This window comes from Coregonus clupeaformis, chromosome 14 (assembly GCF_020615455.1).
Source record: "Coregonus clupeaformis isolate EN_2021a chromosome 14, ASM2061545v1, whole genome shotgun sequence".
Lineage (NCBI taxonomy): Eukaryota > Metazoa > Chordata > Actinopteri > Salmoniformes > Salmonidae > Coregonus > Coregonus clupeaformis.
In genome coordinates, this window is record NC_059205.1 from 14,357,295 (window position 1) to 14,498,026 (window position 140,732).

General features: G+C 44.6%; 6 protein-coding genes, 1 long non-coding RNA gene, 1 other non-coding gene and 2 pseudogenes across 11 annotated transcripts in view; 6 read left to right on the forward strand and 4 right to left on the reverse strand.

Moving 5' to 3' along the window:
- Positions 1–7,267: 7,267 nt before the first annotated feature.
- LOC121581559 (C-X-C chemokine receptor type 4-like) lies at positions 7,268–8,799 on the reverse strand. The gene is made up of 2 exons (XM_041897058.2): positions 8,734–8,799; positions 7,268–8,550 (listed from the first exon to the last, which is right to left on the reverse strand). Exons 1-2 carry the CDS (start codon positions 8,746–8,748, stop codon positions 7,441–7,443), a joined length of 1,125 nt encoding a protein of 374 aa, XP_041752992.1. The 5' UTR covers positions 8,749–8,799; the 3' UTR covers positions 7,268–7,440.
- Positions 8,800–19,707: 10,908 nt separating this feature from the next.
- On the forward strand, positions 19,708–29,008 carry LOC121581145 (zygotic DNA replication licensing factor mcm6-B-like). The gene is made up of 18 exons (XM_041896550.2): positions 19,708–19,886; positions 21,327–21,473; positions 22,303–22,413; positions 22,524–22,611; positions 22,756–22,917; positions 23,008–23,173; positions 23,268–23,413; positions 23,576–23,726; positions 23,866–24,007; positions 25,790–25,931; positions 26,037–26,144; positions 26,224–26,379; positions 26,486–26,614; positions 27,285–27,449; positions 27,685–27,805; positions 27,900–28,133; positions 28,211–28,350; positions 28,489–29,008. Exons 1-18 carry the CDS (start codon positions 19,789–19,791, stop codon positions 28,591–28,593), a joined length of 2,511 nt encoding a protein of 836 aa, XP_041752484.2. The 5' UTR covers positions 19,708–19,788; the 3' UTR covers positions 28,594–29,008.
- Positions 29,009–29,640: 632 nt separating this feature from the next.
- On the forward strand, positions 29,641–35,801 carry si:ch73-71c20.5 (DUF4748 domain-containing protein). Its single transcript, XM_041896551.2, has 3 exons — positions 29,641–29,732; positions 35,016–35,298; positions 35,459–35,801. The coding sequence occupies exons 1-3, from the start codon at positions 29,657–29,659 to the stop codon at positions 35,613–35,615; spliced, it is 516 nt and encodes a 171-aa protein (XP_041752485.1). The 5' UTR covers positions 29,641–29,656; the 3' UTR covers positions 35,616–35,801.
- A 13,883-nt stretch (positions 35,802–49,684) lies between these two features.
- LOC121581147 (caspase-8) lies at positions 49,685–62,275 on the forward strand. Of its 2 annotated transcripts, none has more exons than XM_041896552.2 (12): positions 49,685–49,756; positions 49,835–49,926; positions 54,794–54,950; positions 55,389–55,579; positions 56,693–56,798; positions 59,097–59,226; positions 59,399–59,554; positions 59,642–59,715; positions 59,841–59,955; positions 60,128–60,255; positions 60,381–60,742; positions 61,834–62,275. In XM_041896552.2, the coding sequence occupies exons 3-12, from the start codon at positions 54,843–54,845 to the stop codon at positions 61,961–61,963; spliced, it is 1,500 nt and encodes a 499-aa protein (XP_041752486.2). In that variant the 5' UTR covers positions 49,685–49,756; positions 49,835–49,926; positions 54,794–54,842; the 3' UTR covers positions 61,964–62,275. The 2 variants fall into 2 exon arrangements, with proteins under 2 accessions (XP_041752486.2, XP_041752488.2); XM_041896554.2 differs by having other exon boundaries at positions 49,693–49,751.
- A 2,487-nt stretch (positions 62,276–64,762) lies between these two features.
- LOC121581149 lies at positions 64,763–73,322 on the reverse strand (annotated as a pseudogene).
- LOC121581148 lies at positions 68,456–95,814 on the reverse strand (annotated as a pseudogene).
- Positions 95,815–95,910: 96 nt separating this feature from the next.
- trnae-cuc lies at positions 95,911–95,982 on the forward strand. The gene has a single exon. It is a non-coding gene; the product is annotated as a tRNA-Glu (tRNA).
- A 93-nt stretch (positions 95,983–96,075) lies between these two features.
- LOC121581150 lies at positions 96,076–99,423 on the forward strand. 2 transcript variants are annotated; one of them, XR_006003169.2, is made up of 3 exons: positions 96,076–96,262; positions 97,138–97,220; positions 98,590–99,423. It is a non-coding gene; the product is annotated as an uncharacterized LOC121581150 (long non-coding RNA). The 2 variants fall into 2 exon arrangements; XR_006003168.2 differs by having other exon boundaries at positions 96,087–96,234.
- Positions 99,424–112,909: 13,486 nt separating this feature from the next.
- Positions 112,910–119,313, forward strand: LOC121581560. Of its 2 annotated transcripts, none has more exons than XM_041897060.2 (10): positions 112,910–113,025; positions 113,605–113,681; positions 115,552–115,736; positions 115,825–115,939; positions 116,025–116,124; positions 116,355–116,721; positions 116,825–116,963; positions 117,119–117,230; positions 117,720–117,808; positions 117,922–119,313. In XM_041897060.2, the coding sequence occupies exons 2-10, from the start codon at positions 113,612–113,614 to the stop codon at positions 117,954–117,956; spliced, it is 1,212 nt and encodes a 403-aa protein (XP_041752994.1). In that variant the 5' UTR covers positions 112,910–113,025; positions 113,605–113,611; the 3' UTR covers positions 117,957–119,313. The 2 variants fall into 2 exon arrangements, with proteins under 2 accessions (XP_041752994.1, XP_041752993.1); XM_041897059.2 differs by having other exon boundaries at positions 117,733–117,808.
- Positions 119,314–129,066: 9,753 nt separating this feature from the next.
- The window catches only part of si:ch211-91p5.3, a 17,141-nt gene continuing 5,475 nt past the window's right edge, over positions 129,067–140,732 (reverse strand). The window contains exons 2-21 of the mRNA XM_041896557.2: positions 139,989–140,123; positions 139,762–139,890; positions 139,532–139,684; positions 139,259–139,444; positions 138,603–138,759; positions 137,961–138,068; positions 137,402–137,611; positions 137,109–137,243; positions 136,861–137,004; positions 134,567–135,124; positions 134,246–134,389; positions 133,972–134,109; positions 133,592–133,810; positions 133,194–133,343; positions 131,438–131,650; positions 131,048–131,191; positions 130,702–130,918; positions 130,394–130,488; positions 130,169–130,306; positions 129,067–129,976 (exon numbers count right to left, since the gene is read on the reverse strand). Of these exons, the coding sequence (XP_041752491.2) occupies positions 129,885–129,976; positions 130,169–130,306; positions 130,394–130,488; positions 130,702–130,918; positions 131,048–131,191; positions 131,438–131,650; positions 133,194–133,343; positions 133,592–133,810; positions 133,972–134,109; positions 134,246–134,389; positions 134,567–135,124; positions 136,861–137,004; positions 137,109–137,243; positions 137,402–137,611; positions 137,961–138,068; positions 138,603–138,759; positions 139,259–139,444; positions 139,532–139,684; positions 139,762–139,890; positions 139,989–140,123 (3,465 nt within the window). The 3' untranslated portion in view covers positions 129,067–129,884. The remainder of the gene's footprint in view (positions 129,977–130,168; positions 130,307–130,393; positions 130,489–130,701; positions 130,919–131,047; positions 131,192–131,437; positions 131,651–133,193; positions 133,344–133,591; positions 133,811–133,971; positions 134,110–134,245; positions 134,390–134,566; positions 135,125–136,860; positions 137,005–137,108; positions 137,244–137,401; positions 137,612–137,960; positions 138,069–138,602; positions 138,760–139,258; positions 139,445–139,531; positions 139,685–139,761; positions 139,891–139,988; positions 140,124–140,732) is intronic.

The following is a 140,732-nucleotide window of genomic DNA, read 5'->3' on the forward strand; positions in this document are numbered from 1 at the left end:
AGCAAATGGATGCCACTTTCCCGCCTGTACGTTTTTGTACGTTCTGTACGGGTGCACTGTCCAATTTACAGCACAACAACAAAAAACGTATCACGGCAACTGGTTTGATACATTCACCTCTGAAGGTAAATAATGTACTTACATTCAGTAATCTTGCTCTGATTTGTCATCCTAAGAGTTCCAGAGATAAAATGTAGCACAGTTTTGTTTGATAAAATCATTTTTTATATTCAAATGTAGGAACTGGGTTCTACAGTTTGAACTCCTGCTGTCTCTGGCTCCACACCCACCCCGCCCGGCCATCTAGATGTGTGAAAGTTGGTGTATAAGCTAATGATCCATCATGTATGACATTCCTGGGAGTGTGTAAATTTACATTTTGTATTACCATATCATTTTTGTATGTTCTCTACAGTTATGTACTTGAAAATGTATCAATTGACCAATTCGGGACATTTGGGCAGACTTTAGTCCAGTACTGCAATTCTTCACTGAATCAATCTTAAACTTTGTACACACACTGCTGCCATCTAGTGGCCTAAATCTAAATTGCGCCTGAACTGCAATATTATATTGTGGCCTTTCTCTTGCATTTTAAAGATTATGAAAAAATATTATTATGTTTTTTGGTTTGTATTATCTTTTACCAGATCTAATGTGTTATATTCTCCTACATTAATTTCGCATTTCCACAAACTTCAAAGGGTTTCCTTTCAAATGGTATAAATAATATGCATATCCTTGCTTCAGGCAGTTAGATTTGGGTATGTCATTTTAGGCGAAAATTGAAAGAAAGGGTCCGATCCTTAAGAGGTTAAATAAAGAAAGATGTAAACAACTCATTCACTTGTGCTGTATTCAACATTTTCTGGCCCATGGTGTTGCATGTGAATGTTTATCCTTTTAAGATTGGAAAAGAGACCCTTAAACCCAGATTTGGACCACACACCCACTCCAGTGAATAACAGGCTAGTGATTGCTTTGCAACACTTGCAGTTAGCCACTGATTCCTTCCAAACCACTCATTGTAATTTCTCTTCATATGACATGGATTGAAAAGGATTTACCAGTAGATGGTCGATGTGAGTCATGATTATGACTGCTTGTCTAACTTGCTAGCTAAGATTTTGAAAGTATGATGTTGACATGATCAGTCCAATCAAAGCTACGGTAGATATAACGTGATTTGACGTCATTTTATCTGTGGCCAATGACCTTGAGCCTTCTTGGATGGGCACTTCTAATGTAAATCTATGGCAGCATCCAAGGGGCTTGAATTTTTTAGCTCTCCCCGTAGATTTTGCGGTGACGTAGTTTCCATATGAGTGACAGAACACTGAGAAACATTACTAACTCCTACGCTCTGTATTTTCCGTTGGCTGCCCCACCACCACAGAAAGCACTGAGCTAGGCTGAAATGCCTGCATTTTGGAGCTGCCTTGCTCAAGAAAGCAAAAAAGAGGACATGTTTGTATGTGGCTTTATTAACTCAATTATATTTTTTTACATTGTTTGCAAACTGATATGTGACACGTATTAATGCCAAAATAACATGCAAAAAGGCAACACCCCCAGAAAAATGATGGATGATGGGTCGCCACTGGTAAATGTTAATACAGAGCGTCAGGATTGTAGTTCACGTGGTCCCACCGGTAAACGGTGCAGCTGAGATCCCTTGTAAGGCAGAATGCCTTGGGTCCTCGAGAGCAAGGGTCGCAGGGACACATGATGCAAAAGTGCTGTACTCACGGTTACTGGCTCCCCCACACAGCGTCACTGCTGTACTGTGTTTCAATTAACACAGACAGATAAATGCCTACATTTTGTTTTGTAACCTAGTCTCAATGTCATACTTTGCCAGCCACCATTATAACAAAAGTTGTTTTAACATGCACATTAGATACAGACCATTTTAAAAGTGATGTAACACTAATATTTAAAATACTATGAAAGCAGTAGGCTACAGACAGTCTGGAAGGATAGTGACATAACCACCTGAGTTAGGCAATTTACTCTGTCTCAGTATCGTTTTGCATTGGAGCTACTGTGGGATCCATAGCACATACTGCTAACGATAAACAAACTGTAATAGCAGCCTAACATACATCAAAAGTGATTATTGAACGGGATCCCTCTGCCTTGAGGTTGTGTCTCGAGTACGTGTGACAAACATCCATGTTCAATGTTTTGTAACACGAACAAGTGGGTGGGGATTCATCCCACAGACGTTATGATTCGTCCAGCTAGCTGCCATTATATCTGCTTGTTCATGATTATCTGCTTTCTTCGGGGTTCTGTGAATGGCGCTTTCACGTGCTAATCGGAACTAGGAAACTCAGAAATGTCCAACTTGCTAACTGGTTGTAGTTATACAGGTAACGCGTTCAACCAATTAGCATGTCGGACATTCCGAGTTTCCTAGTTCCGACTAGCATCTGAACGTGGCACTATAGCTACTACTCATCCATCTGTAGTCATAAAAAACCTGTTGACCACCACCTTGTTCTCATTGGCAGTTTGAAGTGACCATATCCAATGTTTTTGCATATCTGATTCAAATCTGTTTTACTTCCTGCAGTCTGAACAGCCAAAAAGCACATGGAATCGGATACTTCAAGCCACATTTCAAACCACCTTTGGTTTGAAATCAGATACAAATCTGATTCCTGGCTACTAGTATGCGACTTGTGTCTTAACGGTCAAATCTGATTTATTTGCCCTCAAGTGGTTTTTAGTCTGTTATATGTGGTAGCTAACTAGCTTGTTAATTGTTTACAAGCAAATTAGTGAATGTGCTAGAAAGCTAATCAGCTATCTAGCTAGCTATACTGAACAAAAATATAAATGCAACATGCAACAATTTCAAAGATTTTACTGAATTACAGTTAATGTAAGGAAATCAGTCAATTTAAATATACTCATTAGGCCCTATTCTGTGGATTTCACATGACTGGGCAGAGGTGCAGCCATGGGTGGGCCTTGGGTAGCCAGGCCCAGCCAATCAGAATGAGTTGTTCCCCACTAAAGGGCTTTATTACAGATAGAAATACTCCTCAGTTTCATCAGCTGTCCGGGTGGCTGGTTTCAGACGATCCCTCAGGTGAAGAAGCCGGATGTGGAGGTCCTGCCCTGCCGTGGTTACACATGGTCTGCGATTGTGAGGCCGGTTAGACGTACTGCAAAATTCTGCAAAACGACGTTGTAGGCGGCTTATGGTAGCGCAATGAACATTCAATTCTCTGGCAACAGTTCTGGTGGACATTCCTGCAGTCAGTATGCCAATTGCACACTCCCTGAAAACTTCAGACCTCTGTGGCATTGTGTTGTGTGACAAAACTGCACATTTTAGAGTGGCCTTTTATTGTCCCCAGCACAAGGTGCACCTGTGTAATGATCATGCTGTTTAATCAGCTTCTTGATATGCCACACCTGTCAGGTGGATGGAGAAATGCTCACTAACCGGGATGTAAACAAACTTGTGCACAAAATTTGAGAGAAATAAGCTTTTGTGCAATGGAAAATGTCTGGGATTTTTTATTTCAGCTCATGAAACATGGGACCAACACTTTACATGTTGCTTTTATATTTTTGTTCAGTGTAGTTGACTGCTATGGCTAGCCAAAAAGGACTTGTTTTGAGAGTTGGATCATCATATCCTTTGAGGCTTTAAAAGTGTTCTTAAACTATGATTTTGATCACTCAAAGCAACTGGGAAACCACCATGGCAGGCATTGTTGTCACCATTGCTTGGTGGCTACATAACTTCTGCATGATAGGATGCACCACCACCAATCAGCCTACACCACTGCGCACACACCTGTCATTCCAATGAAATAAACGTAGCCATGTGATTTTCCGGAAGGTTCACCGTGCTGCCTTGTTGACAACATGACCGAGCGGCACAGATTACTGTTCAATTTGAGAAGGATCTTGCCATTTTTGCCCGTTCACATTATGGGCAGGGCCGGATTAATGCAGGGGTTTACCGGCTGATTCATAAAAAATATAAAAAATAAACTGCATAATAAACCAATGTGACTGGGTAATTGTGTGAGTCGGGCTGGGCCCAATAGGTAAAAAAATAAATACACCAGAAAGCATAATTTAGCCACAGAGGATCAATAGTTTCTAAAATAATAAATACTTGTGGATGACATTTATCACAAGTACATACAGGTAACTGCCCAAATAAAGAAAACGCCAACATAAAGTGTCTTAAAAAGGTGTTGGGCCACCACGAGCTGATAGAACAGCTTCAATGCGCCTTGGCAAAGATTCTACAAGTGGACCAGGAAAATGCACCCCACACACCATAACATCAACTTTGTATCCCTCGTTTACTCAAGTGTTTCCTTTATTTTGGCAGTTACCGGTTGCCTAAAAATGTTAAGGCCGCAATTTGGGCAGCATACGTGCCAAATATACAGTTTGTTGTGTTGTGGCCATAGACATATATAATCCATAGAAGGGTTTTGGAATCGGTCTTCTCACGAAAACGTCTGTAGCGTCTGAACGGTTTGGCCTATAAACTAATATGACCACTCGTTTTGCTGTAAGACCCCCACAAGTGTCACGGGACTCGTCTGAAGGTAACTGGTACCGGTTTAAAAACATGAACGGAAGTATGGAGGTAGTTTTGTGCCTACCCAAAAAAAGGGGTTAAATATGTGTACAAATAGATATATACAATATATATATTTCCTGAGTTTCCTTATATCTCCTAGATATAGGACTTCCTTATTATTTCTTTTTTGACTGTATTTTTTGCCAATTATGAATGTCTTATTCAATGTGTTTCTATGGGCTATAGTAGTAAAGGCCAAATTCAATATTTTATACAATATTCTTTTATATATATTTGTTATAACCAAAAAGGGGTCCTAAAATTCAAAATCGAATAACTAAATGATCCATGGCATGACCCCCCCCACCAACCTGGATCGATATTGGTTTTTAATGCAGACGAGGGCACTGAAACAGGACCATGAGTTTTAATGCTCGGAGGGAGACGGCACAGTATTCCCTTTGAGTCAGGAACCAATATTCCACCATAGTGACCTGTGAATGAGTTGTCTGCAGCATTCGGTCACGTGACAGCTCGATCAGCTATTAGATTTCACTTACCGGCATGTCACCTGAGCCAGGATCACAGTCAAACGGATTTAGCTGATTTGGTCACTCATCTGTATAATTTTTTTGTATTGCCCCTGCATGCTTGCGTTCAGTTTGTTCAGTTTTCCGAATATGTCTGTTACATAGGCAAGAATATACATTTTCTTTTCATTACACAGAAAGTCAACAAAGTCTGTTTTTTACATCCATTGCAAATGACAACATTTCCGCTCTCAATTCAAAAACTATTTCCAACACTCCCACTCAAAAAACACCAAGCTTCGGTGTGAAATAGAACATTGTTATGCTCTGATCCCATATCTCCACATAGTTTTGCGAACAGGCGTGCGCAATGTAGTTTACAATCAAAGTTACCTGCTGCGAATCTCCGAGTTCTGCACGTAGCTCTTTTGCTGCCAGTAGCTCTCGGTGTATTCATTATAGCTCAGTGGGTGTATCATACAATCCGTCCATATGGCAGAGGGAGACACATAACTAGAGTGCAGAGGCCTGCCTGCCGTCCCGTGATAGATGGAGCCCCATCTGTGCAAAAGCCCACCATTCGATCCCATGGAATCAGTTTTTTGTCAATATAGCCACACAGCACACTGAACATCCCTGAGACAGAACAATATGTCCTCGTGAATAGCATCCCCCAACATGTAGCGAACAAAAGTCAATGCATGGGCATCTCGGGCCTCACAGCTAACGTCCATTTGGAGAGCATGTGGTGGGTATTTTGAGTCGTGCAGTCAGAGTTTCCTCCTGATTGCCAGCTATAGCATCAATTCTTAGTTTCACAATGTTATCTGACAAAGGTATTGATGTGAGTTTTTGAGCCTCTGCCTCCCCACACATTGTTTGAGAGAATGCCAAGAGTGTGCAAAGCTGTCCTCAAGGCAAAGGGAGGGTATTTGAAGAATCTCAAATATATCATATATTTTGATTTGTTGAACACTTTTTTGGTTACTACATGATTCCATATGTGTTATTTCATAGTCTTGATGTCTTCACTATTATTCTACAATGTAAAAAATAGTAAAAATAAAGAAAAACCCTTGAAGGAGTAGGTGTGTCCAAACATTTGACTGGTGGTGTATATATATATACAGTATATACCTGTATATTTCTTTTTACTAGGATTTTGGAAATTCTCCCGCAACCCCATTTTCATATTAGGGACCCCTAGTTTGGGAACCGCTGCCCTTTACACACACACACAGGAATATTTGTCTGTTGTTAAGATGCAAATTCCTCCTTGTCTGTTGTGAATCACACACACCTGGTCCAGTGTCACACGTCTGAAACATGGCCGCCAGAAGATGTTTTGGGGTGACGAGTATTTTGCTACACTCTGCTCATACAGAAGTAATAAAGGCCTAGTGCACCGATTTCTTTGTGATTTTTATTTATTTATTTATCATCGGGTGCTATAACACCCTCAGCAACCCTACTTCCCGTGGCTATGGTCTGAAACATCGGCTATTTTCATTTTCAATGTGAATGTGTGTGTGTGGGTAAGGGGGCAGCAATGCCATGATGATAATAACGTGATATGAGGCATACCCATCATCTCACAAACACACACAAATAGCCCAAAAACCACACATGCGAAAAACTAATAGCCCCTTACCTGTGTGGGTGGGGGGTATACAGTTTCCATAACAACATCTGGAGAAACAATTAATGTCCGTCCCCCTGCCCACACACACAGCAGGATGTTTTAAGTGCGCTTGAATGGCCAACTGATAGCCCCATACTGATAGCCACGTAGTCTCGTGTAGCTCAGTTGGTAGAGCATGGCGCTTGCAACGCCAGGGTTGTGGGTTCGATTCCCACGGGGGGCCAGTATGAGAAAGAAATCAAAATAATGTATGCACTCACTAACTGTAAGTCGCTCTGGATAAGAGCGTCTGCTAAATGACTAAAATGTCAAATGTAAACTGCACCATGGGTATTTACCCGTTTCACTTTCAAGAGCGTGAAGATACATCTCATCTCTCTCTCTCTGACATGCACACACACCGTAACACCACTCAATGACAGAACAAAGTGAAGATTAATAATGTTTTTGTACATTTTATTACAAACGTGTTTAGAAGTTTTGAAAAAGCATACATACATACATACATACATTCATACATACATACATACCATAACAACAGCGAATGGTGGCAAAACAAAATATATTTACAAAAAAATCTCAAGACATTAGGAAGAACTGACCAGCAGACTTCTCCTTACTCTCTCTCTCTCTCTCTCTCTCTCTCTCTCTCTCACACACACACACACACACACATATCATTAGGCTATAGCCTATTGTCTTTGTTAGCTGGAGTGCAGACTACTAGATGACTCTGACTCTGTCGTTGTGGACGTCATGGCGCCTGTTTGTCTACGCGGGAGAATCTTCAGGCTGGACATGCGTGTAAGTGTGAGGGCGCGGCGAGCAGAACTCTTGAAACCCACTCCCAGGAAGGCATAGAGCAGCGGGTTCAAGCAGCAATGGGCGTACGCCATTGGCTCAGACACCGCTAACCACACCCCAAGGCCTGACTCCAACGTACAGCCCCGAGGGATCAGCTCCAAGCGGAGGAGAGCATCCACTGCAATGCCAATGCAGTACGGCAGCCAGCAGAGAAAGAAACAGAGAACCAAAGCCACAGTGGTCCGCACCGCCCTCCTCTTCTGCCTCTGTCCTCCCAGAGGGCCGCGGGTCAGCCTGGACACGATCACACAGTAACACACCAGTAGCACCAGGCCCGGCACCACCAGCCCCACCAGCACCATCTGGAGTTGAAACAGGGACACCCACAGTGGGGCGTTCTCTGGCGGATAGAGCCTTGCACACACCATCTCCCCTTCTCCTGCCTCCTGGGTCCGAGCGAACACCATGTCTGGGATGGCGAGGAGACCAGCAGGCAGCCAGGCGCCAGCGTACACATACCTGTGAGCTAGCAGCTGCCGGATGTGTGTGGTGCTGGTGTCAGTGGCTTTGACCACAGCCAGGTAGCGGTCCAGACTGATGAAGGCCAGGATCAGCACGCTGCCATACAGGTTCACCGTGTAGATGACGTGCACACCCACACAAGTGACTGCTCCGAAGCGCCAGTCCCCTAGCGCTGCGTCCACAGACCAGAAGGGCAGCGCCAGCATGAAGAGCAAGTCGGCGGCGGAGAGGTGCAGCCGGTAGCGGTCCGTTAGGCTGAGCCGGGCCTTCCGCTGGCAGCCCAGTACAAACACCACCAGGCCATTCCCGGTGATCCCTAGGGTGAAGATGAAACCGTACACCACCGGGATGAAGATACGCTGCACGCTGGGGCTCAGCAGCTCACGGTCACACGGCTCCTCAAATCCAGCGCCGAAATCGCCCAAGCCAGAACCAAAACCGTAACTCGTGTCATTGTAGTCATAATCCGATTCTTGTATCACAAAGTGCTACAGAGAGAGGGAGAGAGAAGGATAATTGAGTCAACTTAAAAAATACCATGTGCAAAATTTTAAGAACCGATTCTACAATCTGATTAGTGATTAACATGATAACTGAGATAAATGCTGACAGCCATATAAAGTCCCATAACATTTTTGTTAACAAGGCCAAAATGCTGAAAGAAACCATACGTTGTAGTAGGTCATGATGGAGACAGCTATATTTGTCTCTCTCTCTGTTCTCTCTTGCCACTTCTGTCTTTCTCTTCTTCAAGTGGAGTAAAGTTCTGAACCCGGTGAGGTTAAATAGCTGAGGCTACCCCTCTCCCTCCCTTGCTCCGCCCCAACACACACACACACACACACACACATCTGTGTCCTGCTGAAACGCTTTAACTGTTTTTGTGGTGTCAGGTGCTGAAAGTGGCTCTATCGCAGGATATTGAGTGTGTGTGTGTGTGTGTGTGTGTGCCTTTGTTTACAGTTTAGGCCCCTAACATCAAATCTGTGAGAATAATATTGTTGGCAATGGCATGATGATATAATGCTGTTGTTGTCTATTGACAGTCAAACAATAAAGGAGAGGGAAAACGTTATAAAGGCATTCTCACTGCACAGCTGTAGTGTGTATGTATGTATGGGGGTACAGCTGCTGTGTGTGTGAGATAAATTGAGAGAGCGGGAGAGCGAGTTTGTGGTTGCGCCACTTTGTCCCTTTTACATTTTACATTTACGTCATTTAGCAGACGCTCTTATCCAGAGCTACTTACAAATTACACAGAGCTGAATCAGAACAGTCCTGCATGAGTGGCTCCTGAATACGTTTTTGCTCCTCTCAGAGGTGCACAGGTGTGTGAGAGAATTCTCTGACTTGCGTCATCTGATATGATATGTTTATTATTGTGTGTGTGTGTGCTATTATTCTCAGATCAGATAGTGTTTCCTCCCGTTCTCCGTTCTGTTAAATACCATGGTCTCCCACAAGTTCTTTGACAACAAATGAACAGTGTGTGTGTGTGTTATAACCGTGTCGCCTCTTGGTGCGCTAGTCCATACTCCACATGCTCAACTACAGATTGGCGCTAGATCGGGAGGCGCATGGTGCAATTGCGCATTCTGGGTTCTCAGTATAACCACAGCATGGGAGGGGTCGAAGTGTGTTTATGTTTGTAATAGGTGAGGCACATCCTGTGCAGACATAGACCCAGACAACACTGACAAAGGTGTCACCGCGCACTTACCACACTCTCACACCCTTATACAGATGTAAGATACTTTTGAGCCAGTTTTGCTACAGTAGGAAAATAATCCTTCAGCAACAGGAATGTGAATTATTATGTAGATTATAATTCATGGATATTTTTTGTAGGGGTTGATACATTTTACGTTAGGGCAAATCAAGTCTGACGTTTTTAAAATGGAACTTTAGAAGCATTTTTAAATCTTGAATACACTACAAGTTTTCATTTCCTGCTGTGCAAGAACATTTTTATCAACAAGAGTGATCAAATTAAGATCCCACATCTGTACCCCCTCTCTCCTTCTCTCTCTACCCTTCCACACCATCATCCCTCTTTCCTTTCTTCCCTTTCTCTCGCTCTCTGTACCTCTCTCCTCTCCCTTTCATCACCCACACTGTCTCTCCCTCTCCTCCCATCCGCAGAGGCCTAATTAAAGACCTCCTGTACTTAGGGCTCAACTTTGCACCCACTCCAAAAGATTGAAATGAAAATACAGTATTTGGATTGTTATCAGGCCTTATAACACAACTATGAACACTACTACAGCAAGGACTCCTGGAGGCCTACAACACTTACAGTATAGGGCATAAACAGTTAAATGCAGTAAAACACACACACACACAGGCGAGCAGGTGTTTCTGGTCGAACAGTTACCATGGAGCCTGTTCCAACGACAGCGCTGGTGACCAGCTGGGTTAGCTCCATACCTTCAGCTGTTTTACAGACCACCCGAGACAGACAGACACACACACACACACACACACACACATCAGAACAGAGGAGCAAGAAAATAGTATTTCTGCACATAAGTAGAATGTTGGTGTAAAATGAAGGTAGAAGAAACACAGTAGGAAACAATAGGTAGGGAACTCGTAGTATTGCTGCTGCTGCTGGCCAGCTGAGACGTTTGAACTTAGAGCCAAGTAGGTTATTTGGGAGGGTGGGTCGTGGGTGACGAGCAGAGTCAATTTTCCCAGGGCCTCTCAAGCACTTCCCATACACACAAGGAAGCGGGAGAAACAGAAGCTAGGATTTGACTGCCCTTCCCAGCATTAAAACAGAGCTTCCTGACAGAGAGAGGGAGGAAGAGGAGGGGGAAGAGCGAAGGAAACAGAGAGAAGAGAGGAGAAGACAAATCAACACTCCTTAACAAGAACCCATTCCCGAATCAGTCACCCCTCAGCCACATACACATATACACACGCTTCTACGCACGGTCACACACACACACACACAGATGCATTAGGCATACCCCACATCCAACACGTACCACTTCCCAAACCCATGCAGCTGCTAATGTGTCAGGAGTTTGGTGACACACACACACACATTATTCTCCTCTAGTCATAGAGTATTCATAACAGGAAGGACTTCCTCCCTCTCTATTTAGGAAAAGCAAACAGCTGGAAAGATCTCTCACAAACAGACACTCCTGTGCACAGACAGACACGTACACGCATACACACACCTGTAAAGATATGTCTACCAATGTTGAAACAGGCACAAATGCCCTCAATTTTATCCCTCATTTATCTCATCACTCGTCTCCTCTCTCCTCTAGTCTCCTCTCTCCTTCTACTCCGCAGCACCACTATAGTGATGGTCTGAACGCTTAATGGTGTGTGTGTGTGGTGTGTGTGTGTGTGTATTAGCTTACTGCCTACAGAACGTCAACGTATCTGTCAATGCGCGACAGACGGAGTTTCCTGTTGGTGAGACTCTGAACAATCCTGGGAAATTCGGACCGAGATGGGCTTCATCTTAAAGGGATAGTACATAATTTTGGCAATGAAGCCCATACTGAACGCAGAAACATAAAAATAGTATCCACACGTTCATCTGACTCTGGGGAAGTACACTGAATAATACAAATGCAACATGCAACACTTTCAAAGATTTTACTGAGTTGCATTTCATATAAGGAAATCAGTCAATTTAAATAAATAAATTAGGCCCTAATCTATGGATTTCACATGACTGGGAATACAGATATGCATTTGTTGGTCACAGATACCTTAAAAAAAAGGTAGGGGCATGGATCAGAAAACCTGTCAGTATCTGGTGTGACCATTTGCCTCTTGCAGCGTGACACATCTCCTTCGCATACAGTTGATCAGGCTGTTGATTGTGGCCTGTGGAATGTTGTCCCACTCCTCTTCAATGGCTGTGCGAAGTTGCTGGATATTGGCGGTGTCACGCCCTGGCTCTGGGGACTATGTTATGTTGAGCCAGGGTGTGTAAGTCTATGTTTTGTATATCTATGTTGGCCTGAGTGACTCCCAATCAGAGGCAACGAGTGTCAGCTGGTTGTCTCTGATTGGGAGCCATATTTAACTATCGGTCTTTTCACTTTGTGTTGTGGTTTCTTGTTCCTTTTGGTTTGTGTGTATCAAAGGACTTCACGTTTCGTTCGTTGTTTTGATCGGGTGATCTGTTTAAATAAATAATATGTACGCATTCAACGCTGCGCATTGGTCCACTCTGTTAGACGATCGTGACAGAAGAAACCACCAAGACAGGACCAAGCAGCGTGAAGAGGAGAGTGGAAGGACCTGGGATCAGGGGAGTAGGAGTTTCGGCTGGGCCACGCTAAGTGAAGAGGAGAGAGGCTGGTCTATGAAGCAATGGATCGAGAGTCTGGCGAGAGCTAGGGAGGCCTGGTCCACGGGGAGGAGAGAACCCCAGAAAATGTTTAGGGGGGGGCTCACGACGTGGACGACGGGGCAGCAGGAGGCCGCGATGGAGCGGTCCAGCGGGTGTGAAGAGGAGGCCGCCAGGTTAAGGGGGCCACTGGTCACAGAGGAGAGGGAAAGTGTGGAGGCACGGCGAGAGGTACTGGGGTGTATTACCAGTCCGGTCCGGCCCGTTCCTGATCCCTGCATAGGGCCAGTGGCGTGTGTCCCCAGTGCAGTTCGGCCTGTTCCTGCCTCTCGCACCGAGCCTGTGGTGCGCGTCGTCAGCCCTGTCCGGCCCGTTCCTGCTCTCGTACCAAGTCGGTGGTGCGCGTCGCCAGCCCGGTCCGGCCCATTCCTGCTCTCCGCACCAAGTCTGTGGTGCGCGTCGCCAGCCCAGTCCGGCCCATCCAAGCTTCCGCACTCAAGCCAGTGGTGTGCGTGCGTCAGTCCGGCACGGCCCGTGCCTGCTCTCCGCACCAAGTCTATGGTGCGTTTTCGTCAGCCCTGTCCGGCCCGTGCCTGCTCTCCGCACCAAGTCTGTGGTGCGCGTCGCCAGCCCAGTCCGGCCCATCCAAGCTCCCCGCACCAGGTCAGTGGTGCGCGTCGTCAGCCGGTCCGGCTCGTTCCTGCTCCCGCACCAAGTCAGGGGTGCGCTTCCGTCAGCCCGGTCCGGCCCGTTCCTTCTCCACGCATCAAGCCAGGGGTGTGCGTCGTCAGTCCAGCACAACCCGTGCCTGGGTGCATGTCCGAGCCGGATCCGCCGCCCGAGTGCCCACCCGGTCCCTCCCTGTTGTGGTTGTTTGGCGCGGCCGGAGTCCGCGCCTTTGGGGGGTACTGTCACGCCCTGGCTCTGGGGACTATGTTATGTTGAGCCAGGGTGTGTAAGTCTATGTTTTGTATATCTATGTTGGCCTGAGTGACTCCCAATCAGAGGCAACGAGTGTCAGCTGGTTGTCTCTGATTGGGAGCCATATTTAACTATCGGTCTTTTCACTTTGTGTTGTGGTTTCTTGTTCCTTTTGGTTTGTGTGTATCAAAGGACTTCACGTTTCGTTCGTTGTTTTGATCGGGTGATCTGTTTAAATAAATAATATGTACGCATTCAACGCTGCGCATTGGTCCACTCTGTTAGACGATCGTGACAGGCGGGAACTGGAACACACTGTCGTACATGTTTATCCAGAGCATCTCAAACATGCTCAATAGGTGTCTGGTGAGTACGCGGGCCATGGAAGAACTGGGACATTTTCAGCTTCCAGGAATTGTGTACAGATCCTTGCAACATGGGGCCGTCCATTATCATGCTGAAACATGAGGTGATGGCGGCGGATGAATGGCACGACAATGGACCTCAGGATCTCGTCCCGGTATCTCTGTGCATTCAAATTGATAGAATTGATCAAATACAATTGTGTTCATTGTCCATAGCTTATGCCTGCTCATACCATAACCCCACCACCACCATGGGGCACTCTGTTCACAATGTTGACATCAGGAAACCGCTCGCCCACACGACGCCATACATGCTGTCTGCCATCTGCCCGGTACAGTTGAAACCGGGATTCATCCGTGAAGACCACACGTGCCAGTGGCCAAATGTGAGCATTTGCCCTCTGAAGTCAGCTATGACGCCGAACTGCAGTCAGGTCAAGACCCTGGTGAGGACGACGAGCACACAGATTGTGCAGAAATTCTTTGGTTGTGCAAACCCACTGTTTCATCAGCTGTCCGGGTGGCTGGTCTCAGACAATCCCGCAGATGAAGAAGCCAACTGTGGAGGTCCTGGGCTGGAATGGTTACACATGGTCTGCGGTTGTGAGGCCGGTTGGACGTACTGCAAAATTCTTTAAAACGACATTGGAGGCGGCTTATGGTAGAGAAATTAACATTCAGTTCTCTGTCACCATCTCTGGTGGACATTCCTGCAGTCAGCATGCCAATTGCACACTCCTTCAAAACTTGAGCCATCTGTGGCATTGTGTTGTGTGATTAAACTTCACATTTTATTGTCCCCAGCACAAAGTGCACCTGTGTAATGATCATGCTGTTTAATCAGCTTCTTGACATGCCACACTTGCCAGGTGGATGGATTGCCTTGTCAAATGAGAAATGCTCACTAAGAGGGATGTAAACAAATGTGTACCCCAAATTTGAGATAAATCAGCTTTTTGTGAGTATGGAACATTTCTGGGATCTTTTATTTCAGCTCATGAAACACTTTACATGTTGCGTTTATATTTTTGTTTAGTATAGATAAAGGGCCTCATTGCCAAAATCCCAAACTATTCCTTTAACAGTATAAAGGGGCTTATTCTCCTTTATCTGCTCTGGTGTGAAAAACTGGACATGTGAATGCATATTTAAAGGACATTACACTGCTTGCTTGGCAAGTACCACTTCATCCTGATTCAGGTCACACGAGGTTTGAACCCAGGACCTCTGCCTTGATAGCACATGTGACCACCCTCCTGGAGCATCTTACCAGTTGGCGCCACATGAAACACTAGCTATTTGCTGGTGCAAGTGGGGACACTTCAGTCTGAGGAGTACGTTTCACACATCCCCATGTGCTACATATACAAACAAACACCTGGTAGGCATCCACCATATTGCTTATCACCAGTCCTGTGTTTCAGATCAGTGTACAGTTGAAGTCTGAAGTTTACATACACTTAGGTTGGAGTCACTCAAACTCGTTTTACAACCACTCCACAAATGTCTTGTTAACAAACTATAGTTTTGGCAAGTCGGTTAGGACATCTACTTTGTGCATAACACAAGTGTCACACCCTGACTCTGGGGACTCTATATGTTGAGCCAGGGTGTGGATATTCTATGTATTGTATTTCTGTGTTGGCCAGAGTGGTTCCCAATCAGAGGCAACGAGTGTCAGCTGTTGCTGGTTGTCTCTGATTGGGAGCCATATTTATAGAGGCTGTTTTCCCACATTAGTTGTGGGATCTGTTTCCGTTTGGTTTGTTTCCGTGTTGGTTGTGTAAACCGTAGGACTGCACGTTTCGTTTGTTGTTTTGTTGTTTATATTATCACTAAAGATAATAAAGTTTAAGTATGTTTGCAACTAACGCTGCGCATTGGTCTACTCCGTCTAACGATCGTGACAGAAGATCCCACCATACCAGGACCAAGCAGCGTGTCCAGGAACATACGCAGGAGGTGACTCTTGTGGATGTCCTCCTCGGTTGGGGGCAGATTACTGAGGAGGAGGCCGTCCGGTACCGGAAGGCGATAAAGGGGGAGACCCAGGCAGGAGAGGAGAAGCGGCGTCAACCGGGCCGTGGTCGGACAGGCGAGAGGCAACCCCAGAAAATTTTTAGGGGGGGGCACACGGCATGGGCGACTGGGCAGCAGGAGGCTGCCACAGGGCGAAATGGGAGAGTAGGAGAGGAGGCCACCGGGTTTGGGGGGCCAGAAGGCAGGTTGGCGGAGCCTGGATGGAGAGCAGAGCCAACTCCCCGTACTCAGGCATGGCAGCATGAGACTGGGCAGGTTCCGGGGTATGCGGAGCTGCGTACTGTGCCACGAGTGGTCCGGCATAGTCCGGTACGTCCTGTGCGAGCACCCCGCACGTGTCGTGCGAAGGTGGGCATGCAGCCAGGACGGAGTGTGCCGGCTCAGCGCTCGTGGCCTCCAGTGCCTCTCCTCGGTCCCAGATATCCTGCGCCAGTGTCACGTGCTGTTATGCCAGTACGGGTACACAGCCCTGCACGTCCTGTGCTGATGCCTCACACAGAGTGTGTGAAGGTAGGCATTCAGCCAGGACGGGTTGTGGCAGCTCTTCACTCCAGGTCTCCTATCCGTCTCCACAGCCCGGCCCGGCCTATTCCTGCCCCTCGCACCAAGCCTACGGTGCGCGTCGCCAGCCCGGCCCGGCCTGTTCCTGCCACTCGCACCAAGCCTACGGTGCGCGTCGCCAGCCCGGCCCGGCCTGTTCCTGCCCCTCGCACCAAGCCTACGGTGCGCGTCGCCAGCCCGGCCCGGCCTGTTCCTGCCCCTCGCACCAAGCCTACGGTGCGCGTCGTCAGCCCGGCCCGGCCTGTTCCTGCTCCTCGCACCAAGCCTACGGTGCGCGTCGCCAGCCCGGCCCGGCCTGTTCCTGCCCCTCGCACCAAGCCTACGGTGCGCGTCGTCAGCCCGGCCCGGCCTGTTCCTGCTCCTCGCACCAAGCCTACGGTGTGCGTCGCCAGCCCGGCCCGGCCTGTTCCTGCTCCTCGCACCAAGCCTACGGTGTGCGTCGCTAGCCCGGCCCGGCCTGTTCCTGCCCCTCGCACCAAGCCTACGGTGCGCGTCGTCAGCCCGGCCCGGCCTGTTCCTGCCACTCGCACCAAGCCAGGGGTGCGAGTCGTCAGCCCGGTCCGGCCCGTTCCTGCTCCACGCACCAAGCCAGGGGTGCGCATCGTCAGCCCGGTACGGCCCGTTCCGGCTCCACGCACCAAGCCAGGGGTGCGCGTCGTCAGCCCGGTCCGGCCCGTAGCTGCTCCACGCACCAAGCCAGGGGTGCGCATCGTCAGCCCGGTCCGGCCCGTCCCTGCTCCACGCACCAGGCCAGGGGTGTGCGTCGTCAGTCCAGCACAACCCGTGCCTGGGTCACCGGTGCCTGGTCAGGTACCGGTCAGCTGCTCCACACCGGAGCTGAAGCAATCCGCTTCTACGATGTCCAGTCCAGCTCCAGCCAGCGGGGCCAGACCGGACCAGGGGCGCCATGGGGGGATGGTTGAAGGGTGGTGGTCAAGCCCGGAGCCGGAACCGCCTCCGAGGAGGAATGCCCACCCAGCCCTCCCCTGGTTTGTTGATGTTTAGGCGCGGTCGCAGGCCGCGCCTTTAGGGGGGGGTACTGTCACACCCTGGCTCTGGGGACTCTATATGTTGAGCCAGGGTGTGGATATTCTATGTATTGTATTTCTGTGTTGGCCAGAGTGGTTCCCAATCAGAGGCAACGAGTGTCAGCTGTTGCTGGTTGTCTCTGATTGGGAGCCATATTTATAGAGGCTGTTTTCCCACATTAGTTGTGGGATCTTGTTCCTTTCGGTGTGTTCCTAGTTAGGTTTGTCCTTTGGATGTCACGTATCGTTTGTTGTTTTGTTTCGCTGTTCGTGTTAGTCATTCGATTAATAAAGTATGTGTGCTTTCAACGCTGCGCCTTGGTCTACTCCGTCTAACGATCGTGACAACAAGTAATTTTTCCAACAATTGTTTACAGACAGATTATTTCAATTATAATTCACTGTATCACAATTCCAGTGGGTCAGAAGTTTACATACACTAAGTTGGCTGTGCCTTTAAACAGCTTGTAAAATTCCAGAAAACAATGTCATGGCTTTCGAAGCTTCTGATAGGCTAATTGACATCATTTGAGTCAATTGGAGGTATACCTGTGGATGTATTTCAAGGCCTACCTTCAAACTCAGTGCCTCTTTGCTTGACATCATGGGAAAATCAAAAGAAATCAGCCATGTCTGGTTCATCCTTGGGAGCAATTTCCAAACGCCTGAAGGTACCACATTAATCTGTACAAACAATAGTACGCAAGTATAAACACCATGGGACCACGCAGCCGTCATACCGCTCAGGAAGGAGACGCGTTCTGTCTCCTAGAGATGAACGTACTTTGGTGCGAAAAGTGCAAATCAATCCCAGAACAACAGCAAAGGACCTTGTGAAGATGCTGGAGGAAACAGGTACAAAGGTATCTATATCCACAGTAAAACGAGTCCTATATCGACATAACCTGAAAGGCCGCTCAGCAAGGAAGAAGCCACTGCTCCAAAACCGCCATAAAAAAGACAGACTACATTTGCAACTGCACATGGGGACAAAGATCGTACTTTTTGGAGAAATGTCCTCTGGTCTGATGAAACAAAAATAGAACTGTTTGGAGGAAAAAGGGAGCAGCTTGCAAGCCGAAGAACACCATTCCAACCGTGAAGCACAGGGGTGGCAGCATCATGCTGTGGGGGTGCTTTGCTGCAGGAGGGACTGGTGCACTTCACAAAATAGATGGCATCATGAGGAAGGAAAATTATGTGGATATATTGAAGCAACATCTCAAGACATGAGTCAGGAAGTTAAAGCTTGGTCGTAAATGGGTCTTCCAAATGGACAATGACCCCAAGCATACTTCCAAAGTTGTGGCAAAATGGCTTAAGGACAACAAAGTCAAGGTATTGGAGTGGCCATCACAAAGCTCTGACCTCAATCTTATTGAACATTTGTGGGCAGAACTGAAAAAGCATGTGCGAGCAAGGAGGCCTACAAACCTGTCTCCGTTACACCAGCTCTGTCAGGAGGAATGGGCCAAAATTCACCCAACTTATTGTGGGAAGCTTGTGGAAGGCTACCTGTAACGTTTGACCCAAGTTAAACAATTTAAAGGCAATGCTACCAAAAACTAACTGAGTGTATGTAAACTTCTGACCCACTGGGAATGTGATGAAAGAAATAAAAGCTGAAATAAATCATTCTCTCTACTATTATTCTGACATTTCACATTCTTAAAATAAAGTGGTGATCCTAACTGACCTAAGAGAGGGCATTTTTACTAGGATTAAATGTCAGGAATTGTGAAAAACTGAGTTTAAATGTATTTGGCTCAGGTGTATGTAAACTTCTGACTTCAACTGTAGGTAAGGGAGACAAAACAAGAGGTACATCCCAACAGTCCAAAGTGGCTCATTGTCTACTCTGCTTTACCTGCACTCAGTGCACTAATGTGAAAAAGCTGGACAGGTGAATGGCAGGTGATAAGCAATCTCCATGTTGCTCTCACCTGTCCTTTGTTCAGATAAGAGTCGACTACTGTGTATTCTATAGAGGAGAGATGAGAGAGGAAGGCACTTTGCCAGGGAGGACTGACAAGCTATGGTCCTTGTCCTTCCCCTGTGGAAGACCACGAAACCAGACAGTTTTTACAACACCTACACGCAAATATAGTAATGCTGCACTTGAGAACCTGCTCTATCAGTTCAACAGCTTCCTCCAGTGGAGAAACTGCAGAACTGCACCCCACCATCACTCTGGAAGTAGCTTCAACCGGTAAGCGCTTTTTTTTCATACAATGTTGCTCCTACAAGAGGAAAGGGGGTTGTTCATATTTGCGTACCAAATTTGATTGGCTAGAATCTTTCAGGCTTTTACATGGTGTCAAGATACAACGATGGGATTGGTCAACTGTGTCGCCCCAAACGTCACATGGTCCTGGTTTTCGCGCGAAAAGTGCACTTTCTCTTCTCCAGCGTGCGTGGTAACATTAGTTAAGAGGAGACTGAAGAGATTTTAGAAACAATTTTATATTTCAGTATTAATCCAGTGAAAAGATGGATCTTGCACAGCCGACTCAGGAGAATGCGGGACAGATGGTGAAAGACGAGTTGGCAGAGAAATGCCAGAAGCTTTTCCAGGCTTTTTTAGAAGAGTGAGCGACATTATGTTATTGTTCTTCTTGGTACTTAACGTTAGCTAACTGGTAGCTTATAGCTAGCTAATAGCTATTGGATAGCTAGCAAAACTTTAACATAGAGAGACAACAATGTTATGTCTAGATTTACTATATTAATCAGTGTGCTACAGCAGTGGTTCCCAAACTATATATACATTATATTATATATATTAAATAGAATAATATTCAGACATATATGTGTGTTTCTATTTTTTTAGGGAACTCAGTCCGGCTTTAAACTTACTCTTAAAAGTTGTAATAGTAGAATGCACAAGGTGCAATATCGAAATTGGGTAACTTAGTGCATCATCAGTTCCTCATGTCATGTTAGTCATTGCATACCTAAGAGAGCTATTTATAACAGAAATGTCCAAATCAACTAGCCCATGTCAGCTAACGTTTTTACATTTAGTTTTTTTTAGCCCATAGATATTGTTGTAATTTTTTAGTCACTCAAATATCACATTAATACACATTAGACATGGCAAAATGTATAGAATTGCAAGAAAATTAGCTTTAAAACAGGAAGATTATCTCCACCAACAAAAGGGGTGTGAACAGTTTGAAGCCCCGTGTAGCTCAGCGCCAGGTTGGGGGTTCGATCCCCACGGGGGGGCCAATATGAAGAAAAAAAATGTATGCACTCACTAAACTGTAAGTCACTCTGGATAAGAGCGTCTGCTAAATGACTAAAATGTAAATGTCATGAACAAGTGCTTATTCCCATAGAAATAGACGTGGCGCTTGGCGTTTGGGAACCCCTGTGCTACAGTAAACGTTTTTAATCGCATCTTTATTAAAAAAAATAAAGGGGGGGCGCTGTTCAAACTTAGCAAGCTAGCTAGCTAACAAGCGCCTTGAAGTTGGTCAAGATGTGCACATAGCCAGTCTAGTCTCATATGAGTCCTCTAATAACCTTATACATCAGATATACATGAAAATGGGAGACATACGATTAATACAACTAAAATCTAAATTTTATTTGCCACATGCGCCGAATACAACAGGTGTAGACATTACAGTGAAATGCTTACTTACAAGCCCTTATCCAATAATGCAGTTTTTTAAAGAAAAAGTAAAATAAAAAAAGTGGTAAGTAAAAAAATAAAAGCAAATTATTAAAGAGCAGCAGTAAAATAAAATAGCAGTAGGGAGGCTATATACAGGGGGGTACCGGTACAGAGTCAATGTGCGGGGGCACCGGCTAATCAAGGTAATTGAGGTAATATGTACATGTGGGTAGAGTTAAAGTGACTATGCATAAATAATAAACAGAGTAGCAGCAGCGTAAAAGAGGGGGATGGGATGGGGTGGGGGAAAACACACATAATAGTACAATTGGTTAGAGGGCTGTAAAACGGCAGCCATCTTCTCCGGCGCCACTCTTATATTTGTTGTATTTGTGTGTGTGTGTAGGTACCAGACATCAGACGGTGAGGTGAAGTATGTCCATGATGCTGAGGAGCTGATCAGGCCTGAGAGAAACACTCTGTTGGTCTCCTTCACTGATCTGGAAGGATTTAACCAGGAACTGGCAACCACCATCCAGGAGGAGTTCTACAGGTAGTTACAGATCTAGGATCAGATTTTCCTTCTCTAAACCCATCAGAAGAGGCGAGACACTCTATCCATAAAAAAGGCATTTATTATAAATCCATAAAAAACTGTGTGACATTTCGGTCATAGACCTTCATAAGACCTTCCCAAACTCTAAAGCTCAGTTCAGATACAACAGCTGAGAGGAGACGAGACGGTTTTATGCAGTTTTAGAACAAAGTTTGCTTGATCTGAACGGTCTAGTTTTAGAAAGTTTCATGTCGGCTGCGGAAGTTTCCAAGATTCAACATGTCAAATCTTATCTAATGACTTGTGATGAGATGGATCCGTTTAGCCAATCAAAGAACAGTGCGCTGACGTTCTGTGTGTAGCCAAGCAGCTAGCTAGCTAGCCAAGCAGACAGCTAGCTATCTATTTTGCTGCAGTTGAGCTACGCTAGCTTGCAGATATTTATCTGACAAGTCACAAAGTATGCCCTGTTTCTGGTGAATGCATTTAATGATACTTGCTTGCTACAACAAGTGGCAATTTTGTATCAAAGTTGTATCACGTCATTGTAAAGAGACACCGTAAACGGTCTCAACCACCTGTCTTTTTGATCTTAATGCCCATCTTTAGTCAGCTGTTCTACAACACAAAATTCTAAAACTGGCTAGTTTTGTCTCGTCTTTCCTTTTGTCGGCTAATGTGTATCTGAATCGAGCTTAACAGAGCACTTAGAACCTTCCTAGAACTTTGAGTGTTAGCTCGTGTTATTGATGATCTTAACATTACTCTGTCCAGCTAACAAACTCTTTCTCCTTTTGTTTCTCCTTCTATCTCTCCTTCTCTCCAGAGTATATCCCTTCCTCTGTCGTGCGGTGAGGAACTTTGCTAGGGATCATGGGAATGTCCCTGTGAATAAGGAGTTCTATTTGGCCATCCAGGACCTGCCCACCAGACACAAGTAAGACACATACCTGACAGAAGTTACAAGTCACACAAATAGTGTTCTGACAGGCTCTGTTGTGTAAGATGTTTTGTGTGTGATCTAACAGTCCTTGTTTTGTGTTATAGGATCCGTGAGCTGTCCTCCCTGCGTATTGGTTCTCTGGTGCGCATCAGTGCTCAGGTGGTGAGGACACACCCTGTACACCCAGAACTGGTGAGTTGCACACACCGTATACCCTAGTATAGAGCTAGTTAGTATTGAGGATAGTTAATGACGGCCCCAGTGCAGATATGATTCCTGAACAATCTTTAGCTGTGTGACATCTGTGTCTGATCCTCTCTGTTCTGTGTCCTTCAGGTGAGTGGGACATTCCTGTGTCTGGACTGCCAGGGGGTGTGTCCGGACGTGCCCCAGCAGTTCAAGTACGCCCCGCCCACCGTCTGCAGGAACCCCGTCTGCAGCAACCGCGCTCGCTTCCACCTCGACACACACCGCTCCAAATTCATTGACTTCCAGAAGGTAGGATGGCACGCGTGTGTGTGATTGTGTTTGTTGTCTGTTCTGACACTTCTGTGTGTCTTACGCTCGTGTCTTAACCGCTGTGTGTAGGTACGTATCCAGGAGACCCAGGCAGAGCTGCCCAGAGGGTCCATCCCGCGCTCCCTAGAGGTGATTCTGAGGGCTGAGGCTGTAGAGACGGCCCAGGCCGGAGACCGCTGTGACATCACTGGCTCACTCATAGTGGTGCCCGACGTCTCCCAGCTCAGCACCGCAGGTATGTACACACGCTGATACACATACACATGACACGTACACAGTTCACACACTGGCATGACACATTTCCCATCTCTCACTCTCTCTCTTTCTAGGTGTGCGGGCGGAGACCAGTTCCCGTGTAGGAGGGAGACAGGGTTATGAGAACGAGGGTCTTCGCGGTCTTAAAGCCCTGGGAGTCAGAGAGCTGTCCTACAGACTGGCCTTCCTCGCCTGCCATGTGGCTCCTACCAACCCTAGGGTACGACACGCTCACTCAAACCTCGAGACACACACAAACAGATGCTCATCCAATACTGGAGACACACACCCACATACACACTACCTCAGGTAACAAACTAGTATACATATTATGCATGCATGTACGACATTTGTTTGAAGGGAGTTGTAATCGTGTGTATAGTTTGGAGGGAAGGAGCTGCGTGATGAGGATCAGACAGCGGAGAGCATCAAGAGCCAGATGTCAGTTCAGGAGTGGGAAAAGGTGTTTGAGATGAGCCAAGACAAGAACCTCTACCACAACCTCGGCACCAGCCTCTTTCCCACCATACACGGTCAGTACTACACTATTACTACAAACACAGCCTTTGCATGTGGTATTCTGTGTGTGTGTGTGTATCTGTATAATGTGTGTGTGTAATAAATGTATAACGTGTGTGTGTGTGTGTGTAAAATGTGTGTTTGTGTGTGTAGGTAATGACGAGGTGAAGCGCGGTATCCTGTTGATGTTGTTCGGGGGTGTTCCTAAGACCACCATGGAGGGAACATCTCTCAGAGGAGATGTAAACGTCTGCATCGTAGGAGACCCCTCTACCGCCAAGAGCCAGTTCCTCAAGTAAGACCCTTACACACTATACACTTACACACTATACACTCCACATTACCTACTTACATGTAGGAGACTCCTCTGTCAAAAATCCCTCCACCCTATAGTCGGAAGTTTACATACACCTTAGCCAAATACATTTAAACTCAGTTTTTCACAATTCCTGACATTTAATCCTAGTAAAAATTCCCTGTCTTAGGTCAGTTAGGATCACCACTTTATTTTAAGAATGTGAAATGTCAGAATAATAGTAGAGAGAATGATTTATTTCAGCTTTTATTTCTTTCATCACATTCCCAGTGGGTCAGAAGTTTACATACACTCAATTAGTATTTGGTAGCATTGCCTTTAAATTGTTTAACTTGGGTCAAACGTTTCGGGTAGCCTTCCACAAGCTTCCCATAATAAGTTGAGTGATTTTTGTCCCATTCCTCCTGACAGAGCTGGTGTAATTGAGTCAGGTTTGTCGGACTCTTTGCTCGCACACGCTTTTTCAGTTCTGCCCACACATTTTCTATAGGATTGAGGTCAGGGATTTGTGACGGCCATTCCAATACCTTGACTTTGTTGTCCTTAAGCCATTTTGCCACAACTTTGGAAGTATGCTTGGGGTCAATGTCCATTTGGAAGACCCATTTGCGACCAAGCTTTAACTTCCTGACTGATGTCTTGAGATGTTGCTTCAATATATCCACATAATTTTCCTTCCTCATGATACCATCTATTTTGTGAAGTGCACCAGTCCCTCCTGCAGCAAAGCACCCCCACATCATGATGCTGCCACCCCCGTGCTTCACGGTTGGGATGGCGTTCTTCGGCTAGCAAGGTCTCCCTTTTTCCTCTAAACATAACGATGGTCATTATGGCCAAACAGTTCTATTTTTGTTTCATCAGACCAGAGGACATTTCTCCAAAAAGTACGATCTTTGTCCCCATGTGCAGTTGCAAACCGTAGTCTGGCTTTTTTATGGCGGTTTTGGAGCAGTGGCTTCTTCCTTGCTGAGCGGCCTTTCAGGTTATGTCGATATATAGGACTTGTTTATTCTGGGATTGATTTGCACTTTTCGCACCAAAGTACGTTCATCTCTAGGAGACAGAATGCGTCTCCTTCCTGAGTGGTATGACGGCTGCGTGGTCCAATGGTGTTTATACTTGTGTACTGTTGTTTGTACAGATGAACATGGTACCTTCAGGCGTTTGGAAATTGCTCCCAAGGATGAACCAGACTTGTGGAGGTCTACAACATTTTTTCTGAGGTCTTGGCTGATTTTCCCATGATGTCAAGCAAAGAGGCACTGAGTTTGAAGGTTGGCCTTGAAATACATCCAGAGGTACACCTCCAATTGACTCAAATGATGTCAATTAGCCTATCAGATGCTTCTGAAGCCATGACATCATTTTCTGGAATTTGCCAAGCTGTTTAAAGGCACAGTCAACTTAGTGTATGTAAACTTCTGACCCACTGGAATTGTGATACAGTGAATTATAAGTGAAATAATCTGTCTGTAAACAATTGTTGGAAAAATGACTTGTGTCATGCACAAAGTAGATGTCCTAACCGACTTGCCAAAACTATAGTTTGTTAACAAGACATTTGTGGAGTGGTTGAAAAACAAGTTTTAATGACTCCAACCTAAGTGTATGTAAACTGTACTTACACACTACACCCCTATTCACTTTTACAATACCTGTCTAACCCTCACACAAAACCACCTCCACATCCCCTTCTACCCACACTATACACGTACACTCGCAGGCCTATCCCCTTACACACTATCCCCTCTCTCTTAGGCATGTGGAGGAGTTCAGTCCCAGGGCTGTGTATACCAGTGGGAAGGCCAGCAGTGCAGCTGGTTTAACAGCAGCCGTGGTTCGAGACGAGGAGTCACATGAGTTCGTCATCGAGGCCGGAGCTCTCATGCTCGCTGACAACGTGAGTGTGTGTGTGTGTGTGTGAGCTGAGGATGGGGTGTGTGTGTGTTTGTATTTCAGTTTGTGTTTTGTGCTTAAAGTGGGATGTGCGTCTCTTTGTCGACAGGGTGTGTGTTGTATCGATGAGTTTGACAAGATGGAGACGAGGGACCAAGTGGCCATCCATGAGGCCATGGAGCAACAGACCATCTCCATCACTAAAGCTGGAGTCAAGGTAGACCCTCACACACACTCACTAAAGTAGAATTGAACACACACACACGCTCCCTCTGACCTCCGTCCCTCTCCTCCAGGCCACTCTGAATGCCCGTACGTCCATCCTGGCGGCTGCTAACCCAGTCGGTGGTCGCTACGACCGCAGCAAGAGTCTGAAACAGAACGTCAACCTGTCCGCTCCCATCATGAGCCGCTTCGACCTCTTCTTCATCCTTGTGGACGACTGCAATGAGGTGTGTGTTTGTGTGTAAGAGGGAACATTTGTGTGTGTGTATGTGACAAATGGTGTGTGTGTGTGTGTGTGTATAATTACTAATGGAAATATATGTGTGTGTGTAGGTGACAGACTATGCCATAGCCAGGCGTATCGTGGACCTGCACTCTCGCATTGAGAACTCAGTTAACAGACTCTACTCTCTGGATGAGATCAGACGATACCTGCTCTTCGCCCGACAGTTCAAACCCAAGGTAAATGAAATGTGTGTGCTTCAAGGATTGTCACACTGAGTACATTTACATGCACACTAATAATTCGATATTAAACTGATTATGGCAATAGGCCGAGTATGGCATTAGTCATGTAAACACCTTACTCTGATTATCATATGATGCATTTTTCATCATCATGCTGATGACACTTTGCTTCTTGAATGTCCAATATCTTGAAAACATGACTGCTGACATAATTTTGGGGCTGTATCAACTGTGGATTAATGAAAAAAAGACCCACTGTTTTTGATTTTCCCTTTAATCGGCGTCCGGTCATAATTGAAGTAAGCATACGCTGATTAAAACACCTTGATTTTTAAGCAATCTTTTGAAATATTAGGACATGTAATCACCTTAATCGGAGTTCCAGCGGTGTATTGGATCTGCGCATGTGCTAGCGCGAGCCTCTCATTTGCGCCAGTGAAGTGAGTTCTGAAAATGTAGCCTGATTTCAGATGCGTCCTTCTTCTTGCAAAGCATGTAAATGTTTTAATTGAAGTATTATATTAATCTGAGTATTCACAATAATCGTATTATTGAATGCATGTAAACATATCCAATGTCTGTGTTTCTGTGCCGTGATAGATAAGGCTTATGCCCAATTCCAATGGAGCAGAACTAATGTGGGTTAATTTGTGTTTTTGCATAGATCTCTGGTGAGTCAGAGGAGTTCATCGTGGAGCAGTACAAACGGCTGCGTCAGCGCGACGGCTCTGGGGGCGTGGCCAAGTCGGCCTGGCGAATCACAGTGCGGCAGCTGGAGAGCATGATCCGCCTCTCTGAGGGCATGGCCCGCATGCACTGCTGTGATGAGGTTAGAGGTCACACAACTTATACTTAACGTACACACAACTAATACCCAACGTACACATAACTTATACGCACAATGCTCGCACAACTGCTTTCTGCTCCCAAAACCTGTGTTTAGAGTTTGGTTCTGTCCTGAAGGATTGATCAAGTTTGCTCTATTGGTTTGTCATAGATTGTGTGCTAATAAAGTGTTTAGGGTGTTCTGTCATAAAGTGTGTGTTATTTGTTGTTCCCTGCAGGTCCAGCCTAAGCACGTGAAGGAGGCATTCCGCCTGCTGAATAAGTCCATCATCAGAGTGGAGACACCTGACATCAATCTGGAACAGGACCAGGAGATGGAGGAAGAGGAGGGCGAGAACGGTACATACTCACACACAACCACACAACAAATAGTACTACTGCAGCTTTACTCCAGATATTTACATGTACTGAAACCTCTCTGTCCTCTCTGCAGGTCATGACGTTCCTGACGGAGTGAATGGAGTAAATGGCCAGGTGAACGGGCACGTTGATGGAATGAACAGCCACTCCAACGGAACTAACAGCCACACCAACGGAGTTAACGAACACACCAACGTTGTGAACGCCCACTCTGACAGCAGCTCCAAGCCATCGCTGCGTCTGACCTTCCCAGAGTACCGCCGCATCTCCAACCTGCTGGTGCTGCATCTCCGCAGGGCCGAAGAGGGTAAGGCACACAAACACACACATTCTACATGTGGACAGTGTGTTATGCAGTGGTTAACTGTTTACCTGTGTGTGCAGCTGAGGAGGAAGAGGAGTTGAAGAAGACTGCAGTAATCAACTGGTATCTGAAGGAGATGGAGTCAGAGATTGACTCAGAAGAGGAACTCATCAACAAGAAGAGCCTGATAGAGAAAGTCCTACACCGACTAGTGCACTACGTAAGTACACACACACACACACACACACACACATACCCATTGCACCATTGAGTCAGAGTAATAACACCTTTACAAACCTTATGTCCAACAGACATCTTCACTAACTCTCTCGTTTTTCTTCTCTCTCTCCATCTCTAGGATCATATCCTGATAGAGCTGTCTCAGGGGGGGCTGAAAGGGTCAGAGACAGAGGCACAGGAAGAAGTTCTGGTCGTCAACCCCAACTACACTCTGGAGGACTAGACTCATCTCATGAGTCTGGTGGTCAACTCCCTCCCTACCCTTTCCCCCTCCTTCTCAATCGCCTCTCTCTTTCTATGGCTTTTACGTTGGACTCCCAATTCAAGACTGTTTTTATTGAATGTTGGTCAGTGTAATTACATTCTCAACTTTTGTCATGTTTAATTTTATTCCTGCTTTATAGAGTTTTTATCAACTCTGGCCTGTTTTAAACCTTTTATTTGTATTATTGTAGACAGGTGAATAATGTAAATATGTTGCTCTGATTTCTCCAGAGCATTAACTGGCATATGGCTGTTTGTGGGTCTCCTCAGTTAACATGATGTTAATCCTCTGACTAGTGTGGTTTTACTTCCTATGTTAAATGTATATATGTATAAAATAATACACACAAATTAAAAGTCTAGCATATTATGCATATTTTTTGTATAAAAAAATAGAAATAACTGTTGTAGCATGTGGAAAAATGCTTCCCCAAAAAACGAAGAATAATCAAATGTGTGGTGCTGTTAATGCCCTCCCTGTGGCCAGTGATGTTTCAGGGAAAACGAACGCAATATACTTTAAAATGACTAAAACCAAATCGAAACTGTATAAATTATTATGGACCTACATTCATATAGTTTCTTGACTGTCCAGCTCGCTAATATTCACCCAAATGAAAGCAAGACAGTCGGGGAGCATTGAAAATTCCCAGAAGGATGATTATAGGACTATTTTGAGCACATTTTTACAGCGAGGAAATGTAACACATTTTCAGTATGGCCCTCTGGACGTCGTTGAAGACGGAATGCAGCCCCCGGGTCGAAATGAGTTTGACACCCCTGCAGTAAACATTTAGCAAAGATAATGAAGTTATTAACCTGGGTGGAGGGGGATCACATTTATACCTAGTTGGAGTTGATATGATGATGATCGTAATGAATGAATATAGCCAAAGATGATCATGCTTTATTTTCCACTGATAAATCTACCAACCCTAATGACACTGGCTGACAAATCTCTCGGTGAATCGTCCGTTAGGTGACAGCAGAGGGCTGTAGAAAGCATGAATGGCGCTTTGCGCATGCTCAAGCAGACTCCACTTTTGCACAAGATGGCGGCACCCTGTAGGAAGCTTGCGAGGTCGGTGATGTTTAAAGGTATGTTTATTCTGAACTGCTAAAAAAAAAACATTTATTTCGATATAACACATAAACAGAGGGTGTCAGCAGTTTTTAGGTAATGTAATTATCATGTAACGGGTGTTCCTCTCCTTGTCTGCTGTCCTTCACCTGCTGCACAGGTTTGAAAACACAGGTCAAATGAAAACATCAACACCAGGGGTAACTTCCACAAAGCTGTGAACGATCTGAGAGACAAGGCAAGGGCCTTCTACACTGTCAAAAAGGAACATAAAATTCGGCATCCAAATTAGGATCTGGCTAAAAAATACTTTAAAAAGTTATAGAACCGATTGCCCTCTACCTGATATAGAGATCCTATACAATTACTAGAGCGGATATCATAAACTTTAAGTTCCATAATGGGGCTAAAATGGCAGCCATGTTGAGGTGTGTTCGTAAATTCAATCTGGAGTACCAGAGTGCGCTCTGGGCGTTCGTAAATCCAGAGCGTTGTCAGATTGTCCGTTCGTAAATTCAGAGCGTTTCTCTCTCGGAGCGTTCAGAGGGCACACTGGACGATCTGGCCGAGGAGTAGAGTTGATCAGAGCGTTTTGACCTCACAACCGCAGTCAAGAACCCAAACTGACTATCGTTGGCTAACTTGCTAGCTACTCTCAGACATAAATGAGAGAACACCTCACACTGACCATTTTACTCGCCGTAGCAGAGCTGGTTAGGCTGTTTTCATGTTATCCACAGCGTTGGTGACTGTAAATGTGCTGCTGGCAACAATTTAATTACCTTTTTTTGCCGATGTTTACTGACACGGCAATATTAAACGGGTGATGGGCGTTCGTAAATTCATCAGATATTCTGCGCTCTGGCACACTCAAACGAGAGTTCTCTGAAATCGGAGTAGATAGCCAGAATAAATTTACGAACGCACTCTTGGTCAGGGAGAAACCCAAAACCAGTCTAATTGTAGTGAATGGCAGTAGAGGCATAGGTGATGAATTTTACATTTACATTTTAGTCAATTAGCAGACGCTCTTATCTAGAACTACTTACAGTTAGTGAGTGCATACATTATTTTTTTATTTTTCATACTGGCTCCCTGTGGGAATCGAACCCACAACACTGGCGTTGCAAAATTTTCTGCTTTTACTTATACTTATGTGATGTATCAGAAATTTTGTAATGGAATTATAGTCAACCTTAAATATTGTCATGTTATTATAAATACAGTTTGTGTTTTATACCAATTTTCCTTATAAATAGCCTCTAAAATACTGTACATGTAAACACCATAAATGTATCAGATTCAGTTTTCTTGGAAAGCTGTGAGTGCTATTATGATACAATATCAGTACTCATTGCATTTACAACTTGTCTAAGTCCTATCATCATCTGATTTGAGACAGTGTATGACTGTGGATTGACTGCATTGCTTTAATTGAATATTGGCAATTAATTTGAAAAAAAAATATTGAATCATTCCTCTAAAACTGGCTGGCTAGCTAGTTAACACACATTTTACATTTACATTTAAGTAATTTAGCAGACGCTCTTATCCAGAGCGACTTACAAATTGGTGCATTCAACTTAGGATAGCCAGTGGGACAACCACCCTTTTTTTTTGTGGGGGAGGGGGGGATAGAAGGATTACTGTTATACTATTCCAGGTATTCCTTAAATAGGTAGGGTTTCAAGTGTCTCCGGAAGGTGGTCAGTGACTCCGCTGTCGTGGGGGAGCTTGTTCCACAATTGGGGTGCCAGAGCAGCGAATAGCTTTGACTGGGCTGAGCGGGAACTGTGCTTCCGTAGAGGTAGGGGGGCTAGCAGGCCAGCGGTGGATGAATGTAGTGCCCTCGTTTGGGTGTAGGGTCTAATCAGAGCCTGAAGGTAAGGAGGTGCCGTTCCCCTCACAGCTCCGTTGGCAAGCACCATGGTTTTGTAGTAGATGCGAGCTTCAACTGGAAGCCAGTGGAGTGTGCGGAGGAGCGGGGTGACATGAGAGAACTTGGGAAGGTTGAACACCAGACGGACTGCAGCGTTCTGGATAATTGTTAGGGGTTTAATGGCACAGGCAGGGCGCCCAGCCAACAGCGAGTTGCAGTAATCCAGACGGGAGATGACAAGTGCCTGGATTAGGACCTGTGCCGCTTTCTGTGTAAGGTAGGGTCGTACTCTGCGAATGTTGTAGAGCATGAACCTGCAGGATCGGGTCACCGCTTTGATGTTAGCGGAGGGTGTTGTCCAGGGTCACGCCAAGGTTCTTCACACAGTGCAGATAACACTATCTTATCACAGCACTGAAAAAATCATGGTTGACCAACTCCTTGACCAACATGGCTGACCTTTGGACCATCATAAGAAGGTTCATGTCCATTCTAGTATTCTAATTCCTAATTATATGGGTCTGGGGACATCTCACCAACCAAGAATTCACAAAATGGGACAAACACCAAATTGAGACTGCATGCAGAATTCTGCAAAAATGTCCTCTGTATACAACGTAAAACACCAAATAATGCACACAGAGCAGAATTAGAACGATACCCGCTAATTATCAACATCCAGAAAAGAGTCGTTAAATTCTACAACCACCTAAAAGGAAGTGATTCCCAAACCTTCCATAACAAAGCCATCACCTACAGAGAGATTAACCTAAAGAAGAGTCCCCTCAGCAAGCTGGTCCCGGGGCTCTGTTCACAAACACAAGCAGACCCCACAGAGCCACAGGACAGCAACACAATTAGACCCAACCTAATCATGAGAAAACAAAAAGATAATTACTTGACACATTGGAAAGAGCTAAACAAAAAACAAAGCAAATTGGAATGCTATTTGGCCCTAAACAGAGTACACAGAAGCAGGATACCTGATCACTGTGACTGACACAAAATGAAGGAACGCTTTGATTATGTACAGACTCAATGAGCATAGCTTTGCTATTGAGAGAGGTCGCCTTGGGCAGACCGAGAGAGAAGACAGGCTATGTGCCCACTTCCCACAAAATTAGGTGGAAACTGAGCTGCACTTCCTAACCTCCTGCCAAATGTATGACCGTATTAGACACATATTTCCCTCAGATTATACAGAACCACAAAGAATCGACAGTTACTAACCTCGATTTCGACTTCAAATCTGACTTCAACTCCGACTCAGCTGTTCCCTTGTTCATTCCATTGTTTCATGGGCTACCAAAACACTGCAGGCGTAGATGCAGCAGACGAGTCGGCATCCTTGTAAAACTGAGACAAAGAGAATATCGATCGGCACTCCCCTCCGTTCTATTGGCAAATGTCTAGTCACTCGAGAATAAGATGGATGAGCTTCGTTCGCGACTCTCCAATCAGAGAAACTTGAAAAGCTGCAATATGATATGCCTTGCAGAGATGTGGCTGGATGACTATGTATGTAGAACTCAGTGGTTTCTCCATGCAGCAGCACAATCGGACGAAGGAGGCCTCGGGCAAGTCCAAGGGGGAGGGGTGTGCCTCTTCATAAACAACAACTTGTGTGCTGTTTCCATTGTGAAGGAAATGTCGAGCTTTCGCTCAACTGATATAGTATACCACATGGGAAGCTGCAGACTTTTCTCTACCAAGAGAGTTCTCATCCATAATTATCACGGCTGTCTACATCCCTCCACAAGCCAACACCACTGACACTGAATGAACTGAATGGGGCCATAAACAAACAAGAAACTGCTCACCCAGAGGCAGCATTTCTTGTGGGTGGAGACATTAACATGGGGAGACTTAAAACCGTTCTACCTCACTTTTACCAACACGGCTCCTGCGCCACTAGGGGCGCTAAAACTCTAGAACACTTTTATTCGACCCTCCCTTAGGCAAATTTGATCGCAACTCTTACTATCCTGCTTCTTTTATACAAACAAAAGCTCAAACAGGAAGTGGTCAGATGAAGCAGACGCGAGGATAAAAGACTGTTTTGCTAGCACAGACAGGAAGATGTTCCGGGTTTCATCCGATAGCATTGAGGAGTTTACCATATCAGTCACGGGCTTCATCAATAAGTGCATAGACAACGTCATCCCCACAGTGACTATACGAACGTATCCAAACACTGGGCTAAAGGCTAGAGGTACCGCTTACAAGGAACAGGACATATCCCATAACAGTCCCATATTCATAGCACTCAATGACTAAACTTTTTACTACTTTAATACACAAGTGAATTTGTCCCAATACCTTTGGTCCCCTAAAGTGGGGGGACTATGTACAGAAAATTGTGTAATTTCGAAACTGTTCACCCGATAGGGATGAAAATACCCTCAAATTAAAGCTGACAGTCTGCACTTTTAACGTCATAGTCATTGTGTCATTTCAACCAAAGGGCTGAAGTACAGAGCCAAAACAACAACAAATGTGCTACTGGTCCCAATACTTTTTTGGAGTTCACTGTATGTACGCACTATATACACACTCACACACACACTACACTGACACTCTCACACAAAACCCACACACATTCACATACACTACATACGCCCACACATAACACACGCACATACCGACACAACACAAATACACACACACACACACTCCTCATATGCTGCCACTCTGTTCTCTATTTTACTCTTATTATTATCTGTCCTGATGCCTAGTCACTTTACCATGCCTTCATGTACATGCTGTATCTACCTCAAATACCTCGTACCCCTTCACATTGATATGGTACTGGTATTCCCTGTTTATAGCTCCATTCTTCTGTTTTATATTAATGTGTTACTATTTGTCTTTGTATTATAATTGTTTAAACTCTGCATCGTTGGGAAGGGCTCGTAACCAAGCATTTCACGGTAAAGTCTACACCCGTTGTATTCGGCGCATGTGACAAATAAAATTGTATTTGTATGTACTTCAAAAAAGGTATAAATAAGCATTTACAAATAACCGACAAAATGCCTATTCGGCTCCTCCAATGTAAATCACTCATGACTGCAATGCACAGGTCGGAAGGCTACAACCGCTCAGTACATTGGAGGTACCGAAGAGGCATTTTTTCGGTTGTTTGTACATTTTTATTTAGACCTATTTTGGAAGTACATACCGGCCGTATCGGGAGTAAATGAAGATGATTGCTCAGCGAAACTCCATATTTGGTGAGTAACGAACGTATTTTGACGTAACGCTTGCAAAGCTGTCTAATGGGAGTTTGAATCAGGGATTCCTAGGCGTTAGAGAGGAGACCCGTCATACTCATCGTCAACATCTCTAACGCACAGATACTGGGGCAGCTGATTCCGAAGGCTAGAATTATTTGACCTGACCAGTACGCTCACTGTTTTAGGTTTGTGTCAGATCCCAGGCCGGTCACTATGGACACAGAGGTGCCCGATCAAGTTACAGGCTCTGAGGTGCATTCCTCCCTGGTGTCTCACCCGACTCTACCGACCACTGACCACCACCAGGCCGACACTGATCAGCACCAAAACAGAACAGCCGAGAAGCGCTGATCAGCAGAAAACGACTGACACGCTGAAAGAGCAAAAGGAAGAGACTGAGGAGGAGGGACCAGTGTACATCCCCACGAGAAAGGCCAAGAACCCCATGATGAAGATCGGATATGCCTGGTGAGAGACCCTTTGTTCTCTAACGTGGTTTATATTCAGATTTCTATTGTATAGAAACGGCTGACAATTTGATATTGTATTCAGGTGAATAACCCCTTTGGTAAGTTCCCATTCTCTCTCGCTCTCTTTCCCCTCTCTCTCTCTCTCTCTCTCTGTGTAGGATGATAGGTCTCCCTGCAGGTATAATAGGGTTCATCCTGATGAAGAGAGAGGTGGATAAGAACCGCCTGAAGCAGCTGAGGATTCGCCAGCGGATGAACAGATCCAATGAAGGAGAGTACGAGGGTAGCCGTTACCGTAACAACAGACTGGACTGATACCAACTGCACTGAGAAGATGTGTGTGTGTGTGTGTGTGTGTGTGTGCGTGCTTGACTGACTGACTGAATGTGTATGTCTGCAGCTTGTGTGTGTGTATGTTCACTGCCTCTGCTACCATTGGACTGATGAAGCCTTAAAGAGACTTACTGATGTATACAAATTAAAAACAGTTGTTGAGAGACACCCGTACTTTGCTCAGTAGCTATGTTCACACCTACAAGAATGTATATGAATCAACTGTATATGTTACTCCACTCTTCCACCAAGGCACCTGCAAGTTCCCGGACATTTCTGGGGGGAATGGCCCTAGCCCTCACCCTCCGATCCAACAGGTCCCAGACGTGCTCAATGGGATTGAGATGCGGGCTCTTCGCTGGCCATGGCAGAACACTGACATTCCTGTCTTGCAGGAAATCACGCACAGAACGAGCAGTATGGCTGGTGGCATTGTCATGCTGGAGGGTCATGTCAGGATGAGCCTGCAGGAAGGGTACCACATGAGGGAGGAGGATGTCTTCCCTGTAACGCACAGCGTTGAGATTGCCTGCAATGACAACAAGCTCAGTCCGATGATGCTGTGACACACCGCCCCAGACCATGATGGACCCTCCACCTCCAAATCGATCCCGCTCCAGAGTACAGGCCTCGGTGTAATGCTCATTCCTTCAACGATAAACGCGAATCTGACCATCACCCCTGGTGAGAGAAAACCGCGACTCGTCAGTGAAGAGCCCTTTTTGCCAGTCCTGTCTGGTCCAGCAACGGTGGGTTTGTGCCCATAGGCGACATTGTTGCCAGTGATGTCTGGTGAGGACCTGCCTTACAACAGGCCTACAAGCCCTCAGTCCAGCCTCTCTCAGCCTATTGCGGACAGTCTGAGTACTGATGAAGGGATTGTGCGTTCCTGGTGTAACTCGGGCAGTTGTTGTTGCCATCCTGTGCCTGTCCCGCAGGTGTGATGTTTGGATATACCGATCCTGTGCAGGTGTTGTTACACGTGGTCTGCCACTGCGAGGACGATCAGCTGTCCGTCCTGTCTCCCAGTAGCACTGTCTTAGGCGTCTCACAGTACGGACATTGCAATTTATTGCCCTGGCCACATCATGCCTCCTTGCAGCATGACTAAGGCACGTTCACGCAGATGAGCAGGGACCCTGGGCATCTTTCTTTTGGTGTTTTTCAGTGTCAGTAGAAAGGCCTCTTTAGTGTCCTAAGTTTTCATAACTGTGACCTTAATTGCCTACCGTCTGTAAGCTGTTAGTGTCTTAACGACCGTTCCACAGGCGCATGTTCATTAATTGTTTATGGTTCATTTGAACAAGCATGGGAAACAGTGTTTAAACCCTTTACAATGAAGATCTGTGAAGTTATTTAGATTTTTACGAATTATCTTTGAAAGACAGGGTCCTGAAAAGGGGACGTTTCTTTTTTTGCAGAGTTTATAAGTTATCCTGTATGAGCTTATGTGCTGAATACAGTACGATGTTACAGGTGTCAAACGTATTGGCATGTGGCAGCAGTGTGTAGGAGGGAGGTCCCAAGGTGTGAGAAGTGTGCAGAAGGTCATGAGACAAAGGAATGTGTAGCATTGGGGAAAGTAGTGGTATGTGCTAATTGTAGGGGTGCCCATGGGGCTGGGGATCAGAAATGTCCCGTGCGAGAGAGGCAGGTTGAGGTTTCCAGAGTAAGAGTAGTGAAGAAGTTGTTATATGCTGAGGCAGTGAAGAAAGTAGAGGAAGATAGGTCAAGGTGGAGGAGTGGTGAGAGTAGTATATACAGCTCTGGAAAAAATTAAAAGACCACTGCAAAATTATCAGTTTCTCTGGTTTTACTATTTAAAGGTATGTGTTTGGGGAAAAATAACTTTTGTTTTATTCTATAAACTACTGACAACATTTCTCCCAAATTCCAAATAGAAATATTGTAATTTAGAGCATTTATTTGCAGAAGATGACAACTGGTCAAAATAACAAAAAATATGCAGTGTTGTCAGACCTCGAATAACGCAAAGAAAATAAGTTCATGTTCATTTTTAAACACCACAATATTAATGTTTTAACTTAGGAAGAGTTCAGAAATCAATATTTGGTGGAATAACCCTGATTTTCAATCACAGCTTTCATGCGTCTTGGCATGCTCTCCACCAGTCTTTCACATTGATGTTGGGTGACTTTATGCCACTCCTGGCGCAAAAATTCAAGCAGCTCGGCTTTGTTTGATGGCTTGTGACCATCCATCTTCCTCTTGATTACATTCCAGAAGTTTTCAATGGGGTTCAGATCTGGAGATTGGGCTGGCCATGACAGGGTCTTGATCTGGTGGTCCTCCATCCACACCTTGATTGACCTGGCTGTGTGGGATGGTGCATTTTCCTGCTGGAAAAACCAATCCTCAGAGTTGGGGAACAATGTCAGAGCAAAAGGAAGCAAGTTTTCTTCCAGGACAACCTTGTACGTGGCTTGATTCATGCGTCCTTCACAAAGACAAATCTGCCCGATTCCAGCATCGCTGAAGCACCCCCAGATCATCACCGATCCTCCACCAAATTTCACAGTGGGTGCGAGACACTGTGGCTTGTATGCCTCTCCAGATCTCCGTCTAACCATTAGACGACCAGGTGTTGGGTAAACCTGAAAATTGGACTCAGAGAAGATGACCTTATTCCAGTCCTCTACGGTCCAATCCTTATGGTCTTTTGCAAACCTCAGCCTGGCTTTGCACGACTTCAGCCCTGCCCCTAGGAGCCTGTTTCAAACCGTCCTCGCGGTGCACTTCACACCAGCTGCCATTTGCCATTATTTTTGTAGGTCACTTGATGTCATCCTACGGTTGTTGAGTGACATTCGAATGAGTTGGCGGTCATCCCGGTCAGTAGAGTCGTTTTCGCCCTCTGCCGGTCTGTAGCTTTGTTGTCCCCAATGTCTGCTGCTTGACCTTGTTCTTATGAACCGCCGTCTTTAAATTTTAAGGATGGAAGCAACCTGACGCTCACTGTATTCCTCTGCCAGTAAAGCCAAAATTGAACCCCTCTTTTCCTCACTCAAAACTTTCCTTTTCAACTCTTTTGGCATGGTCAATAGTTATTTTTTGATTAATATGACTTTTGAGGTACTATTAGCACTGTTTTTTGCCATCCTGCTGGTCCTATTGCAAGAGGATAGTGATGACCACAGCAGTGGTTTTTATACTTTTCCTCGTTAAATAAGATTTGGTTCATGTGATCACCTAATCAGTGCCTAATTCAGTGGAATTCAACAGACACTGGCATGGAATGGCTGTCATACATGTAGAGATACTGATTTAAGAAACATTTGCAGTGGTCTCTTAATTTTTTCCACAGCTGTATGTACCAGTACAGAGGAATAGGCCAACAAGTGATATATGTTTCAGTAAGATTGGATTTTTAGCATTAATAGCAATGTTATTAATTGTACTGCAGGGATGGAACGTAAGTCGAAGAAAATTTAGGTTGTGGTGGCAGCTGCAGAGAGGTATTTGGGTGTGTGAGACTTGACATCAGAAGAGTTACAGGTAGGGTGGTGTTAATTATTATGAATATATATATTTATTTATTTATTTATAATTTGTGAGTAGTGTTAGATGGTAGGGTATTTATTTATTATATATTTTTCAAGCAGTTGTACTCCAGTCTAGTAGGTGGCGGTAATGCAACATATTGGATGCCAACCGCCGTTAAACCTCATCAAAGAAGAAGAAAAAGACTCAAGGCTGGAGACTTTCTTCAGCAAATATGGTTGACAAAAATACTAGGATGGAAGCAAATGTAAATAATTATAACGTCCTAACGAATCATGCAAAAAATGTACAGTTGAGAGGAATATGTTAATGTTGAGACAAACGATTACGCATATTTTTTTGTCAAAGTTAATTGACGAATATCGCTATTTAGCAAGCTAGCTGACTGGCTAGCTTTATTGGCGTTGTGACATGAGTATGAAATTGTAATACTGGTTGTTTAATGTTTATGGGACTCCTGAAACAACCAGCAAACCAGGCTGTCGTCTTGTGAAACAGTGGATGTAAAGAATCTAGCTAGCTAAAGCATTTAGTGCAAATTGAATGTACAATTTTGTAAGCTATTATAGAGCGTGTAGGTGGGGGAGTCGCGTGTTCTCCTGTCTCCTCAAATGTCAAGCCCTTAGAGTCATGCTAGTGGTCCCTCGCACACACGCAAACACCCACACACACTGACTGGGGATCAGACCTAAACAGTTTGACTTTTACAATACCAATATGAGTCTACATGAGTCAAATGGCTGTGGTTCATGTAAGTTCATGTAACTGGGTAATTCTACAATAAAGTCTAGTTCAAATATGAAATAAATAACCTTTTATTTTAGCCCAGAGATTGAGGGAGTTCACACCAAATCATCCGTGGGTTTGGTTTTGAGAGTCCACAGTGAAAGTAGTGCGGTTAAAGCAAGGGAAGTCACTAACAGGGACCGAAACTCTAGACAGTGAGAGAGAGAGAAAAAACAGGACCCTCATCCTTACTCACACTTCAGTGTACAGAACTGTCTAATTTCAGCTATCTAATTTCATGTTATTGCATGTTTCTGTAATGTTATGTCTGCTCCTGTAGTGAGCCTTGTCCATCTCCCTCAATGTCATCGAAACTAAGGAGCTGATTGTGGACTTCAGGAGACAACAGTTGGAGCACGCCCCATCCACATCAACGGGGTGCAGTGGAGAAGGTGAAAAGCTTCAAGTTCCTCTGCGTACACATCACTGACAATCTGAAATGGTCCATCCACACAGTCAGTGTGGTGAAGAAGGTGCAACAGCGCCTATTCAACCTCAGGAGGCTGAAGAAATTTGGCTTGGCTCCTAAGACACTCACAAACTTTGACAGATGCACCATTGAGAGCATCCAGGGTCCTTAGCTTAGTGATGAGCTTTGAGGGCACTATGGTGTTGAACGCTGAGCTGTAGTCAATGAACAGTGGTGGAAAAAGTACTCAATTGTCATATTAAGATACCTTAATAGAAAATGACTCAAGTAAAAGTGAAAGTCACCCAGTAAAATATTACTTAAGTGAAAGTCTAAAAGTATTTGGTTTGAAATATACTTAAGAATTAAAAGTAAATGGAATTGCTAAAATGTACTTAAGTATCAAAAGTAAAAGTAAAATTATAAACCTTTTCAAATTCCTTATTTTAAGCAAACCAGACGGCACCATTAATTTTTTTTATTTTTTTTATTGACAGATCGCCAGGGGCACACTCCAATACTCAGACAGTAACGTAGCTAGCTAACTATTTTCTTGCTTATTGTGTAGTGGAGGATAAAAAATACCTGTATGCTTATGGATGTGTAGCTAGCTATGTAGCCGATCGTTGTATGGACCCTAAAACGTTTGGTATAAATATTAGTTCAGAACCTAGCTATGAACCTCAGCTATCATAACTGGTTGTATCAACCTCAAAACAGTCTGAATGACATTAATGAAGCCTATGGATTGAGTAGAATATATAACTTTGTGCCAATGATGCAAGTCCTATATACATGTAGTTATGACCATGCATGAGATCCCCACATTGTAGCCTGTACATTTAATATATTCACTGATCATGTACTCTACCTTGGCAAATAAAGGTGCAGTTCATGTATGAATGTCTGTGAGACATTCTTTTTCAGTCATATCCAATCCCAGGAGTATCAAACTTTTAACACTTTGTCTGCATGTATGTATTAAAATTATACACTTCAACAGTGTTTACCAATCCTGGTCCTGGGACAGCAATGGTTACATATTGTAACTATACAATAGACTACAAACATGATTTAACTAGTTAAAGGCTGATTTGTAATTCATATATACAGAATTTAAAAAATGTACACTACCCTTCCTATGCATCATGTAAATACTCTAAACGGTTCATCTCACTATCTAATTTCCTTCATCGGCATTGATCTGAGGACACAGGATAGGTGTAGTATTTCATTAAATGAGAGACATAATTTCAACCAGTAGAGAATGTGAAACACTATTTAAAAGTTAATTATCCAAGTGTTATAAATACATAATACATGCATTATAAATATTATATTCTAAATACAAGTTCAATCTGTACTTCAATGCACATCTGGTGTGCATTATAAAAACAAAGAAAGAGGCAGGTAGAGGTAAGAAAGAGGTAACCAGGGCCAAAAAAAACTTGAACGTGCATTACTATTCACCCCCCAAAGTCAATACTTTGTAGAGCCACCTTTTGCAGCAATTACAGCTGCAAGTCCCTTGGGGTATGTCTCTATAAGCTTACCTGGTCCGTGAGTTTTGGTGGGCGGTCCTCTCTTGGCAGGTTCGTTGTGGTGCCATATTCTTTCAATTTTCAAATAATGTATTTAATGGTGCTCCATGGGATGTTCAAAGTTTCTGATATTCTTTTATAACCCAACCCTGATCTGTACTTCTCCACAACTTTGTCCCTGACCTGTTTGGAGAGCTCCTTGGTCTTCATGGTGCCGCTTGCTTGGTGGTGCCCCTTGCTTAGTGGTGTTGCAGACTTTGGGGCCTTTCAGAACAGGTGTATATACACTGAGATCATGTGACACTTCGATTGCACACAGGTGGACTTTATTTAACTAATTATGTGACTTCTGAATGTAATTGGTTGCACCAGATCTTATTTAGGGGCTTCATAGCAAAGGGGGTGAATACATATGCATGCACCTCTTTTCCGTAATTTATTTTTTAGAATTTTTGGAAACAAGTTATTTTTTTCCTTCCACTTCACCAATTTGGACTATTTTGTGTACAGTCGTGCTCAAAAGTTTTGAGAATGACACAAATACTAATTTTCACAAAGTCTGCTGCCTCAGTTTTGATGATGTAAATTTGCATATACACCAGAATGTCATGAAGAGTGATCAGATGAATTGCAATTAATTGCAAAGTCCCTCTTTGCCATGAAAATGAACATACTCCCCCAAAAAAACATTTCCACTGCATTTCAGCCCTGCCACAAAAGGCCCAGCTGCCATCATGTCAGTGATTCTCTCGTTAACACAGGTGAGAGTTGACGAGGACAAGGCTGGAGCTCACTCTGTCATGCTGATTGAGTTAGAATAACAGACTGGAAGCTTTAAAAGGAGGGTGGTGCTTGAAATCATTGTTCTTCCTCTGTTAACCATGGTTACCTGCAAGGAAACACGTGCCGTCATCATTGCTTTGCACAAAAAGCGCTTTACAGGCAAGGATATTGCTGCTAGTAAGATTGCACCTAAATCAACCATTTATCAGATCATCAAGAACTTCAATTGTTGTGAAGAAGGCGTCAGGGCGCCCAAGAAAGTCCAGCAAGCGCCAGGACCGTCTCCTAAAGTTGATTCAGCTGCGGGATCGGGGCACCACCAGTGCAGAGCTTGCTCAGGAATGGCAGAAGGCAGGTGTGAGTGCATCTGCACGCACAGTGAGGCGAATACTTTTGGAGGATGGCCTGGTGTCAAGAAGGGCAGCAAAGAAGCCACTTCTCTCCAGGAAAAACATCAGGGACATACTGATATTCTGCAAAAGGTACAGGGATTGGACTGCTGAGGACTGGGGTAAAGTCATTTTCTCTGATGAATCCCCTTTCCGATTGTTTGGGGCATCCGGAAAACACCTTGTCCGGAGAAGACAAGGTGAGCGCTACCATCAATCCTGTGTCATGCCAACAGTAAAGCATCCTGAGACCATTCATGTGTGGGGTTGCTTCTCAGCCAAGGGAGTGGGCTCACTCACAATTTTGCCTAAGAACACAGCCATGAATAAAGAATGGTACCAACACATCCTCCGAGAGCAACTTCTCCCAACCATCCAAGAACAGTTTGGTGACGACCAATGCCTTTTCCAGCATGATGGAGCACCTTGCCATAAGGCAAAAGTGATAACTAAGTGGCTCGGGGAACAAAACATCGACATTTTTGGTCCATGGCCAGGAAACTCCCCAGACCTTAATTACATTTTACATTTTAGTCATTTAGCAGACACTCTTATCCAGAGCGACTTACAGTTAGTGAGTGCATACATTTTTAATCCCATTGAGAACCTCAAGAGGCGGGTGGACAAACAAAACCCCACAAATTCGGACAAACTCCAAGCATTGATTATGCAAGAATGGGCTGCCATCAGTCAGGATGTGGCCCATAACTTAATTGACAGCATGCCAGGGCGGATTAAAGAGGTTTTGAAAAAGATGGGTCAACACTGCAAATATTGACTCTTTGCATAAACTTAATGTAATTGTCAATAAAAGCCTTTAACACTTATGGAATGCTTGTAATTATACTTTAGTATACCATAGTAACATCTCATAACACTGAAGTAGCGAACTTTGTGAAGACCAATACTTGTGTCATTCTCTAAACTTTTCACCACAACTGTATGTCCATTACATGAAATCCAAATAAAAATCCATTTAAATTACAGGTTGTAATGCAACAAAATAGGAAAAACGCCAAGAGGGATGAATTCTTTTGCAAGGCACTGTATGTAAGAATGCTGTTCATTGACTATAGCTCAGCCTTCTACAGAGGACCAAACTCTGCAATCTAACATTCCCATCAATCCTCTGCTCTCAGCTTCAAAACCACCGATTGGACAGGAAGTGTCACATGGTTCAGCGAGATGGACAGCTGGTGGTGAACAAAATCACCACTGTGGGAGAGGTGAGAAGGGGGGAGGTAAGGGGGCAGAGTGTATGTTTTTACATTGTGCTCTTTGAGAAGGATTTCTATCTGAGGAATTTTAACCGTGTGTGTGTGTGTGTGTGTGTGTGTGTGTGTGTGTAGGAGGTGAGGAAGCAGACTGTGTCGTACCCTCTGTCCTCTCTGAAGGGGTTAGTGTGTGAGGGATCTAACCTGCTGCTGCTGAGGGTCCTTGCTCTGAGGAATAACGTTTTCAGGTCTCTCCAGAGATGTTCAATCGGGTTCAAGTCCGGGCTGGGCCACTCAAGGACATTCAGAGACTTTTCCCGAAGCCACTCCTGCGTTGTCTTGGCTGTGTGCTTAGAGTCGTCCTGTTGGAAGGTGAACCTTCGCCCCAGTCTGAGGTCCTGAACGCTCTGGAGCAGGTTTTCATCACGGATCTCTCTGTACTTTGCTCCATTCATGTTTCCCTCGATCCTGAGTAGTCTCCCAGTCCCTACCGCTGAATAACATCCCCACAGCATGATGCTGCCCCCATCATACATCACTGTGGTTTTATCACACCAGAGAATCTTGTTTCTCATGGTCTAAGAGTCCTTTAGGTGCCTTTTGGAAAACTCCAAGCGAGCTGTCATGTGCCTTTTACTGAGGAGTGGCTTCAGTCTGGCCACTCTACCATAAAGGCCTCTCCCATCTCCACAGAGGAACTCTGGAGCTCTGTCAGAGTGACCATCGGTTCTTGGTCACTTCCCTGACCGAGGCCCTTCTCCCCAAATTGCTCAGTTTGGCTGGGCGGCCAGCTCTAGGAAGAGTCTTGGTGGTTGGAAACTTCTTCCATTTATGAATGATGGACGCCACTGTGTTCTTGGGGACCTTCAATGCTGCAGACAGTTTTTGGTACCCTTCCCCAGATCTGTGCCTCGACACATTCCTTTGACCTCATGGCTTGGTTTTTGCTCTGACTGTCAACTGTGGGACCTTTATATAGACAGGTGTGTGCCTTTCCAAATCATGTCCAATCAATTGCATTTACCATAGGTGGACTCCAATCAAGTTGTAGAAACATCTCAAGGATGACCAAAGGCAACAGGATGCACCTGAGCTCAATTTTGAGTCTCATAGCAAACAGTCTGAATATTTATGTAAATAAGGTATTTCTGTTTTTTATTTTAAAGAAATGTGCAAACATTTCTACAAACCTGTTTTTGCTTTGTCATAATGGGGTATTGTGTGTAGATTGATGAGGAAAAAAATGTATGTAATCAATTTTAGAATAAGGCTGTAATGTAACAAAATGTGGAAAAAGTCAAGGGATCTGAATATTTTCCAAATGCACTGTATGTGCGGTCAGAGGGTGCAGGCAGCAGACGGTGGGAGAGGAGGTTGTGGAGGTGTTTGTGGTGGAGAGGACGGTCGACTCGGTGGAGGAAATCCCAGCCACGTGGCACTGCTACTTCCTGTCTGATAGATAATGACATCACTTACACTTACACTATTACAGACTACAAAGGGAAGCACAGTCGCAAGCTTCCCAGTGACACAAGCCTACCAGACGAGCTAAACCACTTCTATGCTCGCTTCGAGGCAAGCAACACTGAAGCATGCGTGAAAGCACCAGCTGTTCCGGATGACTATGTGATCATGCTCTCCGTAGCCGATGTGAGTAAGACTTTTAAGCAGGTCAACATTCACAAGGCCGCAGGGCCAGACGGATTACCAGGACGTGTACTCCGAGCATGTGCTGACCAACTGGCAAGTGTCTTCACTGACATTTTCAACATTTCCCTGACTGAGTCTGTAATACCAACACGTTTCAAGCAGACCACCATAGTCCCCGTGCCCAAGGACACTAAGATAACCTGCCTAAATGACTACCGACCCGTAGCACTGACATCGGTAGCCATGAAGTGCTTTGAAAGGCTGGTCATGGCTCACATCAACACCATTATCCCAGAAACCCTAGACCCACTCCAATTTGCATACCGCTCCAACAGATCCACAGATGATACAATCTCTATTGCACTCCACACTGCCCTTTCCCACCTGGACAAGAGGAACATTTACGTGAGAATGCTATTCATTGACTACAGCTCAGCATTCAACACCATAGTGCCCTCAAAGCTCATCACTAAGCTAAGGATCCTGGGACTAAACACCTCCCTCTGCAACTGTATCCTGGACTTCCTGACGGGCCGCCCCCAGGTGGTAAGGGTAGGTAACAACACATCTGCCACACTGATCCTCAACACGGGGGCCCCTCAGGGGTGCGTGCTCAGTCCCCTCCTGTACTCCCTGTTCACCCATGACTGCATGGCCAGGCACGACTCAACACCATCATTAAGTTTGCCGACGACACAACAGTGGTAGGCCTGATCACCGACAACGATGAGACAGCCTATGGGAGGAGGTCAGAGACCTGGCCGTGTGGTGCCAGGATAACAACCTCTCCCTCAACGTGACCAAGACAAAGGAGATGAGTGTGGACTACAGGAAAAAAAAGAGGACTGAGCACGCCCCCATTCTCATCGACGGGGCTGTAGTGGAACAGGTTGAGAGCTTCAAGTTCCTTGGTGTCCACATCACCAACGAACTATCATGGTCCAAACACACCAAGACAGTCGTGAAGAGGGCACGACAAAGCCTATTCCCCTTCAGGAGTCTGAAAAGATTTCGGCATGGGTCCTCAGATCCTCAAAAAATTATACAGCTGCACCATCGAGAGCATCCTGACTGGTTGCATCACCGTCTGGTATGGCAACTGCTTGGCCTCCGACCGCAAGGCACTACAGAGGGTAGTGCGTACAGCCCAGTACATCACTGGGGCCAAGCTTCCTGCCATCCAGGACCTCTATACCAGGCGGTGTCAGAGGAAGGCCCTCAAAATTGTCAAAGACTCCAGCCACCCTAGCCATAGACTGTTCTCTCTGCTACCGCACGGCAAGCGGTACCGGAGTTCCCAGTCTAGGTCCAAAAGACTTCTCAACAGCTTCTACCCCCAAGCCATAAGACTCCTGAACAGCTAATCGTGGCTACCCGGACTATTTGCACTGCCCCCCCACCCCATCTTTTTACGCTGCTGCTACTCTGTTAATTATTTATGCATAGTCACTTTAACTCTACCCACATGTACATATTACTTCAACTACCTCAACTAGCCGGTGCCCCCGCACATTGACTCTGCACCGGTACCCCCCTGTATATAGCCTCCCTACTGTCACTTTATTTTACTTCTGCTCTTTTTTTCTCAACACTTTTTGTTGTTGTTTTATTTTACTTTTTTACTTTTTTATTTAAAAAAAAAAAAGCACTGTTGGTTAAGGGCTGTAAGTAAGCATTTCACTGTAATGTCTGCACCTGTTGTATTCGGCGCATGTGGCCAATAAAATTTGATTTTATTTTATTTTGATTTACACCAGACCAGAGAGACCCAGGCCCTACAGGGCACCACTGCTCCTGCCATCTCTTTCTCTCTGTGTGATGTTATATCCTGTTCCCCTTTTGGTACATGGCCAGCCGAGTGCAGGTGTGCTCTCCCGTCACCGTGAAGCTTCTGCTGCTCCCACCCCAAACACACACATGTACCCAAACACACATATGCTCACATACAAAGGTGTTCCCCTGTTTTCATGTTCATGTGTATGTATGTGTTGTGTGTCAGAGGTGAGGGATGATGAACCTGTGTTTGAGAAGAGGCCTCTAGCCTGGGAAGAGGATATGCAGATGCACTCCAAGTTTCTGGACAGAAAGGTGTCTTTCCCTACATCCTACCACTTACCCCCTACTCTCTTACTCTTAAACCACTAACCCCTAGGTTTCCAACATTATCTGACGTGTTTGTGTGTGTGACAGGAGGAGTTGAAGGCGGAGCATGCCACGTGCCTGCGGCAGCACCCGGAGCTCTGCGCCATGATGGCCGACCCCGACTCGGAAACCTAGGTTCTGGTTGGTTCGCCCGCAGTATTATCCCCCTGCGCCTCCCGCCGACCCTCGGGGAGCACCTTCAACACCTCATCCTGAGGATACACACGGGGGCTGTCTCAATAGTCTGAAGTAGATTCCTCTCCATATTTCCTCTCCTTCATCTGCACTGACCTGAATGGGTTGGGTAGGTTACTTTCTAATCTTTGTAATCCGTTAGTTACTAGTTACCTGTCAAAAATTGTAATCAGTAATGTAACTTTTGAATTACCCAAACTCAGTAATGTAATCTGATTATTTTCTGTTACTTTTGGATTACTTTTCCCTTAAGAGGCATTAGAAGAAGACAAAAAGTATCCATCACATTTATTTTTAAAATGTTCCTACACACTCCAACACTCAGACAATTTACAAATGAAGCATGTGTGTTTAGTGAGTATGTCAGATCAGAGGCAGTAGGTATGACCAAGGATGTTCTCTTGATAAGTGTGTGAATTGGACCATTTTCTTGTCCTGCTAAGCATTCAAAATGGAACGAGTACTTTCAGGTGTCAGGAAAAATGTATGGAGTAAAAAGTACATAGTTGTTTTTAGGAATGTAGTGAAGTAAAAGTAAAATGTTTCTCAAATATAAATAGTCAAATAAAGTACAGATACCAAGAAAAACTACCTAAGCAGTACTTTAAAGTATTTTTACATAAGTCCTTTACACCACTGGATAGTGCTCTCTGACTTGTGGTCAGACTCGCTCAGGTGGAACAAACTTAAACCTTTTTTCAAACCTGAATTGAATGTAATTGAGGAAACAGAAAGGTGTCATAATGTTTTTTTTGTTTGTTTTTTTGCAATCAACCTTTGTGAATTAAAACATATTCCAAGAAGTAATCATCTAGTTTTTCAAAAGTATCTGTAATCTGATTACAGTATTTTTGCTGGTAATGAAACTGATTAGTTCAATTACAAAAAATCTCTTTCACCTGTCCCATATACAGGGTTGGGGAGTAACTGATATGGGACAGGTAAAAGCAATGTGATGTATGCTTGCAGACAGTGCCTACTAGAGATTTGCATTGACTTGTCCAATTCATTTATGTCAGTACAGATGGAGTGAAGAGAGGAAGTCACTTGTTGAGATGCAGCCCAGTTCTCTTTAATGCATTCCTTATTTCATCTGAGTGACAACTCAGGTTTGGGCAGTAAGGCATAGCAGTTGTTATGAAGGAAATGAGATGGGGGGGATTTTACTAGATTATTGGGACATAAATTAGGAATTAGAGTTCATTTTTAGCTGTGTGTGGTATCAATTGGAATTTTAATCAAGCATAATTTTTATTGAAGCAAAATGTGCTTTTGTGGTTGTGTTGATTATACTTAATACATACAACAACAAAGGCCTTATAATTATCTCTGTACCCAGAAGAAGGATGACGACAATTTGTGAGAACTTTTTCTTCAATGCGTCATGTTACTGTACAACCACGCCCATTGTCATGACATACTTCCTGATTCCAATCATAAAACAGTAGAGAAGAAGTAGAACCGAAAGAAACGGGACAGCTCGAAGAGTGAGGTGGTATTTCTTATTTTTAAAACATTTTGCGTACAGTGTATGTCACAGTTGAGTAAATTGACTGTTATCTTTATTTAGTCGTGTCTTCTCTCAGTGGCGTCTCATTAACTGACTACGTAGTTTCATTAGTAGAAGAAGCCGGGGGAAAATACTAGCTCAGCCGACCCAAGGTGAGTTTTGTCCGCTTTTAAAGTGTATTTTAAGTTCCTATCCATTACAACAGTCAAATGTTGTATTACTGTTGAATTACAAGTTGATTTAACATGGTGTAAACATTTTTTGCATAGTATTTGCGATAACAAAAGTACAGAGTAAGCTATTCTGCCAGCAGCACAAATGATGACGTCACGGTTATGCTTATTCAAAAATAAAAGTCCGCAGTTCAACACATCAATTATCATTAGCTGATTAAACAGATACAGAATTTTTATCAATGGCCAATGTTCTACCTGTCTCCGCTAAAGTGGGGTGGGAAATACACTACAGTTGGGTCTGTGGAATCTATATATGGTGTTATTTCATGGGGGACTGTGGTCTAATGCCGCATTCACGTTATGTCAAATTAATGTAAGATATTTGCGTAAAGCTTCCTATTGCTTGATTCTGATACTTCTCAAGTGGGTAACTCGAGTTTCCGACGTCACGTGAATGTGGCATAATTACCCAGGAGAACTTTATACTCCACCCATTCCATTGGCCACAACTCAGTAGGGTCTGTAAAAACCACAGCATCACTTTATGTAAGGCAGGGTTTCCAACTGCCGGCCCGCGGGCCGAATTTGGCCCGAGGGTGGTTTTATTTGGCCCCACAAGTTTTCTGAGCTTTTAGTTTGTTTAATTTTAAATGTTGGACATAAAAAAACGGTGAAAACACCAGGAAATCAGCTCCAAATGATTTTAATTTAAATCTGTTCCCAAGTATTTCCACGCATAGTAGAGAGACGTGATCATATACAAATGTAAGCAAGGTTTGAAATTATGTTTTAGTCAAATATATCGGTTTAGGCTTCTTGCGGTCAATCTAGTTGGTGATCCCTGATGTAAGGTCTTTATACTAATCAAATATATTTTGTTTTTCAGGGGGGCTTTGTCAAATGGCGGGTTATTACTCAGTCTGTCTTGTTATAGACATGCATTTAATCCTGCATGTTATATTAATTCCAAAACAATAAATTAATTTACTATTGTGTTAAATCTCAGTTAGAAAAACAAAGCATTCTAAAAAAATTAAAATAATGTTTTGCTTCCAGTGTGAATTAAAAGGCCATTCCATGCTAGACTTTCATGCACTCTTGCCTTGCCCTAATGGAGGTGCCAAATACTGATTATTAGCAGGTGATTAGTTGAGAACTGCTTCAAAGACACAATGATGGACTGGCATTAATCTGACCTAGATTAATCTAATGGGGATGAGCTGGCTGCACCTTTACACATTTAAATCAGCCCGAGGGCAGCCTTGACATGTCCCAAAAAATGCATCAGGTCAATCGCTTGGCCTAACAAATAAAATATATTTTTGGCAGTATCCCAGTAAAATCATGTTGCTATAGATTCACCCCAGCCTTCCAGTGATTTTCTTGAGCCCACCTTGGTCGCAATCAAAAGGTTTGCCTCTTGTACTTGGTTTTGGACTTTAATGGATCATATAGCCCATCTATATGTATCCCATGTACAGTGTATTGCAGTGGAGGGGGTGGAGAATGAAGTGCTGCTGGATATTTACAAGAGCTGGGAATTGCCAGGGACCTCACAATACGATATTATCGCAATACTATATGTATTGTGATTCTCACGATTCTATATGTATTGCGATTCAATACTGTGATTTGATTGCCATTCGATGTTCCAAACATATTGCTCACCGTATGTCTGCTGCAGAGGGACGAGAGAGCCATGAGAAAACGAGTTTTGATCAGTCATGGAAATAAAAGTGCTGAAAACAAATTGGCTCCCTATTTAAAAAGAAGATGGAGAACAAGCTATGAAGGAAAAATACTGGAGTTTTGGTGCAGGGACAGCCAACTAGCGCAAAAATAATATTGCGATATTGTCAAAACAATACGATATATCGTCTAAAATAATTTCCCGATATGTTACTGTATCAATTATTTTCCCCACGATCACTAATATGTACAACACAGTCCCCCTCCAAAACTACACACATTTGGTTATTAGAGACCCTACTGAGTATTTCCCACCGCACTTTAGCTGAGACAGGTAGAATAATTTTCTCTCTACAACCCAATATCTATCCCATATACAGTGTATTGTATTGGGGGCTATGGAGGGGGTGGAGAACGAAGTGCTGCTGGTTATGTACGACACAGTCCCATTAAAAAACTTTACATATTTCGTAAGTAGAGACCCTACTGAGGGAAGTTTTTATTTTTTCTCTACAAGCCAATAAGTATCCCATATACAGTGTATTGCATTGCAGTGAATGGAGTGGGTAGAATCACCAGCATGCCGTATTAAACCCGTTGCCCAGCACAAGAGACCAAGACGATTGAGTAATTCCAATAACATGTATTTGATTAAATGTGTATTTCTTTAAATATAGTCTACACAAACACTTTCAACTTATCAGTATGTGTGTAAACTTTCAAAAGAAATGCTGGTATAAATAATACAATATTAAAAATAAAAGTATGTCAAATTATCAATTGTATTTTTTCAAAGGTGATGGCAATGCTGTGAAAAACAGTTGTACTCCACTAGTGCAAAAAAAAAATATTCCCAAAGTTTAGCATGTCTTTGAAGGAAAATAAATCCGCATCTGTGCTGCCAGCATAACATCCTGCTGCTAGCAGAAACCTTGCCACTTCGTTGCTACTGGTGTTGAGGCTGAAAGACATAAACTCAGCAAAAAAATAAACGTCCCTTTTTCAGGACCCTGTCTTTCAAATATAATTAGTAAAAATCTAAATAACTTCACAGATCTCCTGTGGAACGGTTGTTAAGACACTAACAGCTTACAGACGGTAGGAAATTAAGGTCACAGTTATGAAAACTTAGGACACTAAAGAGGCCTTTCTACTGACTCTGAAAAACACCAAAAGAAAGATGCCCAGGGTCCCTGCTCATCTGAGTGAATGTGCCTTAGGCATGCTGCAAGGAGGCATGAGGACTGCAGATGTGGCCAGGGCAATAAATTGCAATGTCCGTACTGTGAGACGCCTAAGGCAGCGCTACAGGGAGACAGGACGGACAGCTGATCATCCTCGCAGTGGCAGACCACGTGTAACAACACCTGCACAGGATCGGTACATCCGAACATCACACCTGCGGGACAGGCACAGGATGGCAACAACAACTGCCCGAGTTACACCAGGAACGCACAATCCCTCCATCAGTGCTCAGACTGTCCGCAATAGGCTGAGAGAGGCTGGACTGAGGGCTTGTAGGCCTGTTGTAAGGCAGGTCCTCACCAGACATCACCGGCAACAATGTCGCCTATGGGCACAAACCCACCGTCGCTGGACCAGACAGGACTGGCAAAAAGGGCTCTTCACTGACGAGTTGTGGTTTTGTTTCATCAGGGATGATGGTCGGATTCGTTTTTATCGTCGAAGGAATGAGCGTTACACCGAGGCCTGTACTCTGGAGTGGGATCGATTTGGAGGTGGAGGGTCCGTCATGGTCTGGGGCGGTGTGTCACAGCATCATCGGACTGAGCTTGTTGTCATTACAGGCAATCTCAACGCTGTGCGTTACAGGGAAGACATCCTCCTCCCTCATGTGGTACCCTTCCTGCAGGCTCATCCTGACATGACCCTCCAGCATGACAATGCCAGCAGCCATACTGCTCGTTCTGTGCATGATTTCCTGTAAGACAGGAATGTCAGTGTTCTGCCATGGCCAGCGAAGAGCCCGGATCTCAATCCCATTGAGCACATCTGGGATCGGAGGGTGAGGGCTAGGGCCATTCCCCCCAGTAATGTCAGGGAACGTGCAGGTGCCTTGGTGGAAGAGTGGGGTAACATCTCACAACAAGAACTGGCAAATCCGGTGCAGTCCATGAGGAGGAGATATGCACTGCAGTACTTAATGCAGCTGGTGGCCACACCAGATACTGACTGTTACTTTTGATTTTGAACTCTCCTTTGTTCAGGGACACATTATTCAATTTCTGTTCGTCACATGTCAGTTGTTGAATCTTGTTATGTTCATACAAATATTTACACATGTTAAGTTTGCTGAAAATAAATGCAGTTGACAGTGAGAGGATGTTTCTTTTTTTGCTGAGTTTATGTACAAATAGTTTGGCCTGCAGCATCCCACCCTGCATCCCACTGCTGGCTTGCCTCTGAAGCTAAGCAACGTTGGTCCTGGTCGGTCCCTGGATGGGAGACCAGATGCTGCTGGAAGTGGTGTTGGAGGGCCAGTAGGAGGCACTCTTTCCTCTGGTCTAAGGAGATCCTAATGCCCCAGGACAGTGATTGGGGACATTGCCCTGTGTAGGATTCTGTCTTTTGGATGGGACGTTAAACGGGTGTCCTGACTGTCTGTGGTAAATAAAGATTCCATGGCACTTACCGTAAGAGTAGGGGTGTTAACGCCGGTGTCCTGGCCAAATTCTCAATCTGGCCCTCATACCATCGTGGCCACCTAATAATCCCCAGCTTCCAATTGGCTCATTCATCTGTCTCTTCCCCCTGTAACTATTCCCCAGGTGGTTGCTGTAAATGACAATCTGTTATCAGTCAACTTGCCTGGTAAAATAAAAAAATCTATGACTAGGAAAAAACTCATCAGGTAAAAATACATGTTGACATCCTATCTATAAAACAATATGAACTCGCTGAGCTCACATCCAGTCACTCACCTCCCCTTCATTCATTCATTCATTCATCCATCCTTCACTCATGACTGTGGCCTGTGAGTTTCTCATCCTGTCATCCAGGAGTTATATAGAGGCTGTTCACTTCTCATAGCCTTTTAGGAAGCCTTCCTCCTGGGCATCTCCTCATACCTGACCCAGCAATAATGGACCAACTCTCCTCTCCTCCCCCCTCTCTCTCTCTCGCTCTCTCGTAGCCCTGTGCAAGTGGATGTTGCTGTCTGGTCGGGGGATCCAGTGTGTGTGATGGACCTGCACCTGCTGTCCCGTATTGATGAGGAGCTGGACTCCTCTGAGGTGGCTGCCCTGTGCTTCCTGTGCAGAGATGTGCTCAACAGGAAACGCCTGGAGACGGTGAGGGATAGGGATCACACATAGAGGGCTAAAATAGAGATGAATGGCCAATCCTAACCTAATTCTCTGAAATGATTTGATAATAGGTATTAGGAATGTGGTAATAGCGCATCCTAGCCCTCAAGCAGACTATGTAGTTAGTTTATGCCATATTGCTGTGCAATCCTTTCAGATGTTACAAGTGCCGAATGGAAACTGGTGAAAGGTGTAACCAAAACCATAAATTGAATTTGATTTGAAAAATACAACAGAATGTACATTGGATCCCCAGAGCATAGCACTTAAAAGCTTGAATTAAAACACTTGTTTTCAAAGTGGTCCATGGCTATAGAGAGTTTCCTATCATCCGTCCATTCCTTTTATATCAGTGAAGGGGAGTGTGCAAGTGTAGAGAATTGGAACCTAGCCCCTGTCTAATCCTTCGTGGTCTGGCTTCAGGTGCAGGATGGGCGTGACCTGTTCCTGAGGTTGCAGGAGAAAAGCCTGCTGGAGGACCACTACTTCCTGTCCCAACTCCTCAATGTCATTGGTCGACTGGACCTGCTCCGCCTCCTGGAGACGGACAGCAGACAGCCGGAGCAAACGGCCCACACCCAGACAGACGCATGCCCTGCCCTCTCACAGTACAGGTAAGCACAGAGGTGTGTGTGTGTGACTGCATTCTCACAACAATGGACCACATAGAACAGCAACACTGAACGGTCATTCTGGTAATTCACTGGTTGCATTACGTCTTTTTCTCTCTCTCTCTCTCTCTCTCTCTCTCTCTCTCTCTCTCTCTCTCTCTCTCTCTCTCTCTCTCTCTCTCTCTCTCTCTCTCTCTCTCTCTCTCTCTCTCTCTCTCTCTCTCTCTCTCTCTCTCTCTCTCTCTCTCTCTCTCTCTCTCTCTCTCTCTCTCTCTCTCTCTCTCTCTCTCTCTCTCTCTCTCTCTCTCTCTCTCTCTCTCTCTCTCTCTCTCTCTCTCTCTCTCTCTCTCTCTCTCTCTCTCTCTCTCTCTCTCTCTCTCTCTCTCTCTCTCTCTCTCTCTCTCTCTCTCTCTCTCTCTCTCTCTCTCTCTCTCTCTCTCTCTCTCTCTCTCTCTCTCTCTCTCTCTCTCTCTCTCTCTCTCTCTCTCTCTCTCTCTCTCTCTCTCTCTCTCTCTCTCTCTCTCTCTCTCTCTCTCTCTCTCTCTCTCTCTCTCTCTCTCTCTCTCTCTCTCTCTCTCTCTCTCTCTCTCTCTCTCTCTCTCTCTCTCTCTCTCTCTCTCTCTCTCTCTCTCTCTCTCTCTCTCTCTCTCTCTCTCTCTCTCTCTCTCTCTCTCTCTCTCTCTCTCTCTCTCTCTCTCTCTCTCTCTCTCTCTCTCTCTCTCTCTCTCTCTCTCTCTCTCTCTCTCTCTCTCTCTCTCTCTCTCTCTCTCTCTCTCTCTCTCTCTCTCTCTCTCTCTCTCTCTCTCTCTCTCTCTCTCTCTCTCTCTCTCTCTCTCTCTCTCTCTCTCTCTCTCTCTCTCTCTCTCTCTCTCTCTCTCTCTCTCTCTCTCTCTCTCTCTCTCTCTCTCTCTCTCTCTCTCTCTCTCTCTCTCTCTCTCTCTCTCTCTCTCTCTCTCTCTCTCTCTCTCTCTCTCTCTCTCTCTCTCTCTCTCTCTCTCTCTCTCTCTCTCTCTCTCTCTCTCTCTCTCTCTCTCTCTCTCTCTCTCTCTCTCTCTCTCTCTCTCTCTCTCTCTCTCTCTCTCTCTCTCTCTCTCTCTCTCTCTCTCTCTCTCTCAGGAGGATGTTGTATAAAGTCTCAGAAGATGTAACTCAGGAGAATCTCACCAAGATTAAGTTTTTGCTGAGCAACAAACTGCCCAGAGGACGACTGGATCTCTGCACTGTAAGAACACCTACATGCTCACATGCACACACTCGGGCACGGTCCGACCTAGCCCGAGCCCCACCTGAACCCGACCCCTACCCAAGTCCGACATCATCACATAAATGAAATGAGGGCGAACTCGATTTTTTGAAAATATAATGTTGCCATTTCACCAGTAGGCTATATTGACTGTTGAGAACAATGCAGTTGAGCAGAGTGAGAAGACGAGGAAGCATCTTTTCTAAGAAAAGTGAGTAGGCCTAGAAAACTCACCTTAGTTATGATCAACAACTGTTGATTGTGTCTTGACTTTATAAAACATCCATAGCTTTAGAAATTAGACAGATCTTGCTGCTGTTGCCCGTTTTTGAGTGTTTGTTTAATACTGATTACGTAATCCGAACCGATATCCAAGCCACACGCAACCACAACATGGACAAAGCAATTGCATTTTCTGAATGTGACTGTTGTTGCTATGCTGTAATAAAGGCTTTACAACTTGATTTCTCTGGGATTTCAAAACATTTGTTTAGTGTTTACATTGATCCAAACAGTCAATAAACACCAACCTTTTAATCTACCAACACCTGTTTAGCACAGAATATGGACACAGCGTGCGCTCCTCTTCCTCCTCCATCTTGGTCTTGTATTTTTTCTTATCATTATTGCTATTATTATTAGCATTATAATAATAAGTATTACTTTTTTATAATTACTAGGCCTAGTATGCTAGTAGCCTTGCATAATCTATCTATCCACCATCGAGCACCATGAGAGCTTGTGTTGTTATAGTCGTCTTTAAAGTCACTTAGGCCTACTTCATTTTATCTCAATCATTCATTCATGTCACACAGCATGATTCATGCGTCTAAAAATGATAAAGCATTTTTTTTTTAAATAAAATAAAAGAGCCTAGAATAATTCAACAATACACAAATACAGCAAAACTTGAATTAAACTCAGTTTCAAATAGCCGCCTGTCCTTTTTTAACAGCTGGACAACGGCGCACATTTCAGCAAATAAACGCCTGTTTCAAATAAACGCCAGGTCTAAATGAGTTGCTTACGAGGTTGACCTTGAATTACCATGAATTGTTTACGAGGTTTAATGTTTGATTTGTTACATTAAATAATTCAGTAATGACTTGACAAAATGATGTCAATCATCCGTTTTTATCGGCAGTGAGAAACTGCTAGCCATTGGCTCCTAACAGCTGAGAACTGCTAGCTAACTGGCAAGCAAAAATATAGTCAACAACTTCGGGAGTACAGACCCCCAGAAACTGTCCGATCGCCATCTAGTGGCGAAAGTAATAACCTTTTTTTATAGAGACATACTAAGACAAAATAAATGTGACAGTGTGTAAATGATAACACATTAGTGCAGGAAATGAAGACATTTATTAAAATGCTGGAAGTGAATGCTAGAATGAAACAATTAACTATGAAAATGAGCAAAAGCTGTGTGCATTAAGGAAATGGACGCCTGGCTCAAATAGAAGCCTATCTCCAATAAGCGCCTGTTGTGTTCAGTGATTTAAGCAAATAAATACTGGACTACTAATTGAAGTTTTACGGTAAGTAGATTTTCTGCCTAACATCCACCATTTTAATAATCGCTCAAAAGCGCCATGTTGTGGATGCATGTTTTATTCTGAAATAACTGCATCAAGCCTAGGCCTGATTTAGGAAAACATTTGGATCAGTTATGGGTCTCCTTTCAATAGTTTACAAGGTCCAGAAAGGCCCATTAGCGGTGCAGTCATAGGGTGTATATTTGTTAGAATGTATCGGCTTCTCCTGATTCTGAGATGCGCTGCCTGTCTTGGTCTTGTGGATCATCATTCTCCCGAGTGCGCTCCAGCTTTTTTGCATCGCAATTTGAAACGTTTAATTAATCAGATAAATATGTTTAATCATTGCCACATTTCTCTGGCCCAGCCAATATTGAAATCCTGGTGCTGCAGCTGCTGCTGAGAGCAGTAGTAAAATGTGTGTTAGACATGCATTCTTTTTTTCTTTTTTTACACAGCGGGGCAAGCCCGAACCCGGCCCAAATCAATTCTCAGAAATTCAGGCCCAGCCCGTTAAAAGCCCGTCAGGCCCCGTCGAGTTCAGGCTGAAAATGGGAGCTCTATGGCTGCGTTTACATAGGCAGCCCAATTCTGATATTTTTTTTACTAATTGGTATTTTACCAATCAGATCAGCTCTTTTGACCATGTAGCCTAACACACACACACAATTACACTCTCTCTCTCCTTCCCTCTCTCTTTCGCGCTCTTTCTGTCTCTATCTCTCTCCCCCCCTCCCCATAGACCGCCCTGGAGGTGCTGTGTGAGATGGAGAGGCAGGGGCTGCTGACAGAGGACAGACTGGACGAGCTACAGATGACACTGGAGGAGTGTGATACACAGCTGGCCCACACAGTACGGCAGCATAGAGGAGGTACATATTGACGCACGCATACACACACACACCTGGCTAGCAGGGACAAGTCACTCTCACTGTTCACTCTTCCCTCTCTCACGTCACTCTCTCTCACTGACTGATAGTTCAGTATTTATGCAGTATATAAAAATAATATATATATTTTTTTCATGTGGTTGCTGTTTTTCAGCAAGGGGCAGTCTGTCACGGCAGGAGTACACTGTTCAGCCAATCAGCAACCAGGAACAGCAACCAAGCACCTCCCACTGCTTCAGCATGGAGCAGAGGGCCCCCAGCCCCCCTCTGTTACTACAGAGCCTGTCTATATCAGAGACACAGCCCAGCCGTAAGAAACACACACACACATATATACACACGCGCGCGCGCACACACACACACGTAGTTAAAGTGTGTTCTTGTCCTATGTCCATAGGTGAGCGTGGGCAAAGCGTGAGTGTGTACTCAGATTCAGGGATGGAACCTCAGCCTGGGTCTGGGCCTGACCAGGTAACCACTTCAACGATGCAACTTTGGAACACCTCTTGGGTTAGACAGTAGGGTAGACTTTTGACACCAGTTTATTTTTGTCCATGGTGGTAACTCTAGTGTGTATGTGTGTGTGTGCCCAACAGATGGAGCGCTATTCCATGACCCATAAACCTCGGGGGACCTGCTTAATCATCAATAACCACCACTTCATAAGATTTTCAGATCTGACAGACAGAACCGGAACTGAGCAGGACGAGAGTAGGCATCCTCGCTCATTGGTTGATATTATGAGCCTGATCTCATTCAGTGAGGCCCATTGGCCAACCTGGATTTTTAATTCTCCCATCTCTCTGTCTCTCTCTGTGTCTGCATGTCCGTCTGTCTCTTGCTCTGTGTGTGTGTCTCTCTGTCTCTGTCTCTCTGTGTGTAGAGGCTCTGCATACGGTGTTCTCCAATTTGGGGTTTAAGGTGGAAGTGGGTAGCGACATGACAAAGAAGACCATGTTGGAGGCAGTACAGGAGCTTGGAATGCGGAGTCACTTACAGGCAGACGCTCTGGTGAGTAGTGAGGTCATAATTCTCCAGTCTCTTCAGGAGGTACAGTAGCTCTACTCTTGAAGCCCAATTGGACTCCAATGAATGAAAGTAGATTAAACTATTGTAATCCCTGTGTCTGGTCCTAGGTGGTGTGTGTGCTGTCCCATGGGGAGAAGGGGTGTGTGTTTGGAACAGATGGAGAGGAGGTGCCCATTCGCTCCCTCACACAACCCTTCACCAGCGAGCAGTGCCCTTCTCTGGTTGGCAAACCCAAACTGTTCTTCATCCAGGCCTGCCAAGGGAAGGGCTTCCAGCGAGGGTCACCATTACCCCCCCCCAGTAGGCGACAGGGGCAGTATGAGGCAGACGCCACCGAATCCGTCCCCTGCTATGCAGACTTCCTGATCGGTATGGCAACAGTGGAAGAGTGCAAGTCATTCCGAAACACTAAGGATGGTTCCATCTACATCCAGGAGCTCTGCAAACAGCTGGAGTGGGGAGCGGACAGGTGAATTAGAGGGGAATGGGGTTAGTAGGTCTGGCATTAACCATAGAGATGTATAAAGATCATTACATAGAAATAAGAGGTTGCCATTGAGGGATTCCACCATTTTAAAGGCCCAATGCAGACTTTTGTATATCAATATCAAATAATTTCTGGGTAACAATTAAGTACCTCACTGTATAAGTTTTTCATTAAAATTGACAAAAAATTGCTTTTTTAGCAGAAAAGTATTTCTCAAGCAAGAATTTTGCTAGGACTGTCTGGGAGTGGTCTGAGTGGGGAGGGGAAAACTGAAAACTAGCTCTTATTGACAGAGATATTTGGAACTCTCTTTGTTATTGGTCTATTAACCAATTGACCGCCTTGTGATGTCACCAGGAAAGCCGAAACTTAATTTTGACTACACTGGGCCTTTTAAATAGTCAACTGGGTGGGAATTCAATGGGTTGGGAGCGATTAGCCAATGATCAGACCATTGTAGTCTTCTTCAAATTGGTTTGAATTCCCACCCAGTTGACTATTACTCCTAGTGCCACTAGAGATCCTGGTTCGAATCCAGGCTCTGTCGCAGCCGGCCGCGACCGGGAGACTCATGGGCGGCGCACAATTGGCCCAGCGTCGTCCACGGTAGGGGAGGGAATGGCCGGCAGGGATGTAGCTCAGTTGATAGAGCATGGCATTTGCAAAGCCAGGGTTGTGGGTTCGTTTCCCACGGGGGGCCAGTATAAAAAAATATGTATTCACTAACTGTAAGTCGCTCTGGATAAGAGCGTCTGCTAAATGACTAAAATGTAAATGTAAAATGTTTGCCTAGTTTGTAAATGGCTTTATGCTATGTGACCGCCATCTAGTGGCCACAAATGAATTACACACAATATTTGGTTCAAGATTCCAGCACTGCAGGTGGCGATGTCACAAATACAAGCTTTACACTTTTTTCAGACATCAGAAGAAAAAAAAGGACTCTTTTAAAATGGAGATGATGCTGCCTTTGCGGTCACAGACGCCATAATGGCAGATAAAATGTTGCGGTCTCTATATATCTCAACAGGTGAGAGATGTATTGTGATGTGTATTTCCTGTTTCCTCTGTAGTGGGGAGGATATGCTGTCGGTGCTGACGCGTGTGAATCGTGAGGTCAGCAGAGGCGTGTTTAAAGACTCCAAACAGATGCCCGAGCCCAAGTACACCCTCACCAAGAAACTCTTCCTCTCCTACCTCTGAAAAACCTCTGGTTGGCTGACTTAAACCGTCAAATCTTGTCCCGCCTTCTGGACTAAGACACTTCAGAATGGCTGTCATGTCTTAACAGTAATCTATCATTCTCAGGAACCCTACCACAGCTTCCTCTGCCTTGGCCAAACTCCCATAAGACAGTGTGTTGAACATTAGTTGGCATGTCTGTTTTCCTGAAAGATGTTTTAAGCTCATGAGATTAATAACTTTTTCCATTAAATGCTGGCAATTGAGGAATGTTTACTTTATCTGTGGAGCAGAACTATAATACATGTGTATTCTATCACTGCTGGTTCTGGAGATGGTCTGTAAAATGGGTGTCTGTTTTTCTATTAGCCATGTTTCAAATTTTTTTAGTTCAAGATGTCTCTAATTCTGAGGAGTATGACATGAAGACTTCAGCAATCCAACTGTTGATCACATATTTATTTTCAGGTATAAAATATGTTAAGGTGAAAGGCAGGTAAGAAAACCCCAAAAAGGAAAGAAGATTAAATCACATAAAAACATGTAATATAGTAAAGCTTAAACAATGTGTTGATATATCAATTGCTTTGTTCTTGCTATGAAATATGAAAATCCACTTGTTTACAAAAGAATGGTGATTCTGAACTGTATCTTTCCCCCTCAATCTACACACAATACCCCATAATGACAAAGCAAAAACTGGTTTTTAGAAATGTTTACAAATGTACAGTGGGGGAAAAAAGTATTTAGTCAGCCACCAATTGTGCAAGTTCTCCCACTTAAAAAGATGAGAGGCCTGTAATTTTCATCATAGGTACACGTCAACTATGACAGACAAAATGAGAAAAAGAAAATCCAGAAGATCACATTGTAGGATTTTTAATGAATTTATTTGCAAATTATGGTGGAAAATAAGTATTTGGTCAATAACAAAAGTTTCTCAATACTTTGTTATATACCCTTTGTTGGCAATGACACAGGTCAAACGTTTTCTGTAAGTCTTCACAAGGTTTTCACACACTGTTGCTGGAATTTTGGCCCATTCCTCCATGCATATCTCCTCTAGAGCAGTGATGTTTTGGGGCTGTCGCTGGGCAACACGGACTTTCAACTCCCTCCAAAGATGTTCTATGGGGTTGAGATCTGGAGACTGGCTAGGCCACTCCAGGACCTTGAAATGCTTCTTACGAAGCCACTCCTTCGTTGCCCGGGCGGTGTGTTTGGGATCATTGTCATGCTGAAAGACCCAGCCACGTTTCATCTTCAATGCCCTTGCTGATGGAAGGAGGTTTTCACTCAAAATCTCACAATACATGGCCCCATTCATTCTTTCCTTTACACGGATCAGTCGTCCTGGTCCCTTTGCAGAAAAACAGCCCCAAAGCATGATGTTTCCACCCCCATGCTTCACAGTAGGTATGGTGTTCTTTGGATGCAACTCAGCATTCTTTGTCCTCCAAACACGACGAGTTTAGTTTTTTACCAAAAAGTTATATTTTGGTTTCATCTGACCATATGACATTCTCCCAATCCTCTTCTGGATCATCCAAATGCACTCTAGCAAACTTCAGACGGGCCTGGACATGTACTGGCTTAAGCAGGGGGGACACGTCTGGCACTGCAGGATTTGAGTCCCTGGCGGCGTAGTGTGTTACTGATGGTAGGCTTTGTTACTTTGGTCCCAGCTCTCTGCAGGTCATTCACTAGGTCCCCCCGTGTGGTTCTGGGATTTTTGCTCACCGTTCTTGTGATCATTTTGACCCCACGGGGTGAGATCTTGCATGGAGCCCCAGATCGAGGGAGATTATCAGTGGTCTTGTATGTCTTCCATTTCCTAATAATTGCTCCCACAGTTGATTTCTTCAAACCAAGCTGCTTACCTATTGCAGATTCAGTCTTCCCAGCCTGGTGCAGGTCTACAATTTTGTTTCTGGTGTCCTTTGACAGCTCTTTGGTCTTGGCCATAGTGGAGTTTGGAGTGTGACTGTTTGAGGTTGTGGACAGGTGTCTTTTATACTGATAACAAGTTCAAACAGGTGCCATTAATACAGGTAACGAGTGGAGGACAGAGGAGCCTCTTAAAGAAGAAGTTACAGGTCTGTGAGAGCCAGAAATCCTGCTTGTTTGTAGGTGACCAAATACTTATATTCCAGCGATTACAGCCTTGTGTCTTCTTGGGAATGTCGCTACAAGCACGGCACACCTGTATTTGGGGAGATTCTCCCATTCTTCTTTGCAGATCTTCTCAAGCGCTGTCAGGTTGGATGGGGAGCGTCACTGCACAGCTATTTCCAGGTGTCTCTAGAGATGTTCGATCAGGTTCAAGTTTGGGCTGTGGCTGGGCCACTCAAGGACATTCAGAGACTTATCCCGAAGCCACTCCTGCGTTGTCTTGGCTATGTGCTTAGGGTCGTTGTCCTGTTGCGCTTGGAAGGTGAACCTTCGCCCCAGTCTAAGGTCCTGAGCACTGGAGCAGGTTTTCATCAAGGATCTCTGTACTTTGCTTCGTTCATCTTTGCCTCGATCCTGACTAGTCTCCCAGTTCCTGCTGCTGAACAACATCCCCACAGCATGATGCTGCCACCACCATGCTTCACCGTAGGGATGGTGCCAGGTTTCCTTCAGACGTGACGCTTGGCATTCAGGCCAAAGAGTTCAATCTTGGTTTCATCAGACCAGAGAATTTTGTTTCTCATGGTCTGAGAGTCTTTAGGTGCCTTTTGGCAAACTCCAAGTGTCACGTCTGAAGGAAACCTGGCACCAAAAATGTCTAAAAACCAGTTTTTCACTTTGTCATTATGGGGTACTGTGTGTAGAGTGATGAGGGAAAAAACGAATTTAATCAATTTTAGAATAAGGCTGTAATGTATCAAAATGTGGAAAAAGTAAATGGGTCCATTTTTGAAAATTACAACCTTACCAATATGGAGAATGTAGCCAGTTTGACCATATGTCAATGTTAAGCAAGCTAGCTAACTTTATTATTAGCAAAGTTAGTTAGCTCACCACCAGTTGGCAAGTTGGAAATTTCAGATTTTCCTAGTTCCGACTTGGGGTGGCACTGTGAACACCAGCCTCTTCGTCAGGGTGTAATTGGGCTCGGGAAACTGCTCGGCCTGCTTGTAATCCTTGGCATTCTTATCCCAGTATTGCCCATCCTTTTGCCTCACGTCTCTATTGACATGCGTTAGGATGGTCAGGATGTCATCACCTCTAGAGAGAGCAGGAGATACACACATACCAGACAATGCAGACATTAACACCCAGAAAAGACAACAACTCACAACTCACTGCTCCCATAAAATACACATCGCCAGCAATGCATAAATTTCTGATTAGAGTCAGGGGACTTGTTCACTGTGAGCTAATAGATTTTATAGTAATATTATTCTAACCTTTACTTAACTAGACAAGTCCCTGGTTTACACCTGATAGTGTGTAGACTGGAGTTCTGAACAACACTGTTATTCTGTAGTATATGGTCAGTTTTGTATTGTCAGCTCTTTTCCTACTAAACATCTGCTTTGTTATGTAAGAATATTTTAGCCACTAGAACAGTAGTTCTCAAATGGTTTTGCTCGGGACAGAAATTGAACCAGGTTGTTTCAGTCACGACCCGATATTTTCATCGCGAAAAACAATCGCTTAAATACACTGCTCAAAAAAATAAAGGGAACACTTAAACAACACAATGTAACTCCAAGTCAATCACACTTCTGTGAAAACAAACTGTCCACTTAGGAAGCAACACTGATTGACAATACATTTCACATGCTGTTGTGCAAATGGAATAGACAACAGGTGGAAATTATAGGCAATTAGCAAGACACCCCCAATAAAGAAGTGGTTCTGCAGGTGGTGACCACAGACCACTTCTCAGTTCCTATGCTTCCTGGCTGATGTTTTGGTCACTTTTGAATGCTGGCGGTGCTTTCACTCTAGTGGTAGCATGAGACGGAGTCTACAACCCACACAAGTGGCTCAGGTAGTGCAGCTTATCCAGGATGGCACATCAATGCGAGCTGTGGCAAGAAGGTTTGCTGTGTCTGTCAGCGTAGTGTCCAGAGTATGGAGGCGCTACCAGGAGACAGGCCAGTACATCAGGAGACGTGGAGGAGGCCGTAGGAGGGCAACAACCCAGCAGCATGACTGCTACCTCTGCCTTTGTGCAAGGAGGAGCAGGAGGAGCACTGCCAGAGCCCTGCAAAATGACCTCCAGCAGGCCACAAATGTGCATGTGTCTGCTCAAACGGTCAGAAACAGACTCCATGAGGGTGGTATGAGGGCCCGACGTCCACAGGTGGGGGTTGTGCTTACAGCCCAACACCGTGCAGGACGTTTGGCATTTGCCAGAGAACACCAAGATTGGCAAATTCGCCGCTGGCGCCCTGTGCTCTTCACAGATGAAAGCAGGTTCACACTGAGCACATGTGACAGATGTGACAGAGTCTGGAGACGCCGTGGAGAACGTTCTGCTGCATGCAACATCCTCCAGCATGACCGGTTTGACGGTGGGTCAGTCATGGTGTGGGGTGGCATTTCTTTGGGGGGCCGCACAGCCCTCCATGTGCTCGCCAGAGGTAGCCTGACTGCCATTAGGTACCGAGATGAGATCCTCAGTCCCCTTGTGAGACCATATGCTGGTGCGGTTGGCCCTGGGTTCCTCCTAATGCAAGACAATGCTAGACCTCATGTGGCTGGAGTGTGTCAGCAGTTCCTGCAAGAGGAAGGCATTGATGCTATGGCCCGCCCGTTCCCCAGAACTGATTGCAATTGAGCACATCTGGGACATCATGTCTCGCTCCATCCACCAACGCCACGTTGCACCACAGACTGTCCAGGAGTTGGTGGATGCTTTAGTCCAGGTCTGGGAGGAGATCCCTCAGGAGACCATCCGCCACCTCATCAGGAGCATGCCCAGGCGTTGTAGGGAGGTCATACAGGCACGTGGAGGCCACACACACTACTGAGCCTAATTTTGACTTGTTTTAAGGACATTACATCAAAGTTGGATCAGCCTGTAGTGTGGTTTTCCACTTTAATTTTGAGGGTGACTCCAAATCCAGACCTCCATGGGTTGATACATTTGATTTCCATTGATAATTTTTGTGTGATTTTGTTGTCAGCACATTCAACTATGTAAAGAAAAAAAGTATTTAATAAGATTATTTCATTCATTCAGATCTAGGATGTGTTGTTTAAGTGTTCCCTTTATTTTTTTGAGCAGTGTACAATCTGGAAAACAATTTTTTATGCTATATTGATAGTAAATGTAGCACTTATATGGCAAGGGAAAAACATTCCCACCTTTCATTGTCAATAATAACATTTTGCCCAAATTCTTGATGAAGAATGTTAATAAACTCACTGGTTTGAGACCACAAAATCAACCAAAATAGCGCTGCTAATAGCTATATTGAAAATACTGTGATTGAAGAAAACATTTTCAGAGATTGAAGTTACACTATGCAGAAATCGCTCCACTATTTCCTGGTTGCTAAAACTCTAATAGTTCACCTAATTTCAGTTTATGTGACAAAATAAGATAGTCTTGTGTAGAGAATCATTGCACCACTGTGAAATATATTATATTAACCAAAAATATTGTTGTTTCAGCTCTTTGAAGATGGTGTACAAAACCGATAGTAAAAGACGCAACAACAACAAAAATAAGAACGGGAAGCAAAGAAATAGCGCACATAGAACAGATCTACCGCTTTAGACATGCTTTCAAGTAGAATGATATATCTATAACTCACATTTCTATGAGCATTTGGTCAGGTCACCCATAAAGTTACATATTGCCACTTTAAATTATTTAAAAATGTAAGTTCATTATCATTTCTACACAATTTTTAAACTGGTTTAAGTTCAGACTGGAGTATTTTTTCATAAAGAATCAATAAATAAACATAATTTTTACTCAGAAGCCCGCGAGCCATTCAAAACCTCCCGTCGCGACCCATTCAAAACCTCCCGTCGCGACCCACCAGTTGAGAATTGCTGCTCTAGAGCATATATTCTATCAGGCTTCACCTGGGACAGCCCTGTTTGAGCTGTTCGCACAGAGTCTGGATGAACCAGAACCCCTGGTTTGGGTCTCTGAAGGACTTGTAGTCTTCAACAGTGGCCATGGCAACCAGGAAATCAGCATCAGCTGGAATGTAGATCTGGTGACTTGGATTTGCGTCCGCCTCCAACTCCACTCTAGCTTGGGTATCTTTCCCCCGACATGCCTGGATGAAGAACGCCTTGGGCTTGCCAATGAGGGTGGAGCAGTTGGTGCCTTTGAAGGGTGGAGAAGAGGTCATTGGTGGAGATGGGTTTGTCATCTGTGCCATAGATAACTCCTTTGTCACCATGACTCAGTACGCAGCAGACAAAGGCTTCGCCATGCTTCTCTTCACCAAACCTCTTCAATCCTTTGCTGGCCTGCACTGCTGTCTGGTCTAGGAGTACAGTCACCTTAAAACCAAGCCACTGGAACACATCCTTCAGAACATTTACAGGAAAGGCACACACACACAACAATTTCAAGACAAACACTAAACCAAGCCACTTAAATATCTCCCTTTTACAGTACCAGGATGTTTTGAGGCAAGAGGAACAAGATCAATGTTAATGCAACAACAATATGGAACAAATATGTTATAGAACTGTCTTTGTCTGATCCTTTTCTTTCCCCCATTTCATTAAAGTGCACAATGACCTCATGGCAGGCTGGTCATTCTGTACTGACAGACCTGGAAACACAGAGAAAAGCCATGGGATTAAGCACAAACATGCATACACACGGTGCAGAGTCAGGAGACAAGCAGTTACTTAACTCAGTGCAGTGTACACAGGTTAAAAGCTCTATGTTCCTTGTGTATGTTTTGTAGTGCAAAAAGAAAAATGTTTTATTCATTGACTTGACTGGAGTTGGTGGTGGTCTGAGGTGCTCAGTTGGGTTATGAGTAGTATTGTGAATCTTGTGTTTTGAGCAGTTTGTTTTATTGTGTTTTGTGTAGTTGTGATGATTTGTTTGGTTTTGTTTTAGCTAAGAATGAACGCATACGGGATTGCTACAATTACCTCACTGCTCGTTCCAACTGCCTGGCCAGTAGCATCTGGAAAAAACAGTTAGCATGTGTTAGTGTCCCTACTACAGACAATATGAGTTAGCAGATCCATGCTAACTGACAGTCCTGGTTGGCAGCATGTTATTGTACAGGAAGGATTGTTCCATAGGCGTGTGTTTTTAGGGAGTGATATTGGTTCTTGTAGAATCTGTTTCATTTTCTTCCATATTGTTATAGTGTTCTTAACTAGGAAGTTGTTCATGTTCTTAGCTTTATCCTTTGAAAATAGACACGTGAAACGATTCTGGGTATGAGCATGGGTTGGACCATACTTTTCTGGTCATTCATTTTGAAATAAAGTTTACTTAAACTGGAAATCAAATAATCCTCCATCGTTAAGACAGGGGTGAATCAAATGCATTATTATTGAAATATATATATTTTTTAATGGCAACAGAGAGAAACAAATGAGCACAATTTGAAGCCATATAGTATAAAGGATTACATGCACTAGAAATATCCAAAGGATGAAAAATTCAGAAAAAAAATAATATTATGAGAACAAACAAGATGGGTATGGATATGGTGGGAACATGTAGGTCTGAGCAAGTACGATGTCATTAATGTTTGTTGAAATGTATGTACAGTGGGGAAAAAAAGTATTTAGTCAGCCACCAATTGTGCAAGTTCTCCCACTTAAAAAGATGAGAGAGGCCTGTAATTTTCATCATAGGTACACGTCAACTATGACTGACAAAATGAGAAAAAAAAATCCCGAAAATCACATTGTAGGATTTTTTATTAATTTATTTGCAAATTATGGTGGAAAATAAGTATTTGGTCAATAACAAAAGTTTCTCAATACTTTGTTATATACCCTTTGTTGGCAATGACACAGGTCAAATGTTTTCTGTAAGTCTTCACAAGGTTTTCACACACTGTTGCTGGTATTTTGGCCCATTCCTCCATGCATATCTCCTCTAGAGCAGTGATGTTTTGGGGCTGTCGCTGGGCAACACGGACTTTCAACTCCCTCCAAAGATTTTCTATGGGGTTGAGATCTGGAGACTGGCTAGGCCACTCCAGGACCTTGAAATGCTTCTTACGAAGCCACTCCTTCGTTGCCCGGAAAGTGTGTTTGGGATCATTGTCATGCTGAAAGACCCAGCCACGTTTCATCTTCAATGCCCTTGCTGATGGAAGGAGGTTTTCACACAAAATCTCACGATACATGGCCCCATTCATTCTTTCCTTTACACGGATCAGTCGTCCTGGTCCCTTTGCAGAAAAACAGCCCCAAAGCATGATGTTTCCACCCCCATGCTTCACAGTAGGTATGGTGTTCTTTGGATGCAACTCAGCATTCTTTGTCCTCCAAACACGACGAGTTGAGTTTTTACCAAAATGTTCTATTTTGGTTTCATCTGACCATATGACATTCTTCTGGATCATCCAAATGCACTCTAGCAAACTTCAGACGGGCCTGGACATGTACTGGCTTAAGCAGGGGGACACGTCTTGCACTGCAGGATTTGAGTCCCTGGCAGCGTAGTGTGTTACTGATGGTAGGCTTTGTTACTTTGGTCCCAGCTCTCTGCAGGTCATTCACTAGGTCCCCCCGTGTGGTTCTGGGATTTTTGCTCACCGTTCTTGTGATAATTTTGACCCCACGGGGTGAGATCTTGCGTGGAGCCCCAGATCGAGGGAGATTATCAGTGGTCTTGTATGTCTTCCATTTCCTAATAATTGCTCCCACAGTTGATTTCTTCAAACCAAGCTGCTTACCTATTGCAGATTCAGTCTTCCCAGCCTGGTACAGGTCTACAATTTTGTTTCTGGTGTCCTTTGACAGCTCTTTGGTCTTGGCCATAGTGGAGTTTGGAGTATTACTGTTTGAGGTTGTGGACAGGTGTCTTTTATACTGATAACAAGTTCAAACAGGTGCCATTAATACAGGTAACGAGTGGACAGAGGAGCCTCTTAAAGAAGAAGTTACAGGTCTGTGAGAGCCAGAAATCTTGCTTGTTTGTAGGTGACCAAATACTTATTTTCCACCATAATTTGCAAATAAATTCATAAAAAATCCTACAATGGGATTTTCTGGATTTTTTTCCCTCAATTTGTCTGTCATAGTTGACGTGTACCTATGATGAAAATTACAGGCCTCTCTCATCTTTTTAAGTGGGAGAACTTGCACAATTGGTGGCTGACTAAATACTTTTTTTCCCCACTGTATGTCTGAGTTGGTGTTTTTGTCTTTATTCGTCTTTATTTTTATGTCGAAGGTTGGGCATTAAGTCCCAGCCATCGTCATGTCTAGTTTATTGGAGCCATGTCTGTGAAATGTTAAGCTGTCTTTTGTCTATGTCTATTTTCTATTGTCTAAGGATGTAAATAAAATCATACAAAATTTTTTTACATAAGAAAAAATTAAGTGACATTTTACAATAAATGTAATAACTGAATTCCCACCCAAATCCATGAAAACAGTAATATGTTTGTCTATCTGATGGGTTTTTAAAAAATCTAAACGTTTGGAGTATCTTCACTCACTGTCCAACTGTTGCACTTATTAGAATTGTTTTTAAAACCTTATAACAATTTTGATGACCGTTGCTAATGTACAGTTGAAGTCGGAAGTTTACATACACTTAGGTTGGAGTCATTAAAACTCATTTTTCAACCACTCCACAAATGTCTTGTTAACAAACTATAGTTTTGGCAAGTCGGTTAGGACATCTACTTTGTACATGACACAAGTAATCTTTCCAACAATTGTTTACAGACAGATTATTTCACTTATAATTCACTGTATCACAATTCCAGTTGGTGATACACTAAATTGACTGTGCCTTTAAACAGCTTGGAAAATTCCAGAAAATGATGTCATGGCTTTAGATGGTTCTGATAGGCTAATTGACATCATTTGAGTCAATTGGAGGTGTACCTGTGGATGTATTTCAAAGCCTACCTTCAAACTCAGTGCCCCTTTGCTTGACATCATGGGAAAATCTAAAGAAATCAGCCAAGACCTCAGAAAAAAATGGTAGACCTCCACAAGTCTGGTTCATCCTTGGGAGCAATTTCCAAATGCCTGAAGGTTCCACGTTTATCTGTACAAACAATAGTACGCAACTATAAACACCATGGGATCATGCAGCCGTCATACCACTCAGGAAGGAGACGCGTTCTGTCTCCTAGAGATGAACGTACTTTGGTGCGAAAAGTGCAAATCAATCCCAGAACAGCAAAGGAACATGTGAAGATGCTGGAGGAAACAGGTACAAAAGTATCTATATCCACAGTAAAACAAGTCCTATATCGACATAACCTGAAAGGCCGCTCAGCAAGGAAGAAGCCACTGCTCCAAAACCACCATAAAAAAGCCAGACTACGGTTTGCAACTGCACATGGGGACAAAGATCGTACTTTTTGGAGAAATGTCCTCTGGTCTGATGAAACAAAAATAGAACTGTTTAGCCATAATGACCATCGTTATGTTTGGAGGAAAAAGGGGGAACGGTTGCAAGCCGAAGAACACCATCCCAACCTTGAAGCACGGGGGTGGCAGCATCATGCTGTGGGGATGCTTTGCTGTAGGAGGGACTGGTGCACTTCACAAAATAGATGGCATCATGAGGAAGGAAAATTATGTGGATATATTGAAGCAACATCTCAAGACATCAGTCAGGAAGTTAAAGCTTGGTCGCAAATGGGTCTTCTAAATGGACAATGACCCCAAGCATACTTCCAAAGTTGTGGCAAAATGGCTTAAGGACAACAAAGTCAAGGTATTGGAGTGGCCATCACAAAGCCCTGACCTCAATCCTATAGAAAATGTGTGGGCAGAACTGAAAAAGTGTGTGCGAGCAAGGAGGCCTACAAACCTGACTCAGTTACACCAGCTCTGTCAGGAGGAATGGGACAAAATTCACCCAACTTATTGTGGGAAGCTTGTGGAAGGCTACCCAAAATGTTTGACCCAAGTTAAACAATTTAAAGGCAATGCTACCAAATACTAATTGAGTGTATGTAAACTTCTGACCCACTGGGCATGTGATGAAATAAATAAAAGCTGAAATAAATCATTCTCTCTACTATTATTCTGACATTTCACATTCTTAAAATAAAGTGGTGATCCTAACTGACCTAAGACAGGGAATTTTTACTATGATTAAATGTCAGGAATTGTGAAAAACTGAGTTTAAATGTATTTGGCTAAGATGTATGTAACCTTCCGACTTCAACTGTATCTTCATGAGCAGGGACAGTGAGGGACATTGTCTCACCGATTTCTGGTTGAGCTCATCGCTGAGCATCTCAAACTCCTTGGTCTTGTCCTCCACCTCCTGGCTCTTCTGGTCATAGTTAACAGCCAGCTCCTCCAATGCCTGCAGAACCTCCTTCACCTCATCCTGGAAAGCCTCGTTCTCAGCTGCTGGCGGTTCAGCTCTGACTGCAGGTTATCGTGGTTGCGCCGCGACGACACCAGCAGCTACAAATATAAACATGCTTTGAACCCATTTTATGATTCAACCCATAGGGCTCTGGTTAAAAGTACTGCACTATATAGGGAATAGGTTGCCATTTGGAAAACAGACACTCACCTCCTCCTGGTCCAAAATCTGCTGCTTGAGCTTCTCAGCCAGCTGGCTCTGCTGGTTGATCTCATCATCCTGGACACAAAGAGAGAGGACATGGTTAACATCACAATCATTTTAACAGGGCTCAAACTGTATGTTGAAACGATCAAGTTTGTCTACATTTTGGCCTCACTTTGAGCGTTGTCTACATTCAAAATGAGGTGGTTAACACTGAGTCCATGGCTGTGTTTCTGAGAGAAGTCTGCTGCACATAAACCCGAACACCTAACCTCAGAGCCTGCTCTCGCTCAAGCACAGTACCCTCTCTGAATTCAACCATTGACTGTTCCACCCTGTGGTCTCTATGACACTCAGCTCATTTCCTTCAACTTCTTGGCTGTTCTGTTCCTACAGGACAGGAGGTTCTGTGGCCGGTTTCACCACTGAGTTGGATCAAGGGTGCAATTGGCCCATAATGGAGATAGCCGTCAATGGCCCTGCCCATGCTGTCACAGAAGCGGTCATAGCAAAGATGAAAGATGAGCTTAGACACACACACACGCTCTGTGGCAGGTCTCTCTCACCTTATCATCCAGTTGCTTGTAGAGCTCGGCCAGTTCCACCTCACACGTGTCCTTCTCAGCGTCAGTCAGACGGAGCTGGGGCATGTTTGGGGTGGAGGCAGGCTTGTCGTTGGGCAGATTGTCCAGGGCCAGCACCTCAGCTTGGGCCTTCTCCTTGTCAAACTGCTCGTCCACCGGCACACTCTCACCTGCAGGGGGCAGTGTGGTCACACAGAAAGGTCAGACAGGAGTAGGATGAAGTTGCTTCTAGAAGCTGATCTTCGGTCAGTTTTGCATTTTCCTCTCTAATGGTTAAGGTTAGGATTGGTGGAGGAAAAGCTGATCCTAGATCTGTACCTAGGGGAAACTTTACCCCAGAGAGGTCAGACAGACACCCTGTAAGGCCTTTACTGTACAGCACAGACCTAGTAGAACAGCAGGTCTTGTTCAATAAGGCATACCGTAGCAAGACTGTTCACAACAGAGTATTTTTCTTCCGGTTTGCACCCATTAAACACGACCCAGGTTTGCATGGTCAACGTACGTGTGCATGCATAAGTACGTGTACGTTTGGTGTCGTGTTAGGGAGGGGGGATATTTTATTAATCTGGAGTGGAGTCTTTCCACTCATTGCAAATGGTTTCCAGTGAATGATACAGCGACTCAGCTAAAATGAGAGCGAGACCATTATGTGATGAGCCCAAACCAAGGTTGCGTCCCAAATGTCACCCTATTCACTATATAGTGCACTACTTTTGACCAGAGCCCTATGGTCTGTCAAGGTTACAGTGGGGAAAAAAAGTATTTAGTCAGCCACCAATTGTGCAAGTTCTCCCACTTAAAAAGATGAGAGAGGCCTGTCATTTTCATCATAGGTACACGTCAACTATGACAGACAAATTGAGATTATTTTTTCCAGAAAATCACATTGTAGGATTTTTTAATGAATTTATTTGCAAATTATGGTGGAAAATAAGTATTTGGTCACCTACAAACAAGCAAGATTTCTGGCTCTCACAGACCTGTAACTTCTTCTTTAAGAGGCTCCTCTGTCCTCCACTCGTTACCTGTATTAATGGCACCTGTTTGAACTTGTTATCAGTATAAAAGACACCTGTCCACAACCTCAAACAGTCACACTCCAAACTCCACTATGGTCAAGACCAAAGAGCTGTCAAAGGACACCAGAAACAAAATTGTAGACCTGCACCAGGCTGGGAAGACTGAATCTGCAATAGGTAAGCAGCTTGGTTTGAAGAAATCAACTGTGGGAGCAATTATTAGGAAATGGAAGACAAACAAGACCACTGATAATCTCCCTCAATCTGGGGCTCCACGCAAGATCTCATCACCCTGTGGGGTCAAAATGATCACAAGAACGGTGAGCAAAAATCCCAGAACCACACGGGGGGACCTAGTGAATGACCTGCAGAGAGCTGGGACCAAAGTAACAAAGCCTACCATCAGTAACACACTACTCCGCCAGGGACTCAAATCCTGCATTGCCAGACGTGTCCCCCTGCTTAAGCCAGTACATGTCCAGGCCCGTCTGAAGTTTGGGAGAATGTCATATGGTCAGATGAAACCTAAATAGAACTTTTTGGTAAAAACTCAACTCATCGTGTTTGGAGGACAAAGAATGTTGAGTTGCATCCAAAGAACACCATACCTACTGTGAAGCATGGGGGTGGAAACTTCATTTTTTGGGGCTGTTTTTCTGCAAAGGGACCAGGACGACTGATCCGTGTAAAGGAAAGAATGAATGGGGCCATGTATCGTGACATTTTGAGTGAAAACCTCCTTCCATCAGCAAGGGCATTGAAGATGAAACGTGGCTGGGTCTTTTAGCATGACAATGATCCCAAACACACCTCCCGGGCAACGAAGGAGTGGCTTCGTAAGAAACATTTCAAGGTCCTGGAGTGGCCTAGCCAGTCTCCAGATCTCAACCCCATAGAAAATCTTTGGAGGGAGTTGAAAGTCTGTGTTGCCCAGCGACAGCCCCAAAACATCACTGCTCTAGAGGAGATCTGCATGGAGGAATGGGCCAAAATACCAGCAACAGTGTGTGAAAACCTTGTGAAGACTTACAGAAAACGTTTGACCTGTGTCATTGCCAACAAGGGGTATATAACAAAGTATTGAGAAACTTTTGTTATTGACCAAATACTTATTTTCCACCATAATTTGCAAATAAATTCATAAAAAATCCTACAATGTGATTTTCTGGATTTTTTTTTCTCATTTTGTCTGTCATGTACCTATGATGAAAATTACAGGCCTCTCTCATCTTTTTAAGTGGGAGAACTTGCACAATCGGTGGCTGACTAAATACTTTTTTTCCCCACTGTATGTTGGCCCTGTTCAAAAGTAGTGCACTACATACACTACTGGTCAAGTTTTAGAACACCTACTCATTCAAGGGTTTTTCTTTATTTTTACTATTTTCTACATTGTAGAATAATAGTGAAGACATCAAAACTATGAAATAACACATATGGAATCATGTAGTAACCAAAAAAGTGTTAAACAAATCAACATATATTTTATATTTGAGATTCGTCAAATAGCCACCCTTTGCCTTGATGACAGCTTTGCACACTCTTGGCATTCTCTCAACCAGCTTCACCTGGAATGCTATTCCAACAGTCTTGAAGGAGTTCCCACATATGCTGAACACTTGTTGGCAGCTTTTCCTTCACTCTGCGGTCCGACTCATCCCAAACCATCTCAATTTGGTTGAGGTCGGGGGATTGTGGAGGCCAAGTCATTTGATGCAGCACTCCATTACTCTCCTTCTTGGTAAAATAGCCCTTACACAGCCTGGAGGTGTGTTGGGTCATTGTCCTGTTGAAAAACAAATCATAATCCCACTAAGCCAAAACCAGATGGGATGGTGTATCGCTGCAGAATGCTGTGGTAGCCATGCTGGTTAAGTGTGCATTGAATTCTAAATAAATCACAGACAGCGTCACCAGCAAAGCACCCCCACACCATAACACCTCCTCCTTCATGCTTTACGGTGGGAAATACACATGCGGAGATCATCCGTTCAGCCACACCACGTCTCACAAAGACACGGCAGTTGGAACCAAATATCTCAAATTTGGACTCCAGACCAAAGGACAAATTTCCACCGGTTACTTGTGTCCTTTAGTAGTGTTTTTTTTGCAGCAATTCGACCATGAATGTCTGATTCACACAGTCTCCTCTGAACAGTTTATGTTGAAATGAGTCTGTTACTTGCGTTTATTTGGGCTGCAATTTCTGAGGCTGGTAACTCTAATGAACTTATCCTTTGCAGCAGAGGTAACTCTGGGTCTTCCATTCCTGTGGCGGTCCTCATGAGAGCCAGTTTCATCATAGCGCTTGATGGTTTTTGCGACTGCACTTGAAGAAACTTTCAAAGTTCTTGACGTTTTCCGTATTGACTGACCTTCATGTCTTAAAGCAGGGGTGTCAAACGTCCGGCCCGCGGGCCGGATCAGGCCCGCAAACGGTTTAATCCGGCCCGCGAGATGATTTTGAAAAAAAATTAACAAAAATAATAATAATAATAATTTTGTAAAGTATAAAAATGCACTGCAATTTTTAAATAAAATAAACTGCTGTTCCAATTGCGTCCACTGGATGGCGCAATAGCAATTGTGTTAAGCAAGCAAACTGTTTATACCGGGGCAGAGCAAGTAGGTCAAGCACGTGCAGCCAATGAGCTACTTTGTTTTGCCCGCGATATTTATTACGGCTTCTACTTTTAACATTATGTGCTTTGGCACCCTCATTGCCCCAATATGTCTCTGTCAAAAAAGAGAAAAGTGGACGCAGAGTGCAGAGTGTTCCAAGAAAAATGGTCATCCTATTTCTTCACGGAATTGAATGGGAAAGCTGTATGTTTGGTGTGTTCAGAGCATGTTGTAGTGCTGAAAGAATATAACCTTCGTCGCCACTATGTGAGTCTTCATGCCGACAAATATGACAACTTTCAAGGACAGCGGAGATGAGAGAAGGTGAATGAACTGTTGGCAGGTCTGAAGAAACAGCAGTCTGTGTTTACTCACAGCCGAGACATCATTGATGCTGCAGTGAAAGCTAGCTACCTCATTGCTAATGAAATCGCAGTGGCTTCAAAACCATTTAGTGAGGGTGAATTTGTAAAAACATGCATGATGAAGGCAGCGGAGATTGTGTGCCCTGAAAAGCGGCAGGCTTTTGCAAATATCAGCCTGACAAGAAACACAGTTGCAGACAGGATTTCCGATCTTTCAGTGGATTTGGACAGCCAGTTGAACCAAAAAGTAAAGTCATTTATTGCGTTTTCGGTTGCAATTGATGAAAGCACGGACATTACAGATGTTGCACAACTGGCCATTTTCATCTGCGGAGTTGATGACACATTGACCGTCACCGAGGAGTTCGTGGAGTTGGTGCCGATGACAGATACAACGACAGCAGCTGATATTTTTACCGCACTCGACGGCGCGCTGGATAGGGTCGGAGTGGACTGGTCCCGCGCTGTCAGCCTGGCTACAGATGGTGCGCCCTCAATGATCGGGAAAAAAGCAGGCGTTGTGACATAGTTCAGAGAGAAAGTGCAATCTGCAAATGGAGGACGTGATTTTTTGACTTTTCACTGTATTTTACACCAGGAGGCTTTGTGTTGCATGTCATTAAAGATGGATAACGTCATGAAGGTGGTCATCCAAACTGTTAATTTCATCCGATCCAGAAGCCTGAATCACCGTCAGTTTGACAGCCTTCTCAGAGAGAAAGACCACATCTATGGCCTGCCATACCACACTGAGGTAAGATGGCTAAGCCGAGGTGCTGTGCTGAGGCGTTTCTTTGATTTACGAGAAGAAATTGAACAGTTCATGGAAGAAAAGGGAAAACCAGTGTTAGAATTTCATTCCGCAGAATGGATGCAGGACCTTGCATTTATGGTGGATGTTACAGAGCACCTGAATAACTTGAACAAACAGCTGCAAGGGCGCAACAAAGTTGTCACACAGTATTATGACAGCATACGTTCTTTCAAGTTGAAGCTGTCATTGTGGGAGACGCAACTTGCCGGTGGTGATGCAGCTCACTTCCCCTGTCTGAAAAATGTGTGCGCGACCCAACATGTGGCAGACATGAAGCGGTTCAAAGATAAAATAACGGGACTGTTACGGGAGTTTGAGCAACGCTTTCAGATTTATGTTTATATGTTTTTATGTTGATGTGCTATTGTTTTTAATTGTTTTTATTTTATTTGTATATTTAACCTATTCTTGACTCTGTGGTTCTTGCACTTGTTTGGGGAACAGGATTTCATTATTTTTATCTACATTTCTGCCTGAGAAATGACACCCTGATATAGTTCTGTGATCTGTGAAACAGTTCTGTTAATCACTGAGGCATTGTGTGTTTGTGTGTTCTTTGTCCTCAGAACTTTCAAATAACTTGAGGTGTTTTATGATTAATAGTGATGTTGTGCTTTTGGACACTGTCCTCAGGCTCCAGCTTTATGTTTATATGTTTTTATGTTGATGTGCTATTGTTTTTAATTATTTTTATTTTATTTGTATATTTAACCTATTCTTGACTCTGTGGTTCTTGCACTTGTTTGGGGAACAGGATTTCATTATTTTTATCTACATTTCTGCCTGAGAAATGACACCTGATATAGTTCTGTGATCTGTGATATACTTCTGTGAATCACTGAGGCATTGTGTGTTTGTGTGTTCTTTGTCCTCAGAACTTTCAAATAACTTGAGGTGTTTTATGATTAATAGTGATGTTGTGCTTTTGGACACTGTCCTCAGGCTCCAGCTTTATGTTTATATGTTTTTATGTTGATGTGCTATTGTTTTTAATTATTTTTATTTTATTTGTATATTTAACCTATTCTTGACTCTGTGGTTCTTGCACTTGTTTGGGGAACAGGATTTCATTATTTTTATCTACATTTCTGCCTGAGAAATGACACCCTGATATAGTTCTGTGATCTGTGAAACAGTTCTGTTAATCACTGAGGCATTGTGTGTTTGTGTGTTCTTTTTCTTTAGAATTTTCAAATAAACTTGACGTTTATGATTAATAGTGATGTTGTGCTTGTACTATTTTGGACACACTGTCCTCAGGCTCCAGCTTTATGTTGTATGTTGATCGTATTAAAACAAAGAAAACAATCTGAAGTTGTTGTTTTTAAGTTATATATACCATGATTTTTCCGGTCCGGCCCACTTGGGAATAGATTTTCCTCCATGTGGCCCCTGAGCTAAAATGAGTTTGACACCCCTGTCTTAAAGTAATGATGGACTGTCGTTTCTATTTGCTTATTTGAGCTGTTCTTGCCATAATATGGACTTGGTCTTTTACCAAATAGGGCTATCTTCTGTATACCCCTACCTTGTCACAACACAACTGATTGGCTCAAACGCATTAAGAAGGAAAGAAATTCCAAAAATGAACTTTTAAGAAGGCACACCTGTTAATTGAAATGCATTCCAGGTGACTACCTCATGAAGCTGGTTGAAATAATGCAAAGAGTGTGCAAAGCTGTCATCAAGGCAAAGGGTGGTTATTTGAAGAATCTCAAATATTAAATATATTTTGATTTGTTTAACACTTTTTTTTTGGTTACTACATGATTCCATATGTGTTATTTCATAGTTTTGATATCTTCACTAATATTCTACAATGTAGAAAATAGTAAAAAATAAAAGTAAAACCCTTGAATGAGTTGGTGTTCTAAAACTTTTGACCAGTAGTGTAGGTAATAGGATGCCATATGAGACTCAGCCCAGGTGAATGTCCTCTCCTCCTCACCGTTCCTCCAGCGGTTGAGCTCATTCTCCAGCCAGGTGATGGTGTTCCTCAGGGCCTTTCCCTTCTCCTTCTCCCTCTCATACTTCTTCTTCCACTGTTCTTCCGTCAGCTCCACGTTCACACACACTGGATTCTTAATGGTCTTCGCTCTGGAAACATCACAAACAGGACCAAAGCATTACACCCTATTCTAATTCAGCAGCCCTGAATAGCTCACAAAATAGTGATTGTGGTAACTCATTGTGAATTGTTTATGTATTTGTTTCATATGATGTAAAACTCATCATCATCAAACGTTTTGCGCTGTACTGAAAGTGCTATCTTTAAAATGTGACTGCTGACATGCACACTTTTGGCAGATTGTATCAACAGTGGACTACTAAAAATATTGTTTTTGAGTGAACTATCCTTTTAAGAGCTAGTGAGTGAGCCGACCTCTGTCCGAACATGAGGGTGGCCTTGGTCTCCGACTCGTTGTTGGCGGAGGGGGAGGCGCAGATGACGATGGTGGTCCTACAGTTCCTACAGGTCATTTTACTGTCTCTGTACGGGATATAGCCCTGAAACAAAGCAGGCCAAACTAACAAAGAAAATTCATTAAGAGAAACAACAATACAATTGCCTCCAGGTTGTTAAATTCTGAACAAAGAAACAAAACAAATCAATCTATGATTAAAATAAAAGGTGCAGAATTATACAACTTTGAATCAGCTTGAACCAAAACCTTGCCTTGAGGTACATGTATTTTGACCTCTTAAAGAATTGAGGATACTGTTGATGTGAGGTATTGGTCTTTAGTGAGTCTATGCGTCTTTGCACTGAATGAACACCAAACAAACTGCCAGTCATAATATCCGTCATAGTAGAGAAGTACTCACAGAGACTTCAGCCAGGGCTGAAATGTCATTGCCCAGTGATGACAGAGACTTCTTCATGTTCTTGGCCTCGTCCAACACGGCACCTTCTGCTCCTGTCTTGCTGACCTGGGAGGAAATAGACAGACAGGGACCTTCTGGTAAGATGGAGGACTTGAACAGTAACACTTGCTTTGCAACAGAGTCCTTAAGAGGCCTTAATAGTATATTATCATGGGTCAAGCATGCGGTCTGAGGGACATTGCCTAACAATGTTTATCAGTCCTGATAATACTAAGATTAGGCAACTGGCAAAAATGTGGCTCACAAGATTAGGGAACAGGGAAAAGACAGATGGGCTATGTGCATTTGCTCAGAGATGGAAATCTATTTTCCATTTCTACCATGCTGCAGAGAGGACTAAGTGTGAGAGAGTGCAGAAGAGAGAGCGAGAGACCGCTCTTGCCAGTATACCTGTCACGATCGTCTTGAAAAGGAGTAGACCAATGCGCAGCGTGTTGCACGAACATGGTACTTTATTAAATTAAAGCACGAAACAAAACAACAAACAATAAACGATTCGTGAAGTCCACAGCGACAATGACTGAACACGGAACAAAAACCCACAAACACAAGGTGAAAACAGACAGTTTAAATATGGCTCCCAATCAGAGACAACCAGCGAACAGCTGACACTCGTTGCCTCTGATTGGGAGTCACTCAGGCAAACACAGAAAATGACAACCTAGAACACCCAACATAGAAACAGAACACATAAACGAACACACCCTGGCTCAACATACAAAGTCCCGGAGCCAGAGCGTGACAGTACCCCCTAAAGGCGCGGACTGCGACCGTGCCTCAACAAAACCCAAACAGGGGAGGGCTGGGTGGGCATTCCTCCTCGGAGGCGGCTCCGGCTCCGGGCTTGACCACCACCCTTCCACAATCCCCCCGTAGCGCCCCCGGTCCGGTCTGACCCCGCTGGCTGGATCTGGACTGGACATCGACGGAGCGGATTGCTCAAGCTCCGTTGTGGAGCAGCTGACCGGTACCTGATCAGGCACCGGACTGACGACGCGCACCCCTGGCTTGGCGCGTGAGGCAGGAACGGACCGGACCTGGCTGACGATGCGCACCCCTGGCTTGGTGCGTGGAGCAGCAACGGACCAGACTGGGCTGACGATACGCACCCCTGGCTTGGTGCGTGGAGCCGGAACGGGCCTCACCGGACTGACGACTCGCACCCCTGGCTTGGTGCGTGGAGCCGGAACGGGCCTCACCGGACTGACGACTCGCATCCCTGGCTTGGTGCGAGTAGCAGGAACGGGCTGGACCAGGCTGACGACTCGCACCCCTGGCCTGGTGCGAGTAGCAGGAACGGGCTGGACCAGGCTGACGACTCGCACCCCTGGCTTGGGGTGCGGCCCCTGGCGTGCGAGTGGCAGGAACAGGCCGACCGGGCTGGCGACGCGCACCGCAGGTTTGGTGCGAGTGGCAGGAACAGGCCGGGTCGGGCTGGCGACGCGCACCGTAGGTTTGGTGCGAGTGGCAGGAACAGGCCGGACCGGGCTGGCGACGCGCACCGTAAACTTGGTGCGGGTGGCAGGAACAGGCCGGACTGGGCTGGCGACCCACACCGTAGGCTTGGTGCGTGGAGCAGGGACAGGCCGGGCTGGGCTGGCGACACACACCGTAGGCTTGGTGCGTGGAGCAGGGACAGGCCGGGCTGGGCTGGCGACGCACCCCGTGGGCTTGGTGCGTGGAGCAGGGACCAGCCGGGCTGGGCTGGCAACGCACACCGTAGGCTTGGTGCGTGGAGCAGGGACAGGCCGGGCTGGCGACGCACACCGTGGGCTTGGTGCGTGGAGCAGGAACCGGCCGGGCTGGGCTGGCGACGCACCCCCTAGGCTTGGTGCGTGGAGCAGGAACAGGCCTCACCGGACTGTGGAGACGGATAGGAGACCTGGAGTGAAGAGCGGCCACAACCCGTCCTGGCTGAATGCCTACCTTCACACACTCTGTGTGAGGCATCCGCACAGGACGTACAGGGCTGTGTACCCGTACTGACATAACAGCACGTGACACTGGAGCAGGATATCCGGGACCGCGGAGAGGCATTGGAGACCACGAGCGTTGAGCCGGCACACTCCGTCCTGGCTGCATACCCCCCTTCGCACGACACGTGCGGGGTGCTCGCACAGGACGTACAGGACTATGCCGGACCACTCGTGGCACAGTACGCCGCTCCGCATACCGCGGAACCTGCCCCGTCCCATGCTGCCATGCCTGAGTACGGGAAGTTGGTTCCGCTCTCCATCCAGGCCTCGCCAACCTGCCTTCTGGCCCCCCCTAACCCGGTGGCCTCCTCTCCAAATCGCCCTGTGGCAGCCTCCTGCTGCCCAGCCGCCCATGCTGTGTGCCCCCCCAAAAAAAATTTTTGGGGTTGCCTCTCATCCGACCGATGATGACACAGCTGACGCCGCTGCTCCTCTCTCGCCAGGGCCTTTATCTTCGCCCATGGCCCTTTGCCCCCGAGCATGTCCTCCCAGGACCACGATTTGCCCACCTGGGCCATCGCCAACCTCTCCATCTCCTTTCCTGGCGCTTCCTCCCATGTCCAGTCTCCTTGCTCCTGGACACGCTGCTTGGTCCTTTTATGGTGGGTTTTTCTGTCACGATCGTCTTGAAAAGGAGTAGACCAATGCGCAGTGTGTTGAACGAACATGGTACTTTATTAAATTAAAGCACGAAACAAAACAACAAACAATAAACGATTCGTGAAGTCCACAGCGACAATGACTGAACACGGAACAAAAACCCACAAACACAAGGTGAAAACAGACAGTTTAAATATGGCTCCCAATCAGAGACAACCAGCGAACAGCTGACACTCGTTGCCTCTGATTGGGAGTCACTCAGGCAAACACAGAAAATGACAACCTAGAACACCCAACATAGAAACAGAACACATAAACGAACACACCCTGGCTCAACATACAGAGTCCCGGAGCCAGAGCGTGACAATACCTTTATTAAGATGACATATCGGTCTCTGCCTCAGCCTCATCAGAACGGGAAAGAGCAGTGTGCAAGTTTCTCTTTTCTTTTCTAATATCATTGTTTTATTCCCACCCACCTGCAACAAGCTAACTCCGATGTGCAAGGGCTTTTCCTACCTTTTCACTTCCAGCCAGTCGACGAGGTGGAGCTTGCCGCTGAGTTTCTGCTCTGTAGCAGTGTTCTCCTGCTTCACGTTGATCTGGAAGATACTGTGACTTCTGGAGCTGTGCTCATTCATATCTACAGCAAGACAACACATCTGGGATCAGCGCTGATCAAGCAGTTATATTAGTACAAAAATAGACACAGATGACTGTAAGTCGCTTTGGATAAAAGCGTCTGCTAAATGGCATATTATTATTATATTATTATTGCATCTCAAATGGCACCCCATTCCCTACATAGACCAGAGCCCTCAAAAGTAGTGCACTATAAAGGGAATGAATATACACTACAGACAGAGTGTATAATCATGTTGTATGTGGCGCACTGGTTCTTATTATATACAGTAGATTGGTTAGATTTGATGGATGAGTCGGTTACGGTAACCAGAGCTCTGACATGCGTGAGAATAGCCTGGATGCTAGATCTGTTACCGCTCTCTTGCCAACTCCTTATGGAATGGTCATGCCATGTTTGGCGTGACAAGGAGTCGGTAAGAGAGCGGTAACAGATCTGGGACCAGGCTAGCGTGAGAAACCACTGAGCACATTAAACCATTTCTTAAATCAGAACAAAAAGAAAATCAAACTCAATGACCTATTGAGTTCATTGAGGCGTATCAGGTAACATTACAGACAGAGGAATCATTTCGGGAAAAAGAATATGGCATTGAAATGGATACACAAGATAAGTGAGGCTCAGGGTTGGTGCTTTGGGATGCATCCCATATGGGACTCTATTCCCTTTATAGTGCACTACTTTTGACCAGGGCCCATACCAGAGCCCTATGGGATTGACCAGGGCCCATACCAGAGCCCTATGGGATTGACCAGGGCCCATACCAGAGCCCTATGGGATTGACCAGGGCCCATACCAGAGCCCTATGGGATTGACCAGGGCCCATACCAGAGCCCTATGGGATTGACCAGGGCCCATACTAGAGCCCTATGGGATTGACCAGGGCCCATACCAGAGCCCATTGGGATTGACCAGGGCCCATACTAGAGCCCTATGGGATTGACCGGGGCCCATACCAGAGCCCTATGGGATTGACCAGGGCCCATACCAGAGCCCTATGGGATTGACCAGGGCCCATACCAGAGCCCTATGGCATTGACCAGGGCCCATACCAGAGCCCTATGGGATTGACCAGGGCCCATACTAGAGCCCTATGGCATTGACCAGGGCCCATACCAGAGCCCTATGGCATTGACCAGGGCCCATACCAGAGCCCTATGGGATTGATCAAAAGTAGTGCACTATAAAGGAATAGGGTGCCATTTGGGACACATAATTGGTTTGGTCTCTTACATGTAACTGCTACGTGTCTGTCAGATTTGCCTTTGTCGATGGTGTCCATGACTTCCTCTTGGCTGCAGACAAATCTCTCAGTGCATCACTGTGGACAAAAAAACAAACAATGATGTGACACTGGGCCATCTTATCCATCCTAAATATAATAACATAATAATAATAATAATAATAATAATAATAATAATAATAATAATAATAATAATAATAAATGCCATTTCAACAGATGCTTTTATTCAGAGCGACTTGCACTAGTGCGTGCATACATATCTTCAGAGAATGTGTATTTTCATAGGGAATAGCTACATTAGCAAGGTTAGGTGACACCATGTTTTTTGTTAAAAGGTGGCTGCAGTCTAACTCTGTGACAGATTACTGGGTGAGGGATAGTTAGTTCATCCCTGGATTGAAGACTCACCTTGACATTGGGGACTTTGTTTTTGTCTTCATGCACTGACACGTTCGTCTTTGACACTGGAGAAGAGAGAAGGAAACATACAGCATGGTCAAGACTCTAGAATATTCTGGCTAGTTCTGTCTCCATATCAAAAAGCCTGTCTGTAGCTCAGTTGGTAGAGCATGGCGCTTGCAACGCCAGGGTTGTGGGTTTGTTTCCCACGGGGGGCCAGTATGAAGAAGAAAAAAAAGATGTATGCACTCTGGATAAGAGCGTCTGCTAAATGACAAACAAATTAATTTTAAATTGTTCTGATTACAAATCAAGATTGAATAGTGGCTCGCCAAACAATTCTGAAAGTATATGCAATTTTCACATGTTCCACCGCAAACTGTCATAAACTAATCTCACAAGTATCAGACACCGCAAGCTCCCAGCTACTACCTAATGAATGCAACATTGACATTATCCCACCCTGGTTAGCCACTATGATCTTAAAAAGACAAACCAAACACCAGGGTTGGGTAGGCTACTTTCTAAGTGCAATCTGTTACACTTAATTGTTACCTGTCCAAAATTGTAATCAGTAATCTAACTTTTGGATTACCCAAACTCAGTAACCTGATTACATTCAGTTACTTTTAGATTATTTTCCCCTTAAGAGGCATTAGAAGAAGACAAAAATGTATGTTACCAATTGAAAGACATCTATTGCAGGACAAATCCATGTTCAAGTTTCCGTAGCTGGCCATACATGGATGTTTGTCAAGTTCTGCGTGATTTCTGGCTGACCACAGCTCTGCCCAAACTTGAAAACGGCTTTATCCTTGATGAACGCAAAGGACAACTCAAAACTGTTCACTTTATGATTTTTTATTGTCATAAAGATGGAACAGAATAGGTTGATAACCTTCAAAACACACAAACAAAACCCATGGATTAGTTACAAATAACTCTCAATTCCACTTTCTCAAAAATAAGCATAAACTAATGTTACTGAATCCTCAACCTAACCAAACAATCATTTCATCATTTAGATTAACCTAGGATCATTGCAAGTTAATAATTAAATATCAATATCCTAATTAAACATTTAACAATACACATGATTATAGTAACGTTACTGTCAAGTTCTACGTTCACATAATGAAGTCTTCACTATTTAATTTAATTAATAATTGTATTGTATGTTACAACCAAACAAAAGGGCATATAGAAGCATGAATTCACAACACATTCTGTCCTACCAGTTGCGTCTTTGGATGATCAGGAGCTGTGGTCATTGGTATCTCTTCTCAGGAATGAGTGAGAGCCAAGTAAGCTTTTACCAAACATTTCGATGCCATGCACATGCACTGCTTGTGGGTGCGCACGTTAATATGGTCCCCAGAGCACTTCCTGGTGGTTGGTTTCAACAGCTCCGGTTGCATGGTTGCCCCTGCAGGTTGGGAGTGCTTTGAGCACCCTGGGTGGATTTAGGCTTGTAGCTTGTAGTCAGGAATTGACAAAACACCTCCCACTTGACCTCCTGGTTCTTCAACCCAAGGAGGTCACACAGAACTGTGATGTGTTGGATTCAGTTACTCTATTTTTGATCCTGTTGCTGCTGCTCTTCAACTGGAAGCAAGACAACTATCCGTCTGACATCCCTGTGAAGAACTGTTGCTGGTATCTTGATTGAATGTTTTTCCATCTTTTTAGTGGGCTTCACAGTTGTGACTGGGTAGCTGGGGAAGGATCGGAGATATACATCCCTCACAATTCCCTTCTTGTCAGTGTTAACGTCAATAACTCTGGCAAGGTCTGTGTGCATAGCTCTTGACACCATGCAGCAAAAGACAATTCCCCACACCTTAAGTTTCACCTTCTTTCTCACCTCATCCTTCACTTCATAAGGTCCAAATAAGTCCACTGTGGTGTACTCAAAGGGATTGGCTGGTGTTATTCTCTCCGATGGAAGGTCACTCATGATCTGTTGGCATCTCCGGGCCTTAAGTTTCCTGCATGTCACACAGTTATCCACGATCTTTTGAGCTAGTTTCCGGCCTCTTACCACCCACGCTTTCCTTCTCATCCGGAGGAGTGTGCCTGCGATGTCTTCATGATTTGTCTTGTGGGCTTCTTGAGCTAGAAGGGAGGATACCCATGACGTGCAGGGCAAGATTGGTACTGCAGTTTTTCTTCATTAAAGATTTGGAATCTTCCTCCACAGAGCAAGAGTCCAGTGTTTTCCTCTTTAACCACAGCAAGCCTGCTGAGTGTGGTGTCTGGCCAGGTTACATCCTTTTGGGCTGCAAGGAAGAGATCCCTGAGTGCATCTTCACACTCCATGATGGTAAGTGTAGCTTTCTTGATTCTGGACTTGATCTCAAGAGCTGAAGGAATTTCCTTTTTCTTTGGCTTGCTTGTGGTGGTGGTCTTGGCTAGCATTTCTTTCCACCTTGTGGCAGCTCTCCACACCCAGGCAATGACTCTTGTCAACCTGGTTAAACTGCTGAACTTGCTGATGTTAAGGATATTCCCCACTGAATAACCAGAAGGTGGTCTTTGGACTTGGATTTGGTGCCCTCTTCCATTAGGGCTGCTTTGCAGGTCTTTACCTTTGTCAGAGGTTGGAGATATTGGTATACGTGGAGCATGTTGGATTTTTTTCCCCACCTGCGCTCGGGTCAGTGCTGCTGTAAAACATTTCCTTTGGAGCTTGTTTATGCCTTCTTTGGCATCTGCAGCGACTTCTTTGGCTGATTTTGTCGGCCAATCCTCTACAGGTCGTTTCAGAAACTCTGGGCCGTTCTGCCACACAGAGTTCTCTTTGAGGTCCTCTGGGGTTGCTCCTCTTGTCACGAGGTCAGCAATGTTTTGCTCACCTGGAATCCATCTCCAGTCCTCAACTGATGTGGACTTCTGGATCTCTCCCACTCTGTTTGCAAAAAGGTCTGGTACCCATAACTGTCCCTTTGGATTGCACCCAGCACAGTTTGACTATCTACCAGATGGATCCAACGTCCTACTTGCATCCGACTGTGCTTTTCAATGTATTTCCTGAGTCTTGCAGCGAACACAGCACCACAGACTTCAGCCTTCACTGGTTCTCCCTTTTGGTCAAGTGGTGTAAGCTTGGCTTTGGACTCAACAAGACGGACCAGGATGCCTTGCTCGGTCTCCCACCTGAAGTATGCCACTGCTCCATAACTCTGGTCGCTCCCATCTGAGAATGTTATTCCCCAGGGTTCTCCAATCCTTTTGACTGGAGTCAGGCTTCTATGGAAGGTAATTTGGTTGAGGTGTCTGTATTCCTCAAACAGGTGGATTGCTTCTCCTCTAAGTTTCTCAGACAGAGGTGTGTCCCATGTGTCTCTTGTTAGAGCTTTGCCTCCAGTTTCTTGGAATGCTTTTCTGACTAAAATGGCTCCTTTCTGTTTGGCAGGTGTTGCAAGGCCTATTGGGTCATACAAACTAGCTACTTGGCTAAGCAGTTGCCTTCTGGTCAGTGGGTTTGGAGTTTTCATTCTCACTTCCTCTCCAACGAGATCTTGACTGATCCTCATCTTCTTTTGTCTCTTTGAGAAGTTTATCGAGGTCATGAGGTACAGTTTGTCTGATTCGACTAAATAACCAACTCCAAGGGCTCTGTTGTCTCCTTCTCTCACTTGGTTGGGGGAGGATGAAGACTTCATCTGATGATGTTGGATGTTCTGATGTAGATCTTTGCCTCCCACTTTGGCCTGATCGGACCCACGGCTTGAGGAAGAATCCACCTGCCTTTAGGATTTCTTCGACTTTTTTGGTGGTTCCGTCTAGCTTTTCCAGGTCATTATGGGATGTCAGGATGTCATCTACGTAGGAATCCTCTTCAAGGACCCTCCGTTCCTCTTTCAGATGTGTGAACATGGGCAACTTCGCTGTTTCTCTCATGGCTAGTTGTGCGATACACCCTGCTGGTCGATCGCCCATGTTGACCCTGGTGATGGCATATTCCTCAATGTCCCCATCATCACCGTCTCTCCAGAGGAATCTATGGAGGTGCATCTCCAGGTCTTTGAGCCACACAGAATTGTACATCTTTTTGATGTCGCCGAGAGCAGCATGGATTCCTCTCCTGAACCTTAGCAGTACCGCTCGAATAGGATTAAGTACATCAGGCCCTTTCAGAAGAAGGTCATTCATGCTGCTTCCTCTAAACCTCTGGCTGCTGTTCCATACCAGTCGGACAGGTGTAGTTATAGAGTGTGGGTTTGGTGCTATCAAGTGACTGACGTACCATACTGGACCTTTCCAGTCGGCAATGGTCTTTCTAGTGAGTTTCTTTGCTGCCTTCCTTTCCACCATCTCATGAACTTGAGTTGTGTATGCTGCACGCCAATCTGGTTCTCTCTTGAGTTGTTTCTCCGTCCTCAGAAACGTGGCTTCCACTGCGCTTCTGTTGTTGGGCAGGGAACTTGGATCTTCAATACAAGGGTATTTTGTGTCCCAGTGAGGCTCCTGACTATGCACATCTGACTCCACGTAACTGAGACCTTGCCTGATTATCTCAAGCTCTCTTTCTTCACTAAGAGTCATGTCTTTGCCTCCTGGTTGACAGTTACCACAACGACATCCTCCACACATGGGTTCACAGGCCGCACCAATGCTGTCCCACTTCCACCAGTCCAAGACCTCTTTGCCAATCACAGTGGTTTTAGTTTCAGCTCTAGATTCTTGCATCTCAGCAATTTCTTGATACTTTACTGCTGTGATTCTCATAGATCGTGCAAAATGAGTTTCAGAATTGTGCAGGGCCATGTCCACTACTTCACAGAGGTCTGGATGTGCTCCTCCAACGGTCTTTCCTAAAGGGCTCTCCCACAGGACAAGATCTCCTACTACCTTTACTCTCTGTGGAGCAAGTCTTCCTTCACGGTGGCTTATGAGAAGCTCAACATGTTCTGGTCTGTGAAGGTCTTCCAGGTTGGTATCGGGGAAGAACTTCTTGAGGTGTTGTGCTTTGATTGCTCTGTGAACTTTTGCAATTTCATCCAACCCATAACAGATCAGCTCATGAGCTTTCTCCGTGCCTCTTGGTGTCTTGACTCTCACCTTGAGTAAGTATCTTTTGGTCTTCACCTTCATGGCCATGCCTCCAACTCCATGGACGACTAGTGTGATCCTTTCACTTCGAAGCTTCAGTCTCCTGGCGGCTGTGTGAGTGATGTAGTTGGTGTCTGATGCTAAGTCAATGAGAGTTCCAATTTTCTGCCCTGCGTTCGTAGTTACTTCGAGAAGCATAAGAATAACTGGTAATTCACGTGTGCTTGAGTCCATTACCCCAGGAAGGCTTCCTCCAGTGCAGTGTGATTTTGCCATGTTGGTGAAAGCATTCCTGAATTTTTCTGCCACGTCCGGGGTGAGCTCACGTATTAATCTCTCTTGCTCCTCTGTGAATGTTTGCCTCCTGGTGCTGGGTTTTTCCACTTTCACGTATTCTTTCCTCTTAGCCCCTCCTTTAAGGCAGAGAAAGAAATGGTGATCCGAGGAGCTTCCTCTTTTGCAGTCTCTGTTTCTGCAAAGGTAAGTGTCCGTACATTCCTCATCCTCTCCATGACATCTGAGGCATCTTCTGCATGCTCCCAGTCTTTCGACAGCATTCAGCTTCTCACTAGGCTTTAGTTCTTTGAACTGCTTACAAAAGAAAATCTTCTCACGGTGCTTTTCATCTCCACACACAACGCATCCTCCCTTTCTCGTGGACCTTGTGGAAGCATACCGCTTCTCCGGGTACGTAGCTTTCTTTTCAGGGTTTTCACTTACACCCAACTGGTCTAGTTTCTCCAGTATGTCCTCTTGTGTCTTTAAAAATCTTAGAAGGCTGTCGAAGTGATTGTCAGGTGTGACCCCATTTCTTGGGTTGACCATGAATGTCAGCCAGTCCCTCTTCATGTTATCCGGCAGCTTGCTCTCTATGGATCTGATGACAAGGGGATTCTTTATGGCTCCACTGCTTTCGAGCTCCGTGAGGTCATTCAGGGCCTTTTCCACAGCTTGAATCAGGTCAATAACCTTCCTTGGTTGGTGTGACTTTAAAGGAGGGATCCTCTCCAGGTCCTCAATTATCTCCAAAGCAATTGTTGGCTTGTTTCCATACCGGTTTTGGAGTACTCTAAACATGTCTTCAGCACTGTTATATGTTGACAGGCGCAGGTCTCTACATATTCTCTCGTCCACACTGTCAAGAAGTTGAAACTTCTTCACCTCCACTGAACCAGTCGGCTCTCCCTGCTTTTGCAGGCTCTCCCAGTCTTTCCTCCATCTGTGGAAATTCCTCCTAAGCCCAGTGAATTTAGGTAGACTGGTTGGTTTTATTCTCACCACTGGTTGTGGGACTGCTCTTGGTTGAAGCTCTGTAGGTCTTCTGTCCTCTTCTGCAATTCTCTGTGCGATGAGGAATTCTGTTCTTTGGCCTCGAGGTTACTGCCGAATATTCTCAGATCTTTTACTCTGCCTTTCAGCTCTGCAGTCTCATCGTGTGGGACCCATTTTTCCCAGTCTTTCAGGCTTTCACTTGCATCATGGATTAGCTTCCTCGCTCTTTCCAGCTGTAGTTCATAGCCGTCCCTGTTAATAGCAGTGACGGGGGTTTCTTTGGCTCTGTCACAGGCTTTCTCCGCTTCTTGGATTGCAAAGTCTACCTCCTCTTTACCGTATCTTGGCCAGAGGTTGAATTGGACTGCCTCTCGGATTTCCTCCAATTTCATGTCGCACTCTTCAATCGTCCTTTCAAGATCAGCATGCTGGTCCTTGTCGAGCTTGACCTCTTCATCTCCCTTAGTTCCCGCTTCAGCCAGTAGGCCAGCCGCGTAGTCATCATTTGAATCACCGACACTTCTAGCCAGGGAACTGAGCTTGCTGAACTCCTCTTGTAGTTCATGCTTAATCATACCAGCTGCAGCTTTACTCAGGTAGTTCGCTTGTCTGGTGAAAGCAGATTTGGCTAAGGTCCGCTCTTGCTTCAGTTGCTTGACTGTTTTCCCAAAAGTTTCCTTGGCCATGGTGTAGAGTTTCACAGGCAATTCTTCCTTTGCGTCGACAGCTTGACTTCAGCCCTTTGATCCTCGTCTTCACTGCCGCGCTGGTTATCAACTGTCAAGTTCTGCGTGATTTCTGGCTGACCACAGCTCTGCCCAAACTTGAAAACGGCTTTATCCTTGATGAACGCAAAGGACAACTCAAAACTGTTCACTTTATGATTTTTTATTGTCATAAAGATGGAACAGAATAGGTTGATAACCTTCAAAACACACAAACAAAACCCATGGATTAGTTACAAATAACTCTCAATTCCACTTTCTCAAAAATAAGCATAAACTAATGTTACTGAATCCTCAACCTAACCAAACAATCATTTCATCATTTAGATTAACCTAGGATCATTGCAAGTTAATAATTAAATATCAATATCCTAATTAAACATTTAACAATACACATGATTATAGTAACGTTACTGTCAAGTTCTACGTTCACATAATGAAGTCTTCACTATTTAATTTAATTAATAATTGTATTGTATGTTACAACCAAACAAAAGGGCATATAGAAGCATGAATTCACAACACATTCTGTCCTACCAGTTGCGTCTTTGGATGATCAGGAGCTGTGGTCATTGGTATCTCTTCTCAGGAATGAGTGAGAGCCAAGTAAGCTTTTACCAAACATTTCGATGCCATGCACATGCACTGCTTGTGGGTGCGCACGTTAATATGGTCCCCAGAGCACTTCCTGGTGGTTGGTTTCAACAGCTCCGGTTGCATGGTTGCCCCTGCAGGTTGGGAGTGCTTTGAGCACCCTGGGTGGATTTAGGCTTGTAGCTTGTAGTCAGGAATTGACAAAACAATGTTACATTTTACTTTATGGTGTCGTATCGAGTGAGTGGTGGCAATTATTGCTGATGAACAAAAGGAGTCTGCTCATACTGAACGTTGATCATAAGGTTTATTCAGACCACAAGCTTCAGCATGAGTAACAGACTCACGAGGTCTGGAGAGCAGTGTCCTCCCATTCTAATGGCTGCTCTGGGGTTTATTGTCTAAAACCCTTCTTATATAGACACTGCCAAAATAAGGGTTACCCCCTCTTCTGGCCAATCCCCAGTCTCCCCTGTCTACAAGACACTTCCGGTCTGTTGTATTTGGCGTCACACCCAAAACATTCCCTCTTGCTACTAACACAAACAACATTCCATTTCTTCATGAAAAACATTTAACACAGACATAATCCAATACACTACAATGGGTTGGTTATGTAGGCTTCTTCTAACCCATCGCTTTCTACTACATATCATAATATGATTAAATTATATCTTTACATTAATATATATAATTTATAAGTCCAAAAATGGATGTAGCAACTACAGATTGCCCCTTTAAGTCTATCAAAAGTGTGCGAGTTTGAGCATGTGTCTATTAGGCCTATGGATTTTTTTTTTTTTTCCGGATTTCCGTTTTGGTTACTTAGCAGTTCTATCAACATTTAACGTTAGCAACATTAGCTATGTTTCAGAGGTAAAAAGTTGGATACTAAATGATGTGTGGTCTGTCGCGCAGTCGAATTGTACAATATACAGCGTGTCCCACAAAATGTGTACTGTATATATTTATATTCTTTTTTTGAAAACTCAAAAGCTAACTTTACTTACATAAATTGAAATGAAATTCAGTGGTCAGCTAGCTAGAAGGGTGTCTTTAGTCGCAAAACGTACAGTTTTACAGTTATTTTTCAGTCCATTTAATGTTGAGCTCGAGGTGATTTAGTCTTCTAACTGCTGGAAAGTGTCCGAAGTAGGGGGGAAATTAGCTGAGTAGTGGCCTAGCTAACGTTACTTTCGTGTCAACTATCAGTAAGCATATTTTTCAGAAGTGGTTATCAAGATATATTGACAACGGGTTGATGGGTAATAGTAATAGATATGATTTACCTGTACGACTAAAGTGATTCGCTCACCGATTGAATTCATTGAGTGTTCGCTTGCGCTGACCGCACTCCCCTCTTCCCTCTCGAAAACCACGTTTGAGTACTTTCATGTAGCTGCTGTCCAATCGGAGTAGGAACAGAGAATTCTTCCGAAGGCTAAAAACGATACGGAACCCATGGAAAGAGATATTATGTCACTTTTCTCTGGAAATATTATAGTTTCCCTGGTGGTCTAGTGGTTAGGATTCGGCGCTCTCACCGCCGCGGCCCGGGTTCGATTCCCGGTCAGGGAACTGCTTTTGAATCCCTTCAATTGAAAGTATAGTTTTTTAATGTTTGGGATTATTCAAAAAATTAATAGGTTAATTACCCACTGAACAATTTCTTTTTCATTGTTTTTCACCATGTTAACTGTGAATGACAATGAAAAACCTTTGATGGTCACCATGTTAAAAGTTTTTTTATCATGTTAACTAAAATGGCAAAGGAAAAGTGCAGATGCTTGGGAGTACTACAAGGCTGCTTTGGACAATTGCCAACGTGCGGTGAGCTTTCCCGTGACCCGTTGAAAATGTAGGATACATTAACTTGCTCGACAATGATGTAGGTCATGTAACTGTTTGTTACATGAAAAATGCTTTGTGGACTTCACCAGACAGATGTTGCGTTGAATTTATTCTGCTACTGTATCTTCTTATTGTCTCGGAGTTAGGCCTATATATCACGGTGGCAAGGCCTATGGCTATGAGCTAACAGGTTATAGAGCAAACAACGCAATTATCACAACACATAGGTTGTAATATGGCGTTTTTTTCATGGATTGGCTTTCCCAGTGATTTGACCCACACACCGATACTGCTGAGTGATTTGCTCGCCGTGCGCTCCGGTCTTCCCTCGAAAAAGCCAAGTTTGAGTACTTTCATTTAGCTACTGGTACTGTCCAATCGGACAAAGTCTTCGTCACACGATCTAGAACGCTTACGTACGGTGATATATGTTATGTCATTTTTCTCTCTAAATGTTATAGTTTCCCTGGTGGTCTAGTGGTTATGATTCGGGGCTCTCACCGCCGCCGCAAGGGTTCGATTCCAGGGAAAGGGATTGCACTTCTACATACTCAATCGAAAGTACCGTTTTTGACTGCAATCGAAAGTACCATTATTGGGCTCCCGAGTGGCGCAGCGGTCACTACAGACCCCCTGGTTCGATTCCATGCTGTATCACAACCGGCCGTGATTGGGAGTACCATAGGGCGGCACACAATTGGCCCGGTGTAGGCCGTCATTGTAAATAAGAATTTGTTCTTAACTGACACGCCTAGCGTAGGCTTATTACGCACGGAACAACTTCTGGTTCCAAGGATTTTGCATTGTTTTTCACAGTTAACATGGTGAGCCCAAAAACAATGAAAAACTTTGATGGTCACCATGTTAACTGTTTTTCATCAGGTTAACTGAGATGGCAGAGGACAAGTGCAGACATACTCCACAGACCACATCCTGTCGTTTCCAATGGGAGGCAAGTGAGCCGAGTAGGTGGGATCAAATGTAGCATAGTTTTGTTTGATAAAAGCTAAATGACTAATGGTTCAAATGGTACCAATAAAATGCATATCCTTGCTTCAGGTCCTGAGCTACAGGCAGTTAGATTATGCGTTTAATGTTATACATGTTCTATAAATCAGATATTAAAACACTTTGTTGTGGGCGTTAACTGTTTGGCATTAGCTAAAGAACGTTATTGTTTGTAGGTAGCTAAGAGTTAGCTACAGACATTAGCTATTGTAAAATGCAAGCGAGAACTGTAGCTAGCTAGCTATTTTCCATTAGAAAAACATGCTGAGGAACTAACAGTAGCTAACAGTTAGCTAAATCAATAATGTTAAATTAGCTGGGCTCCGCACATGCAAGAAACTAGCTGACGTTAGTTAACAGTTGTCAGTTTGCGAATCAATACTGGAGACTATTGGTACAATATAATTGAGTGAGGTTATTAACTATAGCTAATCCGTTACTCTTATCATAATACATTTTATAATTTCACATGGGCAATAAGAGAGAAATAGTAGCTAGCTCAATATATACACTATAATATATATTTCTCTGCTAACGTTAGCTAGCTACTGTAGCGCAATAAATCTGATTCTGCACGTGCCAGAAAAATAGCAAAGAGTAGCTAGCTAGTTTAGCTAGCTAATCATTCAGGACCGCACATCTGAGAGAGAACAGGACGTATTTGTTTACTTGAAGAGCTAGAAACAGCTAGAACATGGATGAGCACGGACGAACAGCGTTTGTATGAATGGATGTACTCTCTACAGTACTGAGCTAGAACCAGGTGTTATAATCAAAATGATTTTACAATCGTTTTGTTTTGAACAGAACCATTACCAGGCGGACATTGGAAATAGTTTCTGAGTTACGGTGAGGACAAAGCACGGTTCCCCCAACTCGCGGGCCGAATTTGTCCCATGGGTGGTCTTATTTGGCCCCTAAAGTTTTCTGAGGCCAAAAAAAAATAAAAATAATAATATTGTTGGACATAAAATACTGGAAAAACACCAGGAAACCAGTTCCAAGTGATTTATATTTAAGAATCTATTCAAGTTTTCCCATGCATAATAGAGGTACCTGATCGTATCCTTTAGCATAGTTATGCTCAGAACCGATGTGGACCAGCAGCCTCTCGCATGCCTTACAGTCATGGAGGATTGCCTCTTTCTGCACCTCCTGTGCAAGCCATCTGCTTATATAGCTCAGGATCTTATCCTTCAAACAATCACCATCTGCATCCCCTTCGGCAGTGTTGATCTGTGAATTAATATTTGTGAGTAATACAAACACCTCTTTTTAAAGTTGTTTGTGTCATATTGAAGTTGTTTACCGTTGTAATTGCTGTAGGGTCACTGTCTGAAGCAGTGGGAAGATGCAACTGGCCATGACCGGGGGATGATTCTCTGAGTTGGCACGCAACATCATGTTCGATGCCATTCCAATGCTCCGTTCCAGCCATTATTATGAGCCGTCGTCCCCTCAGCAGCCTCCACTGGTCAAATAGTGTGTCTATTGGTCAGAATGGGAGTCCAAATAGTCTTGCATTACAGGAGTAATATAATCTTGGTTTCTGTAAAGTGTGTCAGTGAGTGGATCCTAGTCTAGTTTGAGGTGGAAGAAGCATGGCATATTTTAATGTATTTGTTTTAAATCAACTTACTTACATTTCCATGTGTCAATCCATCGTATTGCTTCCCGAAGGAAATCCAGCTTGAAGCTGTTCTCTTGTCTGAGAGCCCTCCTCCATGGATTTCTATCCCAGCAAGATCTAGAAGGAAAAAGCTTGTTGGTTTGATAGTGATTTCTATGTGCAAGGTTTTCAACTGTGTAATACACCCTGTACTGATTGCATTTACATTTGATTTACGATACCTTGAGTTCAGAACGTCAAACAAATTGTTCATTTTTTCCAGGAAATGGTCTGTGCATTCCACCTCCTTAGGTAGTTTGCCTAGCTGCATCATAGTTTGCATCCCTTGAGGAAGTAAAGCGTTCGTTAGTACTACTACATTATGTTTTACGATGTTCCATCTTTTCATGCCAACATTTATTAATATTTGTATAGTTATGTGGTAGTACAGTATTTTCAACCAATAACAGGTTAGTGTAGTGTCTTGAATGTATAAAGTGTATGAATTTGTAAATTGTCACTATTTGCATATACACTGCTCAAAAAAATAAAGGGAACACTTAAACAACACAATGTAACTCCAAGTCAATCACACTTCTGTGAAATCAAACTGTCCACTTAGGAAGCAACACTGATTGACAATAAATGTCACATGCTGTTGTGCAAATGAAATAGACAACAGGTGGAAATTATAGACAATTAGCAAGACACCCCCAATAAAGGAGTGGTTTTGCAGTTGGTGACCACAGACCACTTCTCAGTTCCTATGCTTCCTGGCTGATGTTTTGGTCACTTTTGAATGCTGGCGGTGCTTTCACTCTAGTGGTAGCATGAGACGGAGTCTACAACCCACACAAGTGGCTCAGGTAGTGCAGCTCATCCAGGATGGCACATCAATGCGAGCTGTGGCAAGAAGGTTTGCTGTGTCTGTCAGCGTAGTGTCCAGAGCATAGAGGCGCTACCAGGAGACAGGCCAGTACATCAGGAGACGTGGAGGAGGCCGTAGGAGGGCAACAACCCAGCAGCAGGACTGCTACCTCTGCCTTTGTACAAGGAGGAGCAGGAGGAGCACTGCCAGAGCCCTGCAAAATCACCTCCAGCAGGCCACAAATGTGCATGTGTCTTCTCAAACGGTCAGAAACAGACTCCATGAGGGTGGTATGAGGGCCCGACGTCCACAGGTGGGGGTTGTGCTTACAGCCCAACACCGTGCAGGACGTTTGGCATTTGCCAGAGAACACCAAGATTGGCAAATTTGCCACTGGCGCCCTGTGCTCTTCACAGATGAAAGCAGGTTCACACTGAGCACATGTGACAGACGTGACATGTGACAGACCCCTTGTGAGACCATATGCTGGTGCGGTTGGCCCTGGGTTCCTCCTAATGCAAGACAATGCTAGACCTCATGTGGCTGGAGTGTGTCAGCAGTTCCTGTAAGAGGAAGGCATTGATGCTATGGACTGGCCCGCCCGTTCCCCAGACCTGAATCCAATTGAGCACATCTGGGACATCATGTCTCACTCCATCCACCAACGCCACGTTGCACCACAGACTGTCCAGGAGTTGGCGGATGCTTTAGTCCAGGTCTGGGAGGAGTTTCCTCCCTGTTTAGTTCCTCCGTCATTGTTTCCAGTGTTCACCGTTTGACCGCTCCGACCGACTTCCTTATTTTATAATAGTGGCGAAATCTGACTTCACTTCCTTCTATATTCAGTTTCTGGAAACAATAGTGGGAAGCCCTGTCATGTAAAAATAACAGAGCCATTTCCTGGCTCTGCTCTGTTTATTCTTAAACATATCAATCGATACTTAAACATTTAAGTCATTTAGCAGACGCTCTTATCCAGAGCGACTTACAGTTAGTGAATACATCTTTTTTTTTTTATATACTGGCCCCCCGTGGGAATCGAACCCACAACCCTGGCGTTGCAAACACCATGCTCTATCAACTGAGCTACATCCCTGCCGGCCATTCCCTCCCCTACCCTGGACGAATTGTGCGCCGCCCATGAGTCTCCCGGTCGCGGCCGGCTGCGACAGAGCCTGGATTCGAACCAGGATCTCTAGTGGCACAGTTTGCACTGCGATGCAGTGCCTTAGACCACTGCGCCACTCAGGAGACTAAACATGGTTTAAACATGGCAGGTCCATTTTCTGAGCCATAATCAATTCTCAACCATATACAGTTTCTCATGCATAGTGTACAGTTCCCACACATAGTAGGTCCATTCCCAGGTCCATCTCCTGGCTCTGTTCCAGGCCTCTTCCTTCTGTACCACTTAGTCTTACTGCTTGTCATGTGATGAACTATGTTTACTTTTATAGTCTGAAAAGATGTAACTATGTTTAACATATAGTTTAACATATAGTCTACTGAAAATCCCCAATAGTATACACAGATTCTTTGATGTTATTGCAGGTGCAGCGAAATGCTTGTGTTTCTAGCACCAACAGTGCAGTAATAATACCTAGAAAACAATACAAAACAATACGCACATAATCCAAAATTCGAGATCTGACTGAATTTCCATAACGTCCTTTTGTACTCTTCTTTCTATAAAAGCGCACACGGTGCGCTTTTATAGTTCTGCAAGAGTGGTGGTCGTCGGGTGAGGTCGTCGGGTAAGCTTGGCTTTATACATAGATTGGGCTTTGTCGAGTAAGGCTAAAACTATGTATTTAGATTGTAGTTAGGTATTGTAGGAAGTTATCGTGGGTTGTTGTATGTAATTATTGTAGGTTAGTATTGTATTCGGCTGAGCACGAAGCTAGCTGTATTCGGCTGAAGCTAGAAGCTAGCTGGCTAACCCACCACCTGGACTAGCTGGCGGATAGCTACTGGCAACTATTAGCAACGGTATAGTTGTTTCACGCCTGAGAGTGCCTGTAATTACGCCAGCTGGCTGCCTACAATAGTTACATACAATAATTGCCTACCATTCAGCTGTTTTCTACCATTCAGCTGTTTTCTAACCTCATTGTCTGAACCGTTAACGCTAACTGGTAAACAATAGCTGGAACGACCGAGCGAGCAGACGCGAACTGGCTGAGTCAATTCAGTGGCTAGCTTTGCACTTGGCAAGCTAACAGTAGCTGCTAGGGGTAAGTCATAACCTACATATGTATTTAGATTGTAGTTAGGTATTGTTGGTAGTTATCGTGGGTTGTTGTATGTAATTATTGTAGGTTAGTATTGTATTCGGCGGCGCCGGGCGTAGCACGAAGCTAGCTGGCTAACCCTCCACCTGGACTAGCTGGCGAGTAGCTATTAGCAACGGTATTGTTATTTCACGCCCGGGAGTGCCTGTGGTTACGCCAGCTGGCTGCCTACAATGATTACATACAATAATTGCCTACCATTCAGCTGTTTTCTAACCTCATGTCTGAACCGTTAACGTTAGGTAGCAAGTGGCTACTGAGCTTGAAATTTAGCTAGCTTGTTGCTACCTGGATAGCTACTAGTAAACAATAGCTGGAACGACCTAGCGAACAGACGCGAACTGGCTGAGTCAATTCAGTGGCTAGCTTTGCACTTGGCTAGCTAACAGTAGCTGCTAGGGGTAAGTCATAACCTACATCTGTGTTTTGTTTTTTTACATATTGATAGCCCGAGTCGTTCAGGGAATTCAGGACATGGGTGACTAGTTAACGTTAGTTTGGCTCTCTCTGTGTGTTTGTGCCGTTCGTGCTGCACCTAGTTAGCTAGCTGAGTTAGTCTACTCCTAGAAAACATTGAACCGCTGTAGTTTACAACAAATATAGTTTCTGAGGTGGAAGTTGGGAGAGTTATATTTGGGAGTTGTGGTGAGGGAGGCCCCCCTCTCTCCTTTCCCAGATGTTTAGTTCATTTCATTCCGATCTCCTCTGCATTATTGTAGCCATTTGCTGCAGCCTGTCAACTATGCCTCTGCCTATCCCTGTTCTCTCCTCTCCGCACAGGCTACACAAACGCCTCACACCGCGTGGCTGCTGCCTCTCTAACCTGGTGGTCCCTGCACGCACCACTCACCTGGAGTTCCAGGTCTCAGGCAGCCTCTGGAACTGCCGTTCTGCTGCCAACTGTTAGGCCTACTGCTGCTAGGTAGCTCTCTCTCTGCTCTTCCCCTCCCCTCTGTTTGTCCTTGATTGCAGGAGTGAAGTCTGGTGTGCGGGAGTCAGGGTTCCAGCTGCAGCTCATTCACCATAATCACCTCAGCCCTTTAAGACCCGGTCAAACTTGCCACTCATCGTCAGATCATAGTCAAGACAACCATATATTTGGAACCTGACTCCTGCCTCCGCTTCACTCCTGCCACCACCATCCTGCTCTCCACTATCGGACCTCTCCTTTGGACTCCCCACGGACACTAGGACATTACGGTACCACACCTGCCCTGACCTGGATCTGTACCCTCACTGTAACCTGGACTTGCTCTTCCCCATTTATTGGAAACCTGGACTATTGAACATTATAATAAACCTGTTAAAACTTCTCTGGCTTGGTGTACTTGTCTGCATTTGGGTTCTATCCAGTTAAATCATAACAGTATGATCTGACCAACATGAACCCAGCAGACAGTAGCTCGGATACCACCCCAGAGTGCACTCAAATTTGGACTGCCATAGCCAATCAGGGCATTTTACTTGGCCGACATGATACCCTGTTTAAGACGATTGCTGAGGACAGTCAGGTGCTGCTTAATCAGGTTCAATTACTCACCAATCAAGTGTCTGCCCTTACTACCCCTTCAGCCCAGATCAGAGAGCCTTTTGTTCCTGCTCCAGAGCGCTATGACGGGAACATGGGAACCTGTGGCGAGTTTTTGACTCAATGCTCGTTAGTGTTTGAACAACAGCCCCTCACCTACGCCTCAGAAAGAGCCCGTATTGCCTACCTTATCAACTCTACTAGCGGTTCCGCTCGTGCCTGGGGATCCGCGGTCTGGGAGAGTCAGTCGGACATTTGCAACGTTTACGTGGCCTTCACCACGGAGATGAGGAAGGTTTTTGACCACCCCGTACGAGGCAAGGAGGCTGCGAAACGGTTGTTTTCTCTTCGGCAGGGGGTTCGTAGTGTGGCGGAGATGGCAGTGGAGTTTCGGACTTTAGCAGCAGTGAGTGGTTGGAATGACGAGGCATTACAAGGAGTGTTCATCAATGCTTTGTCTGAGACTTTAAAGGATGAATTGGTGTCATATGATGAATCGCCTACGCTGGATAATCTTATTTCACTCACTATCAGGTTGGATAATCGGATTCGGGAGCGCCGCCGGGAGAGGAGTGTCTGTCATCAACAAACTCCTCCCTGCATCTTCCCCTACGGAGAAAGCCGTGTCTTCCCGAGTCGATACGAGGAGCACTGAACCCGAAGCCATGGAGGTGGGTCGGTACGGTTGTCCTCAGAGGAGCGTGCACGTCGTATTCAGGCTCGGGTCTGCCTGTATTGTGGAGAAGCTGGTCATTTCGTTCCTTCCTGCCCAGTTCGTCCGGGGAAAAGGCCCGGCTCATCATTAATGGGAGAAGTTTTTGGTGAGCCGAGCAGCGGATTCTTCCTCTTCTCCCCGCATTCTGCTCCAGGCATCCCTCCAGTGGCAGTCTCAGAATTTCTCGGTTAGTGCGCTGATTGACTCTGGTGCCGGCGAAAGCTTTTTGGATAGAGAGTGGGCTCAACAGATGGATTTGGAGACTGTTCCTATGGACTGTCCGCTGCAGGCTAAGGGTCTAAATGGACAATTGTTGACCCGTATTACCCATCAGACTGTTCCTGTGTGTCTTAGAGTGTCGGGAAATCATCAGGAGAACATTCAATTCCATATTATCGACTGCCCACAGACCCCCTGGTCCTTGGTATCCCCTGGCTCATAAGACACAATCCACACATTGATTGGGTGACAGGTAGCATTGTTTCATGGAGCACTTTTTGTCATGTGAATTGTTTGTGTTCTGCTCAGACTCCTGCCAGTACTGTGCCTCAACCTCCACTGGAGTCCATGGATCTTTCTGCTGTTCCTGACGCGTATCATGACCTGGCATCCGTTTTCTGCAAACACAGAGCTACTTCTCTTCCTCCTCACCGGCCTTATGACTGCGCCATTGACCTCCAGCCAGGAGCCCCGCTCCCCAGCAGTCGCCTGTACAATCTCTCCCGGCCGGAGACGGAGGCTATGGAGAACTACATTCGGGACTCCTTGGCGGCAGGTATTATGCGTCCTTCCTCGTCACCTGTAGGAGCAGGATTCTTTTTGTTGCTAAGAAGGATAAGACCCTCAGACCCTGTATTGATTACCGTGGACTTAACAATATCACCATTAAGAACAAGTATTCTCTGCCTTTGATTAATTCTGCTTTTCCCCTCCTTCATGGTGCTACCATCTTTACGAAACTTGATCTCACGAAATGCGTATCACCTGGTGCGCATTCGTAAAGGTGATGAATGGAAGACTGCCTTCAACACACCCTTGGGACATTTTGAGTATCTGGTCATGCCTTTTGGTTTGTCTAATGCCCCTGCTGTTTTTCAGGCACTCGTGAATGATGTCCTTCGGGACATGTTGAATCGTTTTGTTTTTGTCTATCTGGATGATATCCTGATTTTCTCAGAGTCCTCCCAGGAACATGAACTACATGTGCGCCAGGTGTTGCAAAGGTTGTTGGAGAACAAACTATTTGTGAAGATGGAGAAATGTGAATTTCATGTGTCTGAGACCTCTTTTTGGGTTACATAATCGCTCAGGGGAGTTGCGGATGGACCCAGCTAAGATCTCTGCAGTCACGGACTGGCCAGCCCCCTCCACCCGCAAACAACTTCAACGATTCCTGGGGTTTGCGAACTTCTACAGGAGGTTCATCAAGGACTACAGCCGCATTGCGGCACCACTCACCGCTCTCACCTCCATCTCACTACCGTTCGCTTGGAATGAAGGGGGCCGAATCAGCGTTCGAAGAACTGAAACATCGCTTCGCCTCGGCTCCCATTCTGATGCAGCCGGACCCAGACCGCCAGTTTGTCGTGGAGGTGGATGCATCCGACACTGGGGTAGGTGCGGTTTTGTCCCAACGTTTTCCTGAAGATAACAAACTGCATCCCTGTGCTTTTCTTTCACGGAAGCTTTCTCAGGCAGAGAGGAATTATGATGTTGGCAATCGTGAACTGCTCGCCGTTAAGCTGGCTCTCGAGGAGTGGCGGCATTGGTTGGAGGGGGCGGAACAACCCTTCATCGTTTGGACGGATCACAAGAATCTGGCATACATCCAGTCAGCTAAGCAGCTCAATCCCCGTCAAGCCAGGTGGGCACTATTTTTTGGGAGATTCAATTTTTCTCTGTCTTACCGTCCTGGGTCACGCAACGTCAAGCCTGACGCCCTGTCTCGTGTTCATTCTGCTGTTGATACTGGTAGTAACCCTGAACCCATCTTGCCTCCTACCTGCAGTATTGCGGCCATTACATGTGACATCGAAGGGATTGTTAGACAGGCTCAACATCATCAAGCTGACCCTGGGAGCGGTCCTCCTAACCGGTTGTTTGTCCCTGAGTCTGTTCGCTCCCAGGTACTTCAGTGGGCTCACTCGTCTCCCCTTACCTGTCACCCTGGAGTTACTCGGACCCTTGACTTTGTGCGACGGAAGTTCTGGTGGCCCAGGATGGAGGCGGACACTCAAGCCTTCATTGCTGCTTGTACGGTCTGTGCACGAAGTAAGAACTCCACCCAGGCCAGCGCTGGTCATCTACGACCTCTGCCAATACCCAGTCGGCCCTGGTCCCACATTGCTTTGGATTTTGTCACTGGACTTCCCCCCTCGTCTGGAAAGACTGTCATTCTTACTGTGATTGATCGTTTTTCTAAGTTTGCTCATTTTTTGGCCCTACCTAAACTGCCCACTGCCAGAGAGACGGCTGATATTTTGGTTGAACATGTGTTCCGCTCTCATGGTCTGCCCACTGATATTGTCTCCGACAGGGGTCCCCAGTTTGTCTCCCAGGTATGGAAAGCTTTCTGTAAAGCTTTGGGCATCACATCCAGCCTGTCCTCTGGATATCACCCCCAGACCAACGGGCAAGCCGAGAGAGCGAACCAGGAGATGGAGACCGCTCTCCGCTGTGTCACAGGGTCTAACCCTGGGTCTTGGAGCTCCATGCTCCCCTGGGTGGAATATGCTCATAACACCTTGACTAACGCTTCCTCTGGTTTGTCTCCCTTTCTGTGTGCTCTGGGTTATCAACCTCCCCTGTTCCCTTCTCAAGAGAGGGAACTGGCGGTACCCTCGGTGCAGTCCCACATGCGCCGCTGCTTCAAGGTCTGGAGGAAGGCCAGGGTAGCTCTGTCCCGAGCTTCGTCATACATGCAGAGGCAAGCCAACCGTCACCGGTCCCAGGCTCCCGGTTACTCTCCTGGTCAAGAGGTATGGCTTAAGTCACGTGATCTTCCATTGAAAGTAGAATCTAAGAAGATGGCGCCGCGTTTTATAGGACCGTTCAAGATACTGTCTATTGTTAACCCCTGCGCGGTTAAGCTACAGCTTCCTGCCTCCCTACGGGTTCATTCCACTTTTCATGTATCCCAGATCAAGCCTGTGTCTGTCAGCCCTCTGTGCCCGCCCTCTCGTCCCCCTCCTCCGCCCCGGATCGTGGGTGGGGGTCCTGTCTACACTGTCCGGCGACTTCTGGATGTTCGCCGCCGGGGTCGTGGTTTCCATTACCTGGTGGATTGGGAGGGTTATGGTCCTGAGGAACGTTCCTGGGTGCCCAGGAGCTTCATTGTGGATCCTGCTCTGGTCCGTGAATTTCATCGGTTACATCCCGATAAACCCTGTCGGCCGCCAGGTGGCGTCCGTAGAGGGGGGTACTGTTAGGCCTACTGCTGCTAGGTAGCTCTCTCTCTGCTCTTCCCCTCCCCTCTGTTTGTCCTTGATTGCAGGAGTGAAGTCTGGTGTGCGGGAGTCAGGGTTCCAGCTGCAGCTCATTCACCATAATCACCTCAGCCCTTTAAGACCCGGTCAAACTTGCCACTCATCGTCAGATCATAGTCAAGACAACCATATATTTGGAACCTGACTCCTGCCTCCGCTTCACTCCTGCCACCACCATCCTGCTCTCCACTATCGGACCTCTCCTTTGGACTCCCCACGGACACTAGGACATTACGGTACCACACCTGCCCTGACCTGGATCTGTACCCTCACTGTAACCTGGACTTGCTCTTCCCCATTTATTGGAAACCTGGACTATTGAACATTATAATAAACCTGTTAAAACTTCTCTGGCTTGGTGTACTTGTCTGCATTTGGGTTCTATCCAGTTAAATCATAACACCAACAAGGCAGACTTCATCCCAGCCTATGCTACCCTCCAATCCCTCGACTTCTTGGCGCTGACGGAAACATGGATTACCACTGAAAACACTGCTACTCCTACTGCTCTCTCCTCATCTGACCATGTGTTCTCGCATACCCCGAGAGCATCTGGTCAGCGGGGTGGTGGCACAGGAATCCTCATATCTCCCAAGTGGATATTCTCAATTTTTCCCCTAACCCATCTGTCTATCTCCTCATTTGAATTCCATGCTGTCACAGTCACTAGCCCATTTAAGCTTAATATCCTTGTCATCTATCGCCCTCCAGGTTCCCTTGGAGAGTTCATCAATGAGCTTGACGCCTTGATAAGCTCCTTTCCTGAGGATGGCTCACCCCTCACAGTTCTGGGGGATTTCAACCTCCCTACGTCTACATTTGACTCATTTCTCTCTGCCTCCTTCTTTCCACTCCTCTCCTCTTTTGACCTCACCCTCTCACCGTCCCCCCTACTCACAAGGCAGGCAATACGCTTGACCTCATCTTCACTAGATGCTGCTCCTCTACTAATCTCACTGCAACTCCCCTCCTTGTCTCCGACCACTAGTTTGTTTCCTTTTCTCTCTCGCTCTCCTCCCACACTACTCACTCTGCCCCTACACAGATGGTAATGCGCCGCCGCAACCTTCGCTCTCTCTCTCCCACTACTCTCTCCTCTTCCATCCTATCATCTCTTCCCTCTGCTCAATCCTTCTCCCTCCAATCTCCTGATTCTGCCTCCTCAACCCTCCTCTCCTCCCTTTCTGCATCCTTTGACTCTCTGTGTCCCCTATCCTCCCGGCCGGCTCGGTCCTCCCCTCCAGCTCCGTGGCTTGATGACTCATTGCGAGCTCACAGAACAGAGCTCCGGGCAGCGGAGCGGAAATGGAAGAAAACTAAACTCCCTGCCGACCTGGCATCTTTTCACTCCCTCATCTCTACATTTTCTTCATCTATTTCTGCTGCTAAGGCCACCTTCTACCACTCTAAATTCCAAGCATCTGCCTCTAACCCTAGGAAGCTCTTTGCCACATTTTCCTCCCTCCTGAATCCCCCCCTCCCCCCTCCTCTCTCTCTGTGGATGACTTCGTCAACCACTTTGAAAAGAAGGTTGACGACATCCGATCCTCGTTTGTTAAGTCTAATAACACTGCTGACTGCTGGTCCTGCTCACACTGCCCTACCCTATGCTTTGACTTCTTTCTCCCCTCTCTCTCCAGATAAAATCCTGCGACTTGTGACTGCAGGCCGCCCAACAACCTGCCCGCTTGACCCCATCCCCTCCTCTCTTCTCCAGACCATCTCCGGTGACCTTCTCCCCTACCTCACCTCGCTGATCAACTCATCCTTGACCGCTGGCCATGTCCCTTCCGTCTTCAAGAGAGCGAGAGTTGCTCCCCTTCTCAAAAAACCAACACTCGACCCCACTGATGTCAACAACTACAGACCAGTATCCCTTCTTTCTTTCCTTTCCAAAACTATTGAGCGTGCCGTCTTTAGCCAACTCTCCTGCTATCTCTCTCAGAATGACCTTCTTGATCCAAACCAATCAGGTTTCAGGACTGGTCATTCAACTGAGACTGCTCTTCTCTGTGTCACGGAGGCCCTCCGCACTGCTAAAGCTAACTCTCTCTCCTCTGCTCTTGTCCTTCTAGACCTGTCTGCTGCCTTTGATACTGTGAACCATCAGATCCTCCTCTCCACCCTCTCCGAGCTGGGCATCTCTGGCGCGGCTCACTCCTGGATTGCGTCCTACCTGACCGGTCGCTCCTACCAAGTGGCGTGGCGAGAAGCTGTCTCCGCACCACGTGCTCTCACCACTGGTGTCCCCCAGGGCTCAGTTCTAGGCCCTCTCCTTTTCTCCCTATACACCAAGTCACTTGGCTCTGTCATATCCTCACACGGCCTCTCCTATCATTGCTACGCTGACGATACACAACTAATCTTCTCCTTTCCCCCTTCTGATAACCAGGTGGCGAATCGCATCTCTGCATGTCTGGCAGACATATCAGTATGGATGACGGATCACCACCTCAAGCTGAACCCTGGCAAGACGGAGCTGCTCTTCCTCCCGGGAAGGACTGCCCGTTCCATGATCTCGCCATCACGGTTGACAACTCTGTTGTGTCCTCCTCCCAGAGTGCGAAGAGCCTTGGCGTGACCCTGGACAACACCCTGTCGTTCTCCGCTAACATCAAGGCGGTGACCCGCTCCTGCAGGTTCATGCTCTACAACATTCGGAGAGTACGACCCTGCCTTACACAGGAAGCGGCACAGGTCCTAATCCAGGCACTTGTCATCTCCCGTCTGGATTACTGCAACTCGCTGTTGGCTGGCCTCCCTGCATGTGCCATTAAACCCCTACAACTCATCCAGAATGCCGCAGCCCGTCTGGTGTTCAACCTTCCCAAGTTCTCTCACGTCACCCCCCTCCTCCGCACACTCCACTGGCTTCCAGTTGAAGCTCGCATCCGTTACAAGACCATGGTGCTTGCCTTTGGAGCAGCGAGGGAACGGCACCTCTGTACCTTCGGGCTCTGATCAGTCCCTACACCCAAACGAGGGCATTGCGTTCATCCACCTCTGGCCTGCTGGCTCCCCTTCCTCTGCGGAAGCATAGTTCCCGCTCAGCCCAGTCAAAACTGTTCGCTGCTCTGGCACCCCAATGGTGGAACAAGCTCCCTCACGACGCCAGGACAGCGGAGTCACTCACCACCTTCCGGAGACATTTGAAACCCCACCTCTTTAAGGAATACCTGGGATAGGATAAAGTAATCCTTCTACCCCCCCCCCCCCACAGTGGAGTCACTCACCACCTTCCGGAGACATTTGAAACCCCACCTCTTTAAGGAATACCTGGGATAGGATAAAGTAATCCTTCTACCCCCTCCCCCCACAGTGGAGTCACTCACCACCTTCCAGAGACATTTGAAACCCCACCTCTTTAAGGAATACCTGGGATAGGATAAAGTAATCCTCCTACCCCCCAAAATTGTAAAGTGGTTATCCCACTGGCTATAGGGTGAATGCATCAACTTGTGAGTCGCTCTGGACAAGAGCGTCTGCTAAATGACGTAAATGTGCCCTTGAGCAAGGCACTTAACCCTAATTGCTCCTGTAAGTCGCTCTGGATAAGAGCGTCTGCTAAATGACTAAAATGTAAATGTAAATGTTTTTTTAAGTAGCTGCTAGCCACTGACGTGAGATAGTTGGATAGGTGAAAGCAAAGGGCTACATAGGCTACAGTATGGATCTTAGTGAAAGAATAGCTTTCATAGGTCCTGTCAAGTCAGAGCAGTTAGTAGGCTAGGCCTACTTCCAGTAGTGGTGCGTGGGTAAAATCATTGGGGAAGCCAATCCAGGAAAAGAAGTTGTGATAATTATGTTGTTTGCTCTATAACCTGTTAGTTCATATACCTTGCCACCGAGATATATAGGCCTAAGGCCGAGACAATACGAAGATTGGCAGAATAAATTCAACCACACCTTTGTTTCATCACAAAACCAGAGAGCAACATCTGTCCGTTGAAGTCCACAAAGCATTTTGCATGTAACAAACAGTTACTTGACCTACAGCATGGTCAAGCAATTTAATGTTTACAAAATTTTTGGACTACTACACAACCATTGATTTAGAACCACGAAGAGTTACCACAAGTCAAAAAGAAAACAGGAGCTGCCTCCACTATTCCAGCGTCATTTCAACTTCAACATTTCAACATAATCAAATCACCTATAATTAGTTTAATACGGTGACAACTAAAATATACCCAAAACTATTTAGTCCAATCAACGTAAGCTAATTATGATGTGGCTGACAGGTGTGGCATATCAAGAGGTAGCCCTTTGCTTTCACATGTTATAGAGAAACACCAATGACATCCTCCTCTCTTTCATGTTGCCGAAACGGTCTATGACTCTGTTATACAGTACACGCTTTTAGTTTTTGTTGTCCTAGGCTACCTGGCTAAAATGCTTGCTTGCTAGCCTAACTTCCTTTCATGGGCAACGATGCGCCAGGCCAGCTACTACATCTAGCTACATATTGAACTTCCATCCTCTCAGGCCAGGGGCACAATGTATTAATTTATGGTTGGATCAGAATTGCCGTTTATAATCATTGGCCAGTACAGAGAACAAAGTAAAACCAGAAGTCCAAATACCTATCTCCATCCATGGCTAATTTAGGAAAGGGATGATTTTAGCTAGCTAGCTAATTTAATTTTTTTCTGTAAATTACGTTCTGCTTTTGATGTGATGTGATTATTGTTAAGCCAAATCCAAACTGGCTTCCCTTGACACTTTTATTTGGGTGCGCCAGAACCATTCACAGTTGAGCTCACTCAGTTTAGCTCAACGCTGATTGGCTATTATTATTTTATTTAAATTATCTAGGGAGGCCAAATGCTCACTGGCTTCCCTTGCATTGAATGCTATGGGCAGCAACAATGTCATACTCTTTTTGACCAGACAGCATCAGATAGACGGGCTACACATACTGAGAAGAGGGGCGCTGTTTGCTCGCTCAGATGCTTTCTCCCGTGAGATACATTCAGCCTCTTGAAGGGAAATGATGAAACACAGTGCCCCTGGTACATTTCTGGGGGAAGCCTGGCTTCTCTTGACACCAACGAGTACAAGCCACTGCCTACTTTCGAGGAGAGGAAGAAAGGATGTGTTGTGGACGAGTTCGAACAGGCCCTGAGTTGTAGTTTCCTGTCTGTCATCCTTCCAGTAATGAGTAACATCACGTTTCCCTCCCCAGGCAGTCACAGTGTGTGCTCTTTCTGCTGACACTAGACGGCATCAAGACCAAACCAAGGAAGACACTCAGTGAAACACAACGGTATTTTACTTTTATCATGATATAATGACACCATCATTCTAACCTCTATCCTACCTCTTTATTAACACTTAAGCCTAACACGTTTTGTGCTGTTTTTAACTTTTGATATGTCCAATGTTAAGGGGACAATTTAGTGTTTGTGTTTCTCAGCTATCTAAAACCATGAATATATACTCAAGTTTCCCCTAGACACTGATCCAAGGTCAGTCTGGTTTGTACTGGATAGGGTAAGGATTTGATGTAGTTAAGCTGGTTCTAGATCTATACCTCAGAGAAACATCTACCAGAAAATATAAAGCTCATGGAATGACATGATTAAAGAACGACTCCAGGCGACACTCTAAAACCTGATAAAAAGTATGTAGAAATAAGTAAAAAATGTGCGTCCCTCTGTTGAATGTTGAAATCCTGATGTGCCTTGAGTTGTTACCCATCACTAATGTAGGAGGACAGATCATATAAGCTCATCAGGTCTGAGTGAGGATGCTGAAGTGGTCAGGTTTTTACCATGGTGTTATATCTGTGTGTGTGTGTGTGTGTGTGTGTGTGTGTGTGTGTCTGTGTTTCCCCCCCTCACAGGTTTGCAATGGTGCTATATCCGCTGGGCCTCTGGGTCTGTGCCGTCATGCTGCATGCCCTTGGGAGAGCAGAGAAAGGTGAGTGATGAGACTGTGTGTTTTATGTGTATCATCCTTACATGTTTTTACCCTGCAGTGTTGGGGAGTAGTGAACTACATTTAGTTCAACTAGTAATTGAACTACATTTTGCAGTAGCTTGGTGGAAGTTGAATTACAATAAATTCCAATCATGGTAGTGTTTTCAGTAGTTCATAATTTTTTTGCCATGTAGTGGTATAGCTAACTACTGGAACTACACACTACCTTTTTTGCAAAAAGAACAGAAAATATGTGTGAAATAGGCAAGAATGTCCTTCCTTTTTCGGGTTCAGACCTTTATTTTTATTTTTTCATTATTCTTTTTTTTTTTGTCATTTTAGCAGACGCTCTTATCCAGAGCGACTTACAGATAGTGAGTGCATGCATTTATTTTATTTTTTTCATACTGGCCCCCTGTGGGAATTGAACCCACAACCCTGGCGTCGCAAACACCATGCTCTACCAACATCCCTGCCGGCCATTCCCTCCCCTACCCTGGGCCAATTGTGCGCCACCCCATAGGTCTCCCAGTCACGGCCGGCTACGACAGAGCTGCCTAATTCTCACTTGAAACATAGTTTTTGTCTTGATTAATAACAGGTTAAATTACACATTTAGTTAAAGACCCAGTGCAGTCAAAAATGTGATTTCCCTGTGTTGTACATATATTTCCACACTATGAGTTTGAAATAATACTGTGAAATTGTGAATATTATGATAATACCCTTTTAATTTAAGAGCAGTTAGAAAAGACCGCCTGACATTTCAGCCTGTTTTGGTGGGATGGGGTTTTGGTCTGTCTGGTGACATCAACATGCATTCAATTAGTTAATAGACCAATAAGAAAGAGTTCCAAACCTCTCTCCCAATAAGAGCTAGTTTTCAGTTTTCCCCTCCCCACTCAGACCACTCCCAGACAGTCCTAGCAAAATTCTTGCTTGAGAAATTGCTCTTTGCTAAGAAGCTGTTTTTGTTTATTTTTGACCATTTTAATTGAAAACAATCTCAGTAAAGTACTTAATTGTTACCCAGAAAATATTTGATTTTTTTTATGGCTGCATATTGAACCTTTAACAACTGTTTTTCCTATTTCTTGTCTGATGACATTTTAGATATAACTTTTCCCAAAGTAGCTTGGATGTAGTGAACTACTTTTTCAAAGTAGCTTTAGTTAAGTAAACTGCACTGAGTGTATAAAACATTAAGAACACCTTCCTAAAATCCTTCTTTAACGTGTCTCCTCCCCTTCATCTACACTGAAAGAAAGTGGATTTAACAAGTGACATCAATAAGTGATCATAGCTTTCACCTGGTCAGTCAGTCTGTCATGTTAATGTTTTGTACAGTCAGTTCTTAAGGGTAGCTTTAATGTAGCCTAACTTCTTCTAGTGTGAAGTAATTGGTCAATTGGTAAACTATCATTTCAGAGTAGCTTCCCCAACACTGTTACCCTGTAGTGTGCTATGTGTACCTGTCACGATCGTTGAGAGACGGGTCAGACCAAGGTGCAGCGTGGTATGCGTATATGTTTATTAAACGAATAAACACTTGACAAAATAACAAAACAACGAAACGTGAAGTTCAAACAGTGGCTACAACACAACAAGCCAAACGCGAGTCAAGATCCCACAACTAAGGTAGGCAACCAGGCTACCTAAGTATGATCCCCAATCAGAGACAACGAGCGACAGCTGCCTCTGATTGGGAATCACACCCGGCCAAACATAGAAATCTCAAACTAGATCTACAACCTAGAAATACAATAACATAGAATTCAACAGAAACTCACATCCTGACCCAACCAACAAGAGCTCTCGATCAGGGCGTGACAGTACCTTACTGAGCTCTATTTCTGTGTCTGTCTGACAGTAACTCAAACGACTGAGCCAAGTTTCTCTGGGAGCACAGAAGGGTTGAATACTGGGACAGTTACTATAGGGCCGGACGAGACCCAAAGCCCTGATACACACAGACACCAGAGCCTAGAACCAGACCAGAACCAAGAACGGCCTCCCTTGGACCTCTGTAAGGATGATGAGCTATTTAACGGAGAGGTGAGATCATTGTGATAATCTGTGGTCCCTGTGATGGCCCTGTCTCAAACCATTTTAGATGTATAATCTCTCCCTCTCTCTCCACCAGATGCACCAGAAAATGTACCAGAGGGATCCTCATGGTGTTATGCAGCTGGTTAAGAGCGAGGACTACGAAGAGACTGACATTGTCACCAGCATTGACCCCTTCAAACTATCATACAGTAAGACAAACGCACAAAGACACAAACACACACTCACACAATTGCACACGCATGCACGCTCACTGAACCCTGTCTGTAACGTTAGGTGGACTGGCCTGCTGTCTTATCTACCCAACCAATCAACTCAACTGCTCCTGGAAATTCCATGGTCTCCCTAATGACAGCCAATACTCTTCCTATGTCTCGTAAGCACCTCCGAACAATATCCAAGACACACAGAAAATGAAAGGCTTAGCAACAACATTGTTTCATGCAATATTAATAGTACAAGCTTGTCAATTCATAGGTTATTACTGTGAAATTACCATTTTGCAGTACAATAAAATGCTAATCTAATTTTAGTACGAAACCCACCCTCAACCCGGACAGCACACAGTCTGCTTTAAGCGCTGCTGTGTGTGTGTTTGAATATCAGTGCGTGTAGGAAAACTGAGAGGATCTCCAGTGTGGACTGTGTCTCTGAGGTGATGGGAGGCCAGGGAGCCCAGGGATGGACTGGTAACGCTGGCGGTGTGGTTCGGGACGTGTCTGCTGGCTGCCAAGGCAGTGTGGATGACAGCGTCACCTCTTTGATCCTGACTTTCAACGTGTCACTCCCTGACGTGTGGTGCATCTACATCCTTAAAAACGACACCAGAGATATTGAAGTACTGCGCCCACCCCCCAACATCACTGCCTGGGTCAGAGAGGAGGGTCTGCTGGTGCAGTGGGATCTCCCGTCCAGCCGGTCTAAGACCACCACCACCAGCTGCTTCCACTACCAGCTACAGATCAATGACCTGGTAATACTATACCAGAGAGAGTTGTGTTGTCTAACTTGTCTTGTGTGTGTGTTCAGTGGTGGCCCTGTTTATTAAGAGGCTATTTGTATATGTGTATTGTAAGCTGAGGAGCTTTAAGGCGGGACTGACATACACTGAGACCAACCTGGACCGCACACAATCATACGATGTGAAGATGAGGGTGAGGAAGAGTCTTAACTGCAGAGGATCTCAACACTGGAGCAGCTGGAGCAACACCATCAGTGAGTCTGCCTTCATCAATATTATAATCATATCTGCTTGTAAAACTAAAACAATAAAACGTAATAATGCCAACTGGATGCTTTACAGCGGTAAAAAAAACATAATTTGCTTTCTTTTCTTTCGTTTATGTTTACACCGCTGTGTGCGTGTTCAGCGGTGGCCCTGTCTGAATCACCCAATCAGCTGAACTCTCTGGTGGTCGTTGGTGTCACTCTGGGGATACCCATGATCCTCCTTGCTCTGCTGCTGCTGATCCGACTCCAGAGGTATTTTGTTGGGTTCATGGAATTTCATGGAGAGGGAGGAAGAGAGAAATGGAGGGATGAAGAGAGAAAGAAATGGAGAGAGAGAGGGAGGAACCAAATAGAAACACAGAGAAATTGAGAAAAAGAGAGAAGGAAACCGAGAGAGAAAGGGAGTGACCAGAGAGAAACAGAACATTTACAAAAAAGACAGACAGACACACAGAGAAAGATACACAGAGAGATGAGACAAGTGTTGAGGTGTTAGATTTTAGCGTCTGTCCACAGACCACACACATTTTCACAGTGAAACTGAACTTCCTTCCAACGAGAGGTGGAAAACACCCGTTATTCTTAGAAAACAACAGAAAGAGGAACACAAATGCCTGTGTGATTGAACAGTAACTGGCAAGAACAATATGAAAACAGTATACAATATACTGTTTAAATGTAATTATATAATGCTATGGTGTTAGTGGTGTGATTCCCTGGCTACTGACTGACTGACTGTAGTGTGTGTTTTCAGGGAACGTCTGTTTCCCCCCATCCCTGGTCCCCCACTGAAGATGAAACACCTCTTGGAGAGAGACGACCTATTTCAGGTGAATAAACACACGTACAGAGCAGAAACATTTGTTATGTTTACTTGGTGAACTATCATATCATAACCCTTCTCTTGTGGAGCTAACAAAACTTCTCTCTTTCTGGTTTGCAGTTTGTCCCTCAGGCCCTGCCGTCCAAATGTGTTGAGGAGATCACAGTGGTGGAGGAAGCTGAGGAAACACCTGTCAATATGGCCAGTTAGACAAGATGGCCGGTTTAAAGTAGTCTCGTAAATACCAGACAAGCTCGCGGGATCAGGCAGCTTTGCAAGGCTATGTTTAAAGCCCTATCATCCTTAACCGCTAGGCTCGTGGGCCGATCTGTGAGAAGGATCCCCTTAGCCTATCAGAGGTCAAGATGCAGTCATTACCATTTGTTAATACCTATCCAATCCTTTCAGATCTACAAGAAGTAGGACGAGGAGAGAGTGTGCTTGTAGGGCCAGCAGTTTCCTTGGTCTGGTCTGTTGGATTCTAGCTTGAACACTTATTCATGTTACCATATTATAATTTATTGATTACTTTACATGTATAATGAATGTATATGTTGGGGTCAATGGAGGGTGGATAAGAACTAGGTGTATGGAAAGTTAATCAGTGGATCCTATGGTGTGAGGCAAAGGGAAACAGTCTAGTTTCAGTCACTGATAAGGAAGGACAGCCGTGGATTAGGGAGGAGTGAGGAATTCGGCCCGAGGTCAGGTCAGATGAAGTTAGGAGGAACAGTCCTGTCACACACATATACTTGCATGCCCACAAAGGTTCTAGTAGGAGGCGGGGCCATGACTACACCAGTGAGAGGAACCAATTAAGTTCCTAACTAGCAACAGAGATGTGTTGGCTGTCTAGATGTGCAAGGAGGTGACTCCTAGTAGGAGGGTATAAATATAAGTGCTTGTGGAAACATGTTTTAGTCTTTGCAGCTGTTTGACCCAGTGGGGGAATACACTTGGTTTGAGCTTTTCCTAGTCATCTGTTTGAGTTTCTACTCTATTTGTTTAGGTTAATAGTCCGGAAGAATTATTGACCTTGATGGTGTACTCCAAACCATACTTCCTTCAGATTTAAATATAGTCAAAAGTACTGTCAGACTGATTTGTAATACTGTCATAGCCCAAATGAAAAAAGTAAACATTGGCCGTTGATTACATCACTTTTTTGTGACATGGTGGGGTCTCCATTATTTTTCTCATAATATCTTAAAGGGGTCACGGTCCAAAAAAGTTTGGGAACCCCTGGTGTAACTGAAAGCTACTCCAAAGTAGAAGCTAAGCATATGACATTGACATGCATTGTCCTTATGTGCTTAGCTTCTACTGTGGAGTAGCGTCATCCACAAGAGGCTCTGCGGCCCTCTAGCTGTCTGCTCCCCCAATGGCTGTAGTAATAAGCACATGGCAAATTATTTGGACGTTACCAAAAAGTTGGACTTGCAGCCAGCTCTAGGATGAGTCTTAGTGGTTCCAAACTTCTTTCATTTAAGAATAATGGAGGCCACTGTGTTTTTGGGGACCTTCAATGCTGCAGAATTGTTTTGGTACCCTTCCCCAGATCTGTGCCTCGGGACTCTACAGACAATTCCTTCGACCTCATGGCTTGGTTTTTGCTCTGACATGTACTGTCAACTGTGGGATCTTATATAGACAGGTGTGTGCCTTTCCAAATCATGTCCAATCAACTGAATTTACCACAGGTGGACTCTAATCAAGTTGTAGAAACAGCTCAAGGATGGTCAATGGAAACAGGATGCACCTGAGCTCAATTTCGAGTCTCAAAGCAAAGGGTCTGAATACTTGTGTAAATAAGGTATATCTGTTTTTTTATTTGTGATACATTTGCAAGAATTTCTAAAAACCTGTTTTCGCTTTGTCATTATGGGGTATTGTGTGTAGATTGAGGATTGTTTTTTTTGTAATCCATTTTAGAATAAGGCTGTAACGTAACAAAATGTGGAAAAGGGGAAGGGTTCTGAGTACTTTCCGAATGCACTGTATATGCCCTTGTCCATAGTCATATCAGCAAGGAATGGATTAAGAAATGAATATGCCATTAATACCAAAAACTTTAAAAAATGACATTTTATTTATTTACAGTATATTTTTATTTAACCTTTTATTTAACCAGGCAAGTGAATTAAGAAATGTCCCAATAAATAATCTCTATTTTTGCATTTAAGCCTCTGTTTTGGATTTGTCCACTTTTTCAACTGTCTCCATCTCTCCAAGTCAATTAAGAACAAATTCTTATTTGCAATGATAGGCTTTTCATTAATCAAATCGTCAACAGTAACATATTCGTTTAACATATAAGTCATATACTGTACATTAGATACACAGAGAGAAAAACATTAGCAGATAGCAGTTGTGTGCACTTATGACAAAAATTGTCCTCATGCACACAAATAAACATGCAAACCCACACAACTGGATTGAAAGGATTGGATAGGTATTAACAAATGGTAATGACTGCATCTTGCTCTGTGATAGGTTCAGGGAATCCTCATTACTGATCGGCCCACGAGCCTAGGGGTTAAGGATGATAGGGCTTTAAACAGGTAGGCAGGTAGCCTAGCGGTTTGAGCGTTGGTCAAGTAACTGAAAGGTTGCTTTGAATCCCCAAGCCAACAAGGTGAACAATCTATGGGAATGCCCTTGAGCAAGGCACTTAACCCTAATTGCTCCAGGGTTACCATTCATAATGGCTGGCTGTGACCCCACTCTCTTAGGGAGAGTGGGATATGCAAAAAACACATTTCCAATTCTCACGTGTGAAATAGGACAAAAATAAGCACCCACCAAATTATATCACACACACTTCAAAGCGTTCCACCATGTGCAACCACATGCCTTGTTGTGGAAGCACAAACGTGCGCTTTTGTAAACAACAAAAGCATTGTCTCATAAAGGCTCAATTAAATGCATGCATACACACAAACAAATCGTCCCACTGTAAGGATGTGTTGGTTTCACATTTCCATATAGGCAGTCTCTGTTGAAAAGATAAAACCGTTAAAATTATATTACAAGCACTGTGTGTGTGGGACGACCTACCGCTCCACAGCCTCTCATCTCTCAGCTGTGTTTTGTCCAGGGGGTGTGTGGTCGGGGGTATGCTGTCAGCAGGGACTATCTGCAGAGGTGTACTTAGTGATTTGGAGGCTGTTATGTTTGCTGTATTGTCTTGCATTTTGGGCTGCTACTTTGTGTACTTGTTGATTGTTAATAAAGTGCAGTTATTCTCACATAAATGTACAGCTCAAAACACTGACTACAAGGCATTGCATGGACAGGTATAACATGGGAGGTATTGCCTTGATAAGTTCCTTTCCTGAGGACGGCTCACCCCTCACAGTTCTAGGTGACTTCAACCTCCCTATGTCTGCCTTTGACTCATTTCTCTCTGCCTCCTTCTTTCCACTCCTCTCCTCTTTTGACCTCACCCTCTCACCGTCCCCCCTACTCACAAGGCAGGCAATACGCTTGACCTCATCTTTACTAGATGCTGTTCTACTAATCTCACTGCAACTCCCCTCCATGTCTCCGACCACTACTTTGTATCCTTTTCTCTCTCGCTCTCCTCCAACACTACTCACTCTGCCCCTACTCAGATGGTAATGCGCCGTCGCAACCTTCGCTCTCTCTCTCCCGCTACTCTCTCCTCTTCCATCCTATCATCTCTTCCCTCTGCTCAACCCTTCTCCCTCCAATCTCCTGATTCTGCCTCCTCAACCCTCCTCTCCTCCCTTTCTGCATCCTTCGACTCTCTATGTCCCCTATCCTCCCGGCCCGGCTGAAGTGTTCATCCTGCAGAGGAGCGTTGGATTCTGTAACTGTGGACGGACGGTATCCTTCTGAACCAGAGAGAGGAAGGATTTACAATCAGTTTCAGTAGGGTCATTTTCACAACATGCTAATATACAGTGGGGAAAAAAAGTATTTAGTCAGCCACCAATTGTGCAAGTTCTCCCACTTAAAAAGATGAGAGAGGCCTGTAATTTTCATCATAGGTACACGTCAACTATGACAGACAAAATGAGGAAAAAAAATCCAGAAAATCACATTGTAGGATTTTTAATGAATTTATTTGCAAATTATGGTGGAAAATAAGTATTTGGTCACCTACAAACAAGCAAGATTTCTGGCTCTCACAGACCTGTAACTTCTTCTTTAAGAGGCTCCTCTGTCCTCCACCTGTCTGAAGGGCCATGTATCGCGAGATCTTGGCCAACAACCTCCTTCCCTCAGTAAGAGCATTGAAGATGGGTCGTGGCTGGGTCTTCCAGCATGACAACGACCCGAAACACACAGCCAGGGCAACTAAGGAGTGGCTCCGTAAGAAGCATCTCAAGGTCCTGGAGTGGCCTAGCCAGTCTCCAGACCAGAACCCAATAGAAAATCTTTGGAGGGAGCTGAATGTCCGTATTGCCCAGCGACAGCCCCGAACCATGAAGGATCTGGAGAAGGTCTGTATGGAGGAGTGGGCCAAAATCCCTGCTGCAGTGTGTGCAAACCTGGTCAAGACCTACAGGAAACGTATGATCTCTGTAATTGCTAACAAAGGTTTCTGTACCAAATATTAAGTTCTGCTTTTCTGATGTACCAAATACTTATGTCATGCAATAAAATGCAAATTAATTACTTAAAAATCATACAATGTGATTTTCTCACAGTTGAAGTGTACCTATGATAAAAATTACAGACCTCTACATGCTTTGTAAGTAGGAAAACCTGCAAAATCGGCAGTGTATCAAATACTTGTTCTCCCCACTGTATATACTTATTATGGACACAGCATGCCCTACATTAGTTATCTTGCTGTTATTAGTTGTTGTTAGTTGTTATTAGTCCCATCCTTCAGCTCCATTCAACACCTCCCATCTATCTCTTAACACCATCCATATTGGATTTCTATACTGTACTGTGATGTTTCACAAAAGTTTTGAACCCTTCTATTCTCATTGTTTCTACAGATTGTAAATTGAAAATATTTTTTTTTGCTAAAAGTATTATTATATTATTGATCAATTGACTATGACTTTTCAGATCACCCAGTAGTGCTATCTGCAGGGTTAGCTCCAGGTAAATATTGCAATCCTTCAGCTATTCCTGGGCCTGTGACAAAAAACAAGCCACAAATGAACAGTACCAAAACAAATGGATCTAATGATTCTGTCTCTTCGCAGCAAAATCTGCAGAGCAGCGAAGATTGTATCCCCCATATAAATAACGTTCTATTGGTAGCAAGAATTTTGTATAATAATTTAAATTGAAAAATTCTAAGTTTTGAATCCGGTGTCATTTTGCGTATCAGTTCATAAACCATGGAATCAGTACGTAAAAAATCTCTTCCCAACTATTTTGCAATCTATATGGGATGGCTGTCAATCCTTTGGTCCTTAAATGAAACTGGTATACTTTTTTATTTATCACAATTTTCTTTAACCAATTATGTTCTTTAATGCAGGGCCGACAGACAAGTTCCTTACTTTTTCCCCCTTCCACTTTCCTCTTCCATTTTTGCGGTAATGCTGCAATTATTTGGTTGTAATTTTGAGTAGAGCAGACATTTCCATATGTTTTTGTTAGCTGCATGTGCGACATAACTCCACCAGTCCTACCTATGATATCACTTACGAAGGTTATACCTTTTTTTTGTTTTTTTATAAAAGAATACTGGCTTTTTATCAATTAGTATATTTGAGTTTAACCACAATATTTGTTGCATTATTTGTTCTGTCGTTTCTGGAGGATTAAATTGAAATTGCAACCAACTTTCAATGGCTCGTTTTAGAAATAGTGATATTTGGGAGATTATTTCCTTTTCAAATAACTGAAAGTGAGAGGTTGTAATCTGAATTAAGGGAAAAAGGCCATTCTTGAACATGGGGTGAGACAATCTTACTAATTTGCTAGAGAACCAGTTCGGATTGAAGTATAACTTTTGTATGACTGAAGCTTTTAGAGATAGGTCTAATGCTTTAATATTTAATCATTTCTGTCCTCCGAATTCATATTCATTATACACTGCTCAAAAAAAATAAAGGGAACACTTAAACAACACATCCTAGATCTGAATGAATGAAATAATCTTATTAAATACTTTTTTCTTTACATAGTTGAATGTGCTGACAACAAAATCACACAAACATTATCAATGGAAATCACATTTATCAACCCATGGAGGTCTGGATTTGGAGTCACCCTCAAAATTAAAGTGGAAAACCACACTACAGGCTGATCCAACTTTGATGTAATGTCCTTAAAACAAGTCAAAATGAGGCTCAGTAGTGTGTGTGGCCTCCACATGCCTGTATGACCTCCCTACAACGCCTGGGCATGCTCCTGATGAAGTGACGGATGGTCTCCTGAGGGATCTCCTCCCAGACCTGGACTAAAGCATCCTCCAACTCCTGGACAGTCTGTGGTGCAACGTGGCGTTGGTGGATGGAGCGAGACATGATGTCCCAGATGTGCTCAATTGGATTCAGGTCTGTGGAACGGGCGGGCCAGTCCATAGCATCAATGCCTTCCTCTTGCAGGAACTGCTGACACACTCCAGCCACATGAGGTCTAGCATTGTCTTGCATTAGGAGGAACCCAGGGCCAACCGCACCAGCATATGGTCTCACAAGGGGTCTGAGGATCTCATCTCGGTACCTAATGGCAGTCAGGCTACCTCTGGCGAGCACATGGAGGGCTGTGCGGCCCCACAAAGAAATGCCACCCCACACCATGACTGACCCACCGCCAAACCGGTCATGCTGGAGGATGTTGCAGGCAGCAGAATATTCTCCACGGCGTCTCCAGACTCTGTCACGTCTGTCACATGTGCTCAGTGTGAACCTGCTTTCATCTGTGAAGAGCACAGGGCGCCAGTGGCAAATTTACCAATCTTGGTGTTCTCTGGCAAATGCCAAACGTCCTGCACGGTGTTGGGCTGTAAGCATAACCCCCACCTTTGGACGTCGGGCCCTCATACCACCCTCATTGAGTCTGTTTCTGACCATTTGAGCAGACACATGCACATTTGTGGCCTGCTGGAGGTCATTTTGCAGGGCTCTGGCAGTGCTCCTCCTGCTCCTCCTTGCACAAATGCGGAGGTAGCTGTCCTGCTGCTGGGTTGTTGCCCTCCTACGGCCTCCTCCACGTCTCCTGATGTACTGGCCTGTCTCCTGGTAGCGCCTCCATGCTCTGGACACTACGCTGACAGACACAGCAAACCTTCTTGCCACAGCTCGCATTGATGTGCCATCCTGGATGAGCTGCACTACCTGAGCCACTTGTGTGGGTTGTAGACTCCGTCTCATGCTACCACTAGAGTGAAAGCACCGCCAGCATTCAAAAGTGACCAAAACATCACCCAGGAAGCATAGGAACTGAGAAGTGGTCTGTGGTCACCACCTGCAGAACCACTTCTTTGTTGGGGGTGTCTTGCTAATTGCCTATAATTTCCACCTGTTGTCTATTCCAGTGGACAGTTTGATTTCACAGAAGTGTGATTGACTTGGAGTTACATTGTGTTGTTTAAGTGTTCCCTTTATTTTTTTGAGCAGTGTATAAATAGGCCAGTTTAATTTTGTCTGGCTTGCCGTTCCAAATAAAATTGAATATTTTCTTCTCATATAATTTAAAAACTGTTCGCTAGGTGTAGGCAAGACCATAAGCAAATATGTAAACTGGGATAATACTAAAGAGTTAATCAGGGTGATTTTTCCACAAATTGACAGATATTTACCTTTCCATGGTAGCAAGACCTTATCTATTTTTGCTAACTTTCTATTAACATTTATTGAAAAATTTATGCACTCACTAACTGTAAGTCACTCTGGATAAGAGCGTCTGCTAAATGACTAAAATGTAAAAATTTATTGGAGTGAGAACATTTATTTCATTTAGGATATGTATTCCAAGTATATCCACATCACCATTAAACCATTTTATTGGTAAACTACATGGTAATGTAAAAATTGTATTTTTTTAGTGCTCCAATACGTAATATAGTACATTTATCATAATTTGGTTGAAATCCAGAGAGATTAGAAAATGTATCTAGATCCTCTATGAGGCTGTGGAGGGATTCTAGTTGTGGATTTAAAAGAAAACATGAATCATCAGCATACAATGACACCTTTGTTTTTAAGCCCTGGATTTCTAATCCCTTGATATTATTGTTGGATCTGATTTTAATAGTGAACATTTCAATGGACATAATAAATAGATATGCAGATAGTGGACAACCTTGTTTTACTCCTCTTGACAGTTTAAAACTATCTGAGAAATAGCTATTATTTACTATTTTACACATCGGGTTACTACACATGATTTTAACCCATTTTATAAGAGATACTCCAAAATTGAAATGCTCCAGGCATTTATATATAAACTCCAATCGTACTTTATCAAATGCCTTTTCATAGTCTGCTATGAATAGCAGGCCTGGTTTCCCAGATTTTTCATAGTGTTCTATTGTTTCCAGTACTTGCCTTATATTATCTCCAATGTATCATCCATGTTAAAAAACCTGTCTGATTAGAATGAATAATGTCCGACAATACCTTTTTAATTCTATGCGCTATACATTTTGCTAGAATTTTGGCATCACAACACTGAAGTGTAAGGGGCTTCCAATTTCTTTAATGGACTGGATCTTTTATATTTCACATTTGTATCCTGTTTCAGTAATAATTAAATCAGCCCTTCTTCTTGAGTGTCTGATAATCTACTATTTACATAGGAGTGGTTAACGCGCTAATTGCGGTCCTCTAAGTATACCAAAAAAGGTTTGGTATACCTCGACTGGTATGCCATCCAACCCTGGAGTTTTCCCGGACTTAAAGTCTTTAATTGCATCCAGAAGTTCCTCCTCTGTAATTTCACCTTCACATGAGTCTTTCTGTATGGCTGCTAATTTTACATTATCAATAGAAAACAATTAGCTTCAGTTAGAGGAGATGGAGGCGACTGAAACGAAAACATATGCTTAAAGTACTTTGCTTCCTCCTTCAAAATATAATTTGGTGAATCATAGGTGACTCCATAATTTGTAACCAGTTTCAGTAAATTATTTTTGGTAGCATTTCTATGTTGAAGATTTAAAAAGAATTTGGTGCATTTTTACCCATATTCCATCCAGTTTGCTTTATTTTTATAATACATTACACTTGATCTTTCTTGAATAAGTTTCTCCATTTATTTTTGTTTTTCCTCTAATTTATTCTGAGCCTCTATGTTACAGTTTTTATTGCTATCTATCTGTTCTGTTAGACCTTCTATTTCCTTTGTTAGTATGGACTCTTTTGACCTAAATTGCTTTTGTTTTCGAGATGAGTACTGAATGGCACATTTAAAAGTGTCCCATACAATAAGGGGATTTACTGTACCTATGTTATGTCGGAAAAAATAAGTTATAAATTCCTCTGTCCTAGTTAAAAACAAGTTATCATCCAATAGGCTTTGATTACATTTCCAATATCCTCGCCCACGTGGAAATTCAGTAAGAGTAATGTATATGCCAATTATATGATGGTCCAACCGCATTCTGTCCCCTATCAACACTTTTTAAACTTTTGGTGCCAACAAGAATGATATAAGAAAGAAGTCAAGACGACTAGCTTGATTGAGTCTCCGCCATGTATATCTCACTAGGTCAGCATATTTAAGCCTCCATATATCTACTAATTCTAATGTATCTATGACATTCATGATTTCCTTAAGAGCATGAGGGTGATAGTTTGTAGTGTGATTTATTTTACGGTCCATTGAGCTATTTAAAACAGTATAATAATCTCCCACCATAAAAATAGAGTATTGTATTGCTTGCAGGGTTGATCATTTATTGTTTATAATATCAAAGAAGCATGGATCATCATTATTTGGTCCGTAAAGGCTAATGAGCCATATCTGTTTATGGTCCAATAACATATTTAAAATCATCCATCTACCTTGTGTATCTGTTTGGACAATTTGCACATTCGGATCGAAATTACTGTTAATTAATATAATCACCCCTTTTGAGTTTCTTTGCCCATGGGAGAAGTATTCGCCCTGCCCCAGTCCTTTTTCCACACAACTTCATCTAGAATTGTTGAATGAGTTTCCTGTAAACAATAGATATTATATTCCTTCTATTTGAGCCATGTAAATATTGTTATTTTGTTATTATCTGCTAAGCCATTACAATTATAACTGGCTATACTTATTTCACCACTTATCATAATGAGATACAGGTTTCAAATCTATTTATCATAATATATGCTTGTAAATTTACCAATACAAAATACCATAGATTTACTGTCATTTGATTGTATTGACATTTCGTTTTTAGCAATGTTAAATAAATACTAAAACAAATAAATAAAAACTGAAATACTGAAATATTTAAATAAATACTAAATATTTTTTCATGAGAGATAATAACCAAAAATATGGCTTATTTGTCTTTATTTACACCACATCGGCTATTTCAAATTCTTGTTTGGAAGCTTTTTAAGTATTAAACCACTTGAGTTTTTCCCCGGTCATGACAGCATAATTATTCCCTGTATGTAAAGACGTATCTGAATCGGCGCGCACACACAGCAGCGCAGCTGCTTGGCAGCGAGCCAGGGGCTCAGCATAGAACATAGCTCAGTGCGCTATAAGCGTGGGAGGTAGCAGCGGCCGACCAAAGAGCAACACACAGGTGGTTTTGGAAAGAGAAACAGATCCACCGCAATCAGATGCTATGCGAGAGATGGTCCTACCGCAGCTCGAGCGTCTGTTTAGGGGTGGTGGGGGTTGGGGATGTGTCAAATTTTTAGGTCTCAAGAGCCTAAAGTGGCTTTCTAGTAGTAGACACACTTAGGACCACTACACACATCACAGCCAGGTGACTAGCTATTTATAAAGGGGAGAGGAGTTTCCTTTTAGCAATATTTAAGATCCATGTTCTTATTTTACTTAATTCTCTCTCAACCTTGGTATGAAAATATAACTACGCTACTATGGTCTTGAACCCTTCCTCCCTATTTACCACCAGACACATAATAGATATCCACTTCACTTCATCCCCACCCACACACACACTCATATCTCACCTCTTTCTCACCCCTCCCTCTCTCTATGTTTCTCTCTCTCTCTGTGCCCACTGGGTAAAGCATTAGATTACCGTTTCAGCTCAAAAGAAAGTTAACATCCACTATCACGACTATGAACATTAGAGTCAAAAATGATTTAGGTGATGTTAAGACGGAAAGGTAATGAAGATTAAGTGATTCATGCCATTTTTGAATATGTTTATTGACAGGTAGTCAGACTCTCTTGACAAGATGTTGAGACCAACAACATTAGAGTACTTATATTTGGGCTGAAAGCTCTCAATATGCTGGTGTAAAATGTACCAACCAACCCACTCCAGGATTCCATACAATTCTCCCAACATTACTCACACTCTTAGCCAACCGTACAAAAGACTGAGCAGTGATCCTAGACTTATACCAGTGACAGTATGGTTACACCAGTGTGGTTACACCAGTGACGGTATGGTTACACCAGTGTTCCCCATTACCCCCTGGTTACACCAGTGTTCCCCATTACCCCCTGGTTACACCAGTGTTCCCCATTACCCCCTGGTTACACCAGTGTTCCCCATTACCCCCTGGTTACACCAGTGTTCCCCATTACCCCCTGGTTACACCAGTAAGACCAGTAATCAGAGACAGATGAGACAGACAAGTACATCATTAAAAGTAGTGGATGGTATTTTTATGATCAGAGAGAATGGGCGGCAGGTAGCTTAGTGGTTAAGAGCGTAGTGCCAGTAACAGCAAAGAACTGCTAAAAGTAGGATAATTTCCTATCAGGACCAAACCCGGTGGTAAAAACAGTGCATGCAAAGAGTGAATTATATAGTATAAAAACCATACTATTACAGACAGACACATCTACCACCAACACCACAAGTCTGATGAAACACAGAGGAAAAGAAAGAGAGGAAAACATGGAAGAGAGATATCCAGACTGGGAAATAGAGGACATTTTGTCATTTCATGCAGGAGCCAAGGGTAAGTAAACTATCTTTATGAAAGGTCAGTGGGCCATCAGTTGGTGCTTCCATCCCAAAGGTATTTGACCCGCCTCTGCAGTTCATCGATTAATTTCTTCTTAGCTTTCTCCCGGCTGGCTTGCCACTCTTCAGAAGGACAGAGAGAACAGCCAATCAGAAAATAGCCTGAGAGCGAGAGCGTGTGTGTGTGTCCCACAGGGGACCAGTACAAAAAAGTATGAAGATATTTGCACTTACTACTGTAAGTCACTCTGGATAAGAGCGTCTGCTAAATGACAAACATTTAAATGTGTGTGTATTTGTGTGTCAGAAGCCTACCTTTGTAGGAGCAGATGAGAGGGGCGGAGAAGGTGACTTTGGTCCCAAACTTGTCATTAGTGTACTCAAATCCAGGTTTCTCCAGACCTCTCTTCGCAAACCACTCATCTAGAATGTTCCTCACTGAGGCTGTGGAGTCTGTCGAGGGATTCACAATATCAAAACTAGTGTGTGTGTGTATGTGTGTGTGTGTGTGTGTGTGTGTGTGTGGTGTGTGGTACTGACCCATCTCATCCTCCCCAAGTAGGCCCAGTAAGCGCTGGCTGAGTTGGGCTCTGGTAGCTTTCTTACTGTCCTGTCCTTCAGTCTCCATGCTGTACCTGCCAATCCAATCACAATCATGCACCACCATCAGGCAGTTACTTCTACTCACTACAAACAAGTCTATTATATAATTGTGTGGTAAAGAGATAGTTCACTCAAAATACAAATTTTCAACAAATTCAAAAAATAACACTGAGGGACTATTCATTCAACTTTAAATTCATTTATATTTAGAAATGAGAGTTACATAAATTGTAATCAGTCTTTACCCCGAGAACCTCAGCTGGGTGGAGCTTTTGTACTGAGTTCCAGAAAGGGCGGAGTTAGTAGATGTAAGGCCTGCCCCCTCCAACAGAATACTGAGCCTTTGCTTCGCATCCTCAGTGCTGCTGGTTGGGGCCACAGGACCACAGTAGCCAATGAAAGGAGTCAGACAAGACAGCGCCCTCTGATAGGCCGACTGACATGCTGCAGCCTCACTGGAACCTGTCAATCAAATCTGCCTTTATGTGATACAGTTAATTCATTCAGTACATTCATTTACTAACATTATCCTGCACTACTCTCTCATATATGATAAATAAATCCATTCCAACTAATCATGGTCTTATATACCCTCTCCACGGTAAGTGAAGACACAGGTGATGTCTTTGAGATTGCAGCAGAACCTGCCCTCTGGTCCTGCTACTTCCTCCACAGGCAACGGGAACGACCGCTGCAGGAGAAACTTCTTTACTTTCACTATGGACTGACTCTCATCTACAGAGAGAAGGAGAGAGAGAAAGATGGGAGGAGAGGAAGAGCGAGAGGGGGAGAGAGAAGAAGGGGTGTGAAGACAGGAGAGGAGGAAGATAATGAGGATGGTGAGATCGATTCATTGAGGAGTAATCTTTTTAATTTGAAATAACGATCTGTGGCTCAACTCGTCTGTATTTATGAGAAGCTTTACATACAAGTACAATTGACTGGCTGATTAATTGATTGAATGACTGATTGATTGCTCACCAGTGCCAGGCTGGCAGATATCCCCCGCTGTACCCAGACTGTGGTAGGAACAGCGAATAGCCTCTCTCTTAGAGCTAAACAGGGTCTGGTTCTGGAAGGTATAGCGGTCTAGTCGGACCTCCACCATCCACTCACACCACAGCTCCACAGACACATCCTCACACACCACACATGGGGGCTGCAGACTCCACAGTGCCAGACACCGCCGGATTTCTGAAGCACACATACACGTGCGAAAACACACACACACAAACACACGCTAAGTAAAAGGTACTGAGTAAAACGTTACTGCTAGTTTACTGATATTGAGGCTTAGAATCATTCAGAAAGAGGGTAGTTCCAGGGGGTGGAACCAAGATTATTTTCCAATCGTTTCATTTTGAACAGAACCATTATTTTTTTAGTTCCGTTGCACTGTTCCGACCAGCAAAATAAAGTTCTGGAACCGGTTTGAACCCCAAAAAAAGTACAGGTTTATATCCTTCCATTTCGGCTCCTTTAAAAACATATTTATTTTTTACATTTAGCTCAACATTAAATTACTTCACCAATCATGCAGTGCGGATAGAGCAGTTTGCTATGGGGAGGGCAAGCTATAGCTCAGTGAGTTGTTTACACGTGAGATGCAACTGAAATTCTGCGGGTGGGGAGAGAGCGAGTGAGGGTGGAGGAGGCGGCTTGCCTTGAAGCGCTGGGCTTCCTGTGATGACATGCATTATCTGAATTAGGCCCACCGAATTACACCTACGGAGAAGCGGCTTCTATAGAGGAACTTTTACTGTCTTTTAACCAGCCTTCGCTTTGGCTCCCCCTCCTGTCCAGCTCAGGTGTTCGGCGTTGCCGGCCTTATAGCTGCTGCCGAACCTACTGCTGGCAAATGCCCTTCACTCATCAACCCCGGACTTGTCTCGTCATCATTACACACACACCTGGTTCCAATCCCCACTCTATCACTGTATATATACTCCCTCTGTCATTTGTCTTTGTCGGTCATTGTAAATGTTACTTGTTTTCCTGAGAGGAATCTCGCCTACTATTTCCTGAGAACGTTATATTTTGCACTTTGGGTTCGCCCTGTGCCTTTTGTTTATGAAGATACAGTTTGAGCACAACAGCGTTTGGGTTTCGTCCCGCTTTGATCTATGGTGCTTAAATAAATTCAGTAGTCCTAAACCTGCGACTGCCTCCTGCCTACTCCTCTCTACACCAGTGACAAGAGCTGGCTTAACGTTGGACCAGAGATAGCTAGCTAGCTGACACGCTTGTGTGTGCAGATCGTCACCAGAATAAAAAATGCGTCTTATCTTTTTGTAGTTAATAAATACAATGTGAAATGTGATAACTATAGTATCCCCAAAAAGTTAATCCATTCTTCTCTAATACAAAATCTCTCTCTCCATCTTCTGAATCAAGCTTCGGAGGGGGAGGGGCAGGTAGCCTACCCGCACACACACTGGCAAAGATTTTTAGCTGGCAGGCAGACACTGGAAGAAGTTTCTGATTGACAGAGGGAGGGCTTTGCATAGGCGCTTTGTTGCATTTTGTTGCTTTTGCCTGGAACATAAAATAACGTTATTAACCGGTTGCACTTAAAAGAACGGTATTGTTCCGGAACAGTATAGATCACTTTCCTTCCCGGTTCTGATTCTGTTCCTTGAAAAATGTCATTATTTTCCGGTTTTCGGTTCTGTACCCTGAACCGGTTTCCAACCCCTGGGTAGTTCTTTGAGCAGAATAACAAAGAGAGGAGAGTCACCTTCCATCTCTCCCCCTGCAGATCTCTTAGGCGGAGGCGGGCCGGAATCTTCAGGTGTTGTCTCCATGGCAACTGCATCACTAACTGACAACTTGTCAGCCTGTAGAGTGGCGCCAGCAGCAGCAGTTTCCCCGGTCATCTGACTTGCAGCTGTGGGGAGAGAGAGCATGAGATAGAAATCATGAAAGAGAGAGAAGCCATGAGAGAGAGAGAGAGCGAGAGAGAGAGACACAGACATACAGAGAAAGATACAGAGAGAAGACAATGTATTAATAATGGAAAAAGTGCTGTGTTTGTTTTTAGCCTCTGACCAGAACAGAGCCAGCAGTAGCAGTTTCCCATCACCTGACTTGCAGCTGTGGGGAGAGAGAAAGAGATAGAAAGAGGTCCAGACTAACCTGCTCCAGTACTGATCTTGTTAGCCTCTGTAGTTTTGTAGTCTGGCTTGGCTCCTCCTCGTCCTCCATGCTTAACCAGCAGCTCCTGGAGTTTACCTTTGTAGTTCTGACCCACTCCGCTGATGTCTCTGCCCAAAACCCCACTCAGGACCCCATTCAGACGCCTCAGGGCCTCCTTAGCTGCCCAATGCTCTGCCTGCTGCTTTTTTGAGGCCGCCTCTTAGAGAGAGCGAGAGAGAGAGAGAGGGGTGGGGGTGTGTTACAGATGATTGTGAGACATGATCATGTCATGTCCTGGAAAAACTGCAATTACCCTTTATAACCAATGTTTACATCTCATCAAATGTGCTATTGTAATGACATTCGTATAAAAAAGTAACCTGTGCTATGGAAGGTGAGCTCGCCTATGATTCCCAGAGTGCATCTGTGGTTTCCTTCCATTGTTACTACACAGTCCTCCACTGGGGGGCCACACTCTGCCCGTCTGAAGAACTCCAACACACTCTGCTTCTCACCACCTGCAAGGGCAGCAATGACTTTAGGCTGAGTCACAACAACATCCACTAACCAATAAAGTAGGATGACGTTGTCCCCGTACTGATCTATGGTCAGTCTACCTGAAGATGTCCCCCACATCTAAGGTGTGTAGTGTACCTGCTGTAGGTGGAGGATCCAGCGACAGGGCCTGGAGCAGACTGCAGTAGGCTGCTTGTAGCGCCCCCTCTTGAGTGGGGGCCTCCTGTGGGGCGAGGTCCTTCTGCACACATACCATCACACACGCAAAGAACCCCTTGCCATCTGAAAAATGGAGGACGCTCTCGTTTTGATTTACTTAATTTCACACTTCTTTAAAGTGTGTTCTTTCAACAGTGTTGACGGATGTCTTATTTTTTTTAACGTTTCTTCTAGGTACAACGTTTTCTGTTAATATGAAATGGACAATAAAGCTGTGAGTTTTAATGTGATTCTGTGTACCTGAAGAGACGCTGCGCTCCTCTGGGAGGGTGGGCGTTGTTTGGTGGGTGTCTGACTCTGAGGCCCCTCCCCCCTGGGTCTCCATGGTAATTGTGGTATTTATGGGGACTGTGGTATGCATGGCAACCATGGTGACTGTGGTAGCCTTGGGGTCCATAGTAACTGAGGTTTCCATGAGTGACACTGGGACCACCTGACTCTCGGGGGGCTGCAAGCTAGGTATCATGGGAGCTGGTGGGATGTGAGGGCAGCCTTCACCGTCGTCTGAACCCACTCCTTTCTCTTTCTTCCCTATCCCCCCTTTCTCACCCACACTTGTCACCCCTCCACTCTCCTCCACTCCCCCTCCTCTCTCAGTGATCTCCCCCGTCCCCCTTCCTCTGTCTGTGACGTCATACATAGGCCTGTCCAGACGTGGGGTCTGAGCCTCCAGCAGCTCTTTCAGGGTGCTCACGTAGTTCCCTCCCACCACATCCTTACTGCCGAGAACTCCGGACAGCCGCTGAAGGGCCACTTTAGCTGCCTGCTGCTGTGCCTGTTTCTTTTTGCTGGAACCCTCTGGAGTGAACCAGAAACCATATTTTAAACATTATACAATACGTACAGTATATATCTACAGTTGAAGTCAGAGGTTTACATACAACTTAGCCAAATATATTTAAACTCAGATTTTCAAAATTCCTGACATTTTACCCTAGTAAAAATTCCCTGTCTTAGGTCAGTTAGGATCACCACTTTATTTTAAGAATGTGAAATGTCAGAATAATAGTAGAGATAATTATTTATTTCAGCTTTTATTTCTTTCATCACATTCCCAGTGGGTCAGAAGTTTACATACACTCAATTAGTATTTGGTAGCATTGCCTTTAAATTGTTTAACTTGGGTCAAACGTTTCGAGTAGCCTTCCACAAGCTTCCCACAATACTTTGGGTGAATTTTGGCCCATTCCTCCTGACAGAGCTGGTGTAACTGAGTCAGGTTTGTAGGCCTCCTTGCTCGCACACGCTTTTTCAGTTCTGCCCACTAATTTTCTATAGGATTGAGGTCAGGGCTTTGTGATGGCCACTCCAATACCTTGACTTTGTTGCCCTTAAGCCATTTTGCCACAACTTTGGAAGTATGCTTGGGGTCATTGTCCATTTGGAAGACCCATTTGCGACCAAGCTTTAACTTCCTGACTGATATCTTGAGATGTTGCTTCAATATATCCACATAATTTTCCTTCCTCATGATGCCATCTAATTTGTGAAGTGCACCAGTCCCTCCTGCAGCAAAGCACCCCCACAGCATGATGCTGCCACCCCCGTGCTTCACGGTTGGGATGGTGTTCTTCGGGTTGCAAGAACCCCCTTTTTCCTCCAAACATAACGATGGTCATTATGGCCAAATAGTTCTATTTTTGTTTCATCAGACCAGAGGACATTTCTCCAAAAAGTACGATCTTTGTCCCCATGTGCAGTTGCAAACCGTAGTCTGGCATTTCTATGGCGGTTTTGGAGCAGTGGCTTCTTCCTTCCTGAGCAGCCTTTCAGGTTATGTCCATATAGGACTCGTTTTACTGTGGATATAGATACTTTTGTACCTGTTTCCTCCAGCATCTTCACAACGTCCTTTGCTGTTGTTCTGGGATTGATTTGCACTTTTTGCACCGAAGTACGTTCATCTCTAGGAGAGAGAACGCGTCTCCTTCCTGAGCGGTATGACAGCTGCGTGGTCCCATGGTGTTTATACTTGCATACTATTGTTTGTACAGATGAACGTGGTACCTTCAGGCGTTTGGAAATTGTTCCCAAGGATGAACCAGACTTGTGGAGGTCTTGGCTGATTTATTTTGATTTTCCCATGATGTCAAGCAAAGAGGCACTGAGTTTGAAGGTAGGCCTTGAAATACATCCACAGGTACACCTACAATTGACTCAAATGATGTCAATTAGCCTATCAGAAGCTTCTAAAGCCATGACATCATTTTCTGGAATTCTCCAAGCTGTTTAAAGGCACAGTCAACTTAGTGGATTTAAACTTCTGACCCACTGGAATTGTGATACAGTGAATTATAAGTGAAATAATCTGTCTGTAAACAATTGTTGGAAAAATGACTTGTGTCATGCACAAAGTAGATGTCCTAACAGACTTGCCAAAACGATAGTTTTAATGACTCCAACCTAAGTGTATGTAAACTTCCGACTTCAACTGTATATACATTTGACATACACACAATATATTTACATTCAATACACCATAAAACATAAATTTGTAAAGTATCCATATGGCCTTATACTGAATGTGGCGTTACCTGGGACATAGAAGGTGATTGGTCCAGTGAATCGAAGAGTGCATTGGTAGCTCTTCCCCTCTGCATCAGATTGGATGGCCTCCTCTGGGGGTGGGACATCCCGCGTATGACAGTGCTCCAGGACCACATCCTTACAGGAGGAAGCTGAAGTACAAGAACATAGTTTCCATGACAACAAGCATTTTGATGGACATAAGAGAAAACAGGAAAGGCAGATGTACATGACTGTACTGTGGGGTGTCTTTAACCTGATTCTGGTAGATCCAATAGGAGAGCTAGTTTCTTGTAGGCAGACTGAACAGCCTCCGTCATTCCAGAATGCCCCTCTCCAGAGGTGACGTCAGTTTTAAGGACCACAGTGACACTACCAAAGAACACAGGGCCTAAAGACAGAGTTACATGGTAGAGATTAACCAATCAGACACCTTAGGACTATTGGTTGTTTGAGAAACAAAACATGATGATATGATATTTTAACAGATACTATTGATACAATATTTTAACCCATACTATAAATTTGATTGGCTGAGGAATACAGCACCTGTGCATGAGAGGCTTTGTGGTTGGTCCGTCTGGCTACTGGATGCCTCTCCCTCCTCTGTATCATTGGCTAGCTCACTCAGGCTAGCACTGTCCTTGGCTAGCTGGCTCAGGGCCAGTTTAGCCACTTCCTGGTGTGCGGTCTTCGACTTTGGGCACACCTGAACACCTTCAAACGTCTGACCTCTCACCTTCACACGACCCCTGTAACCTGGACAAGCCCATTTTGAGAGAAGTCAGAGGGTCAGTCTTCACAGGGACACAGCTGCATGCATCTCCAACATTTTCACATAATAATAATAAATCATTCATTTACAATTAACACATTTTGATAGAGCTGTTTGATGATATTATAAAGATATTACATATAATATCATAAAATAACCCAGCATAACCCACCATAAGACATCTGCTTTACACCCCAGATTTGGATAAGGGCCAGGAGTTTTTCCTGACCATGTAACCTAGCCAGGAAAGTCTGGATGACCGTTATGGGCTACAATTTGGGCATGTTCAGGAAGAACTCCAGGCCCAGGGCTAGGGTTAAGGTTCAGACCTACCGAGGGCTTCCTTTATCTCTGAGAAGACAGGCTCAGGCCACCCCTGCCTCCTGGCCTCCTCATACAGATGGTTCTTATATTTGAGGTTTTCACTAGTGAACTGAGGATCTGAAAAACACACAGCCGCCATATGTAAATATCTTTCCTCTGTTCATGGTAAAGTCTGTCTGTGTGAAATTATGTAAATGTAGTGAACACTAAAGTTGTACACTAGATTCATTTGAATCTTTTAAGATGTAAGTCTCTCCCTCTCTGAGTAGGGCTGGATCCCTCAGTAACTCTCTCCTATCTCGCTCTCTCGCTCTCGCTCTCTCTACCTGGGGTGTATTCATTATTCGGATTCCGTTGCAAAACGTTTTGTCTGTTGCAAAACTTTTTGCAATGGAAACCATTTACTCCAAATGAAAAACAAGCGTTTCTATTGGACATTAAGATAGGTCCCTTCCCGTTTGGTTACGTTTACTCTGTTTGCTTGTTTGGTTCTTAGTGTAAACGGTTTCCTTTGAAAATCTGTTTGCAACAGACAAAATGTTTTGCAACGGAATTCGACTAATGAATACACCCCTGCTCTCTCTCTGGAAAACAAATACCCTGAGAGGGGTTGAATCCATCTCTCTTTCTATGTTCCTCTCCCTCACTCACCGTGTGTGATTGTGTTCCTCTCCAGTGTGTCCACTCTGACAGTGAGTGTGTCCACTCTTTCCTGCACCTCGCTCAGTCTCTCCCACTGTGGCGCCAGGCACTCCTGCAGGTCCTTGTTCCCCTCCAGAAACACCCTCACACACTGCAACTCCTCCGGCTGGGGGTACACACACACACACAAACACATTTGAGGTGCCTTACAGTGAGGATGTATGTGTGTGTTTGTGTGTGTGTGTGTGTGTGTGTGTGTGTGTGTGTGTGTGTGTGTGTGTGTGTGTGTGTGTGTGTGTGTGTGTGTGTGTGTTGGTTCTTCTATCCTTGTGGGGACCTAAAATTCCCAAAAGTCCCCACAAGGATAGTAAAACGAGTACAATTCTCCCTCGTGGGGACATTTCCCACGTCCCCATGAGGACAAAGGCTATTTTAAGCTTAGGGGTTAGGTTTAGGGTTAGGTTTACAATTAGGGTTAGAATAAGGGTTAGGGTAAGGGGTTAGTGGTTAGGTTTAGGGTTACGGGTTAAGATTAGGGAAAATAGGATTTTGAATGGAAATTAATTTTAGGTCCCCACGAGGATAGAAGAACATAGTGTGTGTGTGTGTGTGTGTGAGGGGACTTATAGTGTGTGTGTGTGTGTGTGTGTGTTTGTGAGTCTTACAGTAAGGGCTGTCTCTCGGTCCTCTTCATAGCGTTGGGACAGACACTCCAACTTTTCCTTCAGTATCTGTTGTTCCAGACTCAGAAACTTCTGGAGATTCAGTATGTCCTCGATGTCCTTATCTGCCGCATGTGCAATCTCCTGCCCAACTTGGTTCACGATAAAACTGAAGTCTTTATTCTTGATCTGGGACAAAGATACCGGTCAGGTTCCCAATGTAAAAGTGGAGTGAGGTATGGACTTAATAGCACACGCACGCATGCACACACACACCTGTTCGATCTCCTCTGCCAGCTCTCTGAATTCGGGGGAGTGTGCTGTCAGAGCCTGGCCCAGGTCTTTGATTCGTCGCAGGTAAGTCTCTAAATCCGTCTTCTCCACCCGGAAGTCAGCTGAGTGCATCACCTGGTTCCTCACATTGGTCACCTGCACACATACACACAGTCATACTTATACACAGGTAAATGTGTACGTGTGTGAGTGTGTGTGAGAGAAAATATTACCTGTGTGAGAAGAGCTTTGGACTTCACAAACTTGGTAAAGTGGCTGCAGTGGGTCATGAGGTTGAGGAAGGCTGAGATGTCAAATTGGTCCACAGTGGTGTGGTCCATATTTCCACGGGGCATGTAGACCTAAACACACACACACAATGACATACCAACTACCAAGGCAGGATGTAGCACACATGATAAATACAGCCAGAGTATTACTCCAGATGTAGGTGCTTTACCTTGGCTACCTCCCATTTCTTAGTAGGCCACAGATACGGCTTGGAGTTATTCCAGTACACCTGTCCGCCTTGAGATGAATGGTTCGCCCAGATCTCATCTCTCCATGGCTCACACACCTTACACACTGGAGGAACCTTACACAGAAACAACATTATAATTACTTTTGTGCTATTAATATCAAGCAAACTTTTTAATTCGATAACAAAAATCTTATTAATCGCAAACAAAAATAATGATATTGAACGCAAACATTAACCCAAAAGTATTGAGAGCAAAATAAATAATATTGCAAGGAAATAATTTAGAAAGGCAAGAACAAAAGAATTGTAAATTAATTAAAAATATATATAATCTGTGAAACATTTTCAATGATTACGCGATTGCAATTAAACACTTCTCTCTTTGACTGCAATTGTTGTACTATATTTGGTTACATTACCCTGCCCTTTGCTTTCACTGCCTATTTATGCATTTGCAAAGTTTTGGCACGTTCATTCCGGGTAGGCAGGGTTTAGAAGGAGGAGGTATATGATGCGTCTCTATTGGTCAACCGGTTTTGGAGTGACAGTTCATCCTCATTTTCTATATCCCAGCTAGCAGCTTAAAATGATGGCCAGTACAGCTCACTGAGGTATGGTAATGCTGGCAAGGCTGAGAGGCAACAGTGTATTCTGCTAACTAGCCAGGTGGTGTATAGAAAAGCTTGATTGTTTTTTATTTATTTCACTTTTCCATTTCGGATA

Coding starts and splice junctions, on each gene's coding strand:
- LOC121581145 (XM_041896550.2), top strand. CDS start 19,789: ATGGATCTTGCACAGCCGACTCAGGAGAATGCGGGACAGATGGTGAAA. Junction 23,727..23,865: donor CCTCTTTCCCACCATACACG/GTCAGTACTACA, acceptor TTGTGTGTGTAG/GTAATGACGAGGTGAAGCGC. Junction 24,008..25,789: donor GCCAAGAGCCAGTTCCTCAA/GTAAGACCCTTA, acceptor CCTCTCTCTTAG/GCATGTGGAGGAGTTCAGTC.
- LOC121581147 (XM_041896552.2), top strand. CDS start 54,843: ATGGACCTGCACCTGCTGTCCCGTATTGATGAGGAGCTGGACTCCTCT. Junction 55,580..56,692: donor CCTGCCCTCTCACAGTACAG/GTAAGCACAGAG, acceptor TCTCTCTCTCAG/GAGGATGTTGTATAAAGTCT. Junction 59,555..59,641: donor ATCAGAGACACAGCCCAGCC/GTAAGAAACACA, acceptor CTATGTCCATAG/GTGAGCGTGGGCAAAGCGTG.
- si:ch73-71c20.5 (XM_041896551.2), top strand. CDS start 29,657: ATGCTCAAGCAGACTCCACTTTTGCACAAGATGGCGGCACCCTGTAGG. Junction 29,733..35,015: donor GAGGTCGGTGATGTTTAAAG/GTATGTTTATTC, acceptor TCACTGTTTTAG/GTTTGTGTCAGATCCCAGGC. Junction 35,299..35,458: donor ATGAAGATCGGATATGCCTG/GTGAGAGACCCT, acceptor CTCTCTGTGTAG/GATGATAGGTCTCCCTGCAG.
- LOC121581560 (XM_041897059.2), top strand. CDS start 113,612: ATGGTGCTATATCCGCTGGGCCTCTGGGTCTGTGCCGTCATGCTGCAT. Junction 115,737..115,824: donor ATGAGCTATTTAACGGAGAG/GTGAGATCATTG, acceptor TCTCTCCACCAG/ATGCACCAGAAAATGTACCA. Junction 116,964..117,118: donor CAGCTGGAGCAACACCATCA/GTGAGTCTGCCT, acceptor GTGCGTGTTCAG/CGGTGGCCCTGTCTGAATCA.